Below are 143,833 nucleotides of genomic sequence, written 5' to 3'. Positions count from 1 at the left end.
TTCCCTTGTAAAGTGTGGAGTAGACCATGTACAAATGTCCTTTGTTTCATCAAATATTTGCATTTCTTTCCTGGGTTTATTAATAATAACTGTCAAAAATAAAATATATATATGCAAGTTTCCTGGGTTCGCAAACCTTTCCACATGACTAGTGCTTGTTCTAACTTGTGAGGGTAGGTCGGGCATGCGTGAAGCAGACCTTTTTTTTTTTCCTTCTCCTTTCACAAGCACATCTATTTTCTGTCTGTTTGTCTGTCTGTAACATGCTTCACAAGTGGTTCGCATGTCTCCCTTCCAGTTCTTGTGCTTTGGAGCTGAATTGTGGGTACTCACTTCTCCTCAAGTGACATAACTTTTATATTATGGTACTTGGATTACATTCCTAACTACATTTTTAACATTTGACGAGTAACTATGTTGCAATACATTTTTAAAGTAACTCCCTCAACCTTGCCAGCATGAATAGCCAGTGTCCACTGTAAACGTGATGCAAAAACTCTCACTTAGAGAAGGCAACGCATTCTTAAATGAATGTTTTTTTTCTTCACTTGCTCAGACCCAGTGTCGTTCTACAATCCACTGCATATAGCGGTTCTGAGAAATAGACCAAACATGGTGAAAATGCTCATCGAGCACAAAGCTGACATAGAAAAAAGAGACCGGGTAAGTCAAATAATGAGTTCATATATAGTCTATGTAGCAAATCAAATGCAATACCAGCGCTGTACAAAATGTTTTAGTGTGTTAATTATTGCAGTAATGGATTACAGTGGCATAGAACTGCACTGCAATTAACTGAGGAGTAGAGCTGGGTGGTATGACGTTATATATCGTGAAGACATCATATTAATGAGGCGAGACCCCGCAACATCCAATTAGTGATAGCAAAAACGAATGTTAATGTTTTGTCAGTATGTGACTTGTGTTTGACTGTGTGACCAGTTCAGAGTGCACCTCAACTCTCGCAAAGAGTCACCTAAGTGAGGTTCCAGCTCAGCCGCCTCAGTAATGAGGACAGGTGTGATAGAATATTGATACTAGGCCTGAACGATTAATTACATTTGCAATTAAACCCCAATTTGAGAACGACATTTTATAATTGTGCCATTGACCCTTATTTGACCATGTATGTATATATATATATATATATATATATATATATATACATACATGGTCAAAGTTAAAGATTTTTAGGGGGAGGGACAGCAAAAAAAAAAATAAATAAATAAAATAAAAATTTTATATATATATATATATATATATATATATATATATAAAATTTTTATTTTATTTATTTTTTATTTTTTTTGCTGTCCCTCCCCCTAAAAATCTTTAACTTTAACTTATCACCCTTTAGATTTATGAGAGCAGCCCCTTGGATCTTGCCAGTGAGGACTCGGACCGTTTGCCCTGTCTGCTTGCGTTACTTGATTTGGGTGCCAATGTGAATGCAATGGATAAAGGAGGTGCATTCATTTTGACTTTTTTTTTTGGTTTATTTGCATTTTTGAAATGTTCTGGATAGATACGTTATCAAAATATTGCACATTTACATAAAGCTGCAAAACCCCTTGAAGATAATGTTATTTGCAAAGTGATTCACAAGTGCACCAACTGCTTGTCCTCCCACAAGCATATTTTTTGTCTACTCACTTCATATGTAGGTTGAGAATTTGAGTTATCGAAGTAGTGAATATCTGCTGTACACTGTACACTTGTCAAAACTTAATCTAGCTTTTTATCTTGAGCAACATATGCACAAATGCAGCCCTGGGAACAGCCAGCATTTTCAAAACGACCACTTTGAGACCCGATTTTGATAATATGCATTTTATTCCCAAAAACACCTCGTTTGTTGTTTGTCTCGTGTAAACAGGGTAATTACAAATTGACTTTTGTATACAAGTGATTTTTTTATGTTGCCTCTAAAGGAAAAACCCCCTTGTTTCATGCTTTGGCAAGCAGCGATGGACTAACCATCAACAACACAGAGAACATCCAGCTTCTCCTTCAAAGAGGTATTTACCGCCCTTTCCTATTATCGCTTAACCTTCTTTCTTATTCATTCATTCAAAAACATAAACATAATGATATATTCTGAAGACTTAGCAAGAGTTGCTTTCCTCCGTGTGCTGACTTATTTAGTGTGAAATAGGTACAAGAGCTGTCACTATTGAATAATTGTGGAATTGATTATTCCATCGATTATTCCGATAATCAGATGAAATGTATTTTTCTATTAAAGTGTATTACAAAAGATTTTTTCCTGTTTACTAACCAATTATTGTTTCTAGTGAAACAATATCAAAGAAGAGCGTTTGATGATGTACTCACACACCTTTTTGAAACATAAACAAGACTGAATTCTCTACCAAAAATTAACTCTGAGTTAATTTGCATATGTATGTTAATAAGGCAATGCTTCTGATGTTTCTGTCTTCCAAAAGCTGGCAAGTTTAGTTCTAATATTTTTAAACTGTTTATCATATTTGTATCCATATCCACAAAAGTTTGGCTGACAAATGTTTTTGTGACGTGACAGATTGTTGACACGCGACAAGGCTAATATGGACAATAACCTTACCATGTGACGATCATTCAAAATATTCTGAGTTTAATATTTTGATGGAAACGTTCTCACATGCCTACACTTGCGCACATACATTTTTATTACTGATGATCGGTTCCGTTTTAAAGGATGTAGCATTGTGATAGAATAGATCAGGCATCACCAAATGGCGGACGGGATGGTTCGGACCGGACCCATGGCCAATCGATGATGAATTATTTTCAGGGCGCATTCGCAAACATTTGCGCTGCAATTCTAGGAAATGCGGAAAAGGCATCACTGATTTGAGCCAATCAAATCTTTTGTTTACGATCCACTGCCAATTGCGCAGCAGACCGGAAGAGAGTGCTGCTGACAGTATGCCTTGCTAAAAGGTTAGCGAGGTCGATGCGTGTTGTTTTAAATGAATGGACGAGGAATTTAGTTTCGATCTGGCTGCTGCCAATTCAAAACCAGTGTGCATCATATGCTCCGAAACCGTCGCAACATTGCGAAGCGCCACTACGAGACAAATCACCGCCCTTTTGTGCACAGTCATCCGCTGACGTTTGAGGTGAGCGCTCAAAAACATCGAACTTCGAGTGCAGTACAACAGATTTTTACATTTTCGTTTACATCCCAGCGGCATGCAAACAAATATTCAGTATAAGTATCATGGATTTTGGGGAAACATAAAAAAACGTTCAAGTGATGGGGAAGTTGTGAAGGAGTGCTTAAATACGGTTGCACAAACATTATTTAAAGGAAAACACAAAGCCCAGATGTGTGAAATAATCTACCAAATCCCAATGGCCTTGACTCCGTTCCAACCCAGATTTAAATCACTGGCAGGGCAGTCACAAACTCATTTTTCTCATTAAGAGAAGTTAAAAAAAATATTCAAAAGAAAAAGTGGTGTCAAAGCTCATTTTGAATTAGTTTTTCATGAGGACAGCCATTTTTATTGATTGTGTACTAAACATGTTGACCTGGTTTACTTGGATAATTAGGCTTTCCGTTTTTTTAGGCTGATAACTCTTTGATTTATGAAAAAAAAGGTAAAAGGTGTTAACTCAATGTTTAGAACTTGATATATTTCTGCAGGAGATATTTTACAGTTTCTTTCTGGAAGCGGCACCCTTAAATTCTTGGAGCCACATTTTCTTGAATGTGAAATAAACGCCTTATATTTCTTTGACTGGCAAAAGTGTTTAATGGGAGCATTGCTAAATATTTAGAATATAAGTGCGCTCTGTTGAAAATGACTAAATATTGAAACTATATAAAAATGTGAACATAGGCTAGACATTTCGGGAAGTTGGACTTTGGTTCGGACCTTCTAACTTTTTAATTTTCGTCGTGGACCTCTGTGACTTTTAATTGAATACCTCTGGAATAGATCGAAGCTCACTGCATTGTCAGCCATTGCGCTGTTAATGTCAGTCACCCCACCCCCTTCCTCAAAGGTAGCACATGAAACCGGTTGGAGTGATATCTAAATTATGGAAACACTATAGACACAATAGACCAATAAACGCGTTCGAAAAGAACAGTCTCATGTACAGCACGTGTGACGTCACAGGAACATGTGAAGTTGTCCAAAATGTCCAATATGTCTACATACATGCGATACTTAATCAGCTTCAACCTTTTTTTCTGGAAATGTGATGCCACTGATGTTTGCACTTTTATTTATTACCCCCAAAAATTTTACCATTCCTTTGATGAAAGTGACAAATTAGGGCTGTGCAAACAAAAAACATTGTCGATCTGTTGCTAAAGCTGTAATGGAATAGCAAAATAGTAACAAAGTTGAAACCAGATATTGTCAGAGCAAAAGATAGGAAACCTTAATCCAAGAATCTGCACCTTCTGCACAGGTGCTGATGTCAAAGCTGTTACTGAAGATGGCGAAACAGTTGCGTCCTTGTTGGTGTTTCTGGTCAAGGAGGCGCTTGACGCCAATGCAGAGGATGCCGCCGAGATGGGTAAATTCTGCCTGAAAACCACACATTTACTACTGTCCCATGGTGTGGACCCCAGCTGTGGTGACAGCGAGTCCTCCCTGACCCAAACAAGCCTGGAGCACTTTGACCTGCTCTTTCCCCTGGCTGTGCTCCTCATCCAGAGGGGAGCCTCTTTATTTTGTTGCAACAGTGACTACTGCTGGCAAGCATACACAATTATTTTCCAGCGGCTTCAGACAGCCCTGCGGCACTGCTCAGATCCCAATTATGCCTCTAAACTCCTTGAGCAAGCCGAGTTGTTGCTGGACCGAGCAAGAGTGAACTACCCCACATCGAGCCTGTATTCCAGGATGGGAGCTCTTACATTTGGACACCACCCGCACCCATATGCGCCAGCTATACGAGATCTATACAACCGGGAGGTGATGCGTGATACGTCCCCTGCTGCTCTCAAGTGCCTTTGCAGGGCATTTATAAGGGGCCAACTCCAGCCCTGGCCACTGGAAGAAAGAATCGATGCTTTGCCATTACCAGACAGACTTAAAGAATTCCTTCTTCCTGAACGCACATATAAGCCAAAGCCCGGTTGGGACTCTTTTAAGTCGCGGCAAAGCCAGAGCTGATCATCTGCCGTGTCACAATTTTTTTTACTTTCTGTAATGTGCATAAATTAATGTGAAGCAGCTGCACATTAATCATCAACTACAACAGAACACCTACAAACCATTGAGGCGTGTGGCTCAGATCTAATTATCTGTGATTTTTATTTTACTTTTTCAATTGTGTTTACAGCAAGTTTCAAAAGGCTAATCTGTTGTAGCATCACATTTCTGACGCGATAAAAAAATTCTGTGTCTCTGATGTGAGGTTGGCTGCAATTCCTTGTAAATGTCACCAGATGGCAGTATTTCTCTTTGAGGTTTTTAGGCTGCAGCCTGTTAAAAGTTCTCCCACCATTGTATTGACTTACTTCCTCAAGGTGGTTGTGATGTGAAATGTGTTTTCTTCCCACTTAAACTGAAGTTTGACTAATAAAAAGTCACAGACTGGTGATCAAACTGTAGTGTGAGTCAAAATTGATTCAGCATATTAATTTATAACTGAGCGGTGAGAATGCAACATGACTCTGGGGACGTTGGTGTGCATGTTTGAGCCACACATGAAGTGCCTAGATAACTAAACATTGTTATTGTTCACCCCAACCATCATAGTGTAAAGGGTTCAAGTCTGTCGACTGCAAAGGTGCAGCGGGAGTGACCCATAGAAGCTTGTACTTTGGGTGGCTTCACAGTGTGCGGGTAGCTGCACTAGCTCCTGGCATGGAAAGTTTGACCAAGCATTCTTAATGCTTATGTTTAAATTTGGATGCGTTTAGGGATGATTTCTGTCCTCTATTTCCGTCCCGCCTTTTTTCAGATCCCGTTCATCTCCTCTTTGTCAACGGCACATATGAGAATCAGCGTAGGGTTGTACATAGGTTCCATACGCTATATGGTGCTTGCTTCCATGTGTGTGACAAGCAAACTAAATAGGACATTGTGTTACACAACTAACCCCTTCCTGACATTGCTGAGGCTGGAGTGGCTCCAAGGCTTGCAGGCGCTTCAGCTCCTCTTGGTTATCTAGGTCACAGCCTCTGAGGAGAAGAGCAGCAGCAGCAGCAGCAGCAGCCCTGCATGACACACGCTTCACTCTCCTGTCTGCCTCAATCTCCCTGCATACTCTTGACAAAACCTCAACACCGGCCCTGGCCGAAAGAGAGGAAGGGAGGGGGATTGCAGGAAGCACAATCTTTTAAAGATACAGAGATGACATATGGGAAGCGCACGGAAATAGCAACGCTGGCTAGCGTTTCGCACCGTGTCAAGCTGTAGAAGCTTAATCCATGCTATCAACAGTCACATATTTGGTTTAAAACGGAATGAAGTAGCCTCCTTGCACAGTCTTCACTGCCAGCTTGAAGAAGGTGATAGAATCGAGATAGTGGGGTGGGGCGGGGGCCAAGTATGTGCTCTCCATCCAGCATTTATTGGAAAACAGTGCGGGTGAAGCTTGGTACTGAAATTAGTTATTGATCTCTTCCCTCCCTGAAGCCCATGGGTCTTTTCTCCACACCTGCTTGTTCTCTCACAGCCTTTTCTTACACTGCAGCCCATAACGTACGTACAACCTTTGATTCAAGCCCCTGCATGTTTCCCACCGCCTTTATTTTCTCGAATGGTACTCTTCGCAGATAGACTTCTGGACACCATTAGATCTTGATTTAAACCAAAAAAAAATTGGATTTAAAAGTTAATGTCGTAGCGCTAAGTGCAAAAGACTTCTGTGGGGCAAATAAACTCGTTCTTTATTGCTGACAATTTATTCTTAAAAGTCTTCCAATGGATCTCTGACATTTCTTATTATATTTACTGTGTACGAAAGAAAGTATAGCACTCTGATTTATAAAGTTTAAGTGAAACTTGTTGACCACAAAATATTACTCTCTCGTTTCCTGTGGTACTGATTATTTGATATTGATAAGTATGACACACAACACGTTGCTATCATTAATTCTGGTTTTGCAGTTTGCAGTGGTAGATTGGATCATGTATTTCAAATCATTAAAGTTGATTGACTCAAACTTATACCACCAGCTATTAGAATGAAGGAACATTGTGTTTCTTAAAACTGTCAACAAGATCATGAATTGGACTAATTTTCAAAATGTAAAAAAAGAAAGAGGAAAATCAGTGAGTATGGAAAATATTCTTCATCACTGTCAAGCATTTCTCGACAGACTATATTCATTCAGCAAATAGAAAACACTTTAACTCCCAAAAAAGCAAGTGAATGACTAACGTTTCACTGGATTGGAATTTTGAAAAATATTATTGACACAAAAGGAAATCTTTGGTGCAATGTATTGTAATTTTTTGGGACATGATAAATTGCTTTGCCAACAAATGAAATATGATAAACACACTCAGAATAAGTAAGTAAATAAGTAAGGGGATAGTAGGCTCTGGCTGAAAATTCAGGAAGAACCTAAAATGCAAAATGCTGCTGACAGGCGAACTTAATTTGACCTTCTCTAAACTTCCAAATGTAATGCAAAAAAAGGCATCCACGTCTATGCCTTTCTGTGACTCTCCTGGTCTTTGTTGCAACCTGCTGATGACACTTGAATTGAACCAAACGTATTGGTCAATTCATGAATCAAACTCTTTTTGTGAATTTTGTCAACTCCTTGTTAGAGAGCTGAAGCACTGAACAATTGAAAATCGTCAGATTATAAATTCACCTAAAATGTTAGAGCATTTTAGGTTTTTCCTGAAATTTCTCCTGACTGCCAAATATTCACAACCTGGAGTCTTAATAAGCATTCTGTCTCAAACATTGTGATGATGTACAATTCTCCAACCTCTTTAAACAAATTATCTAAGTCCTTCGAGTTACTTGGCTGCAGTTTAGAAACGTGAATCTTCAGCTGTCTCTGCAGGTTTTCTATTTGGTCAACTGCATTTGGAGACTGACTTAGAGCACTCCATGACTCCAGGTTTCCACCGCCATGCTTGACTGTGGTAATGGTTTGGAAGATCCTTTGGGTCATACTGACAATTTTGTCATCTTTCAAGTACGGCGGGGTGAGATGAGGCCAAAGAGATCAAGCCTTCTTAGTCATTTTGACATTCACTGGCAAATTTAAGGCGAGCCTACACATTTGCCTTCTTGAGGAGATGCAACTTTCTCTCTAGGGATGGGACAATTCACTCAAGCCCTGATTGGATTAGATTTTCAGTTCCGGATTTGGATTCAATATTTATTTTTTAAAGTAAATTGGACATCAGCCACTACATGCTTCACTTTTAAGTGCTCATTTATCCTCGCTGTGCTAAGAAAGGGAGTTTCACATCATATTAAGTAACGTGTGAATGGCTCTGGCTAACATGGCGTGCAAATAGATTCTTTTATTTTATTTATTTATTTCAATGCATATTTTGAGCAGATTATTTTGATATTAAATCGATTTTCAATGAATCCTTACATCCCTATTTCTTGCTCTTTTAGATTTCAACCCATCACTGTTTTTTACGGTGACTGTGGTCTGAAACGTTTTCACCTCATTAACAAGTTTGTGCGGTGTACTTTCAAGCCGCTCCCTTAGGGGCCTACAGGATCTCACTTGCCTGGAGACTAGTTGGTGACCTGATGACCGCCCGAATCTCCACCGGTTGCGGAGACATCTCAGCAACATCTCCTGGAGACGAGTTATGTGGCCAGGGAGTCGCAGGCAAGATACTATATTTGGCACCAAAGGAGAATAATGGTGGTTTTGGGTCTTCTACTTTGGAAAAGTTGTGCCAACAGACTTTTGCTAATAGTTTTGTAAACCTTTTTAGCCTAAGCATGTCAACAATCTCATCTTTGACATCCTTTGAGAACTTTGCATTCTTGTCCAAGGTTGTGGAGGTTAAAAATCTATTCCTAACATAGGTGTGCTTTCAACATGAAAAGGAGAGATTCAGGAGAACTTTATTTTGTACGGGTAATTGGCAGAGCTGGGCACTTGACCCTTCTTTGCTAGTCAGTCCCCCGCCATCCGGCCGCTATCTCGGTACCCATCCGGCCTCAACACTCCGGTCTTATTCAAAAATTGTCGGACACCAAAAAAAGCCCATGACGTACATGACGCCGCCGCGAGAGAGATGCGAAGAGCACCTTATTATGGCCTTATTATGGTGGCAAGTGTTTCATCAAACCAAAGTGGGTTATTGCTTTGACTTCCCCTCTGTTCTCTCTGTCTGTGGTATTGCACCCCCCCCCACCCACCCCCTCTTGTAATCAAACCTGTTTTTTAAAATTGTCACCCTTCGCCCCCCGCCCCAAAAATGGGCATCCAGCCCTTCTTGAGGATCGGACCATTGCGCCCCTTGGACGGATTGCCCAGCTCTGGTAATTGATTGATCGTGTGCAGCTGTGTGCCACATGGGCACCAACTAATATGTGGGAGCCAAAAATCTGGCTGAATTTTAGGGAATCAAACTCTCTTTTTTCCACATCATAAAATGCCCGCATTTTATATGAACATGTTTTTGTATGAATTTCTGACCGACATTCTGTGTATTACCATAAGCCGTAGAAAATTTCAATGAATTTCATACAAATTCACAATATATTTGCATGTAATACTTTGTTGTATTTGTCTTTAACTCCCCAAATTTGCATTTGAGATCCACGAACAACAACTCTAATTTGGGTCCTTCTTTCTTCCCCCTAGCCGGACGCTGACCTTTTTATGTAAAAGATATGGTATGTGTTCCGAGCCTGTTCTGCTATAGAGCTGTGCCTGAGCAGAATGTGCATCACTAGACGTTGTCTAGACACGGGATAATTGCAGACATCACTGAACACTCAGCTGCTACCCCAAACCTCATGGGACTTGAGGTGGACTTGAGAGCGGCAGCAGTCAGTTAGGGGCTCGCAACATCCATGCCCCTTCACACTGAGTGCTTATTTGTTTGCACGTATGAACGAGGTGTTTGCTGGTATGGAGGCAAGCAACGCTTCTTCGTTGTGTGGGAGATGGGGAAAGAAATAAGGCAACGCGAGAGCGCGAGTTGAAGCACAGAGCACTTAGTGTTCATAACCACAGATGTGGTGACTTCATCAGTAAAAAATGCACCCCGTCCTTCTGGTGTTGATGGAGAACACTAGAATGATGGTTGCTAAAAGTAAGATGAAGCCATGGAGTTCTTTCTGGATCCCAACATGCTATATTACTGTTCGCCTATACATTATGTGTTGTAAGATCATTTGTAATTATTATGTTGCAAGTAGAGCCTGTAACTGTGTGTGCATGCGTGTGTGTGTATATCCTGTGGGGGATGTTGGTTGGTCTCTCAGCATTGAAAGATGGCTGCAGGTCGAAGGGTTCAACTCGACCCTGGGACTAATCTCAGTGGGGGTGGACAGGTTGCAGGATCACGGAATCCTGTTGGGACAGGACACCTTTTTCAACTGTAGGTGTTGGAACCTGTCACACATTTTTTATTCATGAAAAAATGGTGGGAATTCATTACATGGCTGCTTTTGGCCTCACAAATACTTGCGATTATGGTATGCATATTCGATTATGGCTTACAAGTGACATATCAGGAAGATATTATGGTAAAGGTGTTTGTGTTCAGTTTTTATTAACACAAGTGGAGATTTATTCATTTCACATGGTCTTTGTTAACTTATGTTAAATCTTTATCATCATTAATTTACTTAGTGTGGAACTGTACTGCACAATGAATTTTTTTGAGCAGTACTGCAGACCATTGCCAGCAAACAAATCTGTGGGTAAAGTAATATATCTTTGACTGTCAATCAAACAGCCATCATTGTATCTTACTGAGGGAAACAATAAAAACATTGGATTGGATTCATAGTTGTCCTTTGCCATGTCCACTGGCTCAGAATTTTACTCACATTTTGTGTGTTTATAGTAGGTACAGTATCTCAACATCAGCTAAATAGCCTCCTTCAATTTTTGACTAAGTTATGACATTTGCAGTACTGTGCAAACGTTTAAGCCACCACAAGTTTTTTTTTTTTTTAAATAATTATTCTTTTCAAAGCAGCCTTCTGATTTTTATGCAAACAATCAGTTAGCAGCAGAGCTGGGCATTCCGTTCCAGCACGGCCAGACGCCCATTTTTGGCCCGCAGGAGTGGTCGGGAGCCGACAATTTTTAGCAGGATTACACCAAAACCAGCTGACCAATTTCCACAAAACTTTGGAAAGGCAATGGTGCATGGAACGAAGAGGAAACAATTACTTTTTGGGGGGAACTGTGTATGGTTGCAGTTACAGGAATTCATTTTTTTACCATTTAATTCACTGAGATTAAGGCCCGATGTCATTACTTTCCTTTAAGTCTTTATCTTTGTTCCATGTATTGATGACGGAGCAGGTTGCTAGGAGTTTTGGCGTCGGTGCCAGACCACAGTAGCCATGTTGTAACAATACAAAAGGAGATAAGTAAATGAACGTCTGACGTCATGTCTTTTGAAGATGCTACAATACTTTGAAAAGCATAATGTAAATAAATGATAGTTTTACTTCAGCTTATTTTTCCAACTCAGCATATCAAAACTGCAATATAGCACCTTGTTTTATTGTAACTCAACATTAGCAACGTCTATTACATGGCTGGCAAGTGGCAGCTGTCATCTCGTACACGTTGAGCCTGTCGTACACACGAGCAAACCACGGGAACATCCCAAATAAATAATTTGAAAAACAGCATCAATAATTTCTGACATTGCTACAGTGACACGAGCTCCAGCAATAAAACAACAACTTTATTTTTATTGCTATTCTAGCTTTGTGTCTTTTCCCATCCGGCCAGAATTTTGCTCACTTCCATTGTGGCTTTTGCCTCGGCACCACCGTTGTGGCTTTTGCAATAGCGCTGCAGTTCAATGCTGTTGTGTTGCGGGGTTGGTAATTGTTGTGACCTTTCTCGGCCACGTAGTTTTGGGAGAAAGAAAAGCTTTGAAAAAACAAACAGTTAAATTTAATATTTAATTGATTGTTGGCAATTTTGATTGTTGACATAATAGTGAGGGAATAGGCAATTTTGGAAATGTATTTTGTTTCACAATACAACCCACCAACATGGTTTGTGGGAATGGTGCGGTCACTCCCCAAAGGTGAAATTAACCCGCATTTATTAAATGCCCTAGAAATTATAATATACTTAAAAATAATTTACATACTTTGAAAAGCCAAATTTGATTACCGTACCATATTAGCTGTACATCTTTAGCACATCATCTCAGAACAAAACACCCTCCTCAAGTTACCACTAAACCTTGCAAACCAACACTGCTGGAGTTGGCAGAACTGAATGTATAAGTTTTGAGAATTGTTTCAAAGAAAAATGCTTGTAAAGACAACTGCGTTTAGACCGTATTCATGGATCAATAAAGCTTTTGGAACAGTCTTTGAATTAAAATGTACTTCACGTTTGGTGATTTTACATTAATTCCAAGAGATTATTCAAATAAATATCTGTTACAAGCTTCACAGGAAATACTAGTTGAAAAATGTGATTAATCACTATTATGGATTTTTTTAATTTAAATTAATCAATTAAAAAATCTAATCGGTTGACAGTACTAATCTATATTGACATTTTTCACGTGGTATGGTAAAAGCGGGTCAGAAAATAGGTGACAGTGAATGAGTTTTAAGTGGGCCTAATGTATTATTGTAAACTGACTACTCCTACTTATACAAGTTAAATTAAAACTATCATGCTGTAATTTGGAAATATCTGATGGGATATGTTATGTTCCTCCATAACCCTTTTGTTTCTATATCTTTGTTACTCCAACCCTTCAAATGTGTTCCACAATCCCTTTTCATTTCTTTCCTCAATGAAAGCGAACAACAACCAAGGATATAATGTAACAATAGTGCTTCGAGCAAGGTCTTTGAGGCTTAAAAGTGTTACCCACCAAAAAGTCACACCTTCAACTCCCATTTTAAAAGCATGCGAATCCACCACCCTCTAACATTTGCACAACTGACGCCATTTCACAAATTCCAGACAACTGGCGCCTGAGTTCTGCCTCCAAGAAGGACATGATGAATAGGACACACCCTTGGTATGCTAGTGAACGCTCGAATATAAAGCACACTGCAGTGTTATAGCCCAGATTCATTACAGTCTCTAATCGTAGCTCCCAGCTCTTTTGAGTTTAGTTTCTCCTGCGCTTTTCTCTCCCTGTTTCATGCTGCTCGCCTATTTTTAAAGCTTGATTTTGAGTGAAATGCAGTCAGGCACCAGGAAGGCGAACCACAGCTCTTTCCAGTGCTGGTTCCTGATCCACCCCTTTGTTGTGGTCTATGCATGCCTGCTCTAGTCACATGACTGCGTTTCTATGGCAACTCGGGTTTGAGTAATCATTTGCGTTACGACCTTTATTCCCTTGAGGATAGGGGAGGGGGAGGTTAGACTGAGCCTGTAGAAAGAGGGAGCAAGAGGGAAAAGGAAAGGCAGGCAGAAGGGGAGCGGCGTTGAAGCGCACAGAAAGAAAATATGCCTTGTTCCTTATCTCTGGTGACTTCAATCATGCTTCTCCTTCCTCCTCTCTGCCTTCATTCACACAATATGTAACATGCCAAACCAGAGACAATAAAATATTGGACCTCTTCTATGCCAACACCAAGGAGGCGTACACGTCACTGCCCCTCCCCCCGCTGGGCAAAGCTGACCACAACTTGGTTGCTCTCCTGCCTGTGTACAAACCTCTCGTCCGCAGGCAGCCAGCTGTGACACGCACAGTTCAGCGATGGTCCGGAGAAGCCGAGGAGGCCTTGAAGGACTGTTTCAACACAACTGTGTGGGAGGTATTCAGCGAAGCTCACGGTGAGGACATTAATGGTCTAACAGACACAGTTACAGACTATATTAACTTCTGCATGGAGAACACCATTCCCACCAGGACTGTAAGATGTTTCTCCAACAACAAACCCTGGATCACACCGGACATTAAAGCTCTCCTGAAGGAGAAAAAGAGGGCTTTTGTGTCAGGCGACAAGGACGAGCTGAAGAGAGTGCAGCGTCAGCTGAGAAGGAGGATCCGAGAGGGGAAAAAGTCCTACAGGATGCGGATGGAAGAACAACTGCAGCGGAACAAGGCCAGGGATGTCTGGAGGGGCCTGAAGACCATCTCAGGCCACGGACAAGCAGGTAAGACCCAGAAGGGGGGGGGGCTTCAGTGGGCAAATGAGTTGAACCTATTTTTCAATAGGTTTGATCAAATGTCTGACCCCGCTCAGGCTTCCCTGACGCAGCCCCCACCCACCCCTCCTGCCACTGCGAACAAGACCCTCTCTCCCCCTCTCTCGCCCCTCTCTCTCTCCACAGGCTCCAGTTCCCAGCCTTATCAGACAACCACCACTTCCTCCTGCTCAGCCTTGTTCCTCACAACATCTCAGGTGAAGAACCAGCTGAGGAAGATGAAGGCGAGGAAGGCGGCAGGCCCAGATGGGATCAGCTCCCAGCTCCTCAAATCCTGCGCAGACCAGCTGTGTGGAATCGTCCAGCACATGTTCAACCTGAGCTTGAAGCTGGGCAGAGTCCCCCAGCTGTGGAAAACATCCTGCCTGGTTCCGGTTCCAAAGACACCCCATCCGAAGGAGCTCAACAACTTCAGACCAGTGGCGCTGACGTCTCATCTGATGAAGACCCTGGAGAGACTGGTCCTCGTCCATCTGCGCCCCCTGGTCAGCTCCTCAATGGACCCACTCCAGTTTGCATACCAGCCTGGCATCAGTGTGGATGATGCCATCATCTACCTGCTCCACACTTCACTCTTCCACCTGGAGAAGGCGGGGGGCACGGTGAGGATCATGTTCTTTGATTTCTCAAGTGCTTTCAACACCATCCAGCCCGCCTTATTGGGAGACAAGCTGGAGCAGGCGGGAGTGGCCCACCACCTCATCACATGGATTCACAACTACCTCACAAACCGGCCACAGTACGTGAGAACACAGGACTGTGTGTCTGACGTGCTCCTCTGCAGCACGGGAGCGCCGCAGGGAACTGTGCTGGCTCCCTTCCTGTTCACCCTCTACACCTCGGACTACAAATACAATTCCACAACCTGTCACCTGCAGAAGTTCTCTGATGACTCTGCGATTGTCGGCCTCATCACTGACGATGACGATCGGGAGTACAGAGGGGTTACGCAGGGGTTCGTGGACTGGTGTCAGCAGAACCGCCTCCAAATCAACGCTGGGAAATCCAAAGAGCTGGTGGTGGATTTCCGCAAGCGTCGGCACTCTCCACCTGCACCAGTGAATATCCAGGGAACAGACGTTGAGAGGGTCTCAACTTACAAGTACCTGGGTGTTCATCTGAACAATAAACTGGACTGGAGCGACAACACAGACGCTCTCTATAGGAAGGGTCAGAGCAGACTCTTCCTACTCAGGAGGCTGAGGTCCTTTGGCGTTCGGGGAACACTCCTCAGGAACTTCTATGACTCGGTGGTTTCATCAGTCATCTTCTATGGAGTGGTCTCCTGGGCAGGAGGCATCTCGGGCCGAGACAAAAAGAGACTGGACAAACTGGTGAGGAGGGCCAGCTCTGTCCTGGGCTGCTCCCTGGACTCTGTGGACTCAGTGGGGGGCAGAAGGATGACGGCAAAACTGTCATCAATGCTGGACAAACCAGCCCACCCATTCAATGACACTCTGAGAACACTCTACAGCTCCTTCAGTGACAGACTTTTACACCCTCGCTGTACCAAAGAGAGATTTCGCCGCTCCTTCCTGCCGACTGCTGTCAGGCTTTTTAACAAGAACATTGGGTCAGGCCTACAAACAGGAGGGCATTAGTGCAATTGTGCAGTCCTAGAATGCAATATACACTACTACTTTACTTTCAGCCAAGGGTGTACTTAAACATCGACCAATGATGTATTTTGTTTACCATTACAGTATTCTTATTACAATACTTCTATCACTGTAGTATTTCTACCACTGCAGGATGTTCACTATTACAGTACTTTTATCATTACAGTACTTTTATAATTACGGTATTTCCTATCATTGCGGTACTTTTACTATTACAATACTTCATCATTGCAGTATTTTTCCATCGTTGCAGTACTTCTACCATTATAGTACTTTTATCATTGCAGTATATTTTATCATTGCAGTACTTTTACCATTACAGTATTTTTATCATTGCAGTATTTTCTATCATTGCAGTACTTTCCTGTCATTTCAGTACTCTCACCATTACAGTACTTTTATCAGTGTAATATCTTTATCATTGCAGTATTTTCAATCATTCAGTAGTTTTTATCATTACAGTGTTTCCCCCTCTGTATAATGGACAGGCATTAGGAGTGTTTCCTTACACTTAGATACGTTTATACTGTGTATATTTGCATGCTTTTTATGAATGTCTGCTGCTAATGTTATACATTAACGGCTACATTACGCCGCCGACTCTGTGTGATCTATATCTTTGCTGCTGTAACACTTCAAATTTCCCCATTGTGGGACTAATAAAGGACATCTTTATCTTTATCTTTATCTTTATCTTTATCTTTAAAACAACGGCTGCAGCGGGAGAATGCGAATGCGGTCTCTTCTTGCCTTTAGATTTCGTGTTTTATGTCGCTTTCTTCATACAGCATGCCAGATTCTACCTCAACACATTTGGCAAATGGAACTAAAGACAAAGAGCTGCCACTGAAAGAGGCTGTGCGCCTCAATTACGCCATAATGTCTGTGTGACTCACTGAGCGACGTTTGAGTTGGTGAGGCAGCAGCCATGTATGTTTCATAAGGCGAACACACGCGCACACAGACTCGCACACGCGTACACACCCGTCCCCTCCACTTCTCAAAGGAAAAGCAGCACTGTGCCACATGTGCAAGTCTCAGCAGAAACAGATTCTGTATGTTCCTGTTTCTTGCTCTCCCGGCTGTGTTGTCATGGTTACCGAGCTTGTCCACGAAGGCAAGCTCTCTCTTGCTCTCTCCGTCTTTCCTCTCTGTCTCTCTGTTCTCTATCTCTCTCTGTTCACTGTGGGGTGATTCAACCCATCAGTTGGGTTGTGTCACCGCCTAGGTGAGGTTTCAAGCTCCAGCATCTCTTAAATTTCAGTTTGGGCTTGTGGGGTTAAAACAAAATAATATTTTGGGGAGAGGGGGTGAGGTGGGCTCGTCTGAGGGGGCTGGTGATAGGCATTGTGGTTGTAACGGGGATGTGGTGGAGGTGGTGGTGCTGGCTGCTTCCAGGTGCCTGTGACTGGGGCTGAATATGAATGAAGGGCCCGGGTTCTCCAGAGATGGCAGTTGGGGAGAGAGCAGCTCAAACCAGAGACCAGAGGAGTCTGGATGGTTGAGAGGCCCCCACAAGCTGCTGACAGGAGCTGGAGCTAGCCATCACGTTAATTAGCGTTTTTTTTTTTTTACTCCAACAGCACCGAATAGGGGGAGTGGGTCAGAGGGATGTGGGGGTGGTATATGACTCATAGACACAGTATGGTTTATTCATGATGGAGGAAGGGGTGTGTGTGCGTGTAGCAAGAGAGAGAGAGGGAGCGAGAGAACATTTGATTTGCACACAGTCCTGCTTATGCGTGTGTGTGCCCGCTCGTGTGTGTGTGTGTGTGCTGCTTTGGTAGATTACTGATTGGCACCAAGCCAAGGTATTATTATGGTTTGAATTTAATAACAGCCATGTGAGAAAGTTCATGTGAGTCTTTGCTTTGTATAGTTTCAAGTTATGCCCCCCCCCCCAAAAAAAAAAAACCCACAATGAATGCTGATTTTGTTTTTTCTGAATTGGCAATTGGTGAATTCAAAAACTGATGCATAGGTGATCCTACACAAAATATTGGAAGAAATTTTGCTGTGCAGTTATTCAGGTTGTTCGGTTTGTACAGTTAGACGCAGTGATTGATCCGAGGCCCTTGCGTCCCAGCCGGGAATCATCTGACTGAATAAATGAGCTGAAGGTGCCACTCTCATAGGTGACCTGACCTTGTCGTCCCTGCCTCGGCCCCTGACAGTGATCCTTCCCCCTGAGGGATGCAAGGGGTCAATAGTTTTGTCTTTGATTCAAACCAATCAGCCAGGATTTGCCATCCAAGTCCGGCACAAAGTGAAGACCCTCAGCGCTAAATAGAGCATTCACCAAAAGCCATCTTCTCTTCACTTGGTTGCCTTTGCTTTGTTCTTTATGTCAGAGCAGGGATTTGCAGGCTCATGGATTTGTTGAGTGTGTGCAAAGAGGGTGTATAGGGAGGTTACATTACAGCTATACGACATTCTAATTGTCTCTTCTTATCATTAGTGACAAGCATGACCTCTGTTATTGGCATATCTGCATTCTGCCTGCACTGCAGAGCCTCCACCACACTACGCGCAGCATTTTTCTCCCAAGAGCGGCAGGGCCCATGCCTCATAAATACAAACACAATCTCTCCTACACCTCCTGACTGCAGGACAGGACTCCACACATATCTGCCCGTGGAGCGGAGTCCATTTGCATACATATTAAAGTGACGCCTCAGAAAAAAGGAAGAGAGAGAAAGAAGGGGAGGGGGTGGCAGGGAGGGGGAGAGAGAGAGAGAGCGAGTATATGCAAACAAGGCTTTCATCTAATATGCAAGAACCGGCATTGCTCTGGCATAAATCTGCATCTCAGCTCCGGCAAAGGGTGCGGAGCCTATTTGACAATGAATGAGCCTGGAATGGCTGACAGATGCACAGGGAACACTGCGCCCCTCAGAGGCCTGGCCGATTGATCAGTATGGCATGTCGCATGTAGCTGGAACTATGGTTTTAATAATAGAACAATAGGTCTCACCTATCAATGTGATGATAGAAACGAAATTATGCATCGGAGTATTTTTGACATTTTTCTGGTTAAGATTGGTGTGGGTCAAACTTAAAGGCGTCCCCTTTTTTTTCTCCTGTTATTTATTCTCATGAGGTACACCTTTAGGTACACCTTGCAAATGTGATTTTCAATTCCCTGTGTTCTCATGAAATCTGCAGCTGTCTTTACAATTTAGGAGCAGCAAATATATGAGCGAAAGTTTCACTCTATATGATTCACTTTATTTACACCATTTTTACACCCCATAGTTTACAGCTCTTGAAATGGCTTCCATTAGATTGGACAGGTGCATTTAATATTGTGTGTGTGTGTGTGTGTGTGTGTGTGAATTATATACAGTATGCATTAGGGAAAGCAAAATATAAGGTCAAATGCCAGCCTCCAAAATTGCTTTTTTCAATTTATTAACCCTTCAGATTCAATAAAACAAAACAAATCATTAGAATGTCTTGGAGTAGTATGATATCTGGCCCGACTTCAACAGCCAAACTACTCCACAACTGTCAAAGTATTCTTGAGAAAGACACCAAAGCCCCTGATGTGGTACAGTCCAGAAATGCAGTATGTGTTGGACCGCAGGTGACAAACGCTAGGCCAGGTCTGGCCTGCCACATTATTTCACGTGGCCTGCGAAAGCAAATTATGCGCATCGACTTGATGTTTCTTGCAAAAATGCCAAAAATCTAAATTGTCTTCACTTGCATGAGATATTGCGTGCATTTTTTACCAATCCCTTTTATTTTTTTAAATCATTGTAAAACAATTTGAACAAAAATGTTTTATTGGCCTATCATTTCATCATTTCATTGTGCATTTGTAAAATCAGGCAATCATACATTTATTTGGGTTCACAGTCAAACGAAATAGATTTTTTTAAATCATTGTAAAACAATTTGAACAAATATGTTTTATTGGACTATCATTTAATCATTTCATTGTGCATTTGTAAAATCAGGCAATCATACATTTATTTGGGTTCACAGTCAAACGAAATCCCGAAGGAAACAATAACAAAACTGTGGCCCATTGCAAAAATAGTTTGACACGCTTGTGTTAGACAAACACATTGGAAAACCCCCACTTAATTAATGTATTCATAAGTCAGGGATGAGATCATTTTGGAAGCTCCGAATTCTAACTTTCTGTTCCAGCATGACTCTGCCCCAAATGCAGAGAGCATGGTCCCTGAAGGCTTAGTTCGGTGAGTTTGGCGAGGGAGAACTCTTCACAGAATCCTGACCTCAACCGCAGCAAAAACAGAACTACAAATGAGCTGAGTTTGTGAGCCTATACAAACACTCTAAAATATAAGTTAAGTTGAAAAATCCAGTATAGTATTTCTTAACTCTAAACACCACTTTTAAAGTTTCGCATGACCATCTTGTTGGATTCTTCTTCTTTTAAGTCTGGGCTGCCTTTATAAAAAAAAAAAAAGCAAAATCTTCACAAGCTAAACTGGAGCACTAGTAAAACTTTACTTACTTTTCTTCAGAAACTGGAGTGCTGCCATGAGCACTGGGTTTCCCCTAACTCTGACTATTTCATGTTGGACACCCTTGAACTCCCTTTTCCTGTTTTCCTGCCTGAGCATGTCGCACTGAAGCACGCCGTTCTGTCTGCACAGGTGATCTTACGCACGGGAAATGGAAACTCTGAATGTGCGTTAGGATGTGTTTCTTGCTTGTGTGTTTGTGTGTGCGTGGTGTCTATACACGCATGTGTAAAGCGTGCTGGGATATAGGGGCAGGCCCGAAACAGGATATGTTGGGAATAACGCAAAGTAAAAAAAAAAAAAAAAAAAAAAAGTCACATGATCCGAAACACAGAGCTGATTTATTTGGATTCAGAAAGAATCTTTTGCATGTGGTTTGGAGACGAGAATGTTTTCCTTCGTTGCTCTCAGTGTGCTCAGACACAACACATGGAAACATTTTCCGAGAGGCCAGCGCTCTGTGAGTGAAAGGGCGGAAAAAAAAAGCTTTGAGACCTTTTATTTCTCCTCCCACTTTTCATAGTGATTAAATTGCATACATGTGCTTGCCATATGTAGGCATATCTACTCAATGTATATTTGTAATCCACTCGGTCTGTTAAAAGGTAAAAACTGAATATCCACCAAGTACTGGGCTCTTCACTTGGAAAGTGTGGCAGACATTTATCAATAAACACCCAATTTATAGCCTCGATTTCAGCGTGTAATAAATAGACTTCCACTCAAATGAGACAGTTGCATGTCTGCTCTATTGTCTGCCATAAATACGCTGGAAGGGTTGGTTAAATATTGATAACGCCAATTTTCTGCCTACCCCACACACCCTCTCTCCATCACATACGTACGCAGACACACTCACACACTCACACACACACACATACCAAACCCCTCCCTCTTTCTCTCATTCTATCTTGTGGTTATTTCACCCTCACGGTAACCTTGCTTATGCATATTGCATATGTAAATAAAGCAACTCACCTCTGAAGTAATCGGGTGCATCCTCTACAGAGCGACATATTCCAGCTCTACGTTCCAGAGTCGGAAACCTTGAGTGCTTTTGTTAGCATGCGTTCTTTTCTTCTTTTCTTTTCTGCTCATTCAACTCAAAATGAAGCTCATTTGTTGAACTATTAAATAATATGAGATTTAAAAAAAAAAATCTAAGTCATTGTCATTTCAGTTTAAAGTTTAGTTGCAATTCAGGTTTATGCAAATTATTAATTTAAAAAATTAGTTACTTTCATTGAAAATTATTAAACATATCTTTCAGTTCTGTCACAATTGATTCAAAAAGTGTACTTCTCATTTTGTCAAAATAATCAATATAATGGTTGTGTCTGTAAAGAGCAATACCGTATTCTCTTGTGATGTTAAAACTTTTTTAGTACACTGCAATTAAAATGTCCCTCTTCTAAAATGTTTTGCTTTGTTTGCATAGTTTCAACACTTAAATGTCAACACATAAACAAAGATAACTTAAGTGGACATAAAATGTCGTTTCTAAATGATAATTTGCTTTATTCAGGGCAAAAAAATATTACCCAAGTCGCCTGATCTTATGTGGAAAAGTACTTGCCCACCTTGTAAAATCATGAATTTACTGCGGCTGTGAAAACATTTCAGTTCATTTTCACTGACTGCACCCAAGCCTGATTACCTCCAGACCTGCTCAATCTAGAAATTACCTTAATAGAACCTGTCTGACAAAGTCAAAGCTGCCACAAAATGCCATGATCAAAAGAGTTTCAAGAACAGATGAGAAATAACGTAAATATAATAAAAAATAAATAAACGAATAATTGAAACTTTTCGGAAGTGTAAATGGTGTAAATGTAACGTAGCATTTCACAAAAAGAACATCATACCAAAATTCAATCATGGTGGTGGTCGTGTGATGGTCTGGGGCTGCTTTGCTAATTCAGGACTTGGACAACTAACTAACTAACTAACTAACTTTTAGAATGTTTGACTTCGAAATAAAGCGCATCTGGGTTCCGCATCACAACAATGTCAAAAACACATCAGCAGGTGAATGGCTTAAAAAAAAATTATGAATAAAAATAGGCATAATCAAGAGAGCTCACATACGTACATGCTATTTCACTTTTTGGTTCGACTTTATATTCTCATACCCTACAAAATGTGGTCTCCTTCTGATCAACGTATATTTGTAGTTTTACATTGTGATAATTAGTATGCAGTTTACTCTCTTGACTTTTTAATGTAATTTTTTTTAGCCCTGCATTATGAACCGATTGTTTTTTATTTATTTATTTATTTTTTGCATGTAGCATTTTTTTGTAAATGCCACATTGATGTCTTGTACTCACCAGCCACAACAGCAGGTACTTCTATAAAAAAGTCTGTGTCAGCAAATGGGCTTTACAAAGATAATATTGCTCAAATTTGACTGGCAGAATCAAATTTATTTGAATTTAATAGTATATTTATTCCAATTTTGATTTTGAAACAGTGACCATTCCAATTCTGAGGAATAAACATCCCAAACATCTTATGCAAATAAAGATTTAAATATTTTAGTACCTTGCTTAGAAATGAAATTCAAAACAACTATTGGTATGATATAGTGTAGTTTCATACCACCGCAAGGTACAACCACACTTATTCAACTCCGAGCAGTATCTTTGTCAAGCACAATTTTAATATAATTTTAGTATTTAAACTCATTACATTGTACAGGTGGCAAGTGCACAGTGCGCATATGAATGTTTATTTTTCTATTTTTAGTACAGTAATTCACTTTTGATCTTTTGACATTACGTAGATTATGGATCGTTGAAGGCATTCTGCAGAAGGGTTTTAGTTTATGTTGTCAGTCCAGTCATGATACTCTGTCAAACTGTACCAAGCTGTATGGTAACATTGACTGCACCACATTGTCTTTAGCGCTGGTATCCTAAATGCATCCATCCATCATCTGAACCGCTTCTCCTCACAAGGGTCGTGGGGGGTGCTGGAGCCTACCGCAGCTATCTTCAGGCAGTAGGCGGGGTACACCCTGAACTGGATGCCAGCCAATGGCGGACCAATCCTAAATGCAGTCATGCAAATGTTGAAACAGTGACCATGTACTCAGCCCATTCAAATGGCATTCTTGTTCAATATCATTAAAGATGTTTGCTAAATTAAGCTAATTTCCCCACAAATACATTTTCATGAAGTGCTGAAGCAACAATTCAATGCTACGCCACACATTTTTATCAATCTGCTCAGTGCATTTTAAATTAGATTCCTGTGAGAGCACATACATACCAGGCTCCAGTTGACACTTTTATCAGAGCATGTTAACCGTAATAGCGTCTGCCCCCCCCCCCCCCACCACCACCACCATTCACCTTTTTGGCTGCAAATCAAAGTAATATCCAGGTGTTCAGTATGATGTCAGCCATCTGCATGTGCACACAAACAGATGTGCGATGACAGATAATATCTCTACTAAGAGCTTTTACCTCACACCACCGAGTTTTGTTACAAGGTTTGTATTATCAGAAGCAGCGCTAATGACATCATTGACAGCTACATACTGTACAGTCATCATTTACTTTGAAATTTACTAACCCTATGCTGTACGGTACATGTATGTACAACCACCAAGAACACTATAAGTTCACTTTCACAGTGTCTTAAAGGGTAAGTCAACCCCGCAAAATTCATTGCAATAAAATGTTTCCAATTTTTGGTTTTTGTGGACATGAGTTAAGAGCAAAATGCACCACTTTTCAACCAGTCAGGGGCAGCCATTTGTCAGTTCTTTCAACTAAAAATGACATCACAGTCGCTCAGGGCTCAAGTCATGACCAATCACAACTCACCTGTTTTCAGAAGCTGTATACTGTACTATACTATACTATACTATACTATACTATACTATACTATACTATACTATCCTGTTTAGACCACTAAATCAAAATATTATCCAAACAAGAATGTTGCCTGAATGAGTAGCTAATACTTTAACAAGTTACTAATACATTAAGGCAACACGATTGATATTTCCCTAAGAAAAAAAAATCAATGTGGTTTTTCATCCAGATAATGCGAGACACGCTTTAGCTAGATATAAACACATGCACAAGCCGGATCCTATGGAAATGCATAATGAGTGACCCAAGCAGTTACGGGTTCAGTACCCTGCTCAAGGGCACCTCTGCTGTTTTTCTTGGGAAGTAAAGTGGTTTCTCTCCAGCCAGAAGCATGCATTCTCGTCAGTAATGGGACTAATCTGAATCAGCCACTCTCTATTCTGTACGAGGCAAATCTGTTCTATGTTCTGCTCTGCGCATCTCTACAACTGCAACAACTCATATTGTTCATTTTACTCAATGCTCTAACAGAGAACAATGAGATCCAATATTAAAGATTCAGATTTTAAAAGGATAATTGTTCTGGTTTAGTAAAATGTTATGACTGCAGTTGTGGTTTACAGTGCTCTACAACTGCACTGCATCATATGGAGAGGTGTTCTTAATATTCTGACCCCCCCCCCACCACCACCACCAGCACTACATGAGAGGAACAAATTATTTGAACATAAGCAAGATGCAGGGAATTTACCGTACATCAATGACATTAATAAAAAGATTATTGTTCAATAAATAATCCCCTGAAATTGTAAATCAAAAGTGACTATGACTTTATTCTGCTACTGGTCTATAAATCATTGTTCATGTTCGGGTCCTCAATACATTAAAGAGATGCTAATTGAATATATATGCCTAGTAGGGTTTTGAGATCTGCAGACTTGAATCAATTAGTGGAGCCCAGAGTTCAAAGCAAACACGGTGAAGCTGCATTTCGCTGTTATTCTGCACACAAATGGAATAAGATGCCAAGAGAAGTGAAGTCAAACCCAAGGATGAATGCTTTTAAATTCAGGATAAAAAAAACTTGCTGTTTTCTCATACCTTGGGTTAATGTCTTCTAGACATTTACAAATCACTTTTTTATTTAGCTAGTTTAGAAAACTATGTACTCTTTCTTCTTTATCTTAGCTTGTTTTAATGTTGTCACTGTTCGTTCTTTCACACATTTATGGTTGCTACTTTTGTTTTCTCTGCTTTGCTTCCAAATGTCGTTAACTGCTCTGTTTGTAAATGCTTGTAGGTGTTGTGTCTTTGCTTGTGTGAAGCACATTGTCACATTGAGTTGCCTCGTGTGTGAAATGCGCCGTGTAAATAAAGCTGCCTTGCCAAAATCATTTTATACATCTATTGTAATGGAACTCATTTTGAAAGTGTACCTAATGAAATCGCTTCTTTTCTACTCATGAGATGTTGTTTTTGCTGTACTTTATCAATCTCATTTTCCTCTAAAAATAATAATCTGAAACTGTTTTGTGTTGTGCTACGACACTAACTATACACGATTAGTACCATATGTTATGCAATCCTGCCCTATATAATACTGTATTAATTGTATAGAGTAGACTATGCTGCAACATGCAAAACTTATACTTTATAATGGTATATTGTTGTCTTTATTGCAACCTCTACCACTCCACTCAAACAGTAGGTTATCTGTGTGTGTGGCTTGATGTATCTTGTTGTATTCTACGTGACCACTAAAGTCAGGTGACTGTTGCCGCACTAAGATTTAAAAAGCCCGGAACACATTTGGTGAAATGCAGCATGGCCATGCTTATATGTCCATTCTGAATGAGGCATGGAGTGATATTTGCGTATAACAGAAGCACCACCTCCTTCCCATTGGACAGCGCCTGTGTGAGGGCGTGGCAAGGAAATATGAGAGTTGCAAACCCATGCCCTTACTGAGTATGCATGGAGCGCCATGTACATGGTCTATTCGAACCAAACAGGAGTCTCAACTAGAACCCTTGTCATTTCTTCTGTTAAAAAGGCACATCGTTTGAAAGACCGGAGGAGAAGAGTGGTCCTGGTGAGGATGGAGTGTGCTTTTGACGCACAGAATCTGATCTCCATTTCTTTGAGGAAAATCCAGAGCTCCAGGACGCAGCGAGGGGGCATCAAGCTCCACAAGAACTTGCTGGTAACGTACGTGCTGAGAAACGCGAGGCAGTTTTATATGAGCAAGAACTTGTCGCCGACGCCAAGGACGCAGCAGTACGAGGATGTCGCCGCAGCCCGAGAGACACAAGAATACCTCGAACTGACCGGGAGCTTTACGGAGTTGGCCAATGACTTCTACTGCAACTTTAGCGGGGTGGACTCGGACACTTGGCATTGCGGAGCGCCCCAACACCAGTCCAGCTGCCAGGCTGCAGAGGTGGCGCACCAAGACGCGTCGGCGTGCGCAATGGTTCCTCCAAGTGACTCTGACCTCATGGTGTCGGAAAGCTTTTGGACTTGTGCGGACAAATCCGCCTGGGAGTTACACGCCCCAAGCACACAAGTCAACCACAAGACTGTCCTGGACCTGGACACGCATGTGGTGACTACTGTCACCAACGGATACTTCCACTCGGACTGTTGCGCGCAGCCAAAACTGTCTCAGGGCGCGCAGTGCTACGCCAAAAAGAGACGCATGGACACGAGTTATCATATTGTTGAGCCAGAGTTCTATTTGTCTGACTTTGGACCAGTGCCGTGTAAACGGCTGAGGACTGATGAAGATACACACTCAGACTCAGAACAGCTGGACTCCACGAACATCTCCAACCTGATCTCAGTGTTGGGTTCAGGTGGACTATCTGAGTTTGTGAGTTGGCAGCACACGGACCTGGAGCAAATATTTGCCTCGCAAACTATTAGTTTAAAACATACATTGTTAACGGGCAGTGGCTGGACGCGAGCAATCGAAGCATTTTGATTTGTATGGTTGTTGGCTTTGCGCCGTTTTATTTCATTGCTTTCTAATAAAAGATGTCATCACTGAAAAGCTTCTCTCTGCTCTGTTATTGAAAGATGTCACATCCCTTTCAGATATAAACAAACGAATGCACGAACTGACGGAGAGCCTGGTTAATAAACTGCATCAATATACCTGAAAATAATGACTATAAATATTTATTGAATCCGTATCGTCCCTATATATTCTTGGTACGTTATATAGTACTGTAGTTGCAAAGTCTCTGGGTTGTTTACTGGCGAGGAGGTTTAATGCGGGATTCTTTGCAGCGACGCTGGAAGAGCTCCGCCATGTGGCCAGTATGGAGATGTGCATGCTCACGAACCATATTGGTTATTTTGCAATAATTTACACTATCCAGTAATATGTATCATTGGGCATACTTACATGTATTTAAAGCACGGTTAGGTTTATAATCACAGTATTTGCATTGGATAAAATGTACAGCGCTATTCATGACTTGCGTATAAAACAACATTAAAAAGCTTCGTGTGTTATTAAGTATATATTATGTTATTGCAGCGATCGGTTTATTTCGTTAATATTATCTGCTAAATATTAAGTCGGCATCAAGGTAGAAAAGCATGTTTTTAAAGTGCTCGCAGTTGTCTTTGCTCGCTGGGTCCGAGGGGGGGCGGGCGGCTCAGAATAGACGCCGAGCGCGTCCTTGAGATATGACTGCTCGAAGCTTTGACATCTTTTAAGACTTCAGTGCGTCGATCTGACAGGATGTTAGCCGTTTTTGTCAGAAACGCGGTGAGTGTATAGTGAGTTTATTTTGCAAGCGCTTGCGTGAACTAAAGGTCATGACAGTAACGTGTGTTTGCTTTGACTGCACCGGGACGGTTTGACAGGGGGTGGGGCGCACCATGCTCGGGACTGCTAGACTGTTTGATACTATTAACTTCAATTGTAGTTGTCTCTCTTCCATAGATTTGTATTTGACATGATGGAATAAAAATGAAACTCAATGCGTCCGTCTCGTCATTTATAAGACGAGACGGCTTTTTAGCAGGCCGTGAGTGGCATTACGTTAGCTCACGAATGTTTGCGCAGGCAGCTAACTGATCTACTATTGCACTACCTGACGTCTAAAACCTTCATATCAATATTCATTTAATAAGTCTCGGAGTTGTTTATTTGGAGCTTTGTGCACTGCTGTCGCAAACAGCACCCCTTGTTGTCATATGTTGTATTTTGATAAGGTTAACCGGAAGTATCGTATTAAACACGTTGTGATGTTAGGTAAATGTCAAAGACATAACGACAACGACTATTACTAGTTGTTGAATTATATGCTCTCATGGTATTCTTTAGTTTAAGTAATGATATATTTAATTATATGTCATTATGTAAATTTGGGTATGTGTGTATTTTGTTGAATGTCACATATATTTTCGTTACTGTCGTAAATCTCGCGTGGTTTACGTGATGACGTTTTACGTTTGTTGAAATGCCTTTTATGGATGTTGGCTGTGGGAAGACATGTTGTGTCGAGTGACTGAAAAATAAACAGCAAGATGGAAACATCCTAAACTTGTCGTGGTGTTGTGTTGGTGCGGGTGAGCCGAAAGGAAATATGGAATACGAAGCTGCAAACGCAACAGGTTATGGGCCCAGGCGCGGCACAGGAAAAGGAAGATGTGTCGGTGTCACGTTGAAGAAAGCCTTGTATATACCAACGTACCCTCAAAGCATCATGTCAGTGAAAGCAGCTACGTCGGATGGAGCCATAGTAACATTCAAGGAAGGACAAAATGAACTCATAACCAAAGATGGAACAGTTTTCGACGTCGAGGAACATGAAAGACTGTACTTCGTGAGAACGGTAAATCACAACGAACAAAACTATGATGAGTCATTTACTGACATGAAGTCAAAGGACAATGCGAATCTGACTTGTGATGTCAAAACGTGGCATGAAATTTTGGGACACTGTAATATGGATGATGTGTTAAAATTGCCAAATGTGGTAAAGGGCATGACAATTACAGGTGACTCTAAAGTAGAATGCAATGTGTGCACAGAGGGAAAATTCATCAATAGTAGAAATAGGACATTGAATGCAAAAGCTAATGCACCTCTTGAGATGGTGCACACTGACTTGGCAGGCCCCATTGAACCAACTAGTCAGGATGGTTACAAGTATGCAGTTTCATTCATAGACGATTTTTCAGGGGCCGTGTCTGTTTATTTTCTCAAAAGCAAAAGTGACACACTATTAGCAACAGAAAAATTTCTTGCTGACAGTGCCCCATACGGCAGTGTTAAATGCATTAGATCGGATAATGGTACAGAATACACCAACAATGCCTTTCAGTCGCTCTTGAGGGATAAAGGAATTAGACATGAAACTTCATCCCCATACTCTCCACACCAAAATGGTACAGCCGAAAGACAATGGAGAACACTCTTTGAAATGGGACGGTGCCTGTTATTAGAAAAGGGGTTACCAAAAGTGCTGTGGCCTTATGCTGTCCAAAATGCTGCTCATATCCGTAACAGATGTTACAATGACAGAGTTAAAAACACTCCATATTTCATGATGACAGGAAGAAAACCAGATCTTTCCAAACTGTGGGTGTTTGGATCAGAATGTTATGTATACAAGCACAATCACAAGAAATTAGATGCAAGAGGTGAAAAGGGGATTTTTGTGGGGTACAGTAAAAACAGCCCTGCATATCTGGTGTATAACCCACAAACTGAAAAAGTATCGAAACACAGACTGGTAAAATTCATCAAAAATAAGTGCATGGAAAGAGAGACACAAACAGATGAATTGGATTCAGAAATCATGGGAAGCAGGAGTACATTTTCTAACACTGAGGGTTTTGAAGATAAACCACACGAAGTTGGCAGTGAAAGTCATGACTTTAATGAGAACGAGGGCATGATAAATACAGATGCGTCACAGTATGATGAGGCGTCAGAAACACGAGGTGACAAAACGAAAAATGCAAGTCCTGATTACGGTATAAACCACCGTTATCCAAAAAGAGAAAAGAATCCTCCAAAATACTTAAATGATTATCTGACAGACCTCAATGACAACGATATTGCTAACACAAACGTTGATCATTGTTACAGAGCCATATGTGACGTTCCACAAACGTATAGTGAAGCCCGGATGTCTGTCGAGGCACCCGGATGGATACAAGCAATGAAGGAAGAAATTCAGTCACTCCAAGAAAATGAAACATTTGAACTGGTTTCTTTACCCGAAAGCAGGAACTTAATAGGGGGGAAATGGGTATATGCCTTGAAAGAAAATTCAGAAAGAGGAAAAGTATATAAAGCTAGATACGTTGCTAAGGGCTACAGTCAAACAGAAGGCATTGACTACCATGAGACGTTTGCTCCAACAGCTAACATCACATCTGTACGGGCTTTGATGCAGATAGCAGTCCAAAACAATCTCATCGTCCACCAAATGGATGTAAAAACAGCTTATTTGCATGCGCCGATAGATGAAGAAATCTTCTTAGAGCAGCCTGAGGGTTTTGAAAAGACATCAGAAAAAGGCGAGAAGTTGGTATATAGGCTAAAGAAATCCCTCTATGGCCTTAAACAATCTGGAAGGAACTGGTACAAGCTTCTAAATGATCACCTAGAGCAAGGAAATTTTGTGAGAAATCTATCTGATCACTGCGTATACAGGAAACAGATAGAAAATGAGGTGATCATTATTATCATTTGGGTAGATGATCTAATAGTGGCAGCAAGCAACAGTGATCTACTTAATAAATTCAAAGACACCATGAAATCCAGGTTCAATATGAAAGATTTGGGCAAAATATCGTACTTCTTGGGCATTCAGTTTGAGCAAAAGGGTGAAGAAATCAAAATGAGTCAGAAAAGGTATATCGTCAAAGTGCTTGAAAGATTTGGAATGTCAGACTGTAAACCCAGATACACACCAAGTGAACCAATACTGGGGGTGAATGAAGAAAGTAATAAAAATGAGATGGCCAACCCTAAAGAGTACCGTGAGATTGTAGGTAGCCTGATTTATGCCATGACGTGTACAAGACCAGATATCAGCTGGATAGTGAGCAAATTGTCACAAACACTTGCAAACCCAAAAGCATGCAATTTAGTGACTGCTAAACATGTTTTGAGATATCTAAAAGGTACCATGGATTACGAATTAATATACAAGAAAAATGATGAAGATTTAAACCTGGTGGCGTTCAGTGACTCTGATTGGGCATCATCTGTAGAAGACAGACGTAGCACTACGGGCTACTGCTTCAGCATGACAAAACAAGGCCCTGCAATCTCATGGAAGTCGAAGAAGCAGCCTATAGTGGCTCTTTCAACTTGTGAAGCCGAATACATTGCTTTGGCAACCACTACACAAGAAAGCATGTATTTAATTCAGTTGTTAAATGGTATGGATCATACAACATACAGTTGCACAAGGATTTATGGAGACAATCAAGGGGCCATTGCTTTGACCAAAAACCCAGTGAATAGACAGAGATCTAAACACATTGATGTTAGGTTTCACTTCATCCGTGAAGCACTTCAAAATGGAAAAATAGACATTGCATACTGTCCGTCAGAAAACATGATTGCAGACATATTAACAAAAGCAGCATCTAGGATTAGGATTGAAAAATTTAAAACTTGGTTCTTTGGAAATTAAAGGTCATTGTTTTGAGCTGATGAGAGCAAGGGAGGGTGTTGAATTATATGCTCTCATGGTATTCTTTAGTTTAAGTAATGATATATTTAATTATATGTCATTATGTAAATTTGGGTATGTGTGTATTTTGTTGAATGTCACATATATTTTCGTTACTGTCGTAAATCTCGCGTGGTTTACGTGATGACGTTTTACGTTTGTTGAAATGCCTTTTATGGATGTTGGCTGTGGGAAGACATGTTGTGTCGAGTGACTGAAAAATAAACAGCAAGATGGAAACATCCTAAACTTGTCGTGGTGTTGTGTTGGTGCGGGTGAGCCGAAAGGAAATATGGAATACGAAGCTGCAAACGCAACACTAGTGATTTTTAAGTATCACTGGCGCTTCCCAAAATAGACGGATGTATAAATAATATTATGAAAAGGGTGAGGATTAGCGTTTCAGATAATGGCTGGTTGGATGGATGGATAAAATGGGTCATTGGACTCTGAGCACGCACGATTTCCGGATTTGGGTTACGACGGTGAGCAAACTTCCGGTCATACCTGCCAGCCTTACTCTCCGCATAGCCGTCCACTTTTTCCTCGAGCCTCCACGCATCCCCTAAACTTATCATCTCTACCCCTTATCCATAACCTGTTTCTCTTTTCTCATCCCGCCTTCTCATTCCATCTCCTCTTGAATAGCACAAAAAAGACGTGCAATAAAAAGGACTCTTCAAGACTTTCTCACTATATCTTTTTTTTTTTTTTTTAATACTAAGGACCCTCTCATTCAAGTCGAAATGAACATTCATACCACCAAACCTGGGGTTGTCCTGCATGATAGGCACTTCAGAAATATCTGGAGATTCAATTAAGCCTCTTCTTCCTCTCAGCATTTTATTTGATATTCTTAAAAATATTTACATGTATTTTCTATAGGCTCCGGGGCGCCTGTGACTGTTGTGAAGATAAGCGGCTCAGATAATGAATGGATGGATGGATGTTATATTTTATTTGTCGAATGTATTTAATTTTCCATCTCCTCCATCTCACTGGTAGATGTGTTCAAAATAAAAATCTGAGTTTAATTACTTAACATAATGTCCTACACACCACAGAGTAGGCTGGAGGAACTATCCCTACATCATTCTTATTATGCGTTTATGGAATATGAGTTAAGCATTAAAATCCACCTGATTTTGTACATCTCAGAGGGCAGCCATTTTGCCACTTGCCGTCGACCGAAAATGGCAGCACTGTTGCTAACAACCAATCATGAATTAGCTTCAGAAAACAGGTAAACCGTGATTGGTCGTTAGCTGAACCCTGAGCATCTGTTACACAAAAGCTATATTATTTAGAAAGCTGTGCTTTCACTAGGGGATGCAAGAATTTTTTGGGGTTGACTTCCCTTTTAAAAAGTCCCAACTTCAACAAACATACGTATGGTTAATTGACGAATCTAAGTTTCCCATGAGCGGGAATGTTTGTCTACATGTGCCCTGGGATTGCGAAAGACCCTGGCTCACACCTCACAATTTGGATAGGCTGTTTACAAAATGGATTCAAGGTCAATTTACATTAAGTGTAAAGTGTTATTACTTGGTGTAGCTTTTGACTATTACTGGTTCTTTCCTAAATAGAAAACAAAAAATATCGAAAGGATTCTTGGTCTAAAAATAGCATGCCATAAAAACAAGTGGGACGGTGATATCCACAAACTTTATTTGGCTCCACAGATTTCCTGCATGTGCCAGTGTTTGTTTCACCATTCCAAAGGTTCAACTGTGTTAACTTTCTATTTTAAGTGAACATGGTGCACACAAACACATCTGCTTTGCTGCTTTGTTGTTTTGGTGTCAGTTTTCATGAAAACTGAACAGCTTCTACTGGAATTGAGGTTATATGTAAACCCTTTGAAATTACTCCTCATTTCAAACCATATTCTCTTTTCCATCCAAGATGCCAATTACTTTTTGTTAAGATTTGACGACATGGTGACATATTGATTAATGATCATCTGACATCAATCAGATTTGTCGGCCAATTCACTGCTAGTTTGTCTGTCCAAATGTTAGACACATGGATGACTCAACAGAAGTGCTCGAGTTAGCAGAATTGTGCAGAACCATCTCTGGACAGCTTTGTGGTCCAACAAAGAGACAATTGAATGCAGTGCAAATACAGATTAATGTGTACATTAAAGAGTGTTGTGAGGGAATTTGAAATGATCCGAAGTAGCAGTGGCAGAAGTCTTTCTCATACTAATCTAAAATGTCTTTTCCAGCTGCGGCCTGGCATGGTGAAGCCATGTCGCATGCTCGGGCCGGTTACACACATCCAGGAGAGGTCTCTGGTTCACCAGGAGGGTTTGCCTAAGCTGCCTGTACCACCCTTGAAGCAGACGTGTGATAAGTACCTGGCTGCACTGGAGCCTATTGTTAGTGAAGAGGAGCTGGAACACACACGGGAGTTGGTGGAGGAGTTCCTCAGAGGTGGTGTAGGTGACCGCCTGCAGAAGGGTCTTGAGCGACGGGCCCGAAAGACAGATAACTGGGTAAAAGCTGTTGTACAGAATCTCGCCTTTGTGTTGCAGGTTTGAGCAACCTTGATCATTTGCAGAGGTGACAAAAGTACTGTACTTAAGTAAAAGAACACATTTTGAAAAGCCAAATTGAATTTTACTGTCCATTGTATATAATACCTATTTTGATAATGTGGCAAAACAAGAAAAAACTTGTACTCAAAAATAGTGTATCTTTTTTTTTTTTAATAAGCTTTCTGTGAAAAGAGTAGTGACAAAGTATTTGTACTTTGTTACTCCCCGCCACTGATCATTTAGTGTATTGGCAATGAACACTTTTGTAATCTGAATCTCTTTTATTTTATAGCTATCGGAATGGTGGATGCAGTCCGCCTATTTGGATTGTCGGATGCCGGTGGCTGTCTACACCAGCCCCGGTGTGGTTCTGCCACGCATGCACTTCCAAGATCGCCAAGGACAAATGAGGTGAGTCACCGGCCACAAACCACTGTTAGATTTCCATCATTGGGAACGCAAGGTGTCAATACCAAATGTAATGTCATGCAATGTAATACTACAAAATCCCCAGCTTCCTCATCTTATTACTGCACCATATCAGACATGAACCTTTATAGATAATAAATATTTTGAGATTAACTTGGTGAGTTCAATGAAAACAAGTTCACATGCAGCTGCAGTTTCAAGCCGACCTTTACTCATGCTTTCTTCGCCACGCTGGCTATTTAAAGCGCGTTGCTCCTAACATTGCTCAGCTGTTTTCGACTGCCTTGACCGACGGGATATGCAGAGAACATGACGGCCACATACAGCAAGAGTCTAACAAGGACACTGCAGATTGTATGCTTAAGCAGTGCATTGTTTTAGTTCAAGACATTATTTGTCATTTGTTATGTGTCAATAACAGTGACATCTCCTGTGCAGGTTTGCTGCTAAATTGATTGCAGGAGTGTTGGAGTTTAAAAAAATGATTGACAGGTGAGTTTGAATAAAGATTTCAAATCGTACAGTGGAAAGGCTGTCTTGAATACGTGAAAGTTATGCTTAGTGGAAGACTTCAGTTCAGTGGGCATTGTATGATTACTTCTTCATGTTTTGCTCTATCGGTGACACTTATTTCAAAAAGTACCACCTCCCATATAAGGGTGTGAAGACAAGAATCAGCACAGATTTACATTCCATGTAGTAACACTCCAGTTTAACCTCATGAATCTTCACTTATTTGCAAGTTTAAAACGGATTTTTTTTAAATACTTTTTTTGACAAGGCTTGCCCCAATCACTATTTTGGAGACATCTACTGTTCAGCAAACACACTAGGGGGATGGGGGGTTAGGAGTAAAAGAGAACAATTAAACCGTAAAAAATTCTATCAAAAATGCAGATAACCATTCAACACTTGGAAAATTAAGGAAAAAACTCACCCCCCAAAAAACAAAAAATGTTATTAAAATATTGGGAAAAAAAATAAATAAATGGTAGAAACCTTGGATTATTAACAAATGACACAGAATGACACAGAATGCCTTATTATGCGGACCTGTTCAATTATGTCATTTATCAATCGGCAATTTATGATGACATAATTGATCACTGATTTGGCATAAAGTGCACAATTTTTGCCAAGTCGAGCCAGCAGAACAAGTCAATTTGATTGATTTTATATATATTTTTTCTGTAGTTATGTCTTTGTCAACCAGTGTTTTACCGGTTTTACTAAGACTAAAATTAAAGTAGTTTTATTATTTATTTTTACACGGTGACAGTTACATGACAGTTAAGTTTTCTGTACAGTTTGATCCTCATTCTGAAATATGATACAATGGTTACAATTTGGCCATGGACAAATTTACGTTATTTCAAATGGGGGGAAATTTTTTTAAATCCAAGCCATACTATACTGTCAAAGTTACACTGTTTCAAACTGTCAAACCAAATCGACATGGATTATCATGCAAAATAATTTCATGTATCACAGTGACACCCTGCCAGTAGAGTACCTGAGCAAGAAGCCCCTTTGCATGGACCAGTATTACCAGATCCTGTCATCTTGCCGTATCCCTGGACCAAAGAGAGACACTGTTGTAAATCATGCAATTGGCAAAACGCCTCCCACTCACATCACAGTAGTTCACAACTTCCAGGTACTCTAGATGGCACTGTTGTTCTTCTCATACATCTATTGCAAAGCTCGTAACGGAGTGACCTGATCATGACTGTTTTCCCTTGCAGTTTTTTGTCCTGGATGTATACAACAGTGATGGCACCCCACTGACAGTAGATCAAATTTACATGCAACTGGAAAAAATTTGGAACACCTCTTTGCAAACCAACAAGGAGCCTGTTGGTATCCTAACGTCGCAGCATCGTAACACGTGGGGAAAAGCGTATAATAATCTCATTAAGGGTAAGGAGACAAAAAAATAAATTAAAATGTTATCCAGATATTTTTATAAAGAGCCTTTTTGTGTTTTTTTTTTCTTCACTCTTCAGATAAGACAAATAAAGAGTCAGTGCGTGCCATCCAAAAAAGTATCTTCACTGTATGTCTGGATGCTCCGATGCCTCGCGTGTCAGACGAGATGTACAAGAGCCGCGTTGCGGCACAGATGCTGCATGGCGGCGGGGCTCGCTGGAACAGCGGCAACCGCTGGTTTGACAAGACGTTACAGGTGAGTGAATGTCTACCTCCATGAATCAATAGACACAAATATGATGATGACTGAGAATTACAATTTTCGTATGAATCATCCACAGTTTATTGTTGGTGAAGACGGTACCTGTGGACTGGTGTATGAACATGCACCTTCAGAGGGCCCCCCAATTGTGTTTCTCATTGATTATGTTGTTAAGTATATGTAAGGTTACTTCTATTGTGTTTGAATGAACATTTTCAACATTTTAAAATAGACTGGGAATGACTGAGGAACTTTTTTTTGTCACAGGCAGAAGACAGAAATAGTCCGTTCCCCCATGGTTCCTCTTACAATGCCTCAGAAACTGCGGTTTAACATGACCCCTGAAGTCAAGAGAGACATTGAAAAAGCCAAACAAAATATGAACATGTACGTGCCTTGTGTGTGTGTGTATGTGTGGTTCAAAGTGTAATTATCACCTCTACTTGTTGTAGTCAAATAATGTATGCATCTTTTTGTTTGCTTTGCACTGCCAGAATGGTGCACGACCTGGATGTGAATGTTCTTATGTTTTCTGATTTTGGAAAAAATGTGCCAAAACAACACAACCTGAGTCCGGATGCCTTCATTCAAATGGCTCTCCAACTTGCCTATTTTAGGTAAGAAATCTAAATAGATGATGTACAGTGATGGAGTGTAGCATTGTTCAATTTGTCTAATCTTTTTCATTTCAGGATGTATAACGCATGTTGCGCTACGTATGAGAGTGCATCATTACGAATGTTCAAATATGGAAGGACAGACGTATTACGTGTCACTACCAAGGAGTCATTGAAATTTGTCCAAGCAATGCAGGACCCAACTAAACAGGTGTGGTTGCATGTTGAAATACACTCAGGGTATTCAATCCCTCTCAACTTGACTAATCTGACAATCTATTTAATGTCCCGAGAATAAAATTACCTGCATTGATGAGAATACATACAGACTTGTTGCAATATCATTTTCTCAATATTTACGTTGCCTAACATCTTGCCTACAGAACGCAGAGCGATTATCACTATTGCAGAAGGCTGCTCAGACACATAAAGATAACGCATACAATGTGAGAACTCAAAATTGGAATTTCAGAAGTATGAACTTAATGTCAATTTGGCCCCCTAATCAACATTGTCTCTCTTTTAAGACGATTCACGGACAAGCCATTGACAGGCATCTTCTTGGACTGAGGTTGCAATCTATTGAAGACCTCACATCGATGCCTGAGATATTCATGGACACGTCTTTTGCTGTGGCTCACCATTACAATCTTTTAACCAGCCAGGTATGCTCATATAGAAACAATGAAGAAAATCTTTGAACAGGATCCAAATAAAAACGTGTGTAAGCAGACGACTATGGATCCAGTGTATCCGCCAGATTCCTTTGGTAGGACACAGCTGGGATGTGAATGCTGTTCTGCTGATAAAATAACATGTATTGAGAGTCCTTAAATGATGTCTTTTCAATTCCATTTTGGGGTTGTATCTGATTTGTTTACTTGTATGTGAGCTGTCATCGTCACCACGTCTGTTCGTTCCAGGTTGGTTCCAAGACCGACTGTGTGATGTGCTTTGGTCCAATGGTGCCAGATGGCTATGGAGTGTGTTACAATCCCATGGATGAGCACATCAACATCGCGATCACAGCCTTCAACAGCTGTGAAGAGACAAATGCAGCCAAGTATGCACAGACTGTAAATGATGCTCTGTTGGACATGAGAGCTCTACTGGAGGACACAGCTTCAGCCAAGCAGTGAACCCACTCAAAAGCCGAGAGCTGGAAATCAACCGGCACTCACTGACAACGAGCTGCAATGCACTAAAAGTCTGAGAGAACAACTTATTGTTTGTAAAGTTCCTGAGGAGCTTGAGACGGGACTCTATTTAAAATGAAACACGAGTCTCACTGGTAGAAATGATATATTTTGTTACATGGTGTTGAATGGCTATATAAAAACATTATGACCTGAATTTGCACGAGTACTTTTTAAATTTAGCATCTACTTTAACTACAAGATTGTGACCACTTGCTTCCATTTACTTGTTTCACAACAGCAGATAAATTGGCTTTGTAAGATATATGTAAAAAAAACAAACATTTATTGTGACTTCGAAACAAAGGAATACTGCGCTCTGAAGCTTCCCGCTGTGTGCTGGTAATCTCCATGAAATTCAACCTCGGCCATATTTCCAGAGGAGTGCCATCGAAACAGCTGTGGGCCTTTAAACACATTTGTCTTCAGCATGTCCATGTCCCGGATCTGAACAACACACAAGACAGGTTGCACGAAAAAGCACACATGCCCAAAAGTGAAGGTGTGTTTTTCTTGCACAGTATTTCATGCAGTCTAACGGCTAAAGTGCCCACCATAATGTATGAAGTCTGTGAACTTGTGGCATTGAATACCAATCCTATGTGCACTGCTTGGATTCTTATCTTCACTGAGGGAGGGGCGTTGATAAGCACCCGACAGGTGTGGTTCATGTCAGAGGTTGTTGGATTCTCAAATACCCCACTGGAGGAAAACAACTGCCTGTCACAATCTTTGGGAGGGGAGAAAAAACTACATTTCATCAGTGGAAAAAACATGCTAATCTAAACATTAACTGGTTATGTAACCTGCAATGTTTAAAAAGCAATTTAGCTTTTTTTCAATATAAAGGAGTAGTAATTCTCAAGTACTTAATGGGAATTATTTTCATCCCATGATATAAAATAAATGGGCATGAAATAATTTTCCTAATGTTGATCGGGAATTTTCGTCAAATTACAAACAGATATTTGAAAATCTACATAGTGCAGTTTTCCTAATAAGAATAAGGGTTAGCTGTTCTATTTGGTCAGTTTGCATGCAATGACGAGTGTCTACACATCATACTTTGACGATGGCTCTTTTTCATGTTTCTATGTGAGCTGTAGGTGAACACAATGCCATTCCCAGAGGCGAGCAGGTTTTGGCGCACAAGAAGGACATTGGTTCTGGTGGTCAGCGTGCTACCAGCTGCCTGCTCACACTTCCTCACAAGTGCCAGTCGGTCAAAAAATACAGCATATTCTCCTGTGGGGACACATGCAGTCATTAATTTTGCCTTTTGCTTAAAAATTCTGGATGAAGTTCAAGTTTAAAGTACGTCTACAAGCTGGGTAATGCTCACTCTTTCTGCAGTTTAGGGAGCTAGACTCTACTTTGACGTGAATGACCTCATCCAGGGGTCGGCCGATGGCTACCGTGCAGATACCAGTAATGTTCCTCAGGTCAACTGTGCCTGATTTTTGCAGGAGCAGCTCTCCACATGCATCTGGTGAGGAGCAAACATCAAAGTGGTTAACTGCCTTTAGCTCCCAATGAGAGTAAGCAAAGAAAGCAACATAAATTAATTACTGGGTTCAGTTGAAGGACTGGCTGTTGTGCTAGACTGCACAATGGTGACGGTCCCAGATGGACTTGGAGGAAGATTGCCCATGCGATGCTGTTTTGTAAATGTATATGGAGTGTGAGACAGGTGAGAATCCTCCTCCAATGCAGGATCCGTAGCTGGAGTGACTACGGATGTAGGCGGCATATCCGTGCAGCTTTCCATGCTGCAGCCCTGGATGGTGATTGGCTTGGGCATGTGCATGCATAGTAGTGGGCTGAGGGGTTCTGGCTTAGATGGGCCCATACATGACACTGTTCTGGACTGAATGCCATATCCACAGGACACAGAACACTTCAAGAAGAAATAGCAATGATGACAATATGCACAGCAGATCACAATACGTAAATAAGCAGCAATAGCATTAATAGCTGTATGTTTTGTGGTCGTAATTTATTCTATACTTGATTTGATTTGACAAGTATTAAGCACAGTGGAGTAGTAGTTAGCATGTCTGCCTCACAGTCAAGAGGTTCTGGGTTCACTTCTTGACTCTTGATATGCTCTCCCTACGGTTTCAGTGTGCACACGCCAAATTCCGCCCAAAAAATGTATATTAGGTTGATGAGTTCAAGTTGCTTTCAGTCAACTGATGGGCTCCAGCTCAACAGATGTATTACCTCAATCAGGCCAAGCGCTTTTTAATTGACATGGGTAGTACAGGTATTGATATCTTTTAGTGTAGATTTCCATCTGCACGTGTTTTTTGAATTGATATTATATTCCATTTAAATGAATATACCTGGCTCCATGGCTTTGCTTCCCACCTAACGGTGCACACCTGCACTAGGCAGGGCACCGTGGTAGCGGGTTTGAGTGATGTATAACACCTCTCTTCCACCACCTCACTTTCCTTGCCCTGGTCATATTGGACACAGGATACATTCCTGTGAGCTACACCCAGGTTGCAAGACACAGAGCAAGGCGATATACCCTCAACCTTCCACCTGAACACAAGAAAATGATGGGGAGGTGATTCTTGCATTGATAAAGAAAAACAAAAGAGGGTGTCATGTGTATTTTTATGTTACCTTGCTGGGCAGTTGTGGGTGTTACATGACACCACTGCAGTGGGTTTCGGAAAGTCACACTCCGAATCTTCCAGTACCTTCTCTTGCCCATCTGTCTCCTGAGCACAGTACAGCACTGTGTTGGCAACCCCTCCGCCACATGTTGTACTGCAGATGCCGAGCTTAGGTCGCCACCTGGTGGTTGAAAATATTCAGTCAATTTATTGTATTTGTGCAATTTTGGGGGGGCTCTGAGCAGCAAGTGGGGCACAAGTAGCAGCTTAATCCGCTTAAAACCCGGACCGGCTCTGATCATGTTCATGTACCTACACGGGATGACCGAAATACAAGACACACCTCTCCGTATGATGTATTTGCACGTCACTAGAAATTACCGTCATGATATATATATTTTAAAATATGTCTTACATAGGAGGGCAAAGGAGTGTATTACAGTTCTCAGATTTAGGAGGAGGTTTGTTTGAAGGATCACAGTGGAAATCAGGTACCATCCATCTGGTGTGATGGTCCACACAGGAGAACCACACTTGCATTGTTCCTATAGCAGGAACAAACTTTGAATACGTGATCAGGACATGACGCTTGTGAATAAGAGTGATTGCATATCTTTACTTACCATTGCCACATGTCTTTGAGCATGGGGTGATAACTGGACTCCACACAAACACGGGGGCTTGTCTGGCACGTGGCATCATGCCAGATTTTAAAGCAGGCTGGTCCTGTTCAAGAGAAACAATCCTAAAACACACGTCACACCTTGAAACTCGACAACATGGTCATTTTTTTGTTTGTTTTTTACCTCCCTTGTCACGTCCCACCCAATGGGACAGATGTCTACTACACAGGGCACAGAATCAGGAGGTCTTATCTGAATTGAGCAGAAGCTTTCATCAACTTCAACCTCTTGGCTGTCTTCTTGCCGTACACATGACACATTTCTTTTGACTTCTCCTGGCCCACACACCGCTGAACAGTCCCCTGCCTCTGACACTTGCCACCTTAGAATACAAACAGTATGTTGTAGCGTCAAAATGAGCAAAAAAACGAGTTGCTGTTTTTTGGTGAGTGCTTACTACCTGGCAGGACAAAGTTGAAGGAGACATTTCTCAACGGCATTCGGAGCTAAATCAGCTGGGCAGTCTGAATCTTGAACCCTCACAACGTCAGCGCCACGTTTCTGAACACATGTTACGGATCGTATTCTCTGTCCGCTACCACAGGATATACTACAGGAGCCAAAATTTCCTGTGATCCATCTGTAAAGCGCCATAGTGAGTGTCAGTGCCACAGGACAAAACACGGTTGTGCTGTTAACTTTGTCATACTGGCCTTGGTGGACAGTCTGGGAGCTGACAGGTTGTATGCAGTGGTAAAGGTGGAGGAGATGCGTAACAATGGTGTTCCTCCAGGTGTGTATTAGTTTCTTTGTCCACACATACATATTGATTCTTCTGCACACCTGTACGGAAAGTCTGCATGAGCGTACGCTGCATAGTCTGTGGATTGACTTGAAGAATTAGAGTTAAACCCATTGCTGGTCACCGGGACTCCTCCCACTTCTACTCACCTACAGTTCAGCATTGTGAACTTTTCATTTCACAACAGATCAATTACAGATAATACTACACAAATAGACATTTGCGAACATTCATGAATGGCTTAGTGGATCGTACAAGAAGAGCTGAAATCATATAATTATACCTGTTGTAAAATGTTTGCGGTGAATTTCCTAGGGTTTGGTGTGTTACTGTTTTTTTTTTGTTTTTGTTTCTGACAAAGAAAATATAAACGTAAGTCCAAATAGCAGATAGGAGGAAATTTTTGGAGGAGTTCTTCCCTTTACAACAGTATTACTGAATTAAAAAAATGGTTAACACGTCTAATTGCAATGGTAAAGCGGGCAGTTTTCAACAGTAATGTTTCAATTTTAATATCATTTAAATATATGTTTAGTATTTTGCCAACTGATTTTAAAGCGGATGACAAGTTAAAAATGTTCTTTCCAATAAAAATATGTTCGATGCGCCCCCCCCCCCCATTGTGCTGTTTGAATAATATTCCACAAATAGAATAGAATAGAATAGAAATCCCTTTATTGTCATTGTACTCAAGTGTGCAACGAGATTAGAGGGCTCCCCTCTCCAGTGCAATACAACAATAACACAGACAAAAAAAAAAAATAGAATATCAATCAGTAATTAGGCTAGAGGGGCGGCAGAAAATATATTATTGTAAAGAACACATTTTCCTTTTAACAGTAGTGGCAGTGTCAGAAAAGGCTTAATGCGATGGTTAGTATTTAATGGAAGCATCTGAATAAAAAAGAAAATGATGGGCATACCTCTGCCACAGGAGACAGAGCAGGGTGTTGTTGTCACGCTCCATATGCCTTCAAGTTGGATTTCTGTCAAGTCGCTGTGATCATTTGGAACATAAAACTGATAGCTGATGTTGGGGTTTGTTTTCTCTCCGTATTCTTTCCCATAGTTACGATAAACCTGGAATAAGAATATATTACGTTACAGCAGTTTAGAATCAAAACGCTCATAAAGTCAAATGTCCTGCCCTGACCTGAATGTTTATCTGCTGTCGTACTGGACCAGGCAGCAGTAGCTCTTCCATCTCAGGCAAGAGGTCAGGAGTCAGATGGAGGCGGTACTCGAGCCAGTTATCTTCCAGTGGTGACGGATGGGTCATATTTAATGCCATTCTACCCGTTCCAGAGACAATATATTGATCTCCATATGTTACAGCTACCGATGCAGAAGGCAAAAACAGTCCAAAATTATACTCACAATCTTCCGACTGTGTGATTCTAAAGCTGAGGGGATGTCACTCACCCATATGAGTGAATAGAGGTGCCCTGTTGGTGATATAAACCTGAGTAGCATTTAATGGCAAAGACAAGAACGTGGTGTACTCTGAAAGGGAATGCAGGAAGTAATGACCAGAAGACGATTGATCAGTTAAGATTGTCAGACGGCAGAAATGCATTCATGTGTGATCTAATAATTATGCCTTCAACCTTTCAGAAAAAGAAAGTGAAATGTGTGATAAATTACTTGAATATTTTCTCACATTTCAAAATATTGCATTTTTTAAAATGTTTAGTATGAGAAAAAATTATGCTTACCTCTTGCCTGACCTCCATTGTAAGTGTCAGAGGTCAATACACAGGAAGTTCCATCACCACCACACAAACCACACACGTCTCTCACTTTCCCAGAGCGCAACACGCCATCGCAGCCAAAGAGCTGAGCAGCAGCAGATTTTTATATTGAAATACAAAGGTAAATGATTGACATGTTTTCTTTTGTATCAAAATGATATCTACCAGACATTTCCCTTGCAAACAAGCAGCAATTGAACCCGAAGCGGGTTGGCGGTCAACCTCGCATCGTGTCCCATCAGCAAATTGAGATCCACGGCTCACAATGAAGCCTTCTCCCTTGGACTGGCACATGTATCTGCAATGCTCATCACCTGATTACGGCAAGAATTTTTCAAAATCAAATTCACTTGATGAGTATCTTTTCTTTTCCCACCTTGTGTGAAGCCCACTGCAGGGATCCAGGTGTAGAAGGAGGCCTTGTCCGGATGAAGGTAAAGAGGTTTGAAATCTGTTTTGGAGCATTGCTCAGCCATGAAATCCAGCTGAGTGCGTTCACATGGCTGCAATGGCAAAGTTGCAAAATTATTTTGAATACATTTTTGGGGGATTAATAACGAGGTAATGACATTACTCCCACAACTGCTGAGAGAGGTGACATTTTTTCCATTTACTTTGTTGATAGATAGATTACTGACAGATATATTACTCAAGCACATGGATTCACCTTCAGTTGTCGTCCTTTGTCTTTTAATAAGTCCGCAATCAATACTGAATTAATGGGCAGCCTTTTATGGGGGACACAGGCCCAAAACAAAAGAATAAATCTTACAATGATCCACTGAGTAACCAGAGCTCACCTATTGTATACACTGAAAAAAATGGTGTGTTGAATTTACTCCATTTTATTTTGTCAAGTGATTGCACGAAACAGAAAACATTTTTTTTTCAATGTAGCGGCCCTATGTAAACAAAACAAATGAATACTCACCTGCTGGTTACAAAGTTCAGCCTCAATACCCATCCCTACACAATCCTTTCCCCCAAAAGCAGGTCTGAAAAAAAAAAAACCCAAACAATTATTATTCAGTAACTTGCTAAAAAATGCCATCTTGTTTTTGACTGTGGTTTGTGCTAACCTTGGATTATTGCACTGGCGCGTGCGGTGAATCACTCCACCGCCACATGTTCGTGAGCAGGTGGAGAACCCAGACCAGCCGGACCAAGAACCATGCACCACTGCAGAGGTGCTGAGCTGGTCCGGAGAGACACAACGCCCCTTAAGACACCACTGCGACACAAAAAAAAAGACACCACAGTTATCCTTCTCTCATATGTCAACAAAAGGTCTATTTTTTTTTTTTTTTACTTGATTAGGTGCACATTGGGTCCCATCTAGCAGTGGTACTAGAAGACGTTTGCAGGAGCTGTCATCGTTTGGGTTAGTGTGACACGATAAAACCCTACACATTGGCTGAGGGAGAAAGAAGCAATAATATTTTTAAAATGTCAACTGGGTATTGAAATAACACGGACGTTACCATATCTGGATTGGTAAACGAACAGCTTCTTGCAGTACTTCCAAAAGCGATTCGACACTGGTCATCAACCCCATAATAGAGGCCAGGCTTCCAGTCCTGTAGGGAGCTTTCGAGAGCTGGTAGATCCTTTACACACTCAGCATTCCCTTCGCTGGGAATACAATTACATACATTTGGTACACATTTCAATTTCAGAACTGTAACACATGATGCTGAGGAATTGCCAGAAGATAGATAAAAGAAAAAAAGTGTCGGGTCAGATGAGTGGAAATCAAAACATAAAGCACTGTTTGTTTGGTAAAAGCATTATTTTTGTCACGTTGAAGATTTAGATATTTAAGTCTTCTGAAAATATAATTAGAAACTATAGTGGAAAAACTACATCTGTCTATGTGTTTATGTGGGTACATGCGTGTGTATGTGTTTTGTAAGTGCAGCCGCCTCACCTGAAAAAAGTGAGCAACTGATGTCTGCTGCAGGGCGACCAGGTCAGATCCACGCTGTTGTAGCCTCCATCAGAAGCCATCATGAAGCCACTCCTACTGCATGTGTTCCCCACGCCATCATGATTGATGCCAAAACTGGGCAAAAAAACGGAACTCCAGATTCAACTTCAGATCCTCATTTTGACCTTTTTGGGGGGTGATATTTTAATTGGGTCACTGCATTTTATTTGAATACAGGAATAATGGATATATATATATATATATATATATATATATATATATATATATATATATATATATATATAGGCCAATTGAGGATTTATACTTGAACTTTTATCCCTTTAGCACCGTAAGATGACCTGGTGTTGTCATGGTACAATACATTGATGTGATGGACTCTGCAGTACCTGTGTGCAATCTCGTGCGCAATCGTGATACCAAGGTCAAATCCGGTGTCTTCTGTGATCACACAGCTCCACTCACTGGAACAAGCACCTCCCAGCTGTGTAACTCCCCTGACCTGCTTGTTTCCATCAGGCAACACCAGGTCATACCTTTTTATAATGAGAGACGTGCAGGAATAAAATATCGTTTCACCATTGCAGCCCTTAACGTCTAGAATGTGCCACAAACCTTGTAATATACAAGAGGAGATCCGCGTGTAGTGGGTCTGTATCATTCGGCGGATTTAAGCGTGAGCCCCAGTCGCACACGCTTCGAAGACAAGAGGTGATGTTTGTAGACATTTGGATCTCTGACTGAAATGGGAAGACGGAATTCTATTCAGTGGGGCAGGTTATGGTCTGTCTGAGTTCTAGAAAGAGTTGCTGACCTCTGGTTCTGACAGGATGATCATGCGAACCAGGTGCACCCTCATGTTGGCTCCCAAAGTCATGTCTCTCAACAATTCTGAGGCCTTTATGGACAGTGAATATATTAATGGAGTGAGTGCCAACGAATGTACACATTTATTCATTACACACACAGTACTAATGAAAATGTGAAAATACATTATATGCTATAATATACACAAAGAAACCTCAATTGACAGCTGTTTATGTGTGCATACATTTTAGAGAGTCGCTGTTTCCACTTACAATGTTGAGGTTGGTGAGAATGTAGCGTTCTGTATCCTGCTTGTGCACCTGGCAGACATCAGATCCAACCACTACCAGTAGTTCCAAGTGAGTAACGTCAGGCATCGGAGTTGACCGACGAGGCCGACCTTTCACTGTACATTGTATACGTTAGATGTGTTTTTATGCCCCAGATAATTATTGTCTATTTTTTTCAGATAGAAGCTCTCATACCTGAGACATCAGAAGAAAGAGTATGCGAAATCATGTCTCTTTGTCTGTTGGAATAATCAAAACACTGCCAAGCAAAACAAGCAAAAACAACAAATGTTTATTTAAGATATAAGAATTAAGAGTACAGCAAAAAAAATATTTATATTATACATGTTTTAAGGTTGCAGCAAAATAGAATGCAACTCTGCAGACGGTGGGTGTTTGACAGATGATAAACAGTTTGAAGTTGAAAAGTCCAATGTACTTAGCAGAGGCCTTGAGCGGTGGAGTCACGAGCCACAGTGCTTGCGTCGACGCAAACGTTCCTCTTACCTCGGCTGATGGATATCTCATTAGAGTGCTGAAGCCAGGTAGGAGTAGCAGCAGACAAAGCAGAGTCATGAACACCATTCTGGCTACCATTCCTGAACACATGCCCGGTCTGTTTTAGTACTAGGACAATATGTGATAGCTCCTCACTGCAGGCTGGGATCCTGCAAGGGGGAATGACTAACGTGTTTATGCAAACAGCAGGGACAAAGTTGATGGATGAGACATTTCATTTGCTGTCTTTGCCTTGTGTGGGACCACAGAGAGGCCCCTCATTGGTTGCCTCTTTTGTGTGTATACCATGACTGTAGTTTGCATTTCAGCTCTTCTGGCTACTGACCATGACATTTGTCTTTTATTTGAATTACACCATCATAGAGAGAATGAATGATTTCGGTCTTAATTAGAAATCACACATCACTTTTTAAATGCCTTCTTTCCCTACAGCTGGCAGCACATTCCCCCAAATGGGAGGAACACGTACTGATGCTGTTATCTATTACTACCAATAGAGGGCAGACGTGATCCGAAAAATAATCTGGAGGTGGGAGAAAAAAATTGAGTACGCTCATACAGTTTTGACCACCACAAGCAGTATCAAAGGCCGTCATTACAGAGTAACAAAATGACACTATTGCGACATTTTTGTCCTCTGAGAGAAGTACAAAAAAGTACATTGTGTACTACTGGATACATTTCAATATAGTGTAATACTAAACATAATAATAAATACCAAGGACACCAACGGAAAATTTAAATTTGATAAAAATATGGAATTTGTTCTTCAACATTTTAGTTTTTGACGTGGTTTATGTCGGTGTTGTCGGGTTCTTCCACACACCAGTTCTTCCATTCAAGCATGACTTTCTTCGTGCACGACGAGAAAGTCAAGATTGAACCGAAAAGGGCTTTTCCCCAAACAATTCCCAAAAATTATTTTTGCATATACGTTTCCTGAATGTCTTGCTATGATCAAGTAAACATTTTTAGGAGGGTTGGCCCAACCCCAAATGGATTGGTTAATTGACAAGTGTCTGAATATTTCTTTTAATATATAATTACTTGTGGATGTTTGTTTATTAATGTGATGTTACGGCGCCACAATGTGTTATAATATATATTTTTTTCATTTTCCACATTAAATTCTTAGTAGACTGACCCACTCATCCTCTTTTGCAGTTCCCCTCAGCTCCCACAATCCTGAGTGGGATATATTTTTTTCATCAACATTAAAGCTTGGATTGAAGCCCCTTACGACATCACTGAGCTGGCCATTGTCCGTCTGAATCAACAGCTGCATGATACTGGCGTTACACCAGCATTGCTGTGATAATTTTCTGGATTTACAGAGTGCAGTCAACTGTGATAAGTGTTGTTGGACTCTCGTGTCTACGTTTGTGGAGGGGTGGATGAGGGATTGTATATTTATGATGTAATCAATTATATATCATGAGCCATATGGGATACTCCAACGGGCAAACAGATAATGCCACAGGAAAATTGTGTTTGTTAGCAACAAGGAGGAAGGTAGAGTTAATGCAGTCCAAATTTTCAGGTCCTCTTCCTCATTTTAAAAGGTTTTGTTGTGTGTGTTCTAATTTTGATAACATGTTATTGCAATTATTGAAGAGGAGTCTGAATATATATATAAGACGCTCTCAAACAAAAAGGCTTCCTGCCAAATGATGTATTACTTTTTATGTCCACGGACTGACAGTTGGCTGGTGAAAGTTTGCACTGTAAGGTCCATTTCATTTTGAGCTGATTTTAAGTCGAGTGGCTCTGCCGTGTACATAAAAGGATTCTCGTTCATCTGCTCCTGACTGTTGATCTCTCCATCTGTCATGCTTGTAAAAGATTCATGTGATCACTTCAACTATATTTAGGTATTCTATGCATGATGAGGACTCCTATTCTGATGCTACAGTGATGTGAAATTCATTATCTGGAATGTAAATCCGATTTAAAAGGGATGGATGCGACATAGTATCTTCAAGACAATGATCACTAAGCTTGGTTCTGCGATTTTCTTATCTTGTCAAAACGGTCTTATCGGAGGCTGTTGCTGAAATCGAGCACATCTTTTATCTTTAGCTGCCTTTTTGTTCAAAGTTGGGCGAGCATTTATTTATAAAACTGTCACAGTGATGGATCTTTTTGAAACAAGGATGGCATCATCGAAGTAAAAGCAACATATCTCAGGAAAGGTCACCTAACATTAGTTTTTCAAATATATAGATGTTTCATCCAAACATGCTTGCTTTGTAAATCTGTGAATTTAGGAATGTTTCCCACTGCTGATAGTTTTTACAACCTTCTTGTGTTTTCTCACTTAAATTTGTTGACAGTAACTTCCCAGAAACAAAATAAAGGAGTTTCCTGCCTGCAATGCATTGCCAAGGATGATGAAATTCAGCAGCAGAAAAATACATATTGTGATCATTTCCAGAGATTCCCCTGGTGGATTCACTGGCTATTTTTACTGATGTTGATGTAAAAGACATACGCATACAGGAGATTTTTTTTTCTTTTTAAGTAAGCTTTAGATTTAATGATTGGGACCTTTGTTTATTGGGGAATACAAAACCTCTAAGTACACAGTTTAATGTTAAAAATGTCTGTTATATCACATGTTTTGCTGTGTATATATTTGCAAAATCAATCCATCGAAAACATCCTCCCATATACCGCTTGTCCCGTTCAGGGTAGCAAGGAGATGGAGCCTATCCCGGCTGACTTTTGGCAAAAGGCAAGCCGCATCCTGGACTGCTTGCCAGTGAATCACAGGAACAGGACACATACGTATAGACAACCATTCAGACTTGCAGTCACACCATCAGAAAGTGAGAACGGAACCCACGCTTGGAATTCCACTCCATGGACGTTTAGTGAATAAACCACCACACAGTTAGTGAATCCATTGAAATAATTTTGATTGATCACTATGCATAAATTATTTCAGGATAGCTGCATCTGCCTCCGTGACACAAACAGAATATTGTTTTGAGTATTTATCACTCCATGGTGTTTTTTTTCATTTTATTTGTAAGTTATTTCAATTATCTACTTAAACTGGATCATATTGGACTAAATATCTGCTTCATTCACAGAATAATATGAACATTCATGAAAATCAGAGGTCTTAGGAGAAGTAAGTCTCAAGTATTAACCTTCAAATCTCGAGCAGGACTCAAGTCAGTGTGGGAAAAAAAATCAAGCAAGTTAACTCACAACATATGTTGGAGTGAAAATAAAATACAGATTTTCAATAATAATACAACAAAAGTACAATAAAAGTACACTATCTCTAAAAATGAAATTAAAATTTAGCTACGCCTACTGCCCAAAGACGGCCGGGATAGGCCCCAACACGCCCGCTACCCTCGTGAGGAGAAGCGGATCAGATAATGGATGGATGGATAAAAGGGTGAATGCAAGGTAACAACTTTGTGTACTTTGTATCTTGTTTACAGAGATGCGACCACATCAAATATGGCGGACACACGCTCATGACCAGAAAAGTGCTATTTCTATGCACTCTATGCTTAAATAATAAAATATGTTTTTCTGTTTGAATGGTATAGTTTCAAGGTTACAGTTTCCATGCTGTAGAATCTATCACTTTATTGTCTTCTCAATCAAATGCAGTACTGACATGAAGTATTTGTAAAGATCCAAGTCAAGTCAAGTCATGTTTTTGCCTAGCAAGTCTCAAGTCCTAAAAATAGCAGCTCAAGTCTAACTCAAGTGAAGTCACATGACTCGAGTCCCTCATCTCTGATGACAATCAAGGAGATCCCACTGATCTCAACATGAGAGAGATTAGGAGTCTCGCGTTAATTTAATCCATCTCAACCCCCATTTTCCCAGCCTTGCTCCCTGCAGTCGATTACAGTAAGGAACTGCAGGTAAGTGCAGTCCCAGGCATTTGGACGCAAGCCTCCCATGCGTGGGTTCAAATAGTTCTGTTGGGAGTAAAGTCTTTTTGCACACTGTTGAGGGAAAGTGCATTTTGATGAGCAGCACATGAAAAATGCTTCACTTTAAAGTTTAGAGTACGAGCATCATTCAATTCAGTTCGATGTATCCACGTGGCTTCAAATAGCAGCAAATAATAAATTATTTTGGCTCACTTTACACACGGACTATGTTAAGAATCATATTAAAGAGAGACCCCGTCCTGTAGTTTTTATAGAATGAAAAGATATCTCGGAGAATTACATTGTTTCAATTTCCTGGGCAGGTCCTCCTTTCGTTCCAGCATGACTGTGCGCCTCAATGCACAAGGCAAGGAAGTCATACTTGAATGAGTTTGGTGCGGAAGAACAACCGTTGAGATTTCTGGCTCGCCAAACTTCTTGTACAATCTACAATCAACATGTGGCTCGTAAACGTCTTTTCTGTTGGTGCATATATCGAATGATATGTTTAAAACCAACAACTTGCTTTTCGTGTCAAGAGACTTGGCAAGACCATGCGGAATTCTTACACTTAATAGCATTTTGTCCCACTGACTGTTCATTTTGGCAACTCCACAGTTGATGGGTCGAAAAGGTGGCCTGCCTGCGGTCTGGATAACCACTTTGCTTGTTGCTTGCAAATTCATTTGATTCCATCCTCATTCATTCCAGTATCTTGTTTTTGTCTGAATGATGTTCTGACTTAAATCACAAAACTGGACAAAGTTTTCATTGCTGGGAATGTTGAAGTTTGCATTGTTGACACCTCACATAATCCTAATCTTTCACTTTTAATCTATGATCTGGAATTGTATCATTTACCCTCCTATCACCTACTAATAGCCTATTTTCCTTACTCCCAACGTTCTATCTGGCACCATCAACGTTATTATCTCACCCTCCCCTTCAACTATAGTTTCACATTAATAGACTGTATAGCTTTCTTTCTTTGGCAATACTGTGTTCCCCCCAACGCCTATCTTACCATCTGTTGCCACACTTGACTCCTTTCAACCAACTGTCTGAAAGACCCAATGGAATGGGAAAAAAAACTAATATAAAATAAATATTGAAAAAAAAAAGGGAAAATGACGTCTGAGAATATGTGAACTGTGAGTGCCAAACCACAGGAATGCAGGTGTCGACTGTAGTTTTAAGTTGTAATATCACCATTTGGCAGAAGGTGGGAGGCACAGGTTACGTGGTGTCAGAATAAGAAAATACAGGCAAATAGTGGCGCCTTTGATGTGTTCTGAGGCCATTTTTATCGTTTGCCCGTTTCGCGAGTAGGCTCATCACACGCACACATAGCCCCCGCCCCTGCCCCAAAAATGGACGTCCAGTTGGGCCGGAGGCCTGGACCGTTCCGCCCCCCCCTCCCGGGACGGACTGCCCAGCTCTGGAGAATTGGCTTTTGAACACTTTATAGGGTGTCGCCCAAGGACGAAAAGTTTGGAACGAACATCACGAGCACAAACACACGCACACGATCTCATGGCACGCGTACACGCACGCGCGCAAACACACACGCGTGCTCTCCCTCTCTCTCTCCCTCTCTCTCTCTCCCTCTCTCTCTCTCTCTCTCTCTCTCTCTCACACACACACACGCACGGGCGCGCACACACGCACACGCACGTATACAGTGTTGAGTCACGTATGTGTGTGCACTAAGGCCAGCAGCCCGATTGGACGTCACTCCCTGTCGGCGGCGGGTTGGAGCAGCACAACACACGGTCATGCGCGAGACAGCAGCGCCAGCACTTTGTCTCTGCTCTCTTCTTTGCTGACGGAAAGGCGCCTTTCCTTTTCTGCACTTCAGGTAAAATGCCGAATGCTCACTAGAGATGACTTTGAATCCCACCCTTGCTTTTTTATGACTTGTTTTGGCAGGTTAGTAGCTTCGCGAGACTGCGTTTTAGTGCTTAACGTTGGAGCTGAATGACTAGCAAAACATGCAGTGGCTGTTGCACTGTAGCCATAAACTGTGTGTTGCTATGGTATTGCCAGGCAACATCCTACCAGCAGCCACCGCCGCAGCCGCTCACGATGTCAGTAATGCTTTTTTATTGCCACGTCATACGTGAAAAAAAAATAACTATCCCCAAATCATCTATTTGCTCATGGTTTACAAATAGTCGCCATTCGTTTGAAATGCACGCGCAAAGACGAGTTGAGCGTTTTTGTGACACCTGTTTCTATTAGGGTACTGATTTAATTCACGACTACTTTAGTTTAAACGTGAACGCCAAGACTTTTCTTTCTTTCTGTTTCAACTGGTGAATACTTGAATGCTGTTATAAGATTGTTTTCCTGTCAGAAGTCTGTGGTTTGATGTGACCATCCCACTCATTTTCACCACATCACCACCAACTATTCCTGCTCTCTCATCACACATCTATTACTGCTCTCTTTTGTGTTCTTTTCCATTGCAGTACCTTGCAGCCCAGGACTCGTGACCACTCAAGATGGTCATTCCCAGTGCGACTTCCCTCAGCAGGACATCACTGGCCATGGACGCATGTGGATGTTGGCAGTGAAGGTGCCTGCACACAACAGTGCTTATCACATGTGGGGCTGCTGTCAGGCATCAGTGCATCCCAACACCGGGCCTAGCAGATACAGAGAAATTCTATTATCCATCATCTCCTGTCTGCTACGTTCGTAGGAGAGGAGGAAATCACCGTACCACGTTGTCTTGAAGCCAGGAACGAGGGAGAATTATGAGTCAGAATGGCGGAGGAGAGAACCTTCGCTCTTCCAATCTGCCCATAAGCTTGATAGACAACTGGCATGCTTATTTTGAGAGTGTGAGCGCTCCAAATTATGTACATTGAGTGCTCAAGATAAGCTCTTGTGTGTTCATTGAATTTTTTTCTTGAACACCGCCTTATCTCATATGTCATGAGTGTGTGTTTGTGGAAGAAGGGATGCAAGAACACCAGACATGTGAATTTGGGACGTGGGAGTGTGGTTCACTCTCACGCCGAGTGGTGACTTGTTTCCAAAGGCGAAGGTAGCAAGACATTCAGGCGGCACTCTTCTCCCACGGATTGCTGTGAAGAATTGAGCAGACACACCATGCTCTGAAGTATCGCAACAGCCTGGCGGCCCTTCGTTACATGCAACTTTGTGTGTTCAGATATGAGCTATGGTCTCTTAGTTTGGCAAGAGCTGCATTCATTTGTCTGCATCGACCTCACAAACGTGTTTCCTTGGTTTCACTGGTGTCATTCCATTAGCCTTGACTGGCCTTCCTTTGTTTATGTTTCTGGCAGAGGAGAAGATTACGGTAATACCAGGTGGATTTGAAGGTGTGGAGGAGAGCTGCAAAATCATGGGGAAATCCAACAGCAAGCTCAAGCCAGAGGTGGTGGAGGAATTGACGAGGAAAACCTACTGTGAGTATCCTCGAGTCTCTTTTTGCTTGTCTTTAATGAGCAAATCCTGCTGGAGCATTTAATTGCAATGACAGCTTGCACAAAAGTAAAAGAGCCAAATATGCATTGTTACGGCTTCTTTCCACTGCATACTTTTCAGCAAATAGTTCCCACTGCTTCTTTTATAAGTGGATAAAACAGAATGGCACTAACCTGATTCAAACAAAACAATCTAATCTTTAAAAAAATGTCATTGGGGAAGCTCAGGCTCTAAATTTTAGGCATCTTTTAATCATCCTTTAATCATTTTAATCATTTTAATGTATGCTTTTATTAAGCAGTTGGATTTAAAAAATGTTTTTTAGCCATTTTTATATGTAACAAAATGCGCCTTTACGCCATGTGAGCACCTGTTATTGTATCTGTTCAGAAACAAATACTGTACAATTACTTTACAGTTAGACTGCATAGAGAAATTATTGGTACAGAACCTCATTCACTGTAAAGATTCAGTTTTTTAAATATGTTATTTAATATATTTTTAAGCAGCTTTTGGAATAGAAACTGAACATTAATTCCCCCCTTTGGTTTTCAATCAGATATGAGCTCAAGTTTAGTAATTACGAAAATTATGTCTACACTGAAAGACAAAATTTTGTTTTATCTGTTATTGTTGGAGCATAACATCATTATTATTGTGTTTATTATTATTATTTTCATTGTTGTCAAGTGTGCAGGTGTGAGTGGGAGCTGGCATCCATTGGCTGCTTAATGACAGTGTTATTTGCGCAGTGGCACACTCCACAGCAGAGGCAAGGAGGACTGCTGTGGCAGGAAATTGCTGTGGAGGAGGACGTGGCTTCGTGCTGGGCTGGCCTGCTTGCTGCTGTCCTTTCCTCTCTTCCTCTCGCTCACCCATTCTCTCTGGCTCTTTCCTCTAATTGCCCTCTTTGAGCAGGGAAGGGAATAGTGTAATTAGGATCTTATCTGGTTAGCATCTCGGAGAGGAGCACCAAGCTGTTCTCCTCCAGATCGTTCTCCCATCATTTCTTGCCTTGAGACTTCCATCAGTCAAGCTTTGTCTCAATTTTCGTCATCATTCTCTTTTGGTTTTTGACAGATTGGGGACTGATGACATTTCTCTAAGTGTCTCTTTGTTTTTTTTCTTTGGCAAAATAATAGCTTGTGTTGACAGAAAAGCAACCAAGGCCTGGCCAGCAGTGAGAGCTGTCAAGTGTGTGAGTTACACGCTGAGACACATTTATAAACTAAACATGAATGCATTGTACACTCATTTAACAGTATCCAAGAGTTCAAGAGCGCTGAAAGAAATCCCAGATTAGGTCAGAATTAGTGTTCAGTGTCGCATCGCATGAAAACACCAGCGGTCATATTAAAATGTCTGCAGGGTGGAGGCTTGGCCTATCTAATAGCGTGATGATTCTTCTGTGTTGTCAGAGGCATGAAGAGGCTCACAGTGACAGAGTGCAAGCGGGAAGGGTTTTAGCAGACCCTCCAGGGCCAACCGGCTGAGTAGGCCCCACGTTTTCTTGCATGGACGGATTGCATTCTTGCACATTGGCTCCGACTGAGTTATATAACATTTCGGAAGTAAATCATAGCCATGTTGAACTACCTCCATTTCTGACTACATTGGCAATTTAATGGCAGTTTAGTGAGATTGACTGTGACATTCGATGCCAGGGGCACATGAAGCCTTTCTAGCTCAGTTGTACAGATGAAAGCCACCCAACTCTGCCTCCTGCATAATAGCCCTTATATGAGCAGCAGTCACAGAAGCTTTAAAAGGAAAATCCCGACTGTCATGACAGGTTTGCTCTCTGATTTATTGGTAAGATACAATTTTTAAAAATAATTTCCAGTGCAATACATTTGGTTCAAACTTTATTTTCATATACATAACCATTGTTGTTTATGTCGCAATGCAGCATGGTTGAGCGCGTACGATTTTTAGAGGTCGCAGCGATCTGCTAGCCATAGGGTGGTCACAAACGATTACTTTGATAGTCGACTCATCACCAACAGTAATCGCGATTAGTCTACTAATCAGATCATATGTAAATTGCGGCATGTTGCACCAGCAAGCAGCTGCTCCGATATAATCCTAATTACTTTACAGCTTGATTCTTTATGTATGTACAAATTAATGAGATGATACAACATTGAACTTTGATTATACTTTGCAGGTTGTACCAACAGTTCTGAGATGTTCAGAAATGATGGTGCAGCGTAAATTGAAGGCAATACTGTGGCCTTAAAAGTTTTGGCTCCAATTGTTTAGTGCATTTTAAAATCAAACCAAAACTAAATATAATTTCACTCATCTTCGGCGGAAAGCATTTTTTAAAATGGAGAAGTAGTGAATTCAGAGGAGTACATTAGGAAAATGCACCGTGCTAAAGAAAACTAAAATAAACACTATTATATTGCTTTTTAATTTTGTTTTTATTTAACCTTTATCCCGAACATTTTGTTTTTCTTCATTAATGTGGGTAATTTAATAGCTACACAATCAATGCAACAGGGAAAAAATATTTTATTATTAGGAGGAGCATTTTTTTTTTGTTAGTACATAGTATTTTGCAACAAACGTAATTATGTGATTCATATGAGGGCTTGTGGCAAATATGTCACGTTTCGTTACATAGAGTACTGACATTTCCTAGTTCATGGATGCATCACTTTGTTCGCGAGGGATTTATCTGCTTCAATGTCAAACACGGCAGACGCAAATGTGACGTAACTTTAGGACTCTCTTTGCCAACACCAGGTAGCAGGGACACCCTGCTTCACTACCCACAATGTTTCTGTGTAGATCAGGGATGACCCTTATCACCGCGGATGCGTATGTGCGCCCTAGACAAGCATTTAAACAGGGGAGAAAATCAAGAGGCGTGGCTATTTCAAGAGAAATGCAAAGAGCCAAATATATAAATATATGAACAAACTACTCTTCGATTACTTAAATTAATTGTCGACGATTTGGATCGTCGACATCGTTGTGATTAGTCGACTTGGTAGCCCTAGTTAGCAATCTTTTCAATATGAACCAGAGCATGGTCAGACATGAGGAAAGTGTGGAAGAAGATGAAAATGACAGGAGGAAGCCAGAGTTGGCCATTTTTGATGGTGTCTTTGTGGCAGCTCCTGACTGTGAAAGACAAGCGGAGAAATTTGTTCACTTACAGAAGTTGGGCTGCATGACTGGCATTTGTTTTTTGTTCTTTGTTTCCTCCGTTTTGAATTCAGTGGCCAAGAGTCGTGTGTAGCTGCAGCTACTGAAGTAGAAACATGGTCCAGGTACATCTCCAAGGCCTCGTGTCGTTCAGCCCGGTTTTCACTCGTAGGCGTTTAAGATCCTTGTAGGAAATATGGTAGGGCGGCACTGCATTTGGTTTTAACTGTAATTTTAACTGTAATTTTATCTCCCGTGAGCTGAAGGCAATGAAAGGGTTGGAATATGTCTGGGCTAAAATGACGAGAGCCAGTCTTCGGCCAGGTGGACTCTTCTGACAGCATCCTCCCACTGTTTTATGAACTTTCTTTCTTTAGAAAAGCGATTGAGGCTTACCTTGTTTTCTTTATTCCCCTTTGATTGAAAATTAAACCCCAAAAAACTTGCAGCGTGGCATTTTGACTAAGTATTTAAAGATTCATCAAAAATTGATTTAAAATAGTTTTAAACTACTTAAAATCTGCATTGATGTAAAAAATAAAAGAATGGATTCGCAACTTCATGTGAACCATAACAGCTCCCTCATGTCTCTGCTGTAGACAAACAGCTTATACACGTTCTGTTTATTTAGTGGCGGGCGTTCAGGGCCTTCGAGGCCTTCTCTGCTGGCCGAACATAATCAAGAAATCATGATACATTTTTTTTTAATTATAAATCTAATAATTTTATAATTTAATCAAAATTTGAAAAACAATATATTTACAATATATATATATATATATAATATGTATTACATATTACATATTTCTAACCCAGTGTATGTTTTAATAGTAAAGGTTATGGTCAGTTCCTTTTTATACTGTTTTGTTACGCGGCGGCACGGTGGCCGACTGGTTAGCACGATGGCCTCACAGTGAGAGACAGCATCGGTCGTGGGTTCAGTCTAGTCATCCTGTGAGGAGTTTGCATGTTCTCCCCGTGCTTGCGTGGGTTTCCTCCGGGTACTCCGGTTTCCTCCCACATTCCAAAAACATGCATGGCAGGCCGATTGGACACTCTAAATTGCCCCTAGGTATGAGTGTGTTTGTCTTCGTGTGCCCTGCGATTGGCTGGCAACCAGTTCAGGGTGTACCCCGCCTCCTGCCCGAAGATAGCTGGGATAGGCTCCAGCACCCCCCGCGACCCTAGTGAGGAGAAGTGGTATTGAAAATGGATGGATGGATGGCTGTATGGATTACATGCCCTCCAATGTTGGGTGTTGGAAAGAAATGTTGACATTGTACCAGCATTTTTGGGTCCTTTTTGTTCTGTTGTGGTTGCACCTTGCACTCACCACAAATAGGAGTTGCTTTCGAATGATCCATTACACTGGACACATTTTTTGACAATGTAAAGCGTCGAGGGTATTTTTTGTTTGTTGGATATTTAAAAATAGAGCCTGTGCAGGCATGATAATTTATCAAGCCTTATTTGTCCTTTCGTCGGGTCCTGAGGGTTCACTTGCACTAATTCTCTCTTAAAAGGGCAGGATTAATTATTATCCTTTCATGAAAACTCATGATAAAATATTCTAATAACTATCCACTGATGGTAACCTGGGTGCTTGCTACACTTAAGTTTTAATGTCCAAAATGATGTTTAATGGTGCGATGAATTTTGTCCCTAAACTCATGCCACTCTATTTCTCTTGCAGTTACAGAAAAAGAGGTGCAACAATGGTAAGTGTGGGATTTCATTCTTAATTATTGTATTTTTCAGACTACACTTTTTTCATAGTGTCTGGTCCTGTGACCTATACGGTGGTGCAACTTGTCAATCCTTGACACCGTCACACTGCACGTTGATTCTTTTGCAGAGCCCAACGAGTTTACTTATTTGAAGTCCTCTTCCTCACTGTTGTGTTCTGAAAATGGCTTTGAAGCCTTCTTGAATAGCTTTCAGGCTTGAGAACACTAATGTGTGAACTATCTTTTTACTCCATTTAGTCAAGGAATGTCTGATAAGAGAAGAATGGCGAGGGCTTTATGAAATTTTACTTTCTAGGATTGAATCATGGCAAAACCCGATACTTCAAGAGGCTTCTGGGGAACTATTCCTTCCATCTGAACCTGCCATCTTTTGTCAGATCACAGCCCACACGCTGATGTAACATTTACAGTACTTGCATAGATCAAAATGACACGTATTCATGAGGAAGAGGCACCCCAGACCAGAAGAAGTCACACAACAGTAGCGAGAGCGATTATTACTGTGGAGGTGTGAATTTCTGAATGTAATTGCGAAGGCACTATCTGACAGCCGAGGGCACTGGGGTAGCAAGCAATTCACCTTCCTTACAAATATGATTCAAGCATGTGTGCAGTCCTCTCATTTGTTTGTTGAATGTTGCTGCTGCTGGGCTATTGTTGGCATGAAACAAAAAAAAAAACAAAGAATAGCGCATCTGATGAAAAGGAGGACTGTAATAAAGTAATAATTTTCCATTGTCACCACTTCTAATTCTAATTTACCCGTCTTGAAAATCACTTCTCATGAGTGTGGTTAGAGATGGCACATTGGAGTGTCCAAAGCCTCTAACACAGCTCGCCTTTGGCCTGTTTCTTTTCGTGCATTGTGGCAGAATTCCAACCCCAATTCCTTATGAAGCAAGTTAGCCCACCATCACTCACTGTTTATTCATGGAAAAATTTGGATGAATTGTCACTTGGAGATTAGCAGGAATCAACACTGCTGAGGGTGAGCGATGAGAGAGAATTTTACCAGGGAAATGCCAGATGGCTTGTAATTAGAGCACATGCACAGACGCAAGAATTAGCTGGGTTAGGAAAATGCCCGTATTTCACAGAGAATCAGTCGCCCTTCCTAGTTATCAATAAAAGAAACATAATTAAGTACTCCCTATACTCACCTGGAGTCATTACCTATATGCCACTGTGTGCTGCATTGTGACCTGAGGACCATACAAAGAATTAATACTTTCTCCATGTCAGTTCTTAATCATAGTTTTGTGCCAGCTTTTGCTTCTGTTATGACCTGCAAATGCATCACGACTCCAAGCAAAGGCTGTGCATCTGTCAACAAGTCAGATGTCGAATACATGTTCTTGACAAGTGGTTAAGTCTGTGAAGACAGGCTGACAGTGTGATTCCTCTGATTCCTCATTACGTGCTTGGAGAAATTCACTGATGGTGTAATGGTTCACTCGCCTGGCTAATGTGAGGGTTCAGTACCCACTCAGTGATGGTGCCAATGTGGCTGTGAAAAGTTGTTTATCTCTATATGTGTGTACCCTGCAACTGACTGGTGACCAGTTCAGGGTGGAGTCTGCTTTTTGCCCCAAGTCAGCTGGGATAGACTTCAGCACTCCATGACCCTGAAGGGGATAAATTGTGTTGAAAAAGGATGCTTGGTAAAAGCATAACAAACGGTATTAATTTAGCATCTGGATTTTCAGTTTATTGAGGAAATTATTTCAGCAGTTGTTTGAAAATTCTATTCAAATGTTCTGTTGAGTAAGGCATGACATCGATTCCCTCTGCTTATGGGGCACACAACGGCTTTTCCAATTTTAAGTGTGTATCTTTCCAATAAAGGGTGATTCAATACTTACCTCTACAAAGGTAACTTTGCAATGGCTTGTTTGGCGGCGAATGACAGAAGTTTTATAATTCATAAAACGCATTTACAGCTCATTAGCTGGCTAATTTCCTATTCACATCCACTTAATTAAGTAATTTCCGGACTACAAAACACACCTGATTAAAAGCCACAAAAGCTATATTTAGCCATAAAAAACTGATTTGTAGATATATATTAGAAACACCAGTCGACGCGAATGCAGCTATCGTTACACAGCTTACCGGAACCTTTATAGACTCTTGTTGTCACACGTGGCAAATTCACAGATGAGCTCGGACTCTAGAGATGGCTGTATTTATTGCATTTCATCCCTTTGCTCACATTAAAAATAATTTAAGATGCTCATTTTGGCTCTCAATTGGTTCTTCACACAGCTGCGCGCATCGCTCCACATGTTTTTGCTCTCTCTCTCTCTTTCTCTCTCTCTGTCTCCATTCTGCTCCAAGTGCAAATATTTGAATGCTATACACGTGGTACTTGACCCGGTCTGGGTCTAATAGAGGGACGAATGAAAATCCACTTCCGGCCATGACGGACCGTTCTGCCGCTGGGACAAAATGCCCATCCCTAACAGATGCATTTAATTTTTTAGTAACCCTTCCAAAAGTGGATCACGGACCTGACGGACAAGTTGAGAATCACTGTTTAAACTACATAGAAGGCCAAAATCAAATTGAGCACCTGTCTACTGATTATTATTATTTTATTTTTTTTAAGATACCATGAATCAACAATGTATTCTACACATTGAATGTTCTAAAAGCCTGATAGAGTAATTGATTAAATAACCACCACTTTTTCCAACGACGCTTAAACAATGTATTAAATATGGCAGTACACGTACTTATATACTAAATTGGGCGCACTAGTACGAGCCGTTCGATCCCTATACGACCGATGTCAGAGTTTGGTCCACATTGCCGGCAGTCGGCTTAGTTTCCGCTGAGGTTTGGACTCCACCAAAGCTGCCCTTTGTCACCGATTCTGTTCATAACTTTTAGGGTCAGAATTTCTAGGTGTAGTCAAGGTGTTGAGTGTGTCTTGTTTGGTCATCTCAGTATTGCATCTCTGCTTTTTGCAGATGATGTGGTACTGTTGGTACTGTTCAAGCTGTGTTCTTCAACTATCACTGGAGCGTTTTGCAGCCAAGTGTGAAGCGGTTGGAATGAAGATCAGCACCTCCAAATCTGAGACCATGGTTCTCAGTCGGAAAAGGGTGGAGTGCCCTCTCGGGAAAGAGTTCCTTACACAAGTGGAAGAGTTCAAATATCTTGGAGTCTTGTTCACAAGTGAGGGGAGGATGGAGGGTGAGATTGACAGGCGGATCGCTGCAGCGTCTGCTGCGATGTGGACACTGTATCGGTCTGTCGTGGTCAATTTACCGGTCTATCTACGTTCTGACCCTCACCAATGGTCCCGAGCTGTGGGTCTTGACCGAAAGAATAAGATCAAGGATACAAGCAGCTGAAATGAGTTCCCTCCTCAGGGACGGTCCCTTAAGATAAGGTGAGACGCTCTGAGGGGCTCAGTATCGAGCCGCTGCTCCTCCGTATTGAGAGGAGCCAGATGAGGTGGCTCAGACATCTTGTCAAGATGCCACCTGGACGTCTCCCTGTTGAGGTGTTCTGGAGATATGACCACACTGGGAGGAGGCCCAGAGGACGACCCAGGACACGCTGGAGCGACTGTGAGTCCCAGGTGGCTTGAGAACGCCTCGGAATCGCCCAGGAAGAGCTAGATGAAGTGGCTGGGGGGAGAGAAGTCTGGGCTTTCCCTGCTTAAGCTGCTGCCCCTGCGACTTGACCTCGGATAAGTGAAAGAATGAATGAAATGTGATACGGATTATACGTAATGCATTGTAAATCTCAATTTGGTTGTATGCTGCATAATAGTGAGCCATGCTTTCATGCCTCACCATCCCAATTTATTTCATATTAGTCTGTCGACAGCGGAAGTATTCAGGTTCAGGCCCTGTCTCTGTTACAGCTGCTTTTTCTGTATTTAACACATATATAAGCCTCACAATTGGCCTTTTCAATATGTTCTATGTGCTAGGGATGATTTCATGGGGGGTCCAGTGCCCCTGCAGCCACTGTTAGTGGACTTGGTTTGGACACGGACATCTTACCGGCAAAGCGCTGCGGACACGTTCGGAAATTCACTCGGACACCAGTGCACTACCCTGAGAGTGGGTGTGTTTTAGAGGCAGAGTGCATACCATTCATTTCCGACGCAGCCAACACTGGTGGACCGTGTCCTAAGTCAGGTGCCAAGTGCATGCAACGACCCATCGCTAATGTGTGGCGAGTTGTCAATGATAAAGTGGAATGAGGACAAGCACAAATAAAAAAGTAATGAGCCTTTTTTTTTGCATGTAAGCAGTAGAAATTACAGATATTTGCATAAAAATGAAAGAAGTATGGAAGTACAAAGTTGGGTGAAAAATAATCCACTAAAATAGAAATACCTCAATTTTTTACTGAAGTAGAGTAACAAAGTATTTTTTCTTCTTTATGTGACACCTATGGTCGATAGTAATTGATTATTTTAACTGCCGTATTTAAAATAAAAAAACATTTGATTGATAAGACAAAATTAAAAACAATTAAATGGATTAAAGATAAAAATGAAATAACGCACAACTATCAAGAGGAATATTACATTCGCAAAATATCTGATATGTGGTTCCAAATTTCCTCATTGATGCTTAGAATTGCGCCAGAAATCTAACATTATACTGTAGCCTCTGCTTATTGCATACAGAATGATGTAATCCGGATGTGCGTCTTTATTATTATTTTATAGTTATTTGTATTTAGTGTTATGTCTGCTGTTTGCTCCATGTGCACTGATCCACCCACTAATTGACTAAATGCAGTAATACAGTCGCATGGTCATTTACTCATTCACTGCCATTGACGGGTATAGAAGCCAAAAAGTACATTCATTTTACCTGGGCTCGTTCCGAATGAGTTCAGTGCGGCCCCCATGAATGAAAAAAATGATACAAATTTTGTTCTTTTTTTTTTTTTTTTTGGGCTTGATGGGAATCGCGTTTCTCTTTCAAGTGTTCATTGCTTCCACAGTACAGTGTGGGTGGAGCGAGCAATGGCTCATTTCCCAGAACCCCCCCAACTTTGTTGTAATTCTGAATTCTTAGTGTATTTGACTGGAACATTAAGACACCTCTGGGAACTTTTTAAAACTATGAATAAAAACACAAGGTCTCGTTTAGGTGTCTCTGGTGGTGTAGGGGTTCACTCGCCTTACTTCTGTGCCAGCGGCGTAAATGCAGTTACCACTGATGGCGTGAATGTGAATGCTCATCTGTCTCAATACGTGCATGTGCCGTATAATTGACCAGTCTGCCTTTGACTTGCGTGGGATAGGCTCCAAACTCCCTGCAACCCACAAGGGGATAAGAAAATAGATAGTATGGATGCAAGTCTCCATACAGAATTCCACCGAAAAATATTTAACATTTAAAAAACAATTTAGACATAAATGTGTCACGTCCAATATAGTCCAGGCTCCCGATATTGTGCAAGGAACTAAATTGAGGGAAAAGCGTCTGTTGTCATGCACATTGAGACAAGCTTTGAATTTCCTCATTTCTCATCATCTCCTGTAGTTTAAAAAAATCTCGTGTTCATTATCATCTTCTTGGTGACAAATAATGCACAAATTATATTTTATTTTTCAGTGACCTGCTGCTGTTCTTTCATTAAATGTAATTTAGCCTGCATCAGGGAAATGTGTTACCCCTTCGGGAACATTTTCAAACACATGTAGATACCGCAATGATGGAAAGTAGTAAGGTGGTGAACTCGGTGACAGGTGGTAAAAGCTAAAGTTATTAGTGTTCAGTCTCCTGCTTTGGTTCTTCATTGAGCTGTACCAGCAAACTGCTCACCTTTGAGTGACAGCACTTGAAATTGATTATGAATTGCATCTATATTTAGTCTACATAAAGTCACTCTCTAGATATACCGTATCCCAGAGTAAGGGGAAGCGCTCAGACTTCTCTGCCAGCCATACATATTATCAAAAAAAGAGAGAGTAATTTGATTACAGCAAGGCAATCTGGGCTTGCTATTGGATTAGGACAATTGTCTTATCTGTGAATGAGACAAATAGCTTTGCATGTTCACGTTTTTCATCAGTTGTATCCTTACAACATGCCCATTGCAGGCAGGAAGTGTTTATCATGATTACCCTTTTGTTTTATTTCTACCTCCTTGCCTATTGGTTCATTATTGTCTTCATCTGTCTGTTTCCTGACAGGTACAAAGGCTTCATCAAAGACTGTCCCAGTGGACAGCTTGATTCTGTGGGCTTCCAGAAGATATACAAGCAGTTCTTTCCTTTTGGAGATCCCACAAAGTTTGCCTCTTTTGTCTTCAACGTGTTTGATGAAAATAAGGTTTGTCATCTATCTTGGCTATCATCGCAGCGTAGGGCAAAACCTTCGACCTGTATGAAAACGATGTCATGTGGTTTTGTAATTATATCTAAAAGATTTTTCTTGGAACACAGTTGCTTGCAACCGCTACGTCTTAGCTGCAGGCCTCTTTAGACGTCACTTTTTTCTGTGCTTATTCAAAACAATTTGAATGTGTGCATTCTGCTTGATTTTTCACTCTGTATCCTGTTTCAAAGCGTTCAGAAAATGTAATTAACTGCTCATTAGTTGCTTATTAGAGTCACCGGTTATAGGAACACATGCTTGTAACCCGTTTATGCCAAATCAAATTTTCTTTTTCCTGTAGCTGAAGCTTATTATTACATAGGGACAAAGTATACATACTTTTATTTCATCACAATCTACAGAGACCTTTTGAATGTCATTTGGAAGACAAACTGTTTTTGAACATCTCGCGATAGGTAGGCAAGCCCTGTGGGGTTATTGGCTTTTCATAAGTTGCTGTGCATCTTTACGATGAGACACTCCCCCTCTGGCTGATGTTTATCTATTTGACCTTCATTAGCATCAGGCACGGCATTGTTGAAGAATGCACTGATCTTAGCAGTTCCTATGACTTATGCAAATAACACATCTGATTTAGATTTTTTTTTTTGGTCGAAAGTCATGGAGAAGGCCTGAGTGGCCATTTAGAAGATTGATTCTCAACTGTTGGGTCAGAACTCAAAAATGGGTTATGGACCTATTTTGGGTCGGTCTCGACAGCTGGTAAAAAATGCTCTGTATGTCTTCTTATTTTGATCAAAGATGTATCAAGCACCCATGTAGAACATGTTAGGTAAGCGACAGGAAATGTAGCTACCTTGCGCCTTTAGCCACTTGATTACTCTGTAAACAAATGAAGTGCAGCTCAGCCTCTGGCTGAGCGTCACGGCAAGCATTATGCTTGTGAGGGTGCATCAAAGTAATCAAACAGCATTCGGAATATATAATAATATAAATTATTTCTATAATAATACAATATACATGCTATACATGACATTTGGTTTTTAGCTGCTATTTTATTCAAAGAAATTCGAAGAAAATTCCTTATTGTTCTTAACTTCTTCACAAGTGTATCGCGACTTTGAAACAATAGGAAAATGGGGGTCTCCGGTGACAATAGTTGAGAACCAATGATCTAGAGTACTCAGTTAAATGCTAAAAAGAATGTAGCCAGGAAGTGAGGCTGACTGACTGCTGCACCAACAGGAAGCCACTTTATATGAAATGGTCGCTGTTGCATGCGTCAAACTGCTACTGAGCAATAACTTGAGTGATGATTCGGTCTGAATCCACAGAACACGACCTTCCTGTCCAACCCACAATTTAATGATGTGCAAAACAAACTGCTTAAATTACGAGCTGTAGTAATTCAGGGACAAACATTTCCACCACGTCAGGTTTGATGAAGTGGCTGCCATATTCACGACAGGATGACTCTCGAGTACCCTGTGGATGTGTGTTTGTCGAGTGCAACTTTTAGACTTGCGAACCATTGGCATCTATCCAACTAATGACCAGAGGTGACATATTTCTGCCTCTTGAGAGAACTAGGTGCAGGGCAAAAATAGCAACAAGCTTGAAGCAAATGTCTGGCCCTGTTTTTTGCAGCATGCAACAAGGACTAAAATGCGTAAATGTGAAGTTCAGTGAGTGTCCATGTTTTTTTTTCTCACTTGTGCCATTTTCTAGGATGGACGCATTGAGTTCTCAGAGTTCATCCAGGCGTTGTCTGTGACTTCTCGAGGCACTCTTGACGAGAAACTTAGATGTAAGATGTACCCTCCATTACTATTGTTGACATTAAAATGAATTTATTTAAAATTGAGTGTTGATTCACATGCTAATTGCATTTTAAGTTAACTACAAGTTTTTTTTAACTATTACATTGTAGAAGCACAATTTTGCATATTTTTTTTCCATGTTTTGTAGTTCCATTTATTTAGGTTACAGTGACTCTGCAATGATGGTATAAGCTCACTAGTCCTTATTATTGACTGAGCCTCTGTAGTGGAGTAAACCACCTACTGTATTTTAATGCTTAAATTCTCCTTTCAGGGGCTTTCAAACTATATGACTTGGATAATGATGGCTACATCACCCGTGATGAGATGCTGAACATAGTCGATGCTATTTATCAGATGGTGGTAAGTTGTCCCTTCAGGGACTAGTTGACCTCCATTTTTTTTTCTTCAAAAGATTTTTAAGGAACGCATGCATATGGTAAAAAAGTTCATCACTGTAGTAGTCTACATTCAAACAATGAGACACACTCTTCTTAACAGATGAAGAGGGTATAACATGATGTGTTGCAGTCTTTTTTTAACGTAAACACATGCGAGTATAAAACCAAATTAAGTGTTAATGTAATGAACACTAGTGACCATGGGTCCTTTATATCCAGTGGGTTTCTAGCAGCTAACATTAGGCGACTCCTAATTGGACCGTTTTTTTCAGTTGCTACATATTCATATCTGTGGGACGGCGTGGCTCAGTGGTATAGTGGTCATTTCCCAACCTAGAGGTTGCGGGTTTGATCCCTGGCCATTGTGACCATGTCGAAGTTTCCTTGAGCAAGATCCTGAACCCCCAGTTGCTCTTGATGTTATGTCATCAGTAGGTAGATGAGGTAATAGTGTGAAGTGCTTTGAGTACCATTGGTAGAAATGCTTTTCACACTTCACTTGGTCTTCTTGATATTTACCACGGTGGTAGCGTGCAGGTACTAAGGCCCTCTGATGCAAGCCTGTCCATATTCGGAAATGGTTACTTAGCGGCATAGCAGGAAGTGGCATAGATTCTTTTCTTGCCGGTTGGCCTGTTGCTGCGGGCACTCTGAAATCACAAATCAGTACACCCTGGACTGGTCACCATCCAATTGCAGAGAACATATTGATGCACAGCAATTTATACTAACACTAACAAATAAGGACAGTTTTGAGTTTAGTACTCAATAAGTCTAACATGTGGTGCTTTTAAAATATAGCTGAGGGGAAGTAACCCTAACTCACCTCAAAATTATGAGACCAGAGGTGCTGGACCATCATGCTGCCATGAATATTCCCATCCTGACAAATGTTAACCGGCAGAACAGAAGAGCAAAAAACAAAAAAGACACACATAGTTGATACTTGAAGTTCCTTATGATATTTTTTTCGTTATTATTATTATTATTATTATTACATGATACAATCTTTTGGTTATAATTTTTTTAAGTTCAACTGTACTGATGCTTGATTGTTTTTGAAATGGTAAGTGTAATAAGTTGCTATTTCAGGGAAACACTGTGGAGCTGCCAGAAGAAGAAAACACACCAGAAAAGCGAGTGGATCGCATTTTTGCAATGATGGACAAGGTTAGTGTTTCTAAAGCACAGCTGACTTGCTGCATTTGTGCATCGTGTATAAGAGCAGTCTGTGTGGATTTTTTTACCATTAAATAGAGCATAGCAGCTACCTCCAGGGAATTGAGATGGACACTGTTAAATTTTTAACTGCAAGCTGCATCGATCATTTTGTCATTCACACTGTCAACATTATACACTAGTCTCCTTCCACACTGTCCCTCAGTGCCAGTGCCCACTTCCTGAGCTCAGGGAATCTACTTGTCTTGTATGAAGGATGATCAAAACCTGCATGGGCGTGTCCAAGCAGCATTTGATGATTTGTGTCAGTAAAACGTCTAAAATTCAAACCCACTGAGCTAACCTCAGTCCATCCGCACTGAAAAGTGGCAAGGTGGTCTGCTGCTCTGGGGCCTTGTTTGCCCCCTGCTGGTAATACTGTGGTAATGACATCTGTGTCTCACGTTCCTCTTCCAGAATGCAGACGGGAAGCTGACTCTGCAGGAGTTTCAAGAGGGCTCCAAGGCCGACCCCTCTATTGTGCAAGCACTGTCTCTCTATGATGGTCTAGTCTAAGAATGTAAGGTGAGTGGAGTATTCATGTGCAAGCCACATGCACACATAGCCAAGGGGAAGTTCCGACCGTTCAATATTATGCCATCCTTGTGTCATCCGAGCCAATAAAAAAGAAACAAAAATCAGCGAATGGCCTGAATCCAAAGCAAAGCAGCTGCTTTCTGCTCTCAGTTTGTTCTTATGAATTATGCAGGCGACCCACTTGTTTGCTGGCAATCAAATGGTCTTTCATTGCCGAGCGAAGAGCCTCTTCCGCCACCTCATGTAATCCACCAGCCTCTGCCAATTGTTGCTGACATCGTGCTCAGCGTTTTGTCAGCTGTGAAGTGAGCTTGTGAATGCATATTTTGAACACACCATTGAAATGATTACCCTGCATGGTCTGAGCAAGGACATGGTATTTTTTATGGCGATCACTCTCCAAACCTCGCTAGGCGGATCCAATTTTGCATTGGAATCAGACACATCCAGCACCATCAAATGAGTGCATCGCGGCCTCCTAAAAATCCATTTTACTCATCCAGGAGTTAGACTGACAGTCAGCAGACACTTGTTGGTGTTACCACCAAGGATTGGATACTCATTTTCCGATGCCATTCAAACCTGACAGCAGAGCCCTCTCTCATAAGCTTTTGCTGCTACTGTGTGCTTCTGTGCAAACACCGCAGCCGTCTTCTTTCCCGGCTAAAAGTCCCACGAGATGAATTCCTTTGGAGGCTTTTCCAAACTTCACAAGGAGAGGCAGAGAGCTGCGCTGTCATCATGGACTCATTGAGTTTAAACATGGAAAAGTGTGTTACATGGTGAGAGAGTAAGCACTAATTTAACGTTACAAAGCAGTGTATTGTAATATGTAAATATAGTATATAGTATCATGGTAACTTAGTTCCTGCTTTGCTGTATTCAGGAGTTTTCACCTCTTAAAAATGGAATGAAGTTTTATTTTTATCAAATTTGTTGAAATGTTTTGCACTGCATTTTTCACTACTATTGTGGGATTTTTTTTGTTCTCACGCGCTGAGTTTCCTCTCCTGAGAGAATAGAATTTTTATTTGTGGAACAGTGTTGAAGGAGCGGGGAGTTTTCTAAGGATTATTTTACTTTGTTTGCAACCTGTGAATCCTATTGTGTTTTAACTTCCCATTGAGCATGAGTGTCTTGTGTCTGCAGCGCAATGGCTGAGCAGCATCGCCAAAGCTCATTGCTTAATTGGGGCTCTTTACCCTCATTCACTTTCAGCAGACAGTGAGAGGCACAAACAAACACAAATTCCTCTTGTAAAGCTTTTGCAAACTCTGTGGCTACTATTGTCCACTTTTATAGTTGTCCTGATGTGTAAAACCAGAGCATGCGATCATGCCTTCTACCAATTCTTAATTATTTTTTTTGTTGAAGCAGTCATGTTTTAGCACTGATGTTATATGCCTTATGCAAACAATAATTTACTGAATGACAAATGCCATTTATTTGTCATTGATCAGTATGAGAGCACATAATAAAATGCATCTAAATGGCTGTGTTGTGTGTAATTATAAAGTGTTGTTTTGGTGTGGTTGCATTTGTTTTTTGTTTTTTTCCCCTGGGCCAGCAAGAACCTGCCCACTTTGCCTTTTCCGATTTGAATGCACACTTTAAAATCAAATCGGTTTATTCCTGAAGGGGTCTAAATTATAGCAAATGTTCTAAGCGTAAGGAAAAGATATTCATCTTGACACTGCTCCACTAGGTATTTTTTTTTGTCATTAACGTGCACGTGGTATTGAGGCTAACCAAATAATACGTAGCCTACGTTTAAGTTATTATCAGGTAAGTCTGGTATCTTGTGGCATGCAAAATGTGTACTTTATGAAATTACAATCATCCAACTCAATATAAAAATGTCCATAAAATCTAGAGTGGGACATTGTTTATTGCGCCAATATAATCCATCGTTTTGCTCGAACAATAAATTGAAGGGGCATGTTGAATCGGGTTAACGGCTGCAAGTCACGGCAGGGGTCAAGTTACACGCGCTCACATTTCCAACAAGTCAGGTTGGGTCTTTGCAGGAACTTTTTAATACCTCTCCCCGCCCCCGTTTGGAGCGTCAGAGCACGAGCTCTCCTGGGGTGCCGCACAAGTCAGCCTCTCCACACTTTGCTCCAAACTTTACGCACGGATGTGCTCCTCTGGATCTATTTTACATCGCATTTTATGCATTTTCTATCCACGGTTATTACCGATTTAACATAGTCACTCTCCTCACGGGTCTTTTCCCATTTTAAATACGTTTACCTGGTGATTTGTTTCATTCCGGCGAACGGATGCAGTAGAATTAAAAAAAAAAGATGAAGGGTGTCTTGATAACGTGCCTGGTCCTGGTGCTATGTAACAGCGTGTACAAGGTTCGGGCATCCCCGACTTTGGAGGAGGGCAACGCTTCGGGTGACAGCGCCTCGACCCTGGCCTTTGTGTTCGATGTGACCGGCTCCATGTACGATGACCTCAAACAGGTGATCGATGGCGCCTCGCGAATCTTGCAGAAGACCCTCAATCGGAAGACGAGACCCATCAAAAACTTTGTTCTGGTTCCGTTTCATGATCCAGGTAATGTTTGCGCCACTGGAAACAGCCATTGAGAGAAAATGCATGTTTTCGTGAATGATTTGTTAGCACGCAAACCCTCAAAATTGTAGCCTATCTATTTTGTTTATTTATCTCGCACGGTTTTGTGGTAAAATAGAGGCGACAACTGTAAATCAAACTAATGGCAAACTGGGACGTGTGAGCTGCAATACAAAAGGATATTTATCCATAATATTGTGGTTGTACTGTGCGTGTGGTATTTAATCACATGCAGCTAAATGAAGTAATCATTTTTTTGAAACAGCTTTCACTATGATCCTGTTATAAAGTGGGCCTACTGCAAACCACAATTAACATTATTAAACATCTCGCACAGTACCCTTTGAAACACCCCCATTGTAACAGAATGCTATTATTTGCATTTAATTTAAAACATTCAGATTTTTGGGGGGTTGGGGAGGGGCTATTCAAATCTAATTAGATCACGGTAGTAAATAATTTGGTTGTACTCACATGACATTCATGTAGATGGCAAAAGTTAGTTGTTACGCATGTTTTAGTCCTCAAGCGTTACTTTTTTGTATCACGCCGGCAACAGATCTGTTAAGTTTTCAAACAGAGCCAATAGTTGGACCAGGTAAGGCTGCTCGCCTCTTCCCTGTGGACTATATTGGAAAAGCTCAAGTTTGAAAATAAGAGGACTTTAATGGGGGGAGGGTGTTTGGGCCCTGATGAGAAGCATATGCTGTCTGCCTGAGTGTAATTACCCCAATCACCCCCCCAGCCTGCCCTCTCCACCATCCTCTTAAAAAAAAAAAAAAAAAAAAAAAACTCTCAGCCCCCCAGTATAGCCAGGCTGAGGTGGTGATGGTGGTAGTGGCGGGGAAATTATCTTGTGGTTTGCCTTAACATCACACATTTTGTCTTGGTTAATGCGGTCTACCCGTGAGGACCTTGAAAGATTCACGCACACTTATATTCATATATATATATATATATATATATATATATATATATATATATATATATATATATGTATATATGTATATATGTATATATATATGTTCACTTTAATTAAAACTATACACGCATGAAATTGCCTTTTTTAGGTGCTTTTTTTTAAATGTATATTTCTGAAACAACCCACAAGACTCAGCAGGCAGCGATGGCTTGGTGTTCTGTCGCTTCCATTGGCGGAGCGAGAGAGTGGTCTGGGATCTTTGGTGGTGTATAGAGTGGAGTGAGGAACAAAGGTTGCAAATAAGTGATTCGGGCTTTGAAGATGGCAATTGTAAATAGTCTTATCAAAGTTCTGTTCTTCTATTCTGTAATGGTCGTTTGTGTGCGTGTGTTTGTGTGCGTGTGCGGGTGCGTGTGTGTGTTTTACTTCTTCTGCATCATTTTGTTGCGCCTTATGTGAGTTTTTTGTGTAGTGACCCCCCCCCCCCAGTTTGTTTACCATTAGTGATTGGTTCATTGCATACTCTTTGTTGATTGCTCAACACATGAAACTGTTCTCAAATGTTCTGCTTGTCAACATTACCATGAAGCAATCAAAAGTAGCAAGTGCAAATGTGTTCCTATCTTAATAAAATAGTTGTGTATGAGTAAAAAATAATGTTGCATTGAAACTACTTTGATCAGTAATTTAATCCAATGGAGTAAATTAATGCAATGGAGTAAAAAGTGTGTAACAACCCACCTCTGGATGTTAATACATCAGGCCCTTTAAGTGCTATTTGGCAATCTAGTGAAAAATACACAGGCATACGTAGGCCCTCGTCCAAGCTTTGGAACGTGATTATTGTAATTCTGTGGGACACGGTACACTATTTGCGCTGGATGTGCTGAATCCGTTTGGTTCTGATGAACCTACCTACCTACATACCAACCGACCTACTTTAATCCAATTCAAATAGAATTAGTATTTTGGGACATACACTAGAAACACTCATGCTACTGTATTAACACATGTAATAAGTACATAATAAGCATGTATTAAGACACCTGTAATGCGCTTGTGAGACACTAAATGATTGATGATAGATTGGTCAGGGATTATTTTTGCCACCATTTTACCAATGCATTATGGAAAACATGTTTGGCAAAGGCTCCTTTCTGTTCTTTCATGACTGTTCCCCAATTGCATAAAACAAGGTCTGTAAAGGCATGCTTGGCTGAATTTTCAAGAAAACCCATCAAAGACCTTGGGGATGAACAACAACAGTGATTCCTAAAGAGTCAAATATGTTGTAACTGCAAAAGGGAAAACAACTTTACTTTCCCCCCAAACCTTGGTCCTTAGAACATCTATTTTGGGTACACAGTAACTTGATAGTCTATCTTTTCATCCTTGCAGATATTGGTCCAGTGTCCATCACCACTGACCCTAAAAAGTTCCAGCAGGATCTTCAAGAACTGTTTGTTCAGGTGGGAACAGAACACACACAACGATTATTAGACCATTGATATAACACAATATTATCTCAGGCTTTATGTGAGTGTATGTGGACTGTGTTGGGATAGGGTCAGTTTAATGCAGTTCAAACAGTAGTTTGATCCCTGAAGAGTTGAAGCTTGGGTAACTCAGGAATGTCAATTTCAAGGGAGAAGCTTCTGTAATTTGTAATTTGGACAGAAACCCGGTAGGTTAGCTACCTAGTCGTCATATGACACTACTTGAGGAAACACATGATTGTAGCTATAACTTACGCAGGGTGGAGGTGACTGCCCCGAGATGAGTGTTGGAGCCATTAAGAAAGCCTTGGAGGTTTCTCTTCCTGGATCCTTCATTTATGTCTTCACCGACGCTAGAGCAAAAGACTACCGCCTGAAAAGGGATGTTCTCCAGCTGGTGCAACTCCGTCAGTCTCAGGTAAACATTGAGAACCTAACATGATTAGGAAATGAACAATTCTGCATCTCCAAGTTTAGTTTATGTCATTGTACTATCAACAAGCCACAGAAAAAGATTTGTGTGTGAGCTTCTGGGCACAGGAAAAAAGTTCAGAGCATGTGTATACAGTAGTATCTAAACCACACATGGATGCACAGATGATAATTCCTTGGTAGTCAAAGCCATGAGACAAGAACAAGATCAACAAGAATGTGTCACGAATTGCAAAAAAAACAATCAAAAACGTTACGGCTTGATGATGAACTGGCACATAAAGATGGTGACAGAAAGTTCGTAGTTTTGTCAAGCTGATGAGACACAGCTACGACACCGTCCAAGACCGATTAAAGATGAAGGCAAACATAATACCCAAAGGTGAATGTATTTGCAACCAGAAACTGAATGACTTCCACATTTCCCCTTTCCACAGCCTGGTGCCTACGCGGCTGGAGACGGCGCTACCCGCTATTGCCGCTCCCCGCTATTGCCGCTCCCCGCTATTGCCGCTCCCCGCTATTGCCGCTCCCTTTTGAATTGGCAAAAAATTATACCCATGTTTCTACTAACAGGCAGGATTCTAAGCATGCTGAGACAATACAATATTAGTGACATAAACCTCTGCTGGCGACTGATTGGTCAAGCCCTCTTGCCGTTAATGACTTATCGCAATGTTTGATGATACATCGATTGAAATGCAAATATAAACAAACATGCTAACATTAGCTCACCATGTCAGTGTGCTGTCGCCAGGGGACTCAAAACATCCTACGGCTTGTAGTCTCCTCTTGAATACAATTCGTCTCCTTACCATAGCCATAAGCCAATTAAATAGAGAAAAACCTTGTTCTCCTCCAATGTTGTTGCTCGTTAGTCTCATTTTGGCACTGGCATTAGGCCTAGTATAAGATAGGGCTCTAACTAAAACTTCTGACATTAAATTTTAAAGAATTTAATTGCATGAAAGAAAACAGGTCGTACTGAGTAGGCAAAGAGCAAGAATTTTTTTTGTGGGGCACTCTGTACTGTATGAGTTTTTACAGTCAGTGAACCAGTGTTCAAATCACAAAAAGTCCAGAGAGCAATTGGAGTGTATATCTCACGAAAAGGACAACTTGTAATTCAATGGCACGGGAGAGACAATGAAGCAGACTTTATTAGAAGTTTTTGCATGACAAAAAGCCCCAGCATCACTCTGGAAGCATGGAGGTGACAAAAAAGTCAACGTAGGACTAAACTGTTATCTCTTTTGTCTTGTTGCCAGGTGGTTTTTGTTCTGACTGGGGACTGTGGTGACCGCTCTCAGCCTGGCTACAAGGTCTACGAGGAGATTGCAGCAATGTCGTCAGGGCAGATCTTTCACCTGGACAAGCAGCAGGTCAATGAGGTGAGAGGACGACAAAGAAGCTTTCACTGTCAGTCCATTTACAGAAGGAATGTCTGATTGGACAGTCAACATCAATGCGTCTTTCAAGGGGAAAGAGCCGCACTTTGAACTTTGCACTAGGTTAGATCATCAAGCGCACAGACCACAAAACTGCAGTGCTTAATAAAATAAATATTTCGATAAAATGGGCTTGAAAACACAACAACACATGAACATGAACATTGAATGTGCTACGTGCAAATAATTTTTTTTCATTTGTCATATTCATTCCATTTAAAATTCTAAATTTATTGTTTTAATCAGAGGAGGGCATTCCGTCAGACTGATGGAAGGTTCGTCAATTTTCTGACAAATGGTGAGTGAGGACAAACTTGAAAAAAATGACTGATGAAAGTGGATTTTTGTCCGTCAGTGTAATCGTCACCAACTGGGTCAAGTACTGATTGACTTGTTTTGCTGATGACTGACCGAAACACGCACAGCATGTCTCCTGCGCGTTTGTTGGCGAGGGTAAATAAACTGGTCCCTCTACGGTCTCAGCAGACTGAAACGGGAACACAAAACACAATGACCATTCAAACGGCATACGCTGTAAAATAAAACAAACAACCAAACAAAAAATAAAACAGGCGAAGCAATAAAGGAAGCGTGGTTAAATAACATGACAGACTGATGGACTGACGATTAGTTTGGTTTGGCTAGAAAATATGACGGACTGATGTTGAATTGCCCACCTCTGGTTCGAATGGCATGGTCTGTTTTATGCAAACAATGATTTTTATCTACTGTTGACTCTCCTGACCGTATCAATGTAGCATTGAAATGTACAATGATTTGCCGCTCTATAAAGAATATATCAGTCATGGTAAGCCTCTATTAGTCACGAGCCCTTGAATTCATCCTCACTTTTCTCACCCATTTACGTCATTCACTCGTATTTTCCAACAAATCACGGAGGCCTTCATTCATTATTCCACTTAATAATTACTTGCTAATTTGCGTTGGTGTGTTACATAAAATCTCCACAAAATACACTAAAGTTTGTGATTGTAAGGGCATAAAGTTATGAAGGCTTCTCCAAGGCACCGTACGGTTTTGAAAAAGTGCCGTATCATGCTGACACGAGTGCTTAAATGTGTGTCTGTATATTTTTTGTCCAGCCGTGGTGTCATAAACCATGGTGTTATGAGGGGTATTTATTCAAGTCGGACTAAGTAGGACTTTACTAAAGGCCTAGGTATGAAATGCATGGCCCGCCACGATCTAAATCCGTTGTGGTATAAGTATTATATCTCAGAGTCCAAGAGTTCTCCATCAATACATTCATTCTTATAAAATTAATGCCATGGATGATGTCAGACATGGTGGGAGTATCAGATGACTGCCAAGGATAGTCATGCTGACTTCCTAAGCAGATGTAAAAGAAGCTCATCTTTCCCTTACAAGAGATACTGGTATCCTGCCTGTGAACACAGCACTGGGCGGGGCAGCGAAGAACCCGAAAGAAACTTTGTGTTCTGGTGGCCTCCTGAACCCGTGAACTCAATCATGCTTGTGTGTGTGTTAGGGTGGATGGGGTGTATGATGGTGGGGGCAGGATGTACGTCTGTTTTCTGTCAAGTTATGCATACATGTAACCAAACATACGGACCGATGTGGGGTAACTATTCTCACTCAATAACTCTGCCAAAAGAAGAATTGCAGAATGTTTGTACTCTTATGTTTATAATGTTGGGAACAGGTGACTAAATTCTCTTGAACAATTACACCTCAGCCCCATGTGACTTTTGCTGGAACTAGTTTTTCTTTACATGTTTTAATTCCATGTTTGTACACATTAAATTTCAAGATCACTTTTTCTCTGGTCTTGGGTAGCATACATTTAGCCAAGTAATGTAAATTGTTTAATCTTCTAATTTTAGTTAAGGTTGCACAGCTAACATCAATACCCTAATCAGGCTTTTAATAAGGTATGGCCAAATATTCCGGATGGGGTCTCAGTTTATGGTCTTCATGAACAGAGAGTGTGGAGCAAGCAACTAGATTATTCCTTAATCCCAGGATATGATCTGTCATGGTTTTTCTCCATCCAACAGCTGCCAGATGGGGCCTGTTTTTTTTTAGAGCATGAGTGAGCTAGTTGTATGTTTTGTTTTGTTTTTGGAGTTCTATGCACTCAGCTTTGGTGTTTAAGAAGTTGATCAAATCATGGTCATGGTTTTTGCATTAGGTTAATGCAGAGGGATTCAAGAATCTCTAATGGTTGTTTGCAATATAATTAAAGCAAGGTAATATGTATACTCAGGTCATCTTTCTGAGTGTGCAAAACAAAGGCTGCCTCACTAAAAAGCAGGTGGACTCACGTAAAAGGTCTTGGCAGGTGTTTTGCAGCTCAATTAGTGGTCTCGGGGTCCATCTGGGACTGATTCGCTCAATAATTTTGATTTGAAGTGGGACGGCTTCTTGCAAATTCTCATGAGTGTGGTTTGGAGACCTTTACAAGTACAAAACTGACCCTTGCCCAACAAGGGCTCTGCAGTCAAGCTGTTCGGGGGGAACACCTCCACCGCCAATTTACGACTGACAGCTCAGAATTCCTTGAGTAGGGTCATCTAATGTACCTGCTCAATGGAATATAATGGAGTCTCAACAGTTAATTTAGCCCATCCGTCATGCTTCTATGAATCTCAAATGGAGTCTTTGCGAGAGCCTTGCAAACTGAGACACCTTGGATGAAGGACTTTTGATCCTCGGCATTCCCACAAGCTGCAACAGGGTGTACCTGCACAGCTCAGCATGCTTCAGATGAGCACTGTTGCGTGGACGGTCGTCCTCCCATGTTTGCCCTCCTCTTGTTTTTATCTGTGGTGTGAGGGCAGTCTAATGCACACTCCTAGTGCTCTTTTGTGGAGGCAATAGACACCATTCAGGGCCAGATGTAGGTCACCTCATAGCAGTTTCCTGCTCTGCAGGTGATGACTGCACATATGGCAGACATTACAGCTTTTTCAGGTTGTAAAACGTCAAGAGGAACCAGCTGCTGTCAGCAATAGGTAGACCTCTTTGGCATTATCGCGTAGGCCTGATGATTATGTTATCAAAGTTTTTTTTTTTTTTTTTTTTTGTAAATGTCTAAAAATGTGTTGCTTTTGGCTCCTTGCCAAAAGGCCGACTGCAGGCTTCCTTTCTTTACAGATGCTGTATAACCACAATGCTTCGCTATACAATGTCAAAACAAATGCTACACAGCAGTTGCTGTTTAAGCATTTGGAAGGTGGAGGACAGTGGGTCCATTGTGGCTACTGCAATGAAACTGTGACTTATTTATTTTATTTTTTTTGCTGCTCCTGTTTTCATGTATCATACAACAAAATAATTGACTGTCGTCAAGCACTTGTCCAAACTATAGTGCAAGATGTTTTTCTGGAGATCAACAGACGGATGGTTATAGGCTGCTATGATGACTGCTTTTGCAATTGAATATAATCAAGTTTTAGACCTTTGTGAATCAATTTTGCGCAAACCAGAAATAACATGTTCAGCAGACGAATGGGAAATGCCTGTCTTTAACTGCCTGAGTCAAAATGGTTGGTTTTGTAAAACACACCACTGCTTCGTGCGCTGATGTACGAATGCCATGATTCATGAAAGCAGTGATGCAGAAGACACTCTCTTGAGAATACGTAGTTGAAAATGCTGAATATTCGAGGTTATCACTTTGACAGTTGAGTTGTTTAAAAAAAACATCTGAGGAATATAATTGTGATGATGAAGAAGAAAAGTCCAAAGATAGAGAGCAGATCGCTGTTTGGGCAGGGAACAGACTCTCTGGGAAATGTCATGATCACATCCTTCCTGCTTTTATCCTACAGAGAGACGAACCTTCACAGATAAATTTCGACAGAACACAGCTTTATCTAATGCGTCAGCATGAAATGTGATTCTTTTTTTATTTTTTTATGCTTGTTAGGTATTGAAGTGGGTCGAGGAAACTGTTCAGCCCATGAAGGTCCATCTGCTGTCCTCAAACCATGACAGCGCGCAGGAGAACCTGTGGGAAGTGCCCTTTGACCCTAGCCTCCGTGAGGTCACTGTGTCACTCAGTGGGCCTGCTCCACAAATTGAACTCCGAGATCCCCTTGGTATAAAACATAACGGTTCCACCTCTATAAACTGTGCAAAATGTGTTTCCAAACACTGATCACCTTGAATTGTATTCTCTACTCTACGCAGGGCATGTTGTAGATGTTGAGCAGGGTCTTAAAGAGCTTCTGAACATTCCTAACTCTGCTCGTGTTGTCAACCTGAAGTTTCCCAGGCCTGGAGCGTGGAACCTGAAGGTACCACTCTTCATGTCATTAATTACTTTTGCCGTATCTCTTGACAATCAACTCATTGCTTTGCTCTCATCCAAAAGGTGAGCGGCAGTGGTCGTCATACCCTGAGGGTCACAGGAATCAGCAATCTGGACTTCCGGGCTGGCTTTTCAAGTGTACCAGTTAACGAGTTTAACCAAACTAGAGAAAGGCCAATAAAAGGTGCTGCTAGTGTTTCTGTTCGCTTTTCATCTGCCAAAGACCATTTGGGGAAATGACTGAGGCATTTGTGTACCTTTCAGGACTGCCAGCATATGTTTTGCTAAAATGCACAGGCCTGAAACCACCTGGTCAGCTGAGTCACGTAGAGCTCATTTCTGGCTCGGGACGTTCCCTGCGCACCATCCAGGTGCCTCTGCCCTCTGACCTTGGCCAACAAGGGCTGTGGAGTGTCCCAGAAATACGTACCCCTTCCCAGAGTTTCTTCATCAAGGCATCGGGCAGAGACGAGGGGGGCTATCGTTTTCAGCGACTGTCGAGTGTCTCGTACACCAACATAGTTCCAGGTTAGACTCCAGCTCCCGTCAGATATGTCTCTTTGACTACTATACTGCTAAGATTTCACACCTCATCAATCGCGCTTGTGGTCTTTAACCTTTGTTACCTCCCATGTGTAGCTCCTCCAGCTGTGAACATGCCTGATGTGGTGAAGGGTATCTACATGCAGCCTGCTATGATTCACTGTTCGGTGGAGAGCGACATACCTTACAGGCTAAGATTTGCAAGAAGTGGAAGGACACTGGGAGCAGAGAAATTCTTCCAGTAATTTGTATTTCATAACTTCTGGGAATTTGTTAAATTCTCCCTTGAGAACTTTCTGCAGTTCTAATTATCTCCACCACCCATATTCTTGGCAGTGAGCGTGCTTGGAATTGGTTTGCATTATTGGCTCATATGTCACAGACAACGAGATCATAGAGCGTGTACTCACTTGTCTTGATCAATTAATAACGTGTCCATGTGTATCTAATTTAATGCTCCGGTTTGAATTACCTGAGATTTACTTGTGGTGAAAATTACAGTGTGTGCCTGAGATTCTAACTGAAAATGACATGAAATAAGATCTGGTTGCTACTGTCATGCCCATTCACTAAACCAAGCTTTTTTTTTTTTAATTAGGAAATCTTCCACTGCGTCATGGGAGATTCACCATGCTTCAGCAGATGATGAAGGCTTCTATGAGTGCATAGCACAGAGTGGTGCAGGACAAGGACATGCCTTAACCCAGCTGACTGTTAGAGGTACTGCACAACGCTTACATGAAAGCTGTTTCCACAATTAGGGTACTGTTAAGTTTGGCTAACCATGGTTTGTAACATTAAACCCTGGTTTGGCTAACATTTCTACCACTGATAACTGAATCACCGACACTAATGTTGTGGCACAGTTTGATCACTTAATCAAAGAAAAGACACGATGCAGTACAATCATGCTTGGAAGTTGTCCTTCTGATGGGCGGTATTGTGTTCTTAGTTTGGTCGACAAACCCATCCCCAAACCTCTGCCTTGTACCTCGTTCATGAAATGCATGTTGGGTTGATTATTAATCCCCATCAGACAGTACTTATATATTCAATGCTAGTGTACTATATTTGTGCTTTTTGACTGGCAAGTATTACCCTAGAAAACTTTTACAGAACATATAGAGAGATGCCACCAAAGCCCTGCTGATGTGCTTTGCAGCATCAGTCTAATGTAGGAAACTAAATGTATGTCAATTAACTGGCGGTGAATGATTATATACAGAGTGTCCTCGTAAGTTTTTCCCCAGATGGGGTTCTTGGAGTTTTTCTTTGCTCTCTTGGGTGTTAAGATGAGGGGATGTCATTAATATTTGACAACTATGGGCATGTGAAGCCCTTTGAGACTTTTTTGGAATTAAGGGCTATATACATAAATTTGACTTGCCTTTGGACTCGACTTTATTTTAGACTGCCCCTTATGCAGTTTACCGCAGTATCCTCTGCTATAATATATATTATATAATATTCCCTTTGAAAAGTTTGTGCACCAACATTGCACATCTAAAATAATTTTCGCAATGGCGGCGATGAGCTGTTGCACATATGACTGGCCATCAACCACAGCAAATGACACTATTGTTTATTCATGTTTATATATATATATATATATATATATATATATAAAGTAAAAACTTTTTTTTTTTTTTTTAGAGATCCATGCCTCATATTGCGATGCAAAAACATCTTGGGGGTGCGCACCCCCACCTCTGGCCCGCCTATGGCGATGTGTTTGGTAGTGGACTGACTTTTTGACTGCCAGGCAAAACAGCAGTGCTGTCTAGATTTTTACCATGCATTGTAATTTATAGCTCTGATGTTTAAAAAAAAAAAATTAAACGCGCTTCTGAACGTAACTCTTAACTCATGAATATTGGTAAATATACTACCACAGTCATAGCAATTATTATCATTATAATTATTATAACCCGATGTGCTCGATAACAATCAAAAATCAACGGGAAAAAAAGTAAAAAGAGGAAAAGTAAATACTTCCATTTGCAACTCTGAGGAAAAAACATTGTAAGTTGTTTTTTTTTTTACCCATGAAATGATTGACATTGCCTCGTAAATAACTAAGTCGCTTGGTAGTGGAATGCCAGTCAACAATGCTGACGAGATTTAACATTCAGAGACAAAGAATGTAATCCAGGACAAATGAAATAATTGCAGTTAAATCTTTCCACAGATCCTCAAAAGTCAGGTTTTGAAATCAGTTCCCACACAATTATTTTAGGTTGCACTGGTGTCCGTTTTTTCTTGTTCCAAACTCTTATATTTTGGTTTTGTCTCTTATGAACAGAGCCTCCACCAGTACTCAAGCCCGCAGTCAATGTCACGTCCTTAGTGGGAAGTGTTGCTGTGCTGTCTTGTAAAGTAGAGGGCTCCATGCGCTACAACTTGACCTGGCATCGAGCTGGTCGTGCCATCCGAGCCCGTTCAGGGAGGGTGAGGCCGCTGTCTAACTCATCCCTGCAGATTAGCAGCGTGCAGATTCAGGATGCTGGCGATTATCACTGTGTGGCCTCAAACGCTCATGGAGACACCAGAATCACTGTATGGCTCTTCGTCCCAGGTACGGTCCGCTCACACTCCAATGGGCATCTGTTTAAATACTTAACACACTGGGCCTCCTGGTTCCTGTCGGGACGCTGTCATCTGGTTTCCATTACAGGTTGAGCCATCCTACAGTCGGATTTAGCCACAAGCTTGTCAGCAAATGTTTCTCATGATGCACGTTAAAAGTTGTGGTTTCTATTGTGGCATGGCCTCTGACTTTCTGATGAATTTCACAAACAGTCTCAGTGCTGCCCAGTTGGCTTCTTTACTGATGTTTAGTTTGCGAAATAATATATGACACCGTGTGAGCAAGACCCAGAGTAACACGCGGCTTTCTTTGGTTCATTGTACTGCAGAGAGACCTTCTGTGGTACTACACCCCCAAAGCCAGGTCTTTTCCCGAGGGGATGAAATCCGCCTTGTCTGCTCAGCATCTGGCTCTCCCCCTCCCCTGCTCTTCTGGAGCCATGGAAACACGTTCCTTGCTAATCGGGCGAGGTAAGAGGACTCTCAGCCCACTCAACACCTCCGGCACAAAGGACTCATTACATTCCACTCTAGCTACAAGAAATCATTGTTCTGTTATTAAGATTGTTTTCCCATATACTGTTTATGTGCTTAGTGAGGCGAAAATAAATTGTTCGATACACAAAAGGAACAAAAATACTTTGCACTAATGTTCGTTTTTCAGCACATCTGTACATGTAATCAATGTGAGATAGCATTATGTTATTCTGCCAATTACCTGATGCAGGTTGAGTCTACACCAGCAAGGAGTTTTGACCATAACAGGGGCTATCCCGGAGGATGCTGGGAACTACACATGTCTGGCAACCAATGTGGCTGGAACTGCCTCACAATCTGTCTTACTTACTTATGCAGGTATCTACAGTATGTGTGACTTCTGTTACTAAGAATAAATTCCTTGTATTTTAGATCCAAAGCATTTTTTAACAATGCTTCAAGTAAGGCATTGTAGTGAGTGTGGCCATATTCTTTCTCACATAAAATGATATTTCCCTTATTTTACCCACATTTACTGAGTTACAATTTTAGTTTGTTACAGAAGATGTCATCAAGAAACCATTACACTGACTTGCCAATGTCGTTTCTAAAAGTATAGTATTATTTTCAATAATCTACAAAAAAGTTCTTTCACATCAACATATTTTTTTAATGTAACTGTAGGTAAAGTAATCATTAATTATTTTACGAAGGAGCAACTCCTCGACAATGATTTGTTGCCATCTTTCTCAACAGATACCCGAAGGACACAGACTTAACATATGTAGTTCCTCAACGTCATGACTACAGCGTGTGTAATAAAATGCAACGCACTTACTTCGTCACTTGAGGGAATACAAGAAGTCGTTTAGAATAACGTTTTGCTGGCATCTCTGATGAAGAACTTGGTGGTAGGCTGGCAAAGTGTGGTCACTCTGAGGCATTAGCGCGCGTCCTTCAAAAGGCATGCACTTCAAACTTAGGTCGTTGCATTCTATTAGTTCACCACTTGATGGCACTAAATTCTTCACACTGTACCTTTAGAGATATTGCAACAAAATTGGAGTTTGTATTTTTGTTTTAATTTTCATGTCAATATTTGCCCTTAACTCAAAATGATGATCTCCAAATTTCAGTTATCAGCCACCTTGACTACAAATAAATCGGTATCTGTAGCCCAGAAAAAAAAACACATGGGTCCACCGTCTAGGTCTACCACTGGTGGTGCGCTGGGCTCTCTCTGGTGTTATTTGAAATATTATATATATATCATTTATATATTATAATATATCATTTAATATTGATGCAAGCCTGCAGTTGCGTTGAACATGTTGTTCATGAGTTCAGTTAATTTCTGCTTGTTGTGAAGGAAACCGAGTGTGATTTATGATTGGATGAGGGAGTTTAGGCCCTTAGAGAAAGGAAGCGGAGCCAGAGGCAGAGAACTACAGTGTACTTTGGAGAGTTGTGGGCTGACAGTGGCGGGAAATGCTCAATACTTTGGCATGATTATGGCCGACAGTAATCATATGTTTTGAAATAAAGTATTTGTTGATCGCTGCTGCTCATCTCTTCCTTTGTTCAAGCAAAGGCAGCACTAAGAGAATGAGACTGAGCCAAGCAGGTGCTGACAGGGGCTACTGTGGGAGCCCCGTGATTACGGAGCCCTGTACAGTATACAGTTCACTATACATTTTAAAAACATCTGAATCCTGCTGTTTTCCATCAGAGGTGCCTATCATAACAGTGGTGCAGCCGGTCCTCCTTGTAGCTGTTGGGGATGATGCTACGCTGGAGTGTCGGGCCAATGGAACCCCCCCTCCTCTTGTCCATTGGTTTAAAGGTAACTCACCATATAACCTTGTTGAATACACGGAAATGCAAAGAAACAATTGGAGCTCGATTTTGTTCTGTATTTCCAGGGAAACTTGAGGTGGGCTCCGCCCCCTTTGTTGAGCAGGATGTCCACCGCGGGACACTGCACCTTCGTGGGGTACAGGATGTAGATGCTGGTCAATACAGCTGTGTGGCCAGCAGCCCGGCTGGGAGCTCCTCTGGCACAGTCAGTCTGCAAGTTGGAGGTAAGACCAGACTGCCATCTACGTCAAGTCAATTAAAGGAAAATAGATATCTTCCCACTTTTCACATCACAGTGGGACCTTTGTTCTTGGAGGCACCAGTTGACACGGCGGCTAATGTAGGGGAAAACATCACCCTTCCCTGTTTGGCTCGAGGTTTCCCACAACCAACCGTGAGCTGGTACACTCAAGATGGTAGACACATTCTCACAAGGGCAGACAATCGCGGTAGAAAAATGCATCTGGAGAATGGATTCCTTCTGATTCAAAGTGAGTTGACCGTGGTGCATTGCCCTAAACCCGAGCTTTGGTCTGCATCATTAGAATAACTTCAGGATTCCCTGATTCCACTGATTATTGCACTGGCATGTCAAAGATTTTTCCATTTCATTGTATGTATTTATTTTTTGACTGATTGCTCATATTATTCTGTGTTCTATACAAAATGTGTATTTTATGAAAAAAAAAAGTTGACCAGGACAGCTTGCAAATAGCGCAAATGCATATTTACAAATTGACGATGCTTTTTGTTACAGATCATAATTTTACTGGTCCGGCCCACTTGGTAATAGCTTTTCCACCATGTGGCTCCTGAGCTAAAATGAGTTTGACACCTCTGGTCTACATGCTTTAAAGTCAAATGTCTTGTAATGGTCTGCTTCAAATTTGGCTTGAGAATCTTAAAACTTGTGCTGAATAACTTGTTCATCATCAGAGGGTCATGTGTGTCAGCTGTATGGCAGCACAGCCAAACTCATTTATCCTATTCTTTTCTATTTCAACTTCTACTTACAGCACCGTCAAACAAATACCACTTGTTATTGAAGTGCTGACCCCATAATTCAGAGAATTTCTGCTTATCTCAGCGGTGCAGATGGGGCTGTGTTGCTATGTTTGAAGCATCATTCATGTTGAATTTTACTTCAGGTGTCTGGCTGGATGATGAAGGCCTATACACCTGTGAGGCCAAGAACCAATTTGGAACAATCAAAGCTGAGGCTAGAGTTAGTGTCACTGGACTGGGTAGGCTTTTATACTATGTGAATTGGCTTTTGCTTCTGACTGTATCCCTGCAAAGTGCAAACGCTTGAATCGGCTCGTATTTGATCAATGTTCATTGAACAATTGCAATTGCAGAGCCCCCTCTCTTAGCTCAAGGGGCCCCCATCATAACTACTGGCATGGGGCAGTCCCTGAGTATCCCATGTATGCTGCTGGATGGAATACCCCTCCCAGAAAGACACTGGTCACAAAATGGGAAAGATGTAAGATCTAAAAAAATTATGGATACAGTATTCAATTTATTTTGTGACATTGTCTTTCTTACCCCGCAAAGGTTCAACTGAATGGGAGAATGTTTGTGAGGAGTGATGGAAGTTTGTACATTGAAAGAGCCATCCCAGAGGATTCTGGAGCATATGTTTGCACAGCAGTGAATGTAGCAGGCTCGATGAACATCACAGTCATCTTGGAGGTCCATGGTAAGTAGCCTTTTGTTTTCACACCCTCTCCATGCTCTGGACAGATTTGAAGGAAAGTCGGTATAGGGAAGAACTGTAATCCAGGAAACTGACCACCTGCTGTCGACTTTGTAAGAGGCTTCAATTTGCTATATGCTTTGAGCCGTGGGTCATTTTGCTCATAAGAGGAGAATGACAGACAAGTCAGATTACGGTTCATCAGTTTCTCATGAATAAATGACTAAAGTGCCGATACAGTTGGTCTTCGAAGGCCAGAGAGATTTGTGAGGGCCAAGCAAATAGTCAGCTGTGCTTTGTGGCCTACTTTCTTCGCAGTGCCCCCGGAGATCAACGCTGGGCCCTATCGCTACATCGCCAACGAGGGTGTAGCCATCACATTGTCATGTGAGACCAGTGGTGTTCCTAAGCCAGTTGTGGTCTGGTCCAAGGTAGGAGTTTGTTGTTTTCTGTTATTCTGACTGCAAGTGTTCCTGACTTTGGTTCATATGAACCGTGCCAGCCTTTCTGCTGAAAATGAAACATCATGAGGCCTGCAGACATGAGTGCAGCATAGCACTGCTGACTTGCAACTTATATTTAAACAAATATTTCAATTAAGCATGGTGGAAATGTGAGCTACATTTTCTCAAACTGACACCCGTAGTAGTAGTTGTCAGTTACGGGTCCATCTTTCAAATGATACATCCATCCATCCATCCATTTATCATCTATGCCGCTTCTCCTCACTAGGGTCGCAGAGGGTGCTGGAGCCTATCCCAGCTCTCTTCGGGCAGTAGGCGGGGGACACCCTGAACTGGTTGCCAGCCAATTGCAGGGCACACAGAGACGAACAACCATCCGCGCTCACACCCATACCTAGGGGCAAATATTCAATCGGCCTGCCATGCATGTTTTTAGAATGTGGGAGGAAACTGGAGTACCCGGAGTAAACCCACGCAAGCACTTGGAGAACATGCAAACTCCACACAGGATGGCCGGATTGAACCCATGACCGTTGGTGTCTCTCACTGTGAGGCCTTCGTGCTAACCAGTCGGCCACCGTGGCACCCTCAAACGATACAATTTATGTTTTGTTTTTTTTTTCTTTTTTTTTTTTATCAGGAAAATTAAATCTTTGCGTTTTCAATTTGGTCAATTTGGTGTTTGTTGTTGCTGCCTTGAGCAATGCTGTTACTTTTAACACCACCGCCGCGGCTACTGTGAGCCGTGGGGGGAAAGATCCATGCCTGGCGACCGCTGCCTCCTGAAGTTTAACAGAGCTTTTGTAAAGCAAAATGTCTGAAAACTACAACACTCCAACCACTGGGGTTTGTGTGCGCATTCATGCTCTTGTCCGCTTCAGCCTTTGTAAGTCAAGAATCGACTGGAACAGCATTTTTGATTTTGTGGGGCTGATCATGGTTTTTACTCCTATGAACTCACGCCAAAATATTGTGCTGAACGCTTAGAGGTAGTTTCACAGATTGAAGTGGACAAGAGTGGTCATGTGCAGTTGAATTTTGGTGCCGATCGGTCGCCATTTCAGACAACAGAACTGACAATTTGAGCAATATGACAATGCTTGCCTCCCTGCTATGACGTAAACAGCTGATAACTAGCCGAGCTCCAAAAGCCGGCGTGCCAATTTCTCTTAAATCTCATCAGAGTAAAGGAAAAGTCCTTATATCACTCTAGAGTCTAAAAGGGGGGCGGGAGGGGTTTAGTACTGATGTCATTTTTACATGCATACGTATTATATAAGTGCCAGCCGGATCAAGTGTCCTTTTAAGTATTTTTGCAGCATTTTGCAATCCAGTTCCAAAAGTTCCCCAATCTTGCTTTGTGAGAACTTTCACAATATTTTGTTAATTGCCTGACCATGTTGCACAACATGAACCTTCTTGTAAGCTGCTGTTTGCCATTCAACGGACTATTCCCAAACTCCCTACAGTTGACTGGGGACTGATCCAGGGTGTCTGCCTTTTGCCTTATGTCTGCTAGAGTCTATCCGCCCCTGACCTTGAACAGGATAAGCCATACAGAAAACGATGGAATAAACGGAGGACATATTCCCAACATATCAAATAGCGGTTTATTGCCTTAGGTTTCCTTCTTTCTTTATCAACTTTTTGTTCATGACTTTCAGTACATTTGACTAAATTTTACTTTTGTATTGTATTATTTAATTGTTGTCAGCAGAGTGTGGTGTGTGGCTTGCACATTTGCCTCACAGTCAAAGTTTCTTAGACCCTCTCAAGTGGAGTATACGTGTTCTCCCCAAGCTGGGATTCAACCCATGTCCTTTGACTGAGGGGCAACATTTTGTACTTTATATTGCTAATAAATTGAAAACAGCCGACATGAAATAAAGTCAATATAACGCTTGTTTGTTCCAATGCGCAGTGAATTCTTCCCATTATAACGACATTCGTAAACTTTGCGTAGGATTCCCAAACAAGATACATTTGTTTATGCTGTACACGAACATGACTTTTATGGTTCTCCTTGCATCCATGACTGCAAAGTAATCAGCTCTATGATTTTTGCTTACCACTGCTATCATTTCATCCCGAACAGCTTTCAAGGCTGTAAAACATAAATGCTGTACAAAGACTTGGACACTTGTAAATGTCACATCACGGCTTTGAGCCAGATTTTTTTTTTTAACTCGCTTTTTCCTGAACAATTTTATCAGCATACTGCACAGTCAAATTCATTACAGTGGTCTACTTGCCAAACAAGGATAAATCTGTAAAAGCTGTCTAACGTTCAAAGCAAGTGTAAAGTCGGTAGCCTGCTTTCTTGGATGTTCATCCTAGAGCGACGTCTGTGTCCCGCATCGTGTGGGGAGCTATAATTATTTTTAAATGCATTTTGTTACTTTAGGGAAGGCAACCTGTGCTTCGGGACAGCTCCTCGCTTCAGACTGACCCCAATGGATACCTCCACATCCCTCATCCCACCACTGACGATGCAGGAATCTACGTGTGTACTGCAACTAGTTCTGTGGGTTACGCTAGTCGAGAAATCCAGCTCAGTGTTAACAGTAAGGCAAATAAATGCCTGACTATCGTCACCCAAATCCAGCAGTTTCCCGGAGATCTAACATTCACAGTTGCATGTCTTTTCTCAGCAATACCCAAGATAGTGGGTGTGAGTGACCTTGACAACGTCGTAAAAATGGCTGCCGAGGTGGGAGCAGAGGTAGTTCTACCTTGTGAGGCCGAAGGGAGTCCGACACCACTTGTCACATGGAACAGAAATGGACACCCCATCCCCCCCATCACAGCAGGGTAAGTGCAAGTTTTTGACATCACTGTGGCAACATTGTCACGTGTAGGGAAAGACAAAGGTCCTCAGCGTGCCTTACGTCTGATCGCCGCCTTTAATTCATTACTACTCAAGTTTTTAATGATGCTCTTTAAAGTACAGCTTGGCAGAGGAGGCAACCGACTGCAGGAGGTCTGTGTGTATTGTAGCTTTGACTTGCTATCTTAATTGAGGTGGAACATCTGGTCCTGCATGGCTCACATTCATGTGTGATCACACTGGCTGCAGACAGGCAGGCCGACTCAGTACACACACAAAATATAGGACAGACCTTCCGACTAAATGGCCTGAGACGAGGATGACGAGGGAGCTGAAAGCTGCAGTCGTGACTCAAATGCATGACGGCTTGTCTATACGGCCGGGAAGAAAGGAAATGTGCGTGGTGGTGTGGGGGATGCCAGGAAGAGGGGAAGAAAACTAACTGACAGAGAAGCGATACAAGCCCTGTCTGCCTAAAGACAAAAATCCCTGGGGAGCGTTAGCAATAAAACAACTTGCTGACGCTTTGCTAGTCCTGTCTGATGAGTATAGCATGTCTATGTGAACAACCCCCACATGGGTCCGTGCTCGGCAAATGGAACCACTATGCAAGCTCTACAACACAGAGGAGACAAGCATGGTGCTGATTTTTACAAAATGAAAATTAGGGGCGTGTTTTAGGCCTTGCCTACACATAGCCGGGTATTTTGCAAACGGGAGATATTTGTATGCGGTTCGCCCTCTAATCCACACCATCCGGAGATTCTTGTCATCAAAAACAAAGGTTTCTGAAAACTCCTCCCAATGATTTGCGGATATTGCCGGGTCCGTCTTTTGCTGTAGACAGTCGTAACCAGTTAATTACGTATTTGTGAACGGTCCCTCAGCCAGTTCGTCATCGTCAGTCGGTCACCCTGTTGTGAATTGACGTACTTGTGAATGCGCTGAAAAACTCACTTATGCGGTTTAGTGTGGGTGCGCCTTTTTTTTTTTAACAAAAGACTGACTACGTGTAGACAAGGCCTCAGTCAGGGTGTCGATTTGGGGACTGATGGAAATGAGATGTCCTGTCCCGTGTGCTTTAGTTTATATTACCCAGCAAAGTAACATTTTGCACAAATGTGATAACCAACAGCATGGAGTTACAAGCTATTTTTGCTTTGATCTTATTTCCACTGAAATAAACATGTTCTTGTTATAATTCAGTTGCCTAGGAAAAACACTTATCTACCATAACTGGGGGAGGTATGTTTACATGTGTGTGTATTTTGCATTTATACAACTCCACTTTGATGCTGAACACAAACTTTTCAAGTTACTAAGCAGCATTTCACTCCTTTGAAACATTAAACAGCTGGGCATGTCATAGCCACGAGCATACTTTTTGTTTGTCTCAGAAAGACAAATGGCTGCATTTGCATTTGCCTTTCTCAAGCAGTGATGTATTTGCATCTAGCACCACGGTTAGGCCTTTCTCAAAATTACCCGTGATGCCAAAGTGATATTCTTAACACTCTTTAGTATTCTATTGATGTTGCTATCTCTGTGACCTTTCCCAGGGTGACATCATCAACTTAAACCCTGGCTACCCTTTTACACCGTAATTACCTTGGACAATGTTAACAAGTCACAGGGGAGATCACTCGACCCTGGAGGAAGCTGCATTCCACTGAGTGCTTTCTTTTTTTAGGCCTTATACTCAAATTTGTCACTCGGGACGACACACACTTACTTTCCAGGAATCCACACAATCATCAAAAAAAAATAAAAAATAAAAATCAATAATAAAAGTCGGAATAAAAAAAATCATCAGTTTACAAAATATTTGTTTGGCAGTTTCTATTTTGTATCTACTTTGTGTTTCCTCAGTACTCGTTATCTAATAAAAGACCCGAAGGCCTAGGCCCTTCTAACCTAAAATATATACCACCATGAGGGTATGTTCTTACAAAAACAATGGCATTCAAGGGAATATATTTATTTTAAAGCGTCCTTTTAGTCTTGCAAATGTTCTAGCGAAACCAAAGAAATTTGAGGGGTTTTTTTTCACTTCCAAACAAGATAAGTTCCTTTCCACAAATAGAGAATAGCTATTCAGGGACTCGTTAAGTGTTGTGTTTTTTGTGTCATTTCTTTGCTCTTCACCCCTTATCATTCCCCAGGTTCACTGTTTTGCCCTCAGGCTCCCTGAAGATAACTGATGTACGCCTCATTGATAGTAAATTGTACACTTGTACTGCAGAGAACCCAGCTGGCAATGTGTCCTTAAGCTACAATTTACAGATCCAAGGTAACTTTGTGGGGCATTAGTATAAAGTCAGAAACACTATATTATGTCTTCAGGGAACGCGTTCATGTTGATAGAATTCAAGCTAAACCATCACTTCTGTCTAAATTGTTAAAAATATAAATAGATATGTTCAAAGTTAAAAACATTCTAAGGTTGTTCTTTTCCGCTTAGCCAAGCCCAGGATTCAGCCCGCTCCCCCGCTACTGAAAGCCCTGGTCGGGCAAACAGTCATGCTCCCATGTGTGGTCCAGGGAGAGCCGAGCCCAGAGGTCAATTGGTTTCACAATGGTCTTCCTGTTGGGATCAAGGAAACGTCACCCCTTAGAATCCAGAAGGTCAGCCTGGCTGACAAAGGAATTTACCAGTGCGTGGCTCGCAACAGCGCTGGACAGGAGACTTTGGAGATCACGCTGGAAATTCTTGGTGAATTCCTGTAACTTAATCCCAGTCTTTTACAGCTCGAGCGCAAAACTAAGAAAAAAGAAATACCTTGTCTTATCTTTAAACGGGAAGTCAACCCAAGAAAGTTCTTAACAAGAAAATTTTCAATGCAGACCCACTAGTCGAAACATGGCATTATGATAATATTGCGTTTGTGGAATATGAGTTAAGCAGTAAAATCTACCAGTTTTGCACATCTCAAGGTGCGGCCAAGCAGGTGTGCGATGATTGGCCATTACTTGGCCTTGAACAATTGTGATCTCATTGACAGAAAGCGACAAAATTACTTCTAAACACGCATGGTTATATATATATATATATATATATATATATATATATATATATAAATACGCACACACACCACTTTTAACCAATCGGGGAAGATTCAGTCTTTTTGTCTCCATTGACTCATAGTATATATTTAAAAAGTGTAATAAAGAAAATGTGTAGTGCCGCATTTTCCAACCGCAAAATAGGCCCCAGATCACGTTTTATTGGGCCACCAAAAGAGTAATAATCTGTAATTCTTTCCCATCATGCGGGAACCTAATATCTTTGGAAAATGTGTCTTGATTAATGTTTGTTCCAATGAATACTAGGTTAGTTCATGTAGATATACAATGTTATGTAATTGATTATTCATTTGAAGTTTGGGTTCTTGAGAGGAACCAAATGTGTTATTTGAAACGTTGGTCTATCGTGTTACCATTTTGGCTTTTGTTACCCTTTCGCAGTTTTGACTGCCTTTACCCATGTTTTTTTTCCACAGAGGCTCCGTCATTTGCAGAGCCAGGAGATGGAGTCATGGAGAAAATAACTAACAGCAAGGTCATCATCCCCTGCCCAGCAGAAGGTAAAAAGAAAATCAACAAATATTAGGGTAATAAAAATTGTTGGTGTTGCACCATCCTTGTAACTCATCAAATTGCTTCGTCATTGGAGTGTGTAGAGCTTCTCTATTGCTTTATGGCCACGTCAAAAACCACAGTATAAGTCGCAGGACCAGCCAACCTATAAAAAAAAGTGTGATTTATAGTCCGGAAAAGACAGTACAAGGTGCAGATGTAAGGCTCCCCCCCCAACCCTTCTTTGACAACTCATACTTTACTCTGTAAATCTTACCTAAAATGAATCAATCCTCCAGTGAATTCGACTGAAACAGCCACTCTCCATTCCCTCCCAGTTGCTTTTAAACACATTTGGTCATTCCAACACATACATACATCGAGTGGCCTGTGTTATTTCCCTGAATTAATGGCCAACGAAAACCTTCCCAAGGACAAGAAATGGTGGTCCATCGAACTATATTGTGACCATTCGCCCTCTTGTTGCTCCATTAACTCCGAAAAACATGTTGTTCCAACCACTAGTTTAAAAGCAAGTGAGGGCTCAAATAAACAACCTGCCTCTCTCTCCCTGCATTAAACATGTAATCCTGCAGAATAATCCAAAATTTGGACAAATGAAACCTGTAACCTGATTATGCATTTTTGTCTCTGCAACTGTAAGGGAATGATGTAGTCATAAAAATTTGTGTCCTAATTACAAAACACCGGTACATGCATACCTTCCCTGTGAACACATTGCAGGTAGTTTTCGCCAGCAGTATTACCGGTAAATACTTCCCATATGACAGTCCATGAAAAAAAGTTGTGTTTATATCCTTCTGGGCCACGGCAACTCACTAACATTCAAATGGTGAAGGTGAGTGCTGTATCTAATGTTAAACAACAGCTGGAACATCCGCCTGCCCGCTGCCTCCATGAGCCACATCCGCTCTGCATCTGGGCCTGCTGGGAAAGGAATCCTAATAACGGGTTTCAGCAAGCAGATAAAGGCCATACACTGTATGTCTGAGGTGCAACGTGATGTTACAGGAGCAGGTACCTTTGCCCGCATCTAAGTCAAACAAGCAGGCTGTGCGAGCTCACTTGAAACCCAGGTGTGTACTTTACACAGCCGGAGAGAGAGGCAGTCGGCTGCAGGAAGTCAAAATCTCCAGGTTCTTCTCCAGATAACTTCCTTCATAAGGAAGATGTAACCCAGATTTGCCTGAGGGATGTTATTAATTCACCGACGAGAGCATTGTTTTTAAAAGAGGTAATCATTTCAGAAACACATGGTGGATATCAGTCAGTCTACGTCGGCCACTGCAAATAAATTCAAAAGTCAATTAAAAGAAGTCTAACACTAAACAGAACATCTGGTTGCATTTCCTTCCAGCACTGAGATAGATTTGCTTCAGAGCTCCTTAACTGTAAACATGTGTCCAGAAAGACACCAGATGATAACATCACGGTTTTTTTTTTTCTGCATGACTCGTGGGAATTATTTTTGGGGGTTGAGGAAAGATTCTGTCTCCATATGTAACACCTCTGTAAATGAACAGACCCACAATATTTGGGTCAGTCTATACTGCTCTGTGTTCTCAACCCGTAATTTGTTTTTCGGGCGAGTACCTCATCCTCGCGTCTTTTCCCCACATATCTCTCTTTTACCACTTCTCGCTGTTTTGTGCCCACAAATCAGTAGAAAACATCTGTTTGAGGCTCCTGAGTCTGAGCATTGTGCCTTTGAACTACTCTTACTGCTTAACACTCCCTCTCTGTGTTAGGTCATTAATCTCGAAAACAGTAGGTCAAGTCTTTCATCAAACCTTAATTCTACATGTTGCTTATCCTTTTTGTCTGTCATGGCGCCCTTGAATTTCAATCTGGCAGTGATATAAAACAGAGCCTATTTTGACATGTCTGCTCTGCTGTCTGACTAATAGATGCTTTGGTTTTTATTTTGTTTTGTTTAAGGTGCTTACCCACTGCTCACAGAGAAACAAATGATTTTTTCTAGAAGCTTGTTTGAAACCTCATGCATCTCTGCCTCGCAGGCTCGCCACAACCCAAGGTGCGCTGGTTCAAGAATGGCCTGGAGATACATCCCGGACAATCAGACTTTTCCGTCACGAGGGATGGAGCTCTTGTAATTAGCAGAGCTTCTGCCAGTCACAGTGGCGACTTCAAGTGTGTGGCGACAAATGAGGCGGGTTCTGTCGATAGGAAGACCAGATTGAAAGTGAATGGTAAGGCCTCTTTGATATTTTCGGGGGAAGAACAAAGCACAACACAAATCCTGTGCTGTCCTGTATTATTTTAGTTCCTCCTGAAATCCAAGATGATGGCCAGGCACGCAACCTTACTGTGACCTTAATGCAGCCACTCACTCTAGGCTGTGATGCCTTTGGTATCCCCTCCCCTACAATTACCTGGACTAAAGATGGCCGTCTTGTGAGTTTGTGCCGTTTATGTCCCATTAATCTGCACATTAAATTACTCAAGCCATGAGTGACTCTCCAATACCATCATGTGGTACTTGTTGTAACTACATGATGACGTCAGAGACATTCGGGATACACTGGGATCCATCTGTGTTTCTATCTGTCCAGGTCGACGGTCCTGGGCTGTATCTGCAAAATGGAAACCGTCTGCTCAGAATCTACAGAGTTCAGTCAGAACATGCAGGAATGTTTGCTTGCACTGCTCAAAACTCAGCTGGAGAGGCACGAAGGGAATATAATATTGTGGTACAAGGTGAGCTCGCAATGCAGCAACCCCACCTATTTGTTAAGTACCGTGGCTGACCTTTGTCATTTGCCAGTGTTTTTGCCTGGGATTTGTGCCCCAGTGGAAAAGAATCACTTTGATCGCTCTTGTCATTAACTCATCTACACCAACTCATTATTTGACATATAAATTCTGTAACTATAAAAATAACAATCATCATAATTTTCAGAGCAGCCTTAATGTAGTAGTATAATATGGTATCCATAATGGGATTACCTCTTAGTATGGCATATTAGGGCTGTGCAATTAATCAAAATCCAATTACAATTACAATTACAATTATTACACTCTACGATTACAAAATTGGTATAATTGTAAAAAACAATTATTATACACAGCATATATTGTTCTATTGTCCTTAATATTCTTCCCATTTTGTACCCCCCCAAAAAATAAACTTTTGAATAATCGTTATTTCAATTATTACAAAAATAATTTCATAATTTTCTAAAGTCTTTTTTTCAGAATCGACCCACCCTATGGTGTATTGCATTATATTGCTACCACAAGAATATACTGTAAAATGCATTTCTTGTTTTACAAATTCATAAATTGGTACAGCAGTTATACTGGATTCCAAATATAGTGTTTATTGCATATGTATTACTTTATAGCATTGCCTATTGCTGTTGTTGGTGATTTTATTTTATTTATATATATATATATATATATATATATATATATATATATATATATATAAAAAAAATATATAATCCATATTTCTCTTACTGAAATCGCCAATACTCTTACTCTGTACTTGTCCTTGTAAAGATTTGAGTTCAATGTTGAGTGAATAACATCTTGTTGACTGTTAACCTATTGTTGAAGCTCCACCAGTGATCTCAGGAACATCCAAACTACAAGATATAACAGCCGTCCTAGGCCAGGAGGTGGAGTTTCAGTGCCGAGTTAGTGGGCGTCCTGCACCCAGAGTGGAATGGAGTCGCGACGGAGAGTATGCATTAATTGGTTTTCAGACATTCAATTCAACAACTGCAACTTCAAGGATATATTCTACCGTGTCGGTTGTTCCTGTTCTCAGGGTTCTGTCCCGTGATGGAGATCCACATGTGGAGTTTCTGGAAGACGGCCAGGTGCTGAAAGTGAAATCAGTCCGGCTGAGAGATCAAGGACTTTACCAGTGTCTGGCCAGCAACAATGCAGGGACTCAGATTCGCCGGTTCAGACTAACAGTGCAAGGTTTCATTTTTTTTCTCCTTACTCATAATTATGATAACATTGTTTATTTTAATCTAAGAGTATAATGACAACAGGTGTATTTATAATTGTGTTGACTGGACACAGAATGAGAGTTACCAAAATAATTACTGCCATTGAAGATGTGATTATAGTTGTTTTGGTAACAGTGTTGTTTAATATATAAATATTTCAAATGTGTTGTTGCATGAAAGGTTTGCTTTCTCTGCAGCTCCTCCAACAATCAAAGGTCCCAGTGAGACCTCAAATGTGTCAGTGGTGCTGGGCTTCCCCATAGTTCTCGCCTGTGATGTTGAAGGTTCACCCATGCCAAGTATCACCTGGTTGAAAGACAACCAGGCCATTGTGTCGAGCCCCCAGCTGACATACACCCAAAGTGGGCAGGCTTTAAGGGTGGGCTCGGCACAAGGGGACAGCACAGGCCTCTATACCTGCCGCGCTTCCAATCCAGCTGGTACTGCTATCAAGCATTATTCTCTCAGTGTTTTGGGTAGGATCCATTTTCACATGTTTATGAGGCTAAATTGGATGTTGAACAGCACTGTACATCTGATTTTGCTTTTCTTCCCTCTCAAGTACCCCCACAAATAGAAGGGGACTCAACAACTTTAGGCACTCGGGAAGAGAAAGTACGAATCAATGGCAGTTTAACTCTCTCGTGTCTTGCTAAAGGTTTCCCTGAGCCCAAGTTTGTCTGGTTCAAAGATGGGCAGGTGAGTGAGGCACAGCATTTACACGATTATTGTTTCGCCAGACATTCTAAAGCGCAAATTCCCAATTTCAAGTCTTTTTTTTTTTTTTTTTACTCTTGAGATGTTGACAGGAAACAACCATGTTGGCATCCAGGAGAGTGGAGCCTTCCTGCACCTAGAGAATGCAATGCTGTCCCATGAAGGTCAGTACACATGTGTGGTCACCAACTCGGCAGGAGAAGACAAGAGATACTTCCATGTTTCCATACAAGGTGTGTTATGCTGTATCAAATTTATATCACACACCAGTTGATGAAGGCTCTAAACTAGCAGAAACTTGACATGGCCTTTTTAGTTCCTCCGGTCTTCCACCGCGTGACTAACAGAGAAGCAGCCTGGGGTGTGGAGGACAGGGAGGATGAGGAGAATGAGGTCATGGTAGAGAAGCGGGAAGTCGTCCTCGGACATCCCTTCAGCCTGTCTTGCGAAAGCAATGCAATACCTCCACCCAAACTCAATTGGTACAAAGATGGACAGAAGCTCACCAGCGCTGATGGAATAATATTACTGCCAGGTGAGATTTGAGGTCATTGCTTGAGCTCACTTTTGATGGTGAAAGACCCAACTGCTCGTCTTGGTTTGTCCTCTCAGGTGGACAGGTGTTGCAAATTGCTCGAGTGCAGAAAGAGGATGCAGGAAGGTATACCTGTGAGGCTGTCAATGAGGCTGGAGAGGACCAGATGCATTTTGAGCTGGAGGTCTTGGGTAAGAATGAACATTTGCCTCGTTTTTGTTGCATTCATAATTACAAAATATATGATGAAGACAATCCATTCCAACATTTGAAATGGTCAGTATCGCCTGTGATCATGGGTGCGTCGGAGGAGTTTATGGAGGAAATAGGAGCAGTGGTCAACAGCAGTGTGGCCCTCCGTTGTGATGTAACTGGACATCCAACTCCGACTATCTCGTGGCTAAGAGATGGACAGCCAGTTCACACGGACTCACAGCATCTCATCATTGAGGACAGGGCACAACTGCAGGTAAAGCAGTTTTGTCCTCGGGAGCCTATAGATCGAAATATAATTTATTTATAATTATAATTAGGTCTACCTCTTGTGTTTTTGTATAGCTCGTCAGTGTGCAGGTTTCAGACATGGCGGGATATCTGTGTGTAGCTGAAAACAAGGTTGGGTCCGTTGAGAAGCTCTTCAGTCTTACTGTTCAAGGTAGGAAAATGTTTATTTCTTTTTCAGTTGGATTCACTCTCACTGAGTATGGATCATTGCTGGGTATTTTGGACTTGACATGGTGACTCATTACATTTGAGCCTATGTACAATTTTTTTGTTATAGTACCGCCAAGAATATTAGGCCCTAAGGAGGAGGAGCTGAGTGTCACCGAAGGTCACATGGTGTCATTGCTGTGTGACGTCCAAGCATACCCTCCACCAGAAATCACTTGGACCAAAGACGGGCAGATTCTCCACTTTAGTACTGGTATCAACATATTGCCAGGTATGATATAACCAACAAACAATCGATAATGATTTTTTCCAGTTGCATGCTTTTTTTTTATTCCTTTATTTATCTTTTCTTTAAAGCAGGGGTGGGCAAACTTTTTGATTGGTAGGCCGCAATGGTTTCTAAAATTTGACAGAGGGGCCGGACCAGCAGCAGATGGATGGAATGTTTTGGTAACCTCACCTCATCGGAGAAAAAAAATCAATTTAATTTTAAATGAAAATGAACAAAAGCATTTCAAAAAAATATCTGTGTTTGGCACGCCAGAGTATTTAGAAAATAAAACATTAACAAGGTTTATCCATTTAATGTTTTTCACGTTTGGCGGGCCGGATTAAATCGTTTGACAAGTGGCCCCCGGGCCATAGTTTGCCCACGCCTGCTTTAAAGGATAATATTATGCAACTTCAAACAATTCCCAGGTATCTGATGTCTTATGTATCTATGTCCTCTTTAATACTATAGGTGGCCAGATGCTACAGCTGCCCCGGACAAGAGTGGAGGATGCAGGACAATATGTGTGCACCGCCTCGAACTCAGTTGGCCAGGACCAGAAGAGTCTACTCCTCAGTGTTTATGGTGAGCCATCTGCACATGTCAGCTTCATACACAGATGATCACATTTCAAAGCAATGTCTCAGCAAAAAAAATCTGTTTACCACAGCTATAACAGAGAATACGTTGCTTAAAAGTGAATCACGACAAGTCGAAATGAATCACAATGAGATCATGCCCTCATTCCAAATGCAAACCAACAGTCCTGCCCACCCTGAAGCCTCGTCTTGATGCCGAGTCAGATGTGGTGACCCCGCAGCTTGGCTCCTCTGTAATCCTGCAATGTGAGGCACATGGTGTCCCTAAGCCTGAGGTCACATGGTATAAAAATGGACTCCAGCTAGTTACAGGGAATGGACTGAAGGCAGATCGCCACCGACTGGAGATCACAGGAGTTCAGGTCGGGAAAACTTTGAGCTTTCAAACAACTTATCAAACTCCAAAGTCATATGATCACTCTATTGTATTGTCACACATGAAATCCTTACTTGGGAAATTGTTTTTTACACAGATTTCAGATGGTGGCACCTATACTTGCAAGGTATCCAATGTGGCTGGCCAGGTAGACAGGACGTTCAGACTGGCAGTTTATGGTGAGAATATCTCTTGTATTACGGACATGAGCAGTGGTGAACAGTGTTTAAACTATAGTGCAATTTTAATTTTACAGTTCCACCTGTCCTTGATGAGCCTCTCCTGGAGGCCCTTAACTTCACCCTGGGCTCTGATGTGTCTCTTCGATGTGAGGCCTCAGGGGTCCCCGTGCCAAGCATCACATGGCTCAAAGATGGAACGCCGATTGGTAAGGCCGTCACAAAGAAACGTGAATACTATAGTAGTACCATCCGATGTAAAATTTGAACTTGTCTGTTTGCAGAGAGTAGCCTGCAGTGGCAGTGGTCTGTTCGGGGGAACCGCCTTGAGCTGGGGCCTCTTACTCTGTCTCATGCAGGAACTTACACCTGCGTGGCCAAGAACAGTGAAGGACAGGAACAAAAGGATTATATTCTTACAGTGCAGGGTAAAAAAAATAATACACCTATTTGCTGAATCAATGACTATCAATTCACATTTAAAAAGTAATCGTCATCCATGAAAGAACAAAATCTTATTTGCATTTTTCCTATGTAGTGTCACCTACTATTCTGGACTCTGATCGTCCATCGGAGGTTAGTGCACCCATGGGAGAAGAGGTAACACTCGAGTGCAAAGCATCTGGAAACCCCAAACCTCAACTTAGCTGGCTTAAAGACGGCTTAACTTTGGAAGGGTCAGATACTCGTCACATTGCGTAAGTTTTTTCCAGACCACAATAATGTATTATATGAGGTCATAGTAATAATACATTATTTGCATTTACAAAGTAGCTCAATTTGTTTTACAATAGCCAAAACTATTCATCTTTGTCATTCCCCTAAGATTTGGGGAATAAACTAAAACTCATTAGCACTGACGGCTGTAAGCATAAAAGATGAATGTGTAGAGAGACAAATGGATTTGTTTATGGTATAATCATGGAGAACATTAATAACAGATGGTATACAGATGTTCAGTAGCTTGTATGAGAAATGAAAGTGCAGTAGACAACCATGTGTTTGACCGTGAGAAAAAAACGTGAGGCAGTGATGACAGTGTGATTCTGGTGTTCCCAGCATGTAAACTCTTTTCTACTTATTTATCAGTGTGACTCCTGATGGCAGCACATTAACTTTGCTAAGGCCTAGTCTTGAGGATTCTGGAACATATACCTGTTTGGCTGTCAGTCCTGCTGGCCAGGAGAGCAAGATCTACACCCTCTTTGTCCTTGGTCAGTTTTAATATTCAACTGTCATAATGTTTGATCGAATTGCATGTTGTTGTTTATTTATTTATTTTATTTATTTATTTGTCACAGTACGGCCATCCATCTTGGGTGAGACCACCGAACCCAAAGTGGTGCAGGCTATACAGGACAGTGTTGTGACTCTTGAGTGCCGTGCTGATGGAAACCCTCCACCTCAGATCAGCTGGCTCAGGAATGGACACCCCCTACTTTTATCACCCCATATACGCCTAATTTCTGGTGACTCAGTATTGAGGTCTGTCTTGCAGCGCTGATTTGTGTCGATGTTGTCAAATTATAAATGAAAGTGATGCTGAATGTCCATTTTTTTTCTTTTAGGATTTCTCCTGTGCAGTTGTCAGATGCTGGAGTTTACACATGCATAGCTCGCAGTCGAGCTGGTCTTGCTGAGCTTAGCTATGACGTCCAGGTCCAAGGTACACACAGACTTAATGTTTAATGCATGAAAATCAGGAAAGTCGCACCAAGTCATTTAATTCCATCAACTTTGAAAACTGTAAAATACTCACCTCCAATTGGTATATGAACCAACGTTTTTTATCATGAGTATAGTCAGGACGATTTTGGATTCAGGTACTGTATGTCACAGAGTTATATGCTCTACAGTGCCCCCTGGTGTGGATCATGTGGAACCAGTGGAACCAGTGACAGTTGTGCAAGGATCGTTAGTCACGCTTACCTGTGAGGCCCGTGGCATTCCCCCTCCAACGTTGACTTGGATGAAGGACGGCCAGCCTCTGTCCCTTCACCGGAACTTGTTGCTGGATGGACAGGAGACACGGCTGCAGCTGCCTGATGTGGCACCGTCAGAGGCAGGCCTCTACAGCTGTGTTGCCAGCAATCAGGCTGGAAGCAGCACAAAGAGTTTTAATCTCACCATTCTTGGTAACAAAAAAAACTGTATAATTCAAACATTTTTTTCATCCTCGTATGAAGTGTGAACACAGCTTGACAAAACACCTTTAATTCTGATCCAGCGCCTCCAAAAATATCCAAGTCTGGTGCCTCAGAAGAGCTGACAATCGCAGTAAACAACCGACTGGAGTTGGAGTGCTCTGCAGAAGGAGTACCACCCCCCACCCTTACCTGGCTCAAAGATGGCCGTCCGCTGGCAGGAAACAAAATCATTCAGGAGGACGGACACATTCTCAGTATTAGCCAAATTCAGGTAGAAAACAACAGCATCTGACAGCAAAATACACTACAGTACATGTGTGGTGTAAGAACAATATGTACTGTTTCTGTTTTATGTAAAAATATGCATTTTATTGATATTTTTGACAGTTCCCATATTTGTGAATGACAATTATTTGGTAGCATAAGCACTGAAAATAATGAAATTCATGTAGATTCAATTATTTGCTGCAATACTGAGACCCTATATTCCAAAACCATCTATTTTTTTGAATAATTGAACATAAAATGGTCAAGATTAATTACCAGAAAATTAAAAACTTAAATACTAAATCTTTTTGTCTACGCCTCCACTCACTATCTTATAACGTCAAAAGCTGGAGCGGTTGGACTGAACCATTTTTACGTAATTGGAGAAGGGGAGGCCTTGAGAACGTTTCCAAAAGAAATGTACTTACTGTTGCCACCAATGCATTGGTAATGAAATATATGGAGAATTGAATGTTTATTAGTGAATGTCATATTATTTAGTCAGGATCATAATTTTATTAGCGGCCCTTCTGGGCCCTTATAGATCATGAGGCCCTAGACTTTAGATTAAATGTACTGTATCGTAATCGTACCTTTGCTGACAATTACGGATTGACTCTGAGAATGAAAGCTTTTAAAGAGAAAATAAAATAATCTCATTTGCATATAAATGTACTTTGTAGTATGATGCCTTCCATTTCTTTACAGTACATTCGAGTATACTAAAAACAAATAAAAAAAAGCACAGAATTTAAAGGTGAGACTGGGCTTCAGAGTCAAAGCATTGTTAAGCAAGAGACAGTCTACCTGACAAATGTTGTCTTCTTCAAGGCTGAGGATGCAGGTCTGTACACTTGCTTGGCCAGCAGCCCAGCTGGAGAGGATGGAAGAAACCATTGGGTTCGAGTGCAAGGTGAGAGAAGTTATTCTTCTCTATCCTTTTCCAAACTTTGTTTTACGCCTCTTGTTTACAAGACTAGACACCCTATGCACCTTTTTTTGCTGTCACGCACCAGAATTTACATCTTTGGAGCGAGCACGTACTCTACAGAGTCCAGTGTAAATTGTATTGAACCAATTGTACATTCTTTGAACTGCACAAACTGATGTCCTGTGAATTAGCATGTGATGATACAAACTTGTACGCAGTCCCACCGACACTCCTTGGCTCTGAAGATGTGAGGACATTGTCCGTGCCAGTGAATGGACATTTAACCTTGGAGTGTCTGGCTGACAGTGACCCCCCTCCTGATATCGAGTGGTATAAGGATGAGGTGGAGATGCAGGTACATTTTGTGAACACATTCAGCAAATATTAATAAAGAAAAAGAACATCTCTAACTCACATCGGTCTGTCTGATTAGCTGGGTGGCCGCATTCAGCGCCTCGCAGGAGGCCAGTACCTTGAAATCCAGGACGTCAGACCCGAGGACAGTGGCCAATACAGTTGTGTGGTTACCAACATGGCAGGAAGCACCAGTCTCGTCTTCATCGTGGAGATTCTCTGTAAATTGCACTTTTAGGAGACATGGTTAAAACTGGTTCAGCACATTTGACCCAAATCATATTTCTGCCTCTCAGTGCCACCGGTAATAAAGGAGAGCACTGCAGTGGTGACAGCTCATATTGGCCAGGATGCTGTTTTACCTTGCGAAGTCGAGGATGGCACGTCTCCTACAATTATGTGGAGGAAAGATGGCTTCCCCATAATCCATGATAACAACAAGTAGGTCTTTATTTTGTGTTAACATGGTTAAAAGGGCAAGAGATTGGGTTTAAAAAAGCTTTTCCCACAACAGCTTGGGTGAATTTCATATTTCTAGTAAACCATATATTGTACATACTCCAAATGTAGTTTTGTACCTAAAAAAAAGTCAGTCAGACTTCTAATTTTGGTGAATTCATGTCATTTGAAGCATAAATGAACAGCTTACAAAACAGCATTTTCAAACATTACAATTCATTCATTTTCAAGCATTTGTCCCAGGATTCATACGAATGAAATTGCAGCGCATGTATCTGTGTATAAATCCATCAACCTCTTTGTCTTTGCCACTTTCTGTGTTGGCGCATTTAAAATCTCATTGCATGTATTTTATAAAGATGTTTCAGCATGTGAAATATTTCAGGTCCACCATTCTACCGGAAGGCTCCTTGCGTGTGCATGGGGTTCAGCTGAGTGATGCTGGCCGCTACCACTGCACAGTGTCAAACCAGGCGGGCTCAGACCACCGGGGAATCGATCTGAGGGTGTTTGGTAAATAGAGCAAAACTGCAAACTCTGAATCTTGTGACTGCGGTCAACACGTGGGAATCTTTTCTGTGTTTGAATAGTGGGGCCGTCAATCAGTCCGAGCTCGTTCAACATGACACTAACAACAGGCATCAGAGCCGTCCTAAGCTGTGATACAACAGGCATACCTCCTCCTAAAGTGTCTTGGAAAAGGAATGGCTCTCCTCTTGATGCGAGCCGTCAATCTAGTGCATACAGGTAAATACACACTTTTGTATCGCATCTGTGATACCGCATCTTTAAAAACAGTAAAAGACATACTTATTTATTTTTTAAGGTTATTATCTTCTGGGTCCTTGGTAATTTTATCGCCGTCCAATGAGGATGAAGGCTACTTTGAGTGTACAGCTGTGAACGATGTTGGAGAGGAGCGCAGGGTTCTTGAGGTCAACCTCCAAGGTAGAGATTTCTCGGTGGTACAAGAGCACAACAGTTTAAAATTCAATAAGTTTATTTTGGTTTGTTGCGCTTGTAGTCCCACCAACGATTGAAGATGCTGTCACAACAGTCACAGCTGTGAAAATGTCTCCTGTGGAGTTGCCTTGTCATGTTAAAGGGCAACCTCAGCCTACAGTCTCCTGGACAAAAGGTGGAGCCAAACTGGGAACTAGAGGAGGAAGTTATCGCATCCTTCCTACTGGTACGATACCGTCTCGACTCGTGTGTTTAGGCATTATCATGTCATGCAGTGCCATGCAAAACATAAGGAAGAAGGTGCATACTTTATATGTGCTTACTTTTCAAGATGTGGTAATAAGTTTAAAAAAATCAAAACAGCAGCAGTGGGTAGTCAGTGTCATGTGACACTTGGTCAATCCAATAAAAACTGTGGAGAGAGTAGCCAAAGATCTTACTTAAGTAAGAGCACTGTTATTTTAGAATAATGATAATTTTAGAATATTGTCTCAAGTAAAGCTAGAAATTGTCCTCCAAATAATTACTCATGTAAATGTGCACAATGAAAAAACTACTCAAGAACTGAGTAACTGCTTTGTAAGTAACCTCTAATTTATTATTATTTTTTTTTAAATGAAGTATGAACATTCTATGAACAGTAAGAGTGAACATTTCAACTATTGCCCAAAAATGAATGTTGATTAAAACAATAATTAATTAAATCTTAAGAAAAGATAATATTAAAATTAAGCTAAATTCTGTTACAAGAAAGAGTTTTAGTTGAACTTTCATTGTCTACAGTCATTAAACACCACAAAACGCTGAGCAAGCAGCGATTATAGAGAAGACCAAATCATGCTTTCTCAAGTTCAAAATGGACTTCTTATCAACTGAAATGTGGGCAAATTTAGCCTGACACAAATGAATGATTTAGCAGTTGTTTTTTTCCCATTGTATGTACGGTAAACATAGATTGATTATTTTTTGATTGGGGATCACATTCTCCATTGTTTCTCCCATGGTTTGCATAAATTAGTCATTTTAAAAGCTTTACTTTTATGGGCCGATGGAAACCTTATGATGAATCGCTGTTTATATGTAACAACTACTATCCTCATTGCAGGGGTGTTGCAGATAACTGCCGTGTTACCGAGTCATGCTGGCAGGTATACTTGCTCAGCTCGTAATACAGTTGGAGTGGCTCACAAACACATCTCACTTACGGTGCAAGGTGGGTACCCATTTACAAGAGCCAAGGCTCTGGCACGACATACGATATTTAATTAAAAACACTTATCACATAAATAAATTCAAATCTAATCTCACTGTATCCCGTTCTGATAGAATCCCCAGAAATCAAGCTAATGGCAGAGGAAGTGCAAGTAGTGTTACATCACGGGACCATCCTGCCCTGTGAGGTTCAAGGATTTCCTAGACCGTCGATTACCTGGCAAAGAGAGGGTGTTCCCATAGCAGCTGGTGAGAACGGCAAATCATGAATATTAAGAAAGGACAAACAACATAATTGTTCTAAAAACATTTTTACTTGTTTTATAGGTCACAGACTGGCGGTGCTCGCAAACGGCGCCCTCAAGTTTGCACGTGTTACTCTCGGAGATGCAGGGATGTACCAATGCCTGGCAAAAAATGAAGCTGGCGTGGCTGTGGGACGAACCAAGCTTGTCCTGCAAGGTAGTACACTTTAGCCCTCCAAAATTCAAAGAGACATGCTTACCACTTCTATTTCATTTCCATGACATGATAATAGCGCATGCTCTTGTCCATGTGTGTCCTCAGTTCCGCCAGTGCTGAGTGTGCCGCATGTGGAATACACTGCTGTGCTGGGCCAAGCCGTCAGTCTGGAGTGTGGGGCAGATGGTCAACCTCAACCGGAAGTTACTTGGCACAAAGACAGGAGGCCTATAGTTGACAGTGCCCATATTCATATTTATGCAAATGGTACACTGGTGATCACGTCCACCCAGCGCAGTGATGCAGGGACTTACACATGTACCGCCAAGAATCTTGCTGGCAGAACCAGTCATGATATCAGACTGCTTATTCAGAGTGAGTCGAGGTTCTTTAGTTTCCAAGATATAGTATAGATAAAAATTCAAATGCTTCGTGAGATGAGATGTATGTCAATTTTTTTCACCAAATGTCCTTGACCATACGGAGCCATTATGGTTTGTAAAGATGCCTCTTAAATTACTTTGATGTGATCAGATAAAAGATTAGATCGCTCAAAATTACAGGGTACCCAATGTACGGGAAGCAATGTTTTCTTATTGTTGCGTTTCAGTCCCCCCGATGATTCTTCCTGGGCAAACAGAAATGTCAGCCATTCAAGGATTCCAGGCCTTGTTACCTTGTGCGGCTCAGGGTTCACCCGATCCCAAAATATCATGGGAAAAAGATGGTGAAGTTTTGCTCAACCTTCCGGGCAAATTCACCGCTCTGCGATCCGGAGAGCTGATTATTGAGAGGGCTGAGGTGAGCACGAGAACATTGGCAATTCCAGTGTCAGCCCAGTCCGGGTCAATGAATGACTCGTATTTGCTTTTTCTTACATAGCCCGGAGATTCTGGCATGTTCACATGTGTAGCTACCAATGCGGCAGGCTCCACAAGACAAGATATTCACCTGTCCGTCAACATGCGACCTGCTTTTAAAGAGCTACCTGGTGATGTAACTTTGAATAAAGGACAGGATCTGGCCTTGTCCTGCCACGCTCAAGGAACGCCTCCTCCTGTCATCTCCTGGACTGTCAACAACAAACCTTACCCAGGTATCTTTTACTTCGTGTTGCTGTCGAACTCCCAGTACGAGCAAATTATCATTGTCCACATTTTTCATAGCATTAAAATGTACAGTAATACTAAGTAAAACAATGTTTGTTTTTCTAGTGCAGCCAAGATCTTTACCACTGAACTTGTTCATGATTTTCTGACTAATCACATTTTTGTAGGTGCCACTGTCGATGAAGCAGGCAGGAACACCATCCTCATTGACAACGTTACATTGAATAATGGTGGGACATATGTGTGCATCGCGGAAAACAGCGTGGGCTCCATCCGAGCGCTCTCCTTTGTTCGCATCAGAGGTAAACTGACTGACTAGTAGAAGCTATGAACAGACAATTATCTCAACTTAATACTGTGTGCCTTTCTTAGAACCTCCTGTGCTGAAGGGTGAAGCGCACATGTCTCAAACAGTCATTCAAGGTGGCTCCGCTGTGCTGGACTGTCCTGTGCATGGAGACCCAAACCCCGTCCTCCGCTGGCTTCGAAATGGAAAACCCCTGCACCGCTCTGTCCGCATGCAGACACTTCACAATGGATCGTTGATCATTTACAGCGTCACTGTAAATACAAAGTTCACCCATTTTATTCCCTACTAGTCAAATTTGAATGGTAAAGCTGCCATCAGTAGGCTTAGAGAAAAGTTAGTTTTTTTTAAAGGAGGGGGCATTCATCCCACCCAGGCTTCATCTGTGTGCCTAACTGGCAGTGTCCTGCTTCTACCACAATCTGATTGGAGGCACTTCAGTTAGAAACTAACATCATTATCAACAGAGGGAGGAGGTCAACGGAGAACTGGATGTTCCCTGACTCTGGCCTGCTTTGCTTAGCCACTAACGTGGTTATGTCCCTAACTGCTGCTCTAATCGCATACCTTGCAGCTGAGATTCTCACAGAAAGATGATTATTCCTCCTACAGTGCTCTCTATGTGAGATATTCTTCCACCTGGCCCGAAATTATCCTGCCCGTCACATAAACCCTCATCTGGCCAACAGTGTATCATGTTATTTCTTTTTCCTTATACTGACTTTATTTCATGCTCTCACTCTGTCAGCTGGTGGGGGTTCAAGTGCACCCGCAACCCTCGACAGAATAACTGTTAAAGAGGAATTTTTGGGTTAAATTAAAGACTTAGTTTGGTCCTGATGGTTTGATTTTATGAGAGAATTTTTTTTTTCATACCAGTGTCAATCATATTAAAAAATACGTGTCTGTCATATGACTCTACAGGCTGCAGATGAAGGGGATTATGAATGTGTGGCTGAGAGTGAAGCGGGGTCAGCCGAACGGACCATTACTCTCCAGGTTCAGAGTGAGTTTTCACTTATTTCATAATATACATAGATTTAATGAAGGGGCCATCACTTGAACCTCTTGTTTCTGAAACTCTCCTTTTCCGTTCATGGATGGAAGTCATTATGTCACTTGTTTTATCGTGGTTGTGACTGCATTTTATTCAAATATCTGCTAATGGCCACAATTATTTTGCCTCTATGTCTTAGTTAATGGAGGCTACTCCAACTGGGATGACTGGGGTCCTTGTAGTAGCATGTGTGGTCAAGGCTTCCAAGAGCGCAGTCGACTTTGCAACAACCCAGAACCAGTTAATGGTGGACGATCATGCAGCGGGCCAAGCATCGACTCCAGGAAATGTCATGCCGGCCTTTGTCCAGGTTTCACTAAAATACTACTACACGTTTATCTTCTGTACGTGCACAGTAAATTTCATAGAGTGCATTTTGGTTCCAGTCGAAACCAGTCAAATTTGAGAGTAAAATACCAAGAGTGAAATTTACACAGACTTAAAATTTTCCATCGCACTAACTATTCTCTTATTTATCTAATTTATATATTTAACTGAATTATTGTTGTTGTATTGCACTGGAGAGGGGAGCTCTCTAATCTCGTTGCACACTTGAGTACAATGACAATAAAGGGATTTCTGATTCTGATTCTGATACTCTCATAGTTTGTTTAAAAAGTCAGTTGATTGTTGAGGATGAACCCACAACGTTCAGCTTGGGAGACCACGCTGAGCTATGCTGCTCCTACTATTTCGTCAATCAATCGCTATTATCAATACCAAGACCAAACTATCGGGTCTCATTTTGGAGACGAGTCAATTTACTCACCCACAGTAGGCGTGGCATGGCTCAGGTTGTAGAGTGCCAATGCCCGAATACATACTGTACAGTACACTGGACACATTGTGACATTTGTTAGATTCCACTGTCTTTCTATTATCCCAACATAGCTTTACAGCTCATATTATGCATCTGTAATGTATTTTTTTCTACTGAAAGGTGAAGCCCCACGTAAGACCAGAGGCAGCCTAATAGGCATGGTCAACGAGAGGGAGTTTGGTGTCTCCTTCCTGGAAGCCAACATCACAGATAATGAAGAGGAAGGCAGCAGCACTTTGCAGGCCCGTCTTGACAACATTCCGCCAAGTGTGGGTGAGTAGTCACAGCAAATAGCACAGAACAATGAAAAGGGTGGTATGCAGTAGAAGACATCTTTTTAGCATAGTAGAGTGTAAATTTTACCGCTGCTGTAATCCGATTTATTGATGGTAGGTCCCTTGCTGCGGGTGCTGGTGTCTGTTTTTGCACCTATCTATTGGACCACTGTGCTTCAGAGTGGGCCCATGAGGAATGGCTACTCCTTCACAGATGGCCAGTTCAGGCAGGAGTCTCAGCTGGAATTTGACACGGGTTTGTTCTTGATTTTACATATTCATCATCACCTCAGCATACTAACAGTAAAAAAAAACTGCCGCGATGTTGACAGTCTTGTTTAATGACTATGTCATGATGTTCACAAAACAACCACAAGATGGCGGTACTGACTCATGTTTTCGAAGGTGAGTCTCCAAACTGGATGTGTAAAATATTGTTTTGGATTCCTTCAACCAGGGGAGGTCCTTCGTGTCACTCATGTGGCCAGAGGCCTGGATTCCGAGGGAGTTTTACTGATTGACATTGTAATCAATGGATTTGTTCCTCCATCATTGACAACCTCACATCTGAGCCTACAGGTGTGTTCACAAACTCTCCTTGTTATCTGAGCATTTTCAGCAGTTTCCACAATTTCTAAGATTGAAATGTGTGTCCTGTAGGAGTTTGATGAGTCCTACGTGCAGACAGGCCAAGGCCAGATGTACTCGTGGTCATCACAGACCCACCAGCGGGGAGGGACCCCCATGGTGCTGCGCTGCAATCACACCATTATTTATGAGGGTGAGGAGAATCGTCAGGGCCCTCTACTCCAGCTGTTGAAGGTTTCCGAGATGAATAGTGTCTACAATATGCTGACTCTTACACTGGACTTCCACTTCACTGCCAGTCTTCTAATACCAGGTCAGAGGAGATCATTTGGGGGAACTGTAACAAAATAAAATAGGGGGAAAAAAGACGCTTAACGGTTCTACTTCCAGATGGTCATAAAGAAAGGTGCCCTAAAGGCTTTGTCCTCGACACAACGTCATACTGTGCTGGTAGGTGGCCTCCACCTCATTTATGGTTTGGCAATATTCAACTTTAAATATAGGTCATTGCGCCACTTTATTATTGTAATTCAATGTGTGGTTATAATTAGATGAAGACGAATGTGCCCTTCAGTCTCCCTGCTCTCATTCATGTAACAACATCATGGGAGGATTTTCTTGTGTCTGCCCTTCTGGCTTCACCATCGCCACTGAGACCAACACATGCCAAGGTGAAACCAGCACACATGATATTCTTTAGTAAGCGCCGACTGTGTTGATAGCTGTTATTTTGTATAGTTCACGATAAAATGGCAACCCCTATTCATCAACAGATATTGACGAGTGTGCCCAAAGCTCACACATGTGCCACTATAACCAGCAGTGTGTCAACACAGTGGGCACTTACCGCTGCCATGCCAAGTGTGGAGCAGGATTTAAGCCCAGCATTACAGGAAACAGCTGCGAAGGCAAGTCACCTTTTATCCATGTTCACTATTTCATTTCAATCATTGGATGGATGCAAAAGGGAGAGACCTGATGAACCGTGCACTGGTCGTCAGTCAATAGATAGATATTAGTATTCCTTAAAGGAAAACCGCTTATACGTGTTTATGAAAAATTGTGCGTTTTAGATGTGGACGAGTGCCGAGAGTCCACCCTATCACCGTGTCAACATCAGTGTCTCAACACTTTGGGCTCCTACCGCTGCATCTGCCATCCTGGCTACCAGCTGTCAGGGCTGCAATGCCTCGGTCAGCAAAATTGATTCTTTTATACCACCGGTACTGGATATGGGTATTAAATTTGAATGATGAAGTTACAAACTTCTTTTTACAGACATCAATGAGTGCATGAGGAATGTGTGCCCCGCTCACCAGCAGTGTCAGAACACTGACGGAGGGTACCAGTGTTTCGACAGCTGTCCTGCTGGCATGACCAAAGCAGAGAGTGGCATTTGCATGGGTTGGTGTCTGTTCTTCCTCACTTCATTCATTTCCAAGCATTTCCACAGCAATTCCATTTTTTTCCTCTACAGAGGTTAGATTATGTAAGATTATTGTTGAAAACTCCAGTAACCTTTAGAAACACGTTTTTTTTCTTGAGTGGGTAAAACTGGGGATGATCCTGTTGGCACTGCATTTTACGTTGTGTAACAGAGTCCGATTTCACGGGAAATCTGCTGCATTGCTTAGTGGTGGAAGAAGCTGTTGGTTTGCCTCCATGAAGTCAGCAAGAGTGTTCTTAAATGTTATAACTTGGTTCCACATAAATATACTCAACAGGAGCACTAACAGACTAAATATAAAAGCCACATTTCAAACAAGTGGTACAGCTTCGTTCAGGTTGCCACGTTACATTTGGAATCGTAAATGGTGATTACACCTCAGGAGGGCGACACAACGGAACTAAAAATGAGCACAGTACTCCACAGTCAAAAGATGTTTTATAAATAAGCGGTCCTGTTGTTCTCATTCTGTTGCGCCAGAGTCATTATTATGTTGGTCAATCAAAAGACGGAAGTGAGGGTTACTTATTCTGGAATTTTGGAAAAAGCTCCCAAAACAACGCTCAATGCAACCAGTACTCCTAGCTGTGCATTTTAACACTCTCTCACTTGTGGTGTTTTAAAAAGTTGACAAACCTTCCCTTGATTGTTTTTCAGATATTGACGAGTGTCAGGATGGAAGTCACATGTGTCGCTACTCTCAGATCTGTCAGAACACAGTAGGAGGTTACGGGTGTATATGTCCCAGAGGGTACCGATCTCAAGGAGTTGGTCTGCCATGCCTGGGTCAGATAATTGCTTTATCTTTTTTTTTTCTTTTGATTAGACTCAAATCTGAGTGTCATGCCTTTCGAGTAATGACTCTGTTGCATCCTTTCAGATGTCGATGAATGCCTGCAGACACCAAGCCCATGCGTCTTTCAGTGCCGCAATGTGCCTGGCAGCTTCAGGTGCTTGTGTCCACCTGGAACTGTTCTGCTCGGGGATGGACGCACATGTGCAGGGCTGGAGAGAGGACAGATCTTCACGAATGGAACCAGAGTCAGAGCGAGACTTCGGCCGCAGCTGGTGTCATCCCTTGGCAGGCCAATTTTGTCCCGTCCTCACGGGGTTTCACGTATTACCAGGCAGAGCTGCACTTTGGGATACACCAGCAGAGATGGCAAATGTGTTGGTAAGCTTCTGTCGAAGACCTGACATGAGCATGCACTACCAATCACATCATATTGTGGTCCAAAGCAGGACTGGGCCATTTTTATTGAAATATACTTAGTCGGTTGCAGTGTGATAAAAGTCCAATCAAAGTAGATTAATTGATGACGTCAATGACATTCTTTCAGTACCGCAGACCGGTTTGTATTTTTCTGGATTTGATAAATGGTCATTTACATGCACATTTGGGTAGTGAACAGAAAGCTAATTTATTTGCAGGGAGTCATGACTTTATCTGCTGGATGAATGACAACATTTGGATACACAGGTTGATTGTACCTTTTGCCATCCAATGGAAGATTACATTTTTCTGCCTGTCACTTTTCATAGCTGGCATATATGGAAAGAGATGTATATCTGATGACAATTTATTTGAAAATAGTTATAATAATACACAATCAACAATAATAATACCTTACTGCAAACCTTTTAGAGGCACTGCAAATTGCCTAAAAAAACGGAGAGCTCCCAAACATCCACTCCAGCTTTGTAAGACCAAGGGAACGAGGACATTGTTAAGGAGACAAAAGACGTTTCATTTATTTACTCTGCCAGTAGTATTTTTTTTTTAACAGAGCCTGAGTAATTTTTTTGATTCAAGATATTTTATTCTTGTGCCTTTTAATGTAAATGATTGTAAATGATTAATATTTATTAAAAATGAGGGATAATTGCATTTATTAAGGATGTATTTTTTTGCTCTTACATCACAACCACATTAGTAGCAAAAAACAAACAAAAGAAACGGTGAAATTTTTATATCGTGATAGTTTCTGGGAAAATATCTTGTCCATTAAATGGTATTATTACCATTTTGCCTGGAGAAAGTTGACAAGAAAATCAAAAACCCACATTAATTACTCAAGCTTTGCTCTACACTCACATACTTCATCATACATCGCTGTTGTCATTTGTGTAGATGTGGATGAATGTCTGCTCAGGAAGCCCTGCCAACATGAATGTCGCAACACCATTGGCAGTTTCCGGTGTCTATGTCCTCCAGGCTACCAGCTCCACCCCAACGGCAGGAACTGTAAAGGTACCAGAAAATCATTTTGTGATTATCTATCCTTCATCTCTTCAACAGTTAAAACAAGTGAACTTTCTTCCTCACTCTAGACATTGACGAATGTTTAGAACAAGGCATTAAATGTGGCCACAATCAGATGTGTTTTAACACGAGAGGGGGATACCAGTGCCTGGACACTCCCTGCCCTGCATCCTACCAGCGCGGAAGAAGCCCAGGGTAAGTCCAACAAAAACAGACATTGTAATACATGGTACTGTATATAATTGAGGTTTTATTGCAAAAGCATTAAAATGCCTCAACATGTCCGTCCTTTCTTGACTCTTCAAAAAGGACATGCTACAAGCCGTGCTCTCTGGACTGTGCAACAGGAGCCTCTCCTCTGCTCCTGCAGTACAAACTCCTCACCCTTCCCTCTGACATACCAGCCAATCACAACGTAGTCCGGCTGTCCGCTTTCTCAGAGTCAGGAATCCTGCAAGAACACACTTCTTTTATCATACTAGAGCAAGAATCCGAGATGGGTCCGATGGCACAGGCATTTGGCATTAGGGACGAAGCAGGCCGCGGGATCATCTACACGCGGCGACTTCTTGACAGACCGGAACTGGTGCGGCTCAAAGTGCAGGCCACCACCATTTCGCAGCAGGGACGTGTGACCTACCGGAGCATTTTCATCATCTACATTTCCATCTCTGCATTTCCTTATTGAGGATCTGTTGCTTCTCAAGTGACTTGCCCCTAAAAGACCTCTAGATACTTTTAAAACAACGGTAATTCTCCACGAACATGAGCCTCAGGTGTATCATGCCCTTCCTAAGACACTTCAACATAAATAGTCTAATTAAGAGGAGTCACAGTCAGTTAGTCAAGATTTAGAAGTCCACCTCTTTCTGTGTCTGATAAATCCGATAGATACTGAAGAATTTACCACCAAAACATGGTAAAAGAAGTAAATGTTGTCATTGTCGATAGACTCGCGAGAATTTAATCTGTCTTTCGCCCCAAAAATGGAAAGTGCGATGCCTCAATTGTTGAAGCAATAATATTTATCATTAATCAAAAACTACTTAAAACTCTTAAGTGAGTCAATGTCTGCTATTGCCTGTAATAGGGCAAATAAATGAATATGCACAAATAGCTTGATTTGTTTAAATTTTCAACTTTAATGGCAATGGACAATATTTACATTACTGTAGTAATTGCCTATTCTGCGATCTTTAAAAAAAAAATAATAATGCTGACTTCTAGAGCCACTTGTTCCAAGTGACAAACCAGACGAGCGAGTGAAACAATATGTGGTGGTGTTGCACCATTGCAGCTTTTTTTTTTTGTACTTCGCATTTTCTGAATGTAAATATGTTTAAAAGTGCCTTTCTGAATGTATCTAAGTGACTCAACTGGTGCTATAAAGAATACAAATTTTCCAGGTATTGACTGCATTTACGGGTTGATTGGTACAGCTTCAAGTGGCATGTCTTCCTTGCATACATGACAATATACATGACATAAAACACAATGTTGATGTGGGATTTTGTGGTGCGATAGGAGAAGAAAATGGTCAATTGCACCCTATGTTTGCCTGTGGAAAAAAAAAATGTTGATAAAGTGTTGACCCTACTCAAACAGGGTCGACACACTTTTCACTGTAAATTATATGTATGTTAAGTATTTGCAGAATAAAAAAGACAACATTTTTTAAACCTTCTGTTATCCCTTTGCTGTTTTTCTAATTACCATTTGGAAAAAGCAGCGCAACAGAACTCTATAAATGTTTTGGGGCTGCGGGCAGCTGATATTTGTTTTAACATTGACATTTACAATCAAAAGTGGGCTGTTGAACCCTCAAACTAGACACTCTAACTATGAAGAAATACACACTGGGTGGAACATCTGTTTCGAAGACAAAATGTCAATGTGGAAAAATGCCTTTCGTCTTTAGTAAATAACGTGTTTGTTAAATATGAAGTGCTGAGACATCCAGATGAGAATCAGCTTTGTATTTGGCGATGGAGAACAGAGACCCAGCATAACGGTGCTCCTGCTTGTGCTGGCTACTGATAAAAGCAGAGTAGAGGTACGAATGGCGTCAACCCCAGACAGCATTTAAGTTCCACAGCAGAACTGTTATATCCAGGTCAACGACTAGTATCTGGAAAAGTACGGAGGAAACAACTATTTCCATGAATACCTGGTCTCCTAGAGCACAAGAACTAAATAAGGTTATACATATGGGGGAATGCTTTTTTTTTATTCTAGATTATTAAAACATCTATATACAATTCAGTCTTAACGTATTTCAACAACGAAAACAATTTTATAAATTTTTCACTAACAATAAATTGAATTGGAATTAAAACATTCAAGACATGATAGAAATGTATTGTGGGCTTGAGATCAGCCAAGTGCAAATGTGGAACATTTGATTCATTTCGACTTTTTTTTTTTTTTTTTTTTCGTAAATTGATGGTCATTTTCCATCATTTATCAGTTTTTTAGCCGTTTCGTCCTGGCAGTGCATACAGTGAACGGGCTCATTGACTGTGCTGCGTGTTGCTAAGTGCAGTGTGAAAATGCCTTTGCTGTTGGGGTCTTGGCATCCTCCCTGACCAGTTTTCATCTTTTTCAGTCATTTTTGAGAGACATGAACTTCTTGGTAATGTCAAGACCCACTCGATGATGGTGGTCTGCATTATGTTCCAAGTTAGAATATATTTAATGCCAAAGAAGTTGTTTTGTTCCCTTCTCCTGATTGATTCTTTTGAATGATGAGATCCACTTGAAGCTGTGGAAGCTTTCTCTGAACCACGGCTTGTGATTAAGATACAACAACAAAAATGTCAGGAAACTCCAACAAGAACATCCAAACTTTATTTATGGAAGTCAGAGGAACCCCCCTCAAAAAGCTGTCATTTGAACAGGGTGTGTAGACTTTTGTATATCCACTATAAAAAGTCTTAATACCTTACTGTATTCTGTGCACCACTGCAACTGTTTCAGGAAAGAAGGCAACACTCAAGCAAGCATTAAAAATAATCATCTGGAAATCAGCGTGTGGCGACAATCTCACCGATAGACTAAGTCTGCTTTCGCTTTTTTTTTAAAAGGTTGTATAAACACTATCAAGATATCTGCTAATCGTATTGTATATTTTATTTCATGTGTTTCAAATTCCATCATCAGATTTTGAGCAATACATAATATGCCTCATAAATATTTTCAAGTAGTGGTTGTTACCTCTTCTCTTGAGAATTCTATCATTTGAGTCTTTCTTGAAACCAAACGCAAGTTGGCTCGGGTAATACCTCATCTTTTCAGCAGATGGAGCTGATGTCAGATTGCTCTATAAATGTTTTTTAACGGCTCATCAGCACCACTGTGCTGAGTACTGTTGGGTCTCTTTGCTGTCATCACTGTCAGACGTGAGCTGTTGGTTGTAATAACTGTAATAACTGAGTTGAAGATTAAAAAAAACAATATGCAACGAAGATTGCTCTCAGCAGGAGGTATGTTCAGCGTTCTCAGTGGAATGAATAGAAAACCAAACTGACACTTTAATACCTTTTTATGGCATAGTGAGTTTTGCCCATGCTGCTGTTATATGCGTATGAATGTTGATGTCGTTAGTCGTTTAAAAGTCATAAATTTTTCTTCTGCTTGACATTTTCTGGAAATGAGCAAAACTGAACATCAACACAACTTGAGCTAAACTGAGTGTTTGATGATTTAATGTTGTGCGTTGCCGGGAGTTGTTTGGCTTTTGGCTGGCTTTCTGATGTGCTCATTTGCTTGGACGCCTTGGTGGTGGAACACAACTTTACCGAAAGGTATATATACTGACTCCTAAACATCACATGATAAAACATACTAATAGCAACAATTAAACAGATTTAATATATTTTCAAATAAATGTTTACTAGCACCGTCAACAGTAAACAAAGCATCATTGTGTTTTCCATGTAAAACAATAATAGCGAGACACCTTCCCAATAACCAAATTCCGAAACAAACTCAGCTCATTTCAACACATGAAGCTAATTAAAACAATATGAGCTTCATCTTAAATACCTTCCTAAATCATAGCCATTAATTTAATCAGCCAGGAATCGGTACTTCTAATAAGACTTTATCAGATAAATACCCAACAGACCCAAGACCACATTTGCTTGTAAATACAACACATTGAAAGGAAATATACCATTAAATGTTAATTGAAGGAAATAAAGAAAAACTCATAACAAAATCTTTTCCAAGAAAAACAGCATGCCTTCAAATGAGGTTGGAGTCCGGTGCGTTATTATCTTTAGATAAACCTTCACAAATTCAGTCCAATAGCATATGTACTGCTTTAAAGGCAACTGGAGGCCGTTGCCATAACAAAGTCGGTGGGGAAAATGGATGTTTGGAGCGGTGCAATTGCTACTGGTGCTATCTCTCCTACTGCTTTTCACAGTCAGGATGTCACTAATGAAAACATTATTACATCCAGAAAGTATTCGCACGTTTCACTTTTTCCACCTATTATGTCACAGCCTCATTCAAAGATGGAATAAATTAATTTTGCCCCCTCAAAATTCTAAATACAACATCCGAGAATGTCAATGTGATTTAAAAAAAAAAATGTGGGAACATTTTAAACTTAGTTGTGACATGTCCATACTGGAAGTCTTCACAACTACAGCTAAAAAGTGGGCTCAAAAGCATCATTCCACTCATCATTTTTGAGAGGTTCCTACTGCTGAATTGGTATTGTTAGTTGATTTAACATCATCTGGAAAGGCACACACCTGTCTATAAAAGTGAGAGTGCATGTGAGAGCACAAACCAATACTGACATCAAAAATTGTCTGCCGACTAGCCAGACAGGACGGTCTGGAGAAGCGTACAGCACAATTTCCGCCGCTTTGAAAGTTCCAATGACCACGGGGAGGTGACCAAGAAACCGAGCTCCAGCTGTCCACTGTGGAGAGGCAAGAACAACCATCTTGCAGTGTTCCACTAATCACAACTGTATGGTAGAGTGGCCAGATGGAAGCCACTTCTTATTAAAAGGCAGACTGAAGCCCACATGGAGTTTGCCAAAAAAGTACCTGAAGAACTCTCAGTCCATGAAAAGGATAATTCTCTGGTCTGATGAGACAAAGATTGAACTCTTTGGCATGAATGTCAAGCGTCATGTTTGGAGGAAACGACGCAACGCTCATCGCTTGACCGATGTCTACAGTCAATGATATTCAGCGGTAGAAAGAGGGAGACTAGTCACGATTGAGGGAAAGATGAATGCAGCAAATGTATAGCGACATCCTGGAGGAAAACATGCTCCTTAGTCATCAGGACCTCAGTCTGGAGCGAAGATTTACCTTCCAACCGGTCTACGACTCTATAAGCAGACATCCGAGTCAACGAAGGAGTGACTTCAAGACAAGTCTGTGAATGTCGTTGAGTGGCACTGCCAGAGCCCAGACTTTAATCTGATCGACCATCTCTGAAAAGATCTGAGGAAGGCTGTGCACCGATGTTTCCAATCCAACATGATAGAGCTTCAGAAGAGGGCTGCAAAGACGAAAGGTTGAAACTGTCCAAATGTAACGTGTGCCAAGTTTGTGGCATCATGTTCAAAAAGACTTGAGGCTGTAATAACTGCCAAAAGTGCATCATCAAAGTATGGAGAAAGGTGGTGAATACTTACATAAATATTTTTTTTTTAATTTGTTTTTTTTACCATTATTAAATTTGTAAAGAAAGAAAAAAAAACATTTTTAATTTCAATATGGGGTGCTGTGTGTAGAATTTTGAGCGGGGACATTTTTAGGGAGGAGGCTGTAACATAAATTGCAGAAAAAGTTAAATGCTGTACTGAATACTTTCTGGATGCGCTGTACTACCTTCCATCCATCTTCAACATGCAAACAACATGATTCTGTAAATATGACTATATATAACTTTTTAAGTACTTAATAATATTTGTCACCTTTATTGCCAGTGTAGTCAATTATACATTTCACAAATATGCAAATTAGGGAAAAAACACCACTTTATTATTACCAGGTGGCAACAAAAAAACGTAATTAAAAGAAAATCACAATCCAAATTTATTGGAAATCTTTTTTTTCCATTTGTGTTTCAAAATGTGTCCCCAAATTGCAGATTGTCTGTGCTTCAGTAACCGAGTTCATGCAAAAAGGAATTTAAAATTCAAACATTGTCAAGTATGCCAAGCACCTGTGTTAAGTGGGATGAGAAAAGCAATACATTAAGAGTTAGTTCACGTTGACTTCTCCTCATTAAACCCTTAAATGCAGTCAATCTCCCAGAAATCTATAAACATGTTGCTGAAAAAGCCACACACATACACACAAAGGATCTGGTTGCTGGTAAATGCATCATGTTATATCACAACAAAGTTGCTGATGCAAATAAACCACCTCAGGGTTGTGAGCAGCATCGGGAGACATGAAGAAAAGTTATAGCTCACTCTCCGGATCTATTAAACTCATCCATGACGATGGATGTGAATCTTAAATGTTGTTATTTGGATTTCATTGTCTGCAGTTTTACTCCTTAGCATTTGGCAACAAAGGAAGGGATGCCCTTCAATTGTTAATGAAAACTGAAGAGGACCATTAAAAATGACTGGAAAGAGTTTTCATGAATGTGATCACATGTTTGTTGAATGACTAAACGGGCAGATGTTCATCATTAAGTCAGCATGTTGTGCTGCCACCAAGAGACCGAGAGGAGGTGTTAATGCTATTTAGTTTTGGTCACTGTGTTGGTGGATTAGCTATTGTGTAGCATGTAATTTTTGGGTGGAGTGCTTTGAATGTGTGTGGGTGGCAGGTCTCAGTCTAAGCACTGACAAGCTTTGTTAGTGTTGTCATGGAACATAGTTAGATTGGCCAAAGTGCATTATTGACATGACAATATGGCAGAGAACCAGCACATGAGGTCAGTTGTTTCCAAGAAGATGGAATATGGGTCCAAGAATTTTTTTTCTTTGTCAGGGGTGTCACTGGAAAATAACAGTTCAACTATGAGTAATGCCACGGTTGCAGAAGGCTGTCTAACTCATTTTGAGAGGATTGAGTAACAGGGTGATGTAGTGATAATGATAGAAACTACAGCGCCTCCATGACCGTTTGGCTGTGCAGAAGTGGCAAGTTTTGGAGTAGTGTTGGGCACAGAGGAAGCTTTGAGTATGTGGTATTCATTGTCAACATTACAACTGCCCTACCATATGCTTGTTCTCTAGTTCTCCAATTGAATTCACCGACAGATTCGGTCACACCACGCCAGGAATTTAAATTCAATCAGGCTGTGCTTTGCAGTGACTAAATGCAGAAATGTTAGCAACATGCTCTAGTAAATTAAATATGAACTCCAATATACTTTGTCAACACTGCACGCAGTCTGGAGACAAATGAATGAAACTGGAGCATAGTTCCAGATAACATAGTACATTTCTCTCTTCAACGCTTGTCCAGCCAATAAATAATATGATAATAAATGCTCACGTTTTCTTAACCAGAGCAACCCTATGACCTGTTGGAAATTACCACGCAGATGAAAAAGAATGGTTGGGTAATATTTACTCGTTGCCATAGCCACAGTAAGCTATAAAACCTTCAAGAAATAGGTCAGTGGCAAAATACACAAGTGAGCAATAATGCAGAGTTGACACACACATTATGTATAATGAAAGGTAATTTGCCTTTTAATGTCCTGACTTGTTCCCTTTCTGTGCATGCATTCATCAAGCATCTTAGTCACCATTCATAAGGATATGCTGAAACATTGGGCAGAGGCCAAAATGTTTATGGCAGAAGTGTCAATGAGCATGAGCTCATAGCAATACGCAGTACAAACAGGAAGGGAACAAGAAGGTGCTTAAAGGAAGTCCAAAGCAATCGGCTCGCTCTATGGGGCAATAAATAATAAGTAGCGCAGTGTGAGGAATATTCCTTGACATCATTCCTTTTAGCCAGCTTGACACTATTTCTTGCACACATATGGGAGCAACTCACTAAATACATGAGAAGCTTGAGGTGCACTGTTGAGCTTTACAGCCCTGCACATGGATTTATATTTTGCCATCTGCCGAATGAACGAGATATCCACTCAGTGTTGTGATCTCACTTAAACAAAGCACTGACACTTGCTCAACATTTGCCCACAGGAGATGCAAGTCTATAGGGAAAATATTTTCACGTGTTCTAAACATGTTGGCTGGAGTGGAGCTGCCGTCTGAGTGCTTGCGTCTGCTTCGTTTTAATGTGGGCCAGACTCTGACTTCATTGCCTCGATGCTGACCACAGTAGTTCCATCCATCCTGCTTCCCAATCTGCCAGCCAAGTTCTGCTTCCTATCATTAGTCCCTGGGGCTGCCGACCGGGGAAAATGAGATGAGTATCTAAACCTAACTAATTTTCTACTTTCAGACAGAAAGCGGTGGTAGACCAACACGTGATTCAGAAAAAAACAGACCACACATACGCACTCACACACACACGCACGCACACGAGTTTTGGTTGCTTTCCATTAACAGACTCAAAGCTTCTGTTCTGGATTGAGACTGACTGCTGAGGTGTTAAATATATGAAATACGTGGAATTGCTTCCATTTCCAAGTTTGAATAAGCATTATAGCCCATTATAGTTCACCAAAAATCAACTAAAAGAGTCCTTAGAAGCCTTTTTTCTCCGACTACAGTTGGGAAGATTAATTTATTCTGCGTATGATGTGATTGTATTGAATTAAATACTGCTGCAATATGTGAAGTTATTATTTAATTATAGAGTCACCAGCAACAACAACTGGATTATATATATATATATATATTTTTTTTTTTAACATCAGTTTAAGAAACATCCGGGATGAAATTCAAACATTGATAAGATTCCTACTCCAGCAAATTTCAACTGGCCAATACAGAGAAGGTACCCAGGTTGGAAAAGGTGCCAGGATTACTGTAGCAGCAGCTCTAAAACGTGGCTTGCTACCAGCAAGCAAAACATTTGGCAAAGCAAGCATGTTTACTGCCCCCTCAGGATATTTTGTGTCCACTGTATCATGAGACTAATGCCTCCTATTGCCAGACCTGCGGTTCTTCTACTAATCCCTTGGCTGAGATTTACTGCCCTGGTAGACAGGTAATTGTCAATGTTGCTTCAGGGATTACTTTCAGACACAGAACTGTGTAAAACTGGTAGTAAAGAACAAATGTTTCATGCCAAAGCTAGAGGGGGTAGCATTGACAGGAATACCTTAGGCCAAAGAGAAAATGGTGGAAACTAGCCACATAAAGTTAAAAGCAAGTTTCCCCCTTTTTTTTTTTTGTTGGTGGGTAGAGTTCCGTGCAATAATTTTCAGACTGGCCCACCACTCTTCCTTTGTAGAAGCAAAAAATCCTAGAGTCATGTGTAAATGTCCCGGCTTGTATTGCTTCACATGTACCAAAAAAATAATAATAACAATAAAAAAAAAAAATCATCTTAAAAGCTCCATATTTAAAACAGAAACCTTACGCAAACGTGTGCTCCCTTTTTTCAACAGTTGCACCACTGGCACATGTCTATAATCACGCAGTTGTAAAAAGACTTTTCAAACCTCAAGTTGTTTTTTTTTTTTTTTTTAATTCTTTTCTACAGCTGTTCTCCATTCTGTTGTTTTCGAAAATAATGTTTGCTTAGTGATTTGCTTTCCTAAACAAATACCTTACATACATGTGAAACCAACAAGTCACAACAGACGGGACGCAATACTCACAATACTTGCGAGTTCATCCAAAGCACTGCAGTGGCAAAGCATGGGAAGGGCTGGAAATATCATAATCATAAATAACTTAACGATGCAAAGGCAAAAGGAAATCCAAGAACAGCATAAGTGTTGTCTTAATCCTCGCACACAGCAACGATGGATTAATTTTGTTCGGGATACCCGAAATAACCTGATGAGTAATACGAGCCAGATGTAAGTGTCTTGTCTGCTTGCCTTGTGAGACATTAAACAGATGTGGATATGATACACTATATGGAGAGGAATACTGGGATGAACCGAAAACCAATTTACTTAATCAGGTGTGGGCAAACTACGGCTCGGGGGCCACATGCGGCTCGTTAAACCTTTTAATCCGTCCCGCCGAACTTGAAAAAAATAATAACCCTTGTTAATGTTTTATTTTCTAAATACTGTGATTTTTCAAAGACATATAAATTGTAATGCTTTTGTTCACTGTCATTTAAAATTAAATGTATTTTTTTTTCTCTGATGAGGTGAGGTTACCAAAAGACTCCATCCATCTGCTCCTCTGTCAAATTTTAGAACCCATTGTGGCCCATCAATCAAAAAGTTTGCCAACCCGTGAATTAAATCATGAGTTGGGCTGGAACTCTCGCTGAATCTTAATTTGTTATCGTACCAATTCAATGATTGTGACTTTGTGGAAACAGCTTGGAGAAATCCATTTTCTCTTCTACTGCTTCTCAGTGAACAAAGAAAGGTCCATCAAACAGTATGGTTTAGCGTGGAACAACTTGAGGCGTCCATATACAGCTTTGACATTAATTTTCTCGGGCACCTTTTGGTATATGGCCAAAATCTTCTCATTCACAGTATGTTTTCACAAACTTTTATTGATAAAGCCCTAAATCATCATGATTTCGCTAATCGATTTTTTGCATCTTTTGTTTCTGTCAGTGCAATGGTAAGGTTCCCCTATACTTTTGCGATCAGAGTGAAAGGGAACACATGGTGCCACATGGTGGCATTGAATATACCACAATTAACGTAAATTCTCTCCATTTAAATCCTCTGCTATAGGGTCTTTTTCCTTTTTTTTTCTCAGGGAAAGTAATTGCAGGCTGAGATCAGCGGATACACACTGGATGTAATTGAAACCTCACACCATTAGCTCAAGACATAAGAATGAAACCGTGAGGAAAAACAAAAAAACACGTTCTGCAACTTCTTAGACTGAGGTGAATGTTTTAATGTCGACAGAAAAAGACGACATGCAACACAGTGAGCAATGTTGTTCTGGTTAGCATTATCATTGCGTTGTCATTAGTCAGGCATTCAAATCGTCTGCGTCACAGTGTCAATGTAGCCAGGATGCTCTTAAAATGAGTTTTTCCGTGCTGGAACTTGGAGCGGTTGTGGCGGGCATCCAGGAAGACATGACCTCCAGTGGTGCTACCCCCAGGAATGGGGTAGTACTGAAGTTTGACTGCCATCCATCACAGTGAGTCGTGCTTGTGAGGCATGGCCGCAGCAGACTCTCTCTGGATTTCCTCTCAACACTCAAAATGTGGCGCTTCTTGAAATCCAATCCAAATTAAATTGACCTCGCCGTCTACTCTTTAAAACAAAGACCTGGCTGACAAATGGTTGTGACTTTTGAGAATGAACATTTCATCACTGTACTATCCATCCTAACCCACCAAGAAAGACAGGTTGCCTCAAGTTAACGTCAATGTGTCTCCCAATTACCAGAACTGTTTCATGCCAGTGCTTCCAACCACACGTTACATAATAGCTGGAGAGCTTTTGGTTTAGAAACTTGACATGTACTGCATGCTCATAGATGACATACAACATGTTTGAGTTGCTCAATAAAAAGGGAAATTGAAATGACGCAGCAAAATGTTCAATACAAATTAACGGTGGGAATGTCCTTTAGTCATGCAAGCAGTGTTAGGAAAGTTTCGTTCACAATTTTTTTTTTAAATGAACTTGTGCAGTTTATAGTTCATTAAAAAAGAGAATTAAGTTTATTGTTCCAAAAATGAAGTTGTTCATAATTATTTTCTCTCTTTGTTTTTCACTGGCTGTCATTACATCCAAAATACTGTCATTTCCCCGTTGTTGCCACCCACACAAGTGGACAGCTCCAAGTTTCACCCTACAATCTTGTGAGGAAAAACCTTTTTTTTATAAGGAATTAAAACAAAATTGTTACTGTAGTCTTTAATGTGCAAGCACAAATACAATCTAGGGTAGGAAACAGCCTGAGATAGGAAATGAGTTGCCACACATGCACACACATTCTAAAGCCCCCTCTGGTCTTTAGGCTACCATAAAACAGTGACACACCTGCATGTACATCCAAAGATAAAAAAGGATCTGGCTAAAGGAAATAATAGCAACTTTCTTCTGCAATGAAAATACCACAGCAACAACTAAAAAGTTTTTAGATTATGCAAATGATTTATTGAACTTTAATTGAGGGTGGCTTAAAAAAAGATCATTGTGCCTTCACTAGTTTCAACATTTTATGACCATATTTTCTATTTATGTTGAAAATATGAATTTACTTTGTGTGTACTTTAATAAATTAAATTAATATAACTGCAAAGAAGGTGCCGCCCGAATGGATTTTTCTTTTTTAATGAAAAATCTCTCAAAGTAAATGTTGAAGATACCTTTGTTTACTGAGGAAAAACAACTTTGACTGGCCAATTTAATTCTGGTTAGGACCAACATTGAACGTTTTATGTATTTTACAAAAAACAGAACATTTGAACTCAAACAAAATGTGAAGTACTCCGATGTCATTTGACATCTCAGCAGGCCATTCCTCAAAATGATCATCGCGGATCAGAGAGCTGGAAAGCTATAAAATCAGCCTCACTCGTGGCTTTTCCATCAGCTCTTTGGCAGCATTGTTTCGTGTGAAAATGGTTATTTGGCCCCCCTTTGTATCCACGGGGTTTAGTGGGCGTGTTGAGGCTGAACTGGTATAATATTAAACTCTTCCAATATAACAATCCTTATCGAGCAATTATTGAAAGCTATTGTTATACTAAAGAATGAGTGCAGTAAACCCTGAGGGCTCTATTTTTTGTGCCCAAATGCAAATTTAGCGCGAGGTGGAATCCAAACATGTGCAGTGGCAGGCCAAACCAAGTTTTGGTATTTTTGCAGTTACACGCACAATAAAAAAAACAAAAAAAAAACAGGGGTGATGCGCCACTGTGGGAGTGAACACAGACGACTTGATTCATCGACATACAAAGCGGCTCCTCTCATTCTCTTTAAAAAAGGTGCTTGAGAGGTGCAAAGTGGTTGAAAGGAGAAACTGGTGAAAAGAAGACTGTTTATAAATGAACGACTAGCTGACCTCCACGGTTGGATGATTTAAAGCTGGCCAGGGAGATCCCAGATCAGTGTCGTGGGCACTTGGAGACCACCTTCCACCCAGGTCGATTGTTAGCTAATTGAATATAGACTACCACGTTAGAACAAACTGCAATCCATAGCAGTTCGTTTAGTTAGAGGGTCCATGGAAACAGATATCGGTGCTCTTTCACCCACTTTATTAACAAACGGTAACAAAATAGAGTAAACAGAAACACATTCTTAGTACACCTGCCGATAAGCTCAACTGCCACCATCACTGAATACTGGAGTGGTTAAAGCTAGAGCCAGGCAATAGCCAATTGTTTATCCTCATACGTTCACTTCCACATCGAATCAGGCCTGCCTTTTTAATGGCAAATTTACAGTTAACAGTATACTGGACTCCAGTGCAGAATTTGTTGGTGGCAACCTCAAATGGACAAAAATATTTCTGATATGGCACGACTCCTTATTGTGACTGGCGGCTATCCTGCATGTTTTCAATTTTTTGCTCCTCCATTACACCTGATTCAAGTGATCAGGATCGTTTTCAGGTTTCTGCAGAACTAGCTGATTATCTGATCATTCGAATGAGGTGTTTTAAAGAAGAGAAACATCTAAAACATGCAGGATAGTGGCCCTTGAGGACTCGAGTTGCCCACCTCTTCCTTAATCACGCTAAAGCTCAAAAATAACATTGCTCACATACATCACTGTCTTTTTTGTTTCTGGCATTTTATTTTATATGTGCGGAAAAAATCTGTTCTTCTCGTTGCCTCTCATTTTGCCTGCACTGCCTCGTCATGGTTATGCACAGTTGTGCCAGTGGCACCTGCCTTTCAGACATATCCAAATCAGCCCTTGCAATTCGTCTCGGGTTTGACAATCCACTTTGTGTGTGATAAACTGATCAATTTGTATACACGCATCGCAGAATGAGTAATATAAATTATGTGGCAATTTTGCATGTTGGGCAGCTGACATGCTGAGTTCAGCCTGTTATTAGTAGTTCGTCTTTGTCTGTCTTGAGAAAAATTAATAAAAACAACCAAACTAACAAGCTTTTTTACTTGCAGCTGAGTGTGTGACTAAACCTGTCACTCCAGGCCTGAATAATTTGTATGTTGAAATTGAGACTAAGCCTTGAACAGTACAACACTTAAAAATAAACTGAAATTAAGTAGTGACATAACAGTCACCACAACCTCCTTGGATTTACATCATCTGGGCATAACGAGTACACAGACCGTAGAGTGTAATACAGTAATGTCTGTCTGGAGACCTTGGTCTTTTAAAGGGAAATGTTCCGCCTAGCCAGTTGGCAAAATACTGGTGAAATTGTCAAGACTAAACATTGGCTCTAGTACATGGAAGCTATGACATTCAAAGATTAGGTAACTGCGGCTCACTCTTTGGATGAAAAACCTTAATTATGGTTCTTCTCTTTTAATTTACTATCATTAGATGGAGTTAGGGGGCGGTTGGGGTCAATTAATCATCATTGGTGTAAAAGGTCACCGTGTTGCCATAACGGCGTAGATATCGTAAACAAATATACTGTTGTCTTCCTTTCTACATGAGGTGCCGTAATCAAGTTTGGCCTCTCTCACATAATATAAGAGAGCGTTTATGCATGATTAAGCCTCATAACATAGATCTAGATCACAGGAAGTCTTGCTATCTCTCTATCTATCTATCTAACCGTCTTTCTTTCCTTTAATTTTTATTTAGGACAGAATTAAAAATATGTGAACTGTTCCTACATCTATCGGGCTGCCAGGTTTATGCAAGGAACCCAATAGAATTGCTGCCAAATGAATACAATAACAGCAAATTTTCAGCAGTGAGTTCATGCACCAAATTCAAGTTCTCGCCAGTGACATAGGATATGCACAATAATGTGTCAAATGGTAGCAATTATAAATGTGTAAGTTGGAAACACACTTAGCCGGTGCAGGGTCGCTTTTCAGCAGTGAATAAAATACATGGATTTGACTGTGGTTTCCAGTAATATCTTACTCACAAGCAAACGGTTGCTCCAGAGGTAAAGCCATGCTGGAAGCATAGGATGCCTTTAGGATAATATCCCCTGGTCAAAGCTAAGCCCAAATGATTGATTATGATTAAATTAATAATATGAAAGATCAGTAATTAGTTGAGTTGAGGGACCCAGTTGTTGGCGGTTAGCCTGTTACCTCATCAAAGTCTTGCGTCTGATTTCTGTATGGTGTTTCTGCGGCGATACCAGCCTCCTCCCACAGTGCGGAACGTTGGTCGTGGGTGTAAATGTGAGAGGGAATGGTTTTCTGTGTCAGTTCTGTGATTGACAGGTGATCACGACAAGGGATTTCCCTTTTCTCACCCTAAATATAGTAAGCCAGGATGTGCCCCAGCTAAACTGATACTGGACAAGAATAAGCGGTTTTCCAAGTGAAAACAGATAGATGGGAACCATGATCTGCAATTTTTCTGTTGGGTTCAATGCTTTTACCAGAGAACCACCATCCAAGACTCGTGTCTTTCAAAACCATGTCTCCAACACAGAGGTTGAAGGAGTCAAAGACTGTCCATAAATGTTTCCCAGGTACCTCTCCAAACTAAACAGCGACAAATGGTGTCCACGTTGAAAGTACTCGTCTGGCCTTCTGTTGTCGTCTGACCTTACAGCGCAAAAAGCCTGCAGACACTCAGCCAAATTATGAGGTCAACGCGGCCCCTGACAGCTGCCAGCGCTGAGAGGATACCAAAAGTACACATGTGTTTGTTCAAAAGTGTGGAGCTATTAAGTTTGTCTACTTGTCTGATGTGGTCCAGGAAATTCCTCACAACTTCGTGTAAGACATGTGAAGGTTATGCCAGTAAACTTTCTGTAGCCAGGTTTCTCCACACTATGGACTTGGGGTATAAGGAACTTGTGAAATTAAAGATGTTACTAAAATAATCATGTCACTCTACTTTGCTATCATTTAACAGATACCAATTTAAAGAGTGTACATTATTTAGTAATTAGTCTCTGGAAAGGTGATATTTACTGTGAAAAATCAGAACTAAATGTCCCAGGAAGCAGATTTCTGTTCCAAACACAACGCCAAACATATTACCTCATGTTCAGTGGAAAATCCAATTCCCTTTTGTGCCTTTGCGGTGACTTGGGTTTTCTTCTGTGAAATTGGGATCTGCCTTTCGAGTAAGAGCTTTGATCTGGAAAATATTACTGTGGGTGGAAGAACATGGGAAACAATAATACAAGAAAGACCCCTTTCCATCTTCTGGGCTCGCAGTGATTTTGTGACATGCTCCAGTCTGCAACTTTGACTGCACCACAATTACTGACTTGGCCCTCATCTTTACTCCAGTGTAAATGGAAGAAGGGCAAAATTGCTTTGGATCTGCACCCGAGCACAAATCACCTGAGGTGAAATCTTTTCTGCAGTTATTTCACACTCCGGTTGGTTGGCTTCACTCTACGGTGAATGCTTCGTTGACATTGAGTTGTAGGGGGAATCTGCCATCCCTTTGCCAGCAGAGATGTAATACAGGTAGATGACGCTGGCGTGTTACTGGAGCGTGCCTCCTTGTGTGGATTGCTTTCCGTGTTCAGTCAAGGACTTCCTCTTCACACATGGAGAAGTAATCAAAACACGAAGACTAATGGGGCATGTAGGTCTCTTTCAAAGCATAATCTTCACTTCTGTTTAAGACATTGAGAGAGTCAAAGGTTTCCGACAGATGATTAACTACTGTTTTCACAGAGGAAACCATAAGTAATGATCTGTAAGTTGTTGCCCAACAAAAATCACCAGAGGGGCAATAAACTGAAAATCTACAATTTACTCTTCCCACGTAAGAAAATACCTCAGTGGAGAAAAGGGGTTTAATAATAATTTGTGGTTCTGTGTTTCATGTAACGGATACAAAAAAAAAAATATTTCCATATGATTGTTTGCCCATTTGTGGTGCGTTCGTAATTGTTAATGGAGAATTCGGGATTTGCAAAACTCCATGAGAATCATGCAAGTTAAATAATCTTTTGAAAGGATCAGGGGCTTATAACACTCCTAATGCATACAGCTTCACATAAATTCAGGAATGGAATTATTTATTTGAATAGGTAGGCTTCAGCAAATTTTTTCTTCCCTAAAAATATTTATATATCATATTTGAGAGCAAAAATGTGCAGTGTGTGCCAATTTAAAGCCACAAGGAAAAACGACAAAAGCCCCCATAGGCTCGAGTTAAAAGTGTCATTGCATTAACCTAATCGCAGTTTTTCAGTTAGCATAATACTGGTGTAGTTTCTGAGTTTTAAATTTGAAATTGTTTAAATGCTTTCATGGTGGTGTTCAGTGAGTTGTCCTTGTTTTGCACATTATCTCTGTGCTTACATCTGACAGGATTGCAAGACTATGACGACATTAGAGGCAATTTATCAAGTAGGGCCGGAGCTGTTTGGAGCGACTCCTCAGGACTAGTGAGCTTTACAGATTAATCTGAAAAACACATGTTGACTCAGTTTATCTGTTGCTATGCTTAACTGTCGAGCCACATTTGATAAAAAATTTGCATTTCATTCGGTAACGTTGACCGCAAAAAAAGACAAACCCATTTAAACTTCTGAAAAATAAATATGTAAATACAGGCAGTGCACCCTGTGTGGCTAATTTAACTAAAATGGGATTCATTGCCAGTTTCTGGTTTATGGGTGTCTTTATGTAATTCCATCACTCTGTTAAATCTCCAGATATTGTGTGATTATGTGTTATTTACCATGTGTTTCCATTATGTTCATCATCCATCACGAGTGAACACATGATGTAAAATGGGTCAATAAAAAGCAGCAAGGTGTCACTAATGAAAAACAGGCAAAAATGCCTTTTAAAGGAGAAATTTTATAAGTGCATGCACGAATGCTGAAATATGTGACTAAGTTGAGCTGAATTTCAAGAACTTTAACTTTGGTTCTGCTCAGAACCCCTTCACAAGGGCATTGAGAATAAGCGGTTCAGATGTTGGACGTATGAATTAAACAGTTGTCAAACAAAAACTATTCATAATTAAAAGGACTCACTAAAGCTAATTCAGTATCTCTGAATCTCTAACTCAAGATTAAATGCATGGGGCTAAGTATGAGTATTTGACCAGGAATTAGGTCATTTTAAATAATATATTTTTACAGGTTGCACTGTGGACCTCCGTTTTCCAAAGAGCAGGTCATGGGTGGGTTGTCTCAATTAAAACAAAACGGAGACATGTCAAAATGGGTCAAAAAGATACTTAGACAGACATTAGTATCCTTAGGCAGCCTGCAAAAGTATACTTGAAGAAGTGCATGCGCGGGCCGTAAAAGACAGCAGACAGGAGTAATATGTTTCAATTTGCGGCAAAAGAGCCAAATTGTAACCTATGCTGCAGGCTCAAAAGCAAATCCGTGTGGTTTGGTGAGACAGTGGTGAACACACTTGACTGAATTTGGTCACATAAACTGGAGCGAGTACTCCCTGGGAGTTTCAGGTCAATGCCTTTCATTTGGAAACCGGCTCATTAAATTCTTGTTTTTTGTCTTTTTTTAAGAAAAAAAAGCAAAGATGAGTGCAATTGAAAATGATTGAAAATTCATGTATTGTCATTTTTTTAAATTATAAGTAATAAAATGGAACACGAATAAAATACATGTGGCAATGTTAATGTTTTTTTAGTATACAGCAAACAGATTGTGGTGTAAGTCAAACACAGGAGCCATAAATAAAAGTAAAGGAAATGTCCCATATGCGTATTTAGATATGCAAAGAATTAATTGCATGGTTAATGAGGAGAAGCAGCATTGAAAATGGATAAATAGAAGCCTACATGATGGTTGTCACAGGTTATTCTATAAAAACAGTATTAGAATAGAAATCCCTTTATTGTCATTGTACTCAAGTGTGCAACGAGATTAGAGGGTTGGGTTGAGATTTTGATGTATTTGTGTGAGTGTGTATCTGCTGCTATCCATGTTTCATAAAGAAGAGCGCAATAAGCAATAGTCTACCTCCGGGGTGCCGTTGTAGTGATTCCCCAGGATGTCCTGTCATCAGGATATCAGTCATTAAAGCTAGCAGACCTGAACCTAAATAAACAACTACACGCGCGCCTCGTTTTCCACAGCTCAGAAAAAGAAACAGGCTCAGATTGCTGCAAAGTAATGACTTTTGTTCTTATAGCTTGATGAAAAGATCAATGTCTCCTTCTGTAATAACAAATGAGTTGACGGAACATTTGAAATAACTATGTCATCATATTGCCAATGTGTCCAAATGTGAGTTGATGATCTTTCAGTGTGATAGAGATCTTTATAATGTAACAGCCTAGGTTACCACTCATGTTTACCAGTTCAATATTTTTTTTTTTAAAGAATGGATTGTGGGGACTTTGTTTTTAGACAAGCTCTGGTTATCAGGCAGAAAAAATAGGTCAAATATGCAGCTGACATAATCCGCCAAGACAGTCATAAACTTTATGGACAGAGTTTTCTGAAACCTGAACTTTACTACTTGCACTTCCCGTGATGATTCTATCATATTTTATTATGGCACTGAGAGTTTTTTAATAAGCATAGCAAATAGGAAATCATACTTCCAAGTCGCATGACATTGAGCCCTGAGTATGTATCCCAAACAACAGCACCTGTTCGAAAGGAATCATTTGAGGTGGGTTGATTCGTTCCAACCGATGCAAGAATGTTGCTGTTGTCAAATTTGGTATGATGTTGTATAAATTTCTTTCTCTGAAAGATTTGTCTTAATAAATAAAGGTTGGTGATATGTATATATTCTTTATGCATTTTTGCAGACTCTCCTGTACTTCCAAAGGAGGATACACATGATTCTCATACAACTATAGACGGCATACAATAATATATATATATATATATATATATATATATATATACATATATATATATGTAGAGAGAGAGAGAGACAGAACTAATTAGTGTTGTCAAGTTCAATTCAAATTCCATGATTAATCATGATTAATCACATTTTTCAACTACTATTTTTTGCAAAGCTTATAATAGATATTTACTTGAATAATATCTTGGAATCGATGCAAAATCACCAAATATGAAGTATATTAAATTAAAAGACTGCTCTAATAGCTTTCTTGGATTCTTGAATATGATCTAAATGGAGACATCCTTGCAGACATTTTTTTTTCAAAACATTTCTCGAAACTGCCCACAAGCGCCACACTCTAGCAATGTTGGTTTGCAAGGCCCAGTGGTAACTTAAACACAGTGTTTTGTTCTGAGACGTGCCAAAGACAGCTAATATGGCACAATATTTGCAAAGTATGCAAATTATTTTTTAAGTAAATCAAACGGAGTTAACAGAGTTAAAATATTTCACTGAGTTAAAATTTTTAACTCAATTTTTTTTTTGTTAAAAGAGTTAATGCTTTAATTTTGACAGCCCTAATATATATATATATATATATATATATATATATATATATATATATATATATATATATACATGAAACTGTTGACTGTTGCCACATCATCACTTACCTTTTAAAGTGCCTATGTGGTCAACGTTTAAATGATAACATTTTCCCGTTACATATACTACATGCCCAATTGCTTACATTCTTCCACTTACTAAAATTTTGAGATGGAAAGAATATTAATCATAGCATCAACACTGTGGCTTTGGATGAGACCCAATATGTCAGTCACACAATAAGTATTGAGAAGAAAGTCCAGTTTCCAGCCTCTGGATAGGAGGAACATTTTGTACTCAGCTGCAGTTGTCATCTAAATGGAAATAGCCAAAGAGCAGCATGAATGGAATAATGGAAGTTTAGTATAGGACATGGTGCATCGCATGGGAGATCGTTGCTTTGATCGAAAGTTCCTGAGGGATAAACCTTTGGGAAGTTACGGAATAAATGTGCCCCGGTCTTTATGGAATAGGATCTTCTGCCAGGAAAATTGTCACATCGAGCCATTTATGCATTTTCATTGTGTCATCAGGGAAACATAATGAGATTCCTTCATTTTAGAATGGAAATAGAATAAAAATATGTGGCTTGAATATTAAAGTAAGTGTAAAATGTTTATTAAATTCCACAGCCAGAATAACAATGATACTGCTTTTATTAAAATCCATATAAAATACATCTTGTCTGACATTTTAAGACACTGATACTTAAAGACACGAAAGGGACACTCGTGGGGCAATGCTGAAATAATCGCTGATCGATTACCAAAATGTGCCACGTTTGGAATGGACGGTCCCATATCAGTTCAGACTTTTTTCACAAAAACATTACAGACGAGTTCATGCATGTTTGTCAAATTTAAATCATGTGGCAATGATCTCGCGAAGATATCGTGCCATCAGCTCAAATACAGGCCAAGTCCGCGTCAAGGAAAAGATGGTGTCATCTTAGAGATGTTCCCTGTTTCTGTCACATGGTAGGTTCAACTCGGCCCACCCTAGAAAATTGAAAGTCTCTGATAAAGAGACTGTATTAAAAACATATTTTATGTAGTAGTTTTGACCCTCCCACATGCTTCTAACATAAACTTATTAAAACACACTTTGACTTCATAAAACTTTTATAAATTATTCTTTAGTATGCTCTCACTCATTTCTCCTAGAGACTGTGACAACTACTTTGCTTGCTTCAAGCTGTAAATTTGTCATTCGCAGTTGGCATTTTCTGTGAAACTGATACACAATAGTTAATGTTCAACCAAATGTGTATGTATATATATATATATAATATATATAGTGGCGGGCTGTGCATTTCACACGTAGTCCTTCAGTTTGGATACCATCATTTATGACTATAAGCTGGACAACTAATATACAGAAAGACACTTACATAGTGTATCTGCAATTAAATCCACACTTTTCCCTCCTTTTGCCATTGTGGTTTAAAAAAAAAAGCAAAAATATAATTTAGACTTTCAAACGGTTGCCAACAGGTGTGTTAATTCCACATAGCGCTGCCCCCTCAAGAGTGAATATCCAATCACAAAACGCGTTCATCACCTTCAGCGTAAGGCCAGCGAGAAGGCTCACTGTGACCAACTCGTGATCTAATTGGCTATCGCGACAGTCTATCAATTCTGAAAGCCCATTGGCTTTGAGACAACAGATCCCCGTACAATTGTATCTGAAGGCCTCGGATGAATTGTTCGTGTTACCGGGATTGTGAAACCTGCCCCGCAACACAAGCTAGCTGTATTCTGATTGGATAAAAACTCTCCCCTAAAAATACTACAACACTAGGATATAATACGACTAATATAATATCAATGTGAAAAATGTGATCATTTTTTTCTTGATTATGTGAGGCCAGCAGAGAAGGCCTTGGAGGCCATGACTTCCCACCACGGATATATATTCTTCAGCAGACAATGTTCTGTGATTTAAAACAAAAAAAAACAAAAACTACCCGAGTCGGACAAAAGGAACCAATGATAACATGCTTGGCTGGCTGGGTAAAGCCAACATAACTTTGATTGAAGATGGAACAAAAACACAACACATCAGACAACATCCAAGGAAACAATATCGAAAGCCAAGTCGCGTCTTGAAGAATTCAACCAGCTTTGTTGTGAATGACCACACTAACAGGAATGTGTCATCCTTTCTTCTCGAGCCCATGGACGCAAGTTAGTACAGCTTTGCTTCATGACGTAATGGTATCACTATCTTGTGGTATGATGTCATTCAAGTATTCGCTGCCCTTCTGAGATTCAAGAACCATCTCATATTTCACCTTCCGACGATTAACTGGGGTGAGCAACTCTTCACCCAGACATGGTCCAAGTTCAACACCTGGATCTACTTCCTATCCTGACAACCTCTTTCCGTCACTTAAGGTGCAGGTGCTCATTATCACCTAATTAGCATCTGATCAGTGAACACACACAACTGTTGTCCAGCACCAGAGGAGCCATGCAGTCCCAGACCGAAATAGTGGTGATGAACCACTGATCAGTGGGCAGGGCGGATGGTTGGAAATTTGAGTGGACTGCATGTGTGTGTACGTGTGTGTGCACACGTGTGTTTATGAGTAATCTCTTTTGTGCCATGGGGAAGAGGGGTGGAGTCCTGGCAGTAAGAATGTGTTCAATATTAGAGAGTGGGAGGCTCTAAGCTCAATTTGTCTACTTACAGAAACTCCACGTTCAAGTTTTCATCAGTTAAGAGCACCAAGAAGGGAGAGTGGGAGAGTGAGAGAGGGGCGCAGCTGAGAGAGACAGCCTCTTAGAGCTCTGAGGCAGAAGTGATGGATTCGGCTCACCACAAAGTGACAGTCTTCTAAAGTGCCAAAGGCAGCGCACGACCTGCCCTGGACTCCGGAGACTAACTAAAGTACTTGTTCTTGTTTTTTTTCCTCGACAGTCCGGTAGTGAACCTTGTGCTGGGCACGTGACAATTTTTGTTTTTATTTAACTCGAACCTTTAAAGCACTTTTTCCTGCCTACTGCTGGAATGGACTGAAATGACAGAGTGAGTAACCAGGCGGGGACAAAGCACAGGAGGACAAAGCCATCTCACTTGGGATGACTTTCTATCAAGAGGAACTACAGTTGGCTCAGCCACGAGAGCAAGACAACTGAGGGAGTCTCATCAATACGCTTCACTTTTCGTGTAAGCTGGAAGTCATCTTCTTTGTTTTGATAAACTAAATCCACAAAAAATATTAAATAAGTTTTAATTTTCGGTCACTTGCATTGATACACTGTCCAGGTGTGAAACTAAGTAGTTACTTGACAATTGTAAGTTTAGTCAACTCATAATGTTGGGTTAAGTCTAGTGTATTTTATTTTGGAACCAAAAATGTGCAATTTGTTGTTTTGAAACCTGTTAGTTGACTGCCTTTGATTGATTTGGTTGAGGGGGTTAATTCAGCGCAGGGGGATGATGGAGAGCAGGCACTGATGATGATTCCTCACTATAAATGAGCTCACCAAGTCAAACCAAAGGATTTTAACAGCAATAGAAGAGCGATGTTTTATTATACATGTGTGTTGCTGTTTATCAAAAAAATGTAAACGTTGACATTTACTTCATTTGAATTCATTTAAAACCTTATCTAGCATTGTGCGAGTTCAGGATGTCCCACTGGAGTTCAAGAGGATATGCAGGCAGGAGCTTGAATCCTGTCTTTGTTTCTGTTGCCCGGGTAGTGTTTGCATAATAGGGCTTTGAGGTAGAACTTATCAAAACAATTCAGGAGACCTCATCTCTCAAATTAACTCAGATGACCTCGGGCAAAAAAAAAAATATATATGAATGAGGAACAAGAGAAGTCCCAATGCAACTGCGAATTGAATTATAGAGGTTGATGAGGCACATCATGCTTCGAATATGTTTGCATGAAGATTTGCAAGAAAGGGGAAAAAGTGAGGTAACTGTTTAAGTAATGAAATGGTGATAATCACGGTAAATATACTCAAGGTTTTCACAAAGGGGGGGCTGAAAAAATTACTAGGTGTCATTCAGGAGACAGACATTACTCAGCAGAGTCGATGCCAGTTTGGAAATGCTACACAGTAGTCCTGTGCAGTGAACGCTTCATTTGAGCTACTGAAAAATAAGTTCTGCCGTGCGGTTGTGTCACGGTCACAAAGTAAGTGGGACAGAGGGAACGTTAACGGCTGGCGCTGTACGTTGTGTAGGTGTGTCAGCACGGACAAATGATATAAAGGCCCTGCATCGACAAGGTCTTGGTCTCTCTCCATGTGTGCGTGGCCACTCACTCTAATGAGGTGACTAAGAATGTGAGGAATGCCGTGCTCAAGCTGAAATGAGAGGGACGAGGGTACGAGACATCAGCCAGTCAGAGAGCGCTTGCCCGGCTTCTAATTAATCTCATCTGAGCATTACCAAATGTGCTGGAGTGTGCCACCGGTCAGAGGTACACTGACCTAACTGCTGCACTCACCGATTATGCTTGATTTAACATTGAGTGGAATTACTCAAGCGCAGCTGCCAATCGAAAAAGGACAGACACTTTGCTTTGCACTTTTGTCATTCATTTTTAGATCCTTGGCTGGGTGGAAGTCGATTGCACTTCTGAACACCCGCTAATTGTAAGTTGTACACTCAACAGAACCTTATTCAACTGGTGTTAGGACACTAACTAGCTGCGGGGCTTGTTAACAACAAATAGGGAGGATTAGGTGAGGTTGTTCCCCCTGGCAAACTGCGGATGGGTTAATGACAGGCTGCTTCAGACGAGGCAGATGGGACTCTCTCTGGTCCCCGGGAGACTGATCCCAATAAGTGTTATTTTAAAATCGGGTTTTAATGGAAGAAGGAAAGCAAGTAGCATGTCTCACATGACCACACATTTCCTTATGAGCTGCAAATGTTTTTCATCTCAGCTTTGAAGTGAGACTTGCATGAGAATCCTAACGAACAACGACCGGTATGGGACGTCTACGCAGCAGGGGAAACTCGCACAGAATTTTACTGAGACAGCTCATGTTCCATGGGGGCATGCTAGTCAAATATAGTCAAGGATACATTGCAGGGGACAGGCTTTACTGGCTTGTCTTCTATTGAGTTGTGTGTGCTTTCTTTGAAGATTCTATTTAGAGTGTTGGATAATTGTTTATACTCATTTCTAAAAGATTTTTTTTTAAAGGCTCACCAACTAGACA

The 143,833-nt window shown here is 41.0% G+C and overlaps 7 protein-coding genes across 14 annotated transcripts in view; 6 read left to right on the top strand and 1 right to left on the bottom strand.

Annotated features, from left to right (window-relative positions):
- asb6 (ankyrin repeat and SOCS box containing 6) overlaps positions 1–5,567 on the top strand; it is a 7,371-nt gene extending 1,804 nt beyond the window's left edge. For all 6 annotated transcript variants that reach the window (XM_088299678.1, XM_088299654.1, XM_088299679.1 and 3 more), the window contains exons 4-7: positions 557–663; positions 1,358–1,466; positions 1,932–2,018; positions 4,429–5,567. In XM_088299678.1, the coding sequence (XP_088155804.1) occupies positions 557–663; positions 1,358–1,466; positions 1,932–2,018; positions 4,429–5,138 (1,013 nt within the window). In that variant the 3' untranslated portion in view covers positions 5,139–5,567. The remainder of the gene's footprint in view (positions 1–556; positions 664–1,357; positions 1,467–1,931; positions 2,019–4,428) is intronic.
- Positions 5,568–26,182: 20,615 nt separating this feature from the next.
- Positions 26,183–27,288, top strand: LOC148344549 (immediate early response gene 5-like protein). Its single transcript, XM_088306047.1, has one exon. The coding sequence runs from the start codon at positions 26,223–26,225 to the stop codon at positions 27,219–27,221; it is 999 nt and encodes a 332-aa protein (XP_088162173.1). The 5' UTR covers positions 26,183–26,222; the 3' UTR covers positions 27,222–27,288.
- A 589-nt stretch (positions 27,289–27,877) lies between these two features.
- LOC148344548 (carnitine O-acetyltransferase) lies at positions 27,878–39,085 on the top strand. The gene is made up of 14 exons (XM_088299634.1): positions 27,878–28,016; positions 34,184–34,453; positions 34,788–34,906; positions 35,363–35,416; positions 36,416–36,581; positions 36,670–36,844; positions 36,931–37,109; positions 37,195–37,295; positions 37,383–37,502; positions 37,610–37,732; positions 37,808–37,943; positions 38,116–38,178; positions 38,260–38,397; positions 38,656–39,085. The coding sequence occupies exons 1-14, from the start codon at positions 27,990–27,992 to the stop codon at positions 38,869–38,871; spliced, it is 1,887 nt and encodes a 628-aa protein (XP_088155760.1). The 5' UTR covers positions 27,878–27,989; the 3' UTR covers positions 38,872–39,085.
- Positions 38,995–48,016, bottom strand: adamts13 (ADAM metallopeptidase with thrombospondin type 1 motif, 13). The gene is made up of 28 exons (XM_088299623.1): positions 47,969–48,016; positions 47,756–47,889; positions 47,491–47,574; positions 47,292–47,416; positions 47,066–47,212; positions 46,659–46,793; positions 46,213–46,363; positions 46,041–46,145; positions 45,811–45,962; positions 45,663–45,726; positions 45,108–45,234; positions 44,897–45,045; positions 44,696–44,816; positions 44,403–44,483; positions 44,134–44,315; positions 43,904–44,060; positions 42,892–43,021; positions 42,639–42,818; positions 42,362–42,560; positions 42,179–42,281; positions 41,971–42,100; positions 41,563–41,736; positions 41,274–41,478; positions 40,498–40,825; positions 40,271–40,414; positions 39,994–40,173; positions 39,483–39,658; positions 38,995–39,375 (listed from the first exon to the last, which is right to left on the bottom strand). The coding sequence occupies exons 1-28, from the start codon at positions 48,000–48,002 to the stop codon at positions 39,214–39,216; spliced, it is 4,059 nt and encodes a 1,352-aa protein (XP_088155749.1). The 5' UTR covers positions 48,003–48,016; the 3' UTR covers positions 38,995–39,213.
- Positions 48,017–53,796: 5,780 nt separating this feature from the next.
- ncs1b (neuronal calcium sensor 1b) lies at positions 53,797–72,347 on the top strand. Of its 2 annotated transcripts, XM_088299609.1 has the most exons (10): positions 53,797–54,055; positions 54,669–54,775; positions 55,512–55,634; positions 60,503–60,527; positions 66,733–66,871; positions 68,606–68,684; positions 68,972–69,060; positions 70,191–70,268; positions 70,734–70,841; positions 71,026–72,347. In XM_088299609.1, exons 3-9 carry the CDS (start codon positions 55,571–55,573, stop codon positions 70,830–70,832), a joined length of 573 nt encoding a protein of 190 aa, XP_088155735.1. In that variant the 5' UTR covers positions 53,797–54,055; positions 54,669–54,775; positions 55,512–55,570; the 3' UTR covers positions 70,833–70,841; positions 71,026–72,347. The 2 variants fall into 2 exon arrangements, with proteins under 2 accessions (XP_088155735.1, XP_088155727.1); XM_088299601.1 differs by having other exon boundaries at positions 70,734–72,347.
- Positions 72,348–73,086: 739 nt separating this feature from the next.
- On the top strand, positions 73,087–118,883 carry hmcn2 (hemicentin 2). Its single transcript, XM_088299590.1, has 81 exons — positions 73,087–73,418; positions 75,757–75,827; positions 76,114–76,272; positions 77,555–77,677; positions 81,648–81,819; positions 81,911–82,017; positions 82,095–82,215; positions 82,296–82,559; positions 82,671–82,815; positions 83,173–83,294; positions 84,877–85,149; positions 85,490–85,631; positions 85,888–86,015; positions 87,367–87,480; positions 87,560–87,718; positions 87,791–87,985; positions 88,643–88,738; positions 88,853–88,980; positions 89,052–89,196; positions 89,512–89,624; positions 92,062–92,221; positions 92,309–92,468; positions 94,647–94,774; positions 94,946–95,197; positions 95,985–96,068; positions 98,100–98,291; positions 98,366–98,496; positions 98,655–98,799; positions 99,661–99,787; positions 99,875–100,032; positions 100,262–100,540; positions 100,627–100,763; positions 100,864–101,014; positions 101,098–101,316; positions 101,394–101,507; positions 101,598–101,785; positions 101,875–101,971; positions 102,098–102,259; positions 102,731–102,844; positions 103,024–103,220; positions 103,332–103,413; positions 103,491–103,622; positions 103,698–103,841; positions 103,952–104,111; positions 104,503–104,627; positions 104,715–104,898; positions 104,982–105,079; positions 105,270–105,548; positions 105,641–105,831; positions 106,659–106,740; positions 106,977–107,113; positions 107,192–107,333; positions 107,409–107,553; positions 107,957–108,084; positions 108,162–108,318; positions 108,398–108,519; positions 108,596–108,760; positions 109,640–109,747; positions 109,861–109,995; positions 110,074–110,208; positions 110,314–110,583; positions 110,819–111,009; positions 111,091–111,304; positions 111,485–111,619; positions 111,690–111,880; positions 112,549–112,630; positions 112,821–112,991; positions 113,622–113,774; positions 113,895–114,032; positions 114,234–114,355; positions 114,437–114,677; positions 114,755–114,814; positions 114,916–115,035; positions 115,138–115,272; positions 115,438–115,557; positions 115,643–115,768; positions 116,469–116,597; positions 116,692–116,985; positions 117,943–118,062; positions 118,143–118,269; positions 118,384–118,883. Exons 1-81 carry the CDS (start codon positions 73,160–73,162, stop codon positions 118,760–118,762), a joined length of 12,600 nt encoding a protein of 4,199 aa, XP_088155716.1. The 5' UTR covers positions 73,087–73,159; the 3' UTR covers positions 118,763–118,883.
- A 22,215-nt stretch (positions 118,884–141,098) lies between these two features.
- The window catches only part of angptl2b (angiopoietin like 2b), a 10,638-nt gene continuing 7,903 nt past the window's right edge, over positions 141,099–143,833 (top strand). Inside the window, exons 1-2 of one of the 2 annotated variants that reach the window (XM_088306034.1) lie at positions 141,115–141,204; positions 141,339–141,815. The gene's annotated coding sequence lies outside the window, so the exon portion shown is untranslated. Of the gene's footprint in view, positions 141,816–143,833 lie in introns of both variants that reach the window. The other variant, XM_088306025.1, reaches the window with a different exon arrangement.

Source organism: Idiotropiscis lumnitzeri, chromosome 1, assembly GCF_059441095.1.
Source record: "Idiotropiscis lumnitzeri isolate Australia: NSW breed Sydney's pygmy pipehorse chromosome 1, RoL_Ilum_1.0, whole genome shotgun sequence".
In the NCBI taxonomy this organism is placed as follows: domain Eukaryota; kingdom Metazoa; phylum Chordata; class Actinopteri; order Syngnathiformes; family Syngnathidae; genus Idiotropiscis; species Idiotropiscis lumnitzeri.
The sequence above is the reverse complement of the archived record's forward strand: the minus strand, read 5'-3'. Positions and strand labels throughout refer to the sequence as shown.

Bases quoted from the DNA above. Each gene is read 5' to 3' on its own strand.
- LOC148344548 (XM_088299634.1), top strand. From the start codon at position 27,990: ATGTTAGCCGTTTTTGTCAGAAACGCG. The intron at 36,582-36,669 runs GTACTCTAGATG...TTTCCCTTGCAG, and splicing joins CAGTAGTTCACAACTTCCAG to TTTTTTGTCCTGGATGTATA. The intron at 36,845-36,930 runs GTAAGGAGACAA...TTCACTCTTCAG, and splicing joins GTATAATAATCTCATTAAGG to ATAAGACAAATAAAGAGTCA.
- hmcn2 (XM_088299590.1), top strand. From the start codon at position 73,160: ATGAAGGGTGTCTTGATAACGTGCCTGGTCCTGGTGCTATGTAACAGC. The intron at 88,739-88,852 runs GTAGGCTTTTAT...TTGCAATTGCAG, and splicing joins AGTTAGTGTCACTGGACTGG to AGCCCCCTCTCTTAGCTCAA. The intron at 109,996-110,073 runs GTGAGAACGGCA...CTTGTTTTATAG, and splicing joins GGGTGTTCCCATAGCAGCTG to GTCACAGACTGGCGGTGCTC.
- adamts13 (XM_088299623.1), bottom strand. From the start codon at position 48,002: ATGATTTCGCATACTCTTTCTTCTGATGTCTCAG. The intron at 45,046-45,107 runs GTGGGAAAAGAA...TGCCGTAATCAG, and splicing joins TGCAGTGGGCTTCACACAAG to GTGATGAGCATTGCAGATAC. The intron at 41,479-41,562 runs GTAACATAAAAA...TCTTGTGTTCAG, and splicing joins ACCCACAACTGCCCAGCAAG to GTGGAAGGTTGAGGGTATAT.
- LOC148344549 (XM_088306047.1), top strand. From the start codon at position 26,223: ATGTACATGGTCTATTCGAACCAAACAGGAGTCTCAACTAGAACCCTT.
- ncs1b (XM_088299609.1), top strand. From the start codon at position 55,571: ATGGGGAAATCCAACAGCAAGCTCAAGCCAGAGGTGGTGGAGGAATTG. The intron at 55,635-60,502 runs GTGAGTATCCTC...TTTCTCTTGCAG, and splicing joins ATTGACGAGGAAAACCTACT to TTACAGAAAAAGAGGTGCAA. The intron at 69,061-70,190 runs GTAAGTTGTCCC...TTGCTATTTCAG, and splicing joins ATGCTATTTATCAGATGGTG to GGAAACACTGTGGAGCTGCC.